Source organism: Mobula birostris, chromosome 9 (assembly GCF_030028105.1).
Source record: "Mobula birostris isolate sMobBir1 chromosome 9, sMobBir1.hap1, whole genome shotgun sequence".
Lineage (NCBI taxonomy): Eukaryota > Metazoa > Chordata > Chondrichthyes > Myliobatiformes > Myliobatidae > Mobula > Mobula birostris.
Genome location: NC_092378.1, coordinates 109,168,726 through 109,312,904, shown reverse-complemented (window position 1 = coordinate 109,312,904; position 144,179 = coordinate 109,168,726). Strand labels below are relative to the sequence as shown.

The following is a 144,179-nucleotide window of genomic DNA, read 5'->3' as shown; positions in this document are numbered from 1 at the left end:
TTGGATGATCAACCATGATCATAATAAATGGCGGTGCAGGCTCGAAGGGCCGAATGGCCTACTCCTGCACCTATTTTCTATGTTTCTATGAATTCTGCACAAAAGATGCTGAGCACATCAGTAATAATACAACATATTTTTGCTGCGGTTGCTTCCACGTTGGACCACAGATAGGTTACATAGAAATGGTGAAAGCCACAAACAAGAAAACATATCCTGACAGAAGAAATCAGGGCCTCTTATGTGTAATCAAAGGCATACATCTTACCAGGTTAGGTGTCTGTTGCAGAAGGCATCAATAGGCTCAGTGTAGGTGTACTGATGGACTGGCTCTCTGATTTCCTTTCCAAAATGAAGCCCTTTCTCTTTTTCATTTGTAGGCAGAGATTAGCCTCATGTGGTTCAAATCATTGCTCGAGAGGCTGGGCTCCTATCTGCTATCAGCCTCAGAACTCTTTCACAACAGTTCACCTCGAGCAGCCTAGTGACATCGAGCAGTGGCTGCAATTGACCACGGTCATCTTAAGAGTTCCGCACATGAGCACAGGTTTCTTTAAGGCCCATGCACTATTTGTAAAGCGTGGTTAACATATGGAACCACCCGAAAAATTGATATTTGCACTGCTTACACGCGTATGCTTTGCAGATGATACTGGTTAAATTATTTTATAACCCAGCTAAAAACAATGGCGTGCTGTCAGTATGTGCTTTGTGCTACAAAACATAATGCACTTTGTGCATCAGAATATTTCAAATGTCCTTGCTTCCTCTCCTTGTTGTGTGATCATTTCACCTTAGAGTGTTGAAGCAAGCAGATGTGCTGCCACTTCAGCATATATATTTAAACAAGCTTGAATTTCTAGGCTAAAGCCTTTTGAAAAGTACAAATCAGGAGTTTAGTAAGGAAATGGTAAGGATAACGAAATAATAGATTTGAAATGGTGCAACTCAGGACAAAAACCTTTCGATGTTCATCATCATGAGAATGAGGGGAAAAAGGCATAACCTCTAGCCCCACACCTACTTCATCAGAGCTTCACTTCCCTTCACTGTCCATGATATTCCAGGTACTGCTGCACATGAATTTGAGTGTTTGGCATTCATTGTCATGAAATAACTGGCAAATTGGTGCCCCAACAATAATTTCAACACCAAGTTTATCTTTACACGCACAAAGCAGGTGAGTTATATATATGACGATGGCCCAGTTTATAAAAAGTTTTGTAAATAAAATTGAATTACCTAAGCAAATTGGAGTGATGTTAGAGATCCTTAAAGTTTTCAGATATTTTAAATTAGTTTATGAAAATTTATGTAATAAATACTTCAGAATCATTGATCCTGACCTATATAGAGAGATGGTGGTGTGTATAGAAGGCAGAAGATTGCTGAAGAAGCTGGCAATGTGATGGACACAGGGACCCTGCCAATCTTAAGGATTTGTCTCATCAGCAGTATTTTGTTTGCTATTGTTCCTGTCCAGGAGAAACCAAATGTAGAGCCAGCCCAATGGCTGTGGGCCTCCTCTATCAGCACCTCCGCTCCATCCGCCACAACAGACAGGATCTCCCAGTAGCCACCCACTTCAACTCTGCTTCCCATTCCCATTCAGATATGTCCATACATGGCCTCCTCTACTGCCATGATGAGGCTAAACTCAGGTTGGAGGAGCAACACCTCATATACCGTTTAGGTAGTCTCCGTTTTGGTATGAACATAGAATTCTCCAACTTCCGGTAATTCCCTCCCCCTCCCTTCCTCTACCCCTATGTCACTCTGCCCCCTCCCCCAGTTGCCTATCACTTCCCTCATGGTTCCGCCTCCTTCTACTACCCATTGTGTTTTCCCCTATTCTTTCTTCACCTTTCCTGCCTATCTCCTCCCTGCCTCCCTTCCCCCACCCCTTTTTCTTTCCCCTTACTGGTTTTTCACCTGGAACCTACCAGCCTTCTCCTTCCCACCCTCCCCCGACCTTCTTTATAGGGCCTCTGCCCCTTCCCTCTTCAGTCCTGACGAAGGGTTCCGGCCCGAAACGTTGACTGATCGTTTCCACGGATGCTGCCCGACCTGCTGAGTTCCTCTAGCGTGTTGTGAGTGTTGCTTTGACCCCAGCATCTGCAGAGAATTTTGTGTTTCCATCAGCAGATCACAGCCAATGATCCTCAGGTCAGGGCAGATAAGTGACTGGGGCTGTGGGTAGAGGATGCAAGTAGTCGGGTCTGGAAAGTCTTATGGATCTCTATAGGTTCCTACTCTTCCGAGCCCACTGAGAGTGTTTAATAGAGCAACTTGGCCCTGACTCCTTTTCACACCCAAATTTCCCAAATAACAGAGACTCATAAAGAAGGTGCTGACTTATTGGACTCACATAAATGAGGGAGTAGTTTGTGCAAAACACGTTTCTCTATCAATAAATATCTAAAACATATATGTAAAGTATGAATGATAGCATGTATGTTTGTCCCAAAGATGTGCCTTTTTCATCCTGCAGTTGCTCGGCCAGAAAATGTTGTTGTCATATGTCTTCTATATTTGCCTTTTCATTGGTCCACTTAACAAAAAGATGGATGCCAGAAGTGATAGGATGATCCACAGCTGATGTCATCTCACAGGCTACTCACAACAACCCTGGAACATCTGGGCAGCAAAGGTACATACACTAGGATGCTCCTTATCGATTATAGCTCAGCATTTAATACCATCATTCCCTCAAAACTAATCAATTATTTCCAAGACCTTGGCCTCAATACCTCCCTGTGCAACTGGTTACAATTGGATTCTTGGACTTCCTCACTTGTAGATCCCAGTCAGTTCAGATTGGCACCTCCTCCACGATCTCCAACAACACAGGAGCATCATAGGGCTGTGTGCTTAGCCCCCGCTCTACTTGTTTTACACCTATGACTGTACGGCTAGGCACAGCTCCAACACCATGTTCCAGTTTGCTGATGACACGACTGTTGTGGACTGTATCAAAGGTGGTGAATCAGCATACAGGAGGGAGATTGAAAATTTAGCTGAGTGGTGTTATAACAGCGACCTCTCACTCATTGTCAGTGAGGCCAAGGAACTGATTGTAGACGTCAAGAGAGGGAAACCAGAGGTCCATGAGCCAGACCTCATTGGAGGATCAGAGGTAGAGATGGTTAGCAATTTTAAATCCCTGTGTGACACAATTTCAGAGGACCTGTCCTGGACCCAGCATATAAATGTAATTACGAAGAAACTACAGCAGTGCCTCTACTTCCTTATGAGGCTGTGGAGATTCAGCATGTCATCGAAAACTCTGACAAACTTCTATAGATGTGTGCTGGAGGGTATGTTGACTGGTTGCATCATGGTCTGGTATGGAAACACCAATGACTTTGAGTAGAAAATCCTACAAAAGGCAGTGGATTTTTCCTAGTACCTCACAGGTAAATCCCTCCCAACCATTGAGCACATCTACATGAAATGCTGTCATAGGAAAGCAGCATCCATTATCAGAGATCCTTGCTACCCAGGCCGTGCCCTTTCCTCACTGCTGCCATCAGGTAGAGGGTACAAGAGCCTCAGGACTCACACCATCAGGTTCAAGAACAGTTACTACCCCTCAACCAACAGGCTCTTGAACAAAAGGGGATAACTATACTCACTTGCCCCGCAGCCAATGATCTCATTTTAAGGACTCTTTATCTTGTTATTTCATTTTCTTGTTATTTATTGCTATTTATTTATATTTGCATTTGCAGTTTGTTGTCTTCTGGTTGATCTTTCATTTATCCTGCTATAGTTATTATTCTATAGATTTACTGAGTATGTCCACAATAAATGAATCTCAGGGTTGTTTGTGGTGACACAAATGTACTCTGCTAATAAAATTTAATAAAACTTAATAATAAAATTTAATAAAACTTTGACAGGACTGCACCAAAAACCCAATGATCAGACATCGTGGATGCCATTGGCACCCTGGAGGTTATTGAAATCATGTTCCTTAATAGAATTCATCCTTCCTTCCCTGCTGTCTCCAAACCCATAGAAGTCAGAGGCTTTCTAAAGGAACATTAGACCTGAACTGAGGCTGCCTGGATTCAGTACTCCGAGGTCCTGGTGTACTTTACTAGTGTTATAGTAGAGGACGTTACCCAAAGAGTTCTGTCTTGTATTTCTAGTTCAAAGACAACTCTAAGAGCTTATCTCACCAGTATAACAACCAATAATCCAAAAGTGTATTTCTTCAAAGAAGCTTCGGGTTGTTCAATTGTGATATGATTTATAATCATCAGAAGAGAGCTGTACAGGATTACATTTGTGCATTAAGACTTGAGAAAGGTGTAATTATAAGGAGTGATAGAGAACTACAGTACAGAAACAGATTCTTAAACCCTCTGAGTTTATACCGACCATCAAGCACCCATTTACGCTAATCCTGCATTAACCCACTTTCCTTTCATTCTCCCACCTACCCCATGATTCTACCATTTATCTACACAGTCAAGGAAATTTGTGCTGGTAAATTTACCTACTGACCTGCAAGACTTTGCAATGTGTCATAGAGTCATAGAAAAGAAACACAGAAACAGGCCTTTTGGCCCATCTGTTTTATTTATTTATCTATCTATTATGTATTTATATATTTATTCATTTATTGATTGACTGAGATACAGTGTGGAATAGGCCCTTCCAGCCCCTTGAGCCATGCTGCCCAGCAACCACTGACTTAACCCTTTCCTAATCATAGGACAATTTACAATGACCAATTAACCTACCTACCAGTAGGTCTTTTAGACTGTGGGAAGAGACCGGAGCAACTGGAGAAAACCTACGCAGTCATGGGGAGAACGTACAACCTCCCTATATGCAGCAGTGGAAAATGAACCCGGGACACCTGTACTGTAAAGTGTCGTGTTAACCACAATGTTACCATGCTGCCCTATTTAAACTGCCTAGTACTATCGACCTGCACCCAGACCATAGCCCTCCAGACACCTGCCATCCACGAACCTATCCAAACTTCTCTTAAATGTTGAAATGGAGCTTGCATGCACCACTTGCTCCGTGGCCATGGTTGGGAACCAGAGCAGCCAAAGGAAATATCTTTGGGATATGGGAAGAAACCCGGGATAAAATTCATGCATGCATGAGGAGAGCACGCAAACTTCATACAGACAGCGCCCAAAGTCAGGATTGAACCCAAGTCTCTGGGTCTGTGAAGCAGCAGCTCTACTAGATGTGTCACTGCGCCACTCACAGAACAATCTGGAACAGTAGAAAGAAATGATAAATAATACAAAATAAATGAAAAGCAAAGCAGAGACTGAAATTTAAATGCTGACACTATTTTCTTGGATTCTTAAATAAAGAGGACTGAGAAGCTTTTATGTTGTAATAATAATAAAATATCAAAAATAAAATATTTTAGTGCAATAAAAATACACTTATCTTATAAACTGGGAAAGGCAATATAACACTCAAAACCTTACAGAACGTTTTTCTGCAGAACCATGCACATTTATCCGCAGAAATTTTAATAACGAGATTATTAAGTTTTAAAATGAGGTTATTGAGTCACAAAAAATCCACAATGTGGGGACTAACACTGTGAGATCAATCCTGTTCCAATGCAAATTAGAAAGCACAAGATAATAACAGGAAACATTGACACAAGAAAGATATCTACAGCTAAAAACATCAACTGAAGTTTTATATCTTCTTCCTGTTCTATTTAAAAGTGAGCTCAAATAGAAACCCAGCAAAACATGCAGAATAACTGGGCAGAGGGGAATTCCACCACTGAGTCTCAAGTTCCTCCCCCCTCCCCCTCCAGCAGATTAACAATAATTAACTGGAATTGCTCATTTTAGTCAAGTTCAAAGTGAAATTAAGAACATATCAATCACACCTTAAAACAAGTGGTAACCCAACCTCAATGACTCAACTTTTTCTGATTAAGCTGCTTATTTTGGCAGCTCAGCTAAGTAAAGTAGTAAGTGGGTTACTCTACTGTGCATATTTTCCACCCCCAAAAAAAGGTCTGTGAATACTCCTCCTCCTCCTCCTCCATCAGCTAGCTATTTACTGTTTAAAACAATATTTTCCCCATTATGCAGAGAGCTCCAGCACTAATGTGAAAAAATGTTTCGTTTCATCTAAAGAGCCTCCCCAGTTCTTACAATGGCTGGTAAATCGGGCCAAAATTTTGCAATAACTTGCTTTGGCTTTCCAGATGCTAAATAAAGGACTTCTCAGTCACACCCAAGGTAATTCGCAGAAATGTGAAGAACAGTACCTTCCAGTAAACTGAAGTTAATTAATTCCTGCAAAGGGACGTTAAACAGTTGTTCTGCAGCAGCCTTTGAACAATTTGCTTCAGACCATAGTGACAGGACATTTGCTTGCACAGGACGTCCAAAGGGCTGTGAGCTACTGAATAAACCAAACACACTCAGAATTTTTTTCCATGTGCTTTATGTTATGATGCAAGATGAAAGGGAGTTAGGCAAGACTGGGATTGGAGCTGAATCCTAGGGTTTCAGTGCAGTGACCTACAGAGCCATTGGGGGATGAGGGGGAAGTGAGAGGAGTCAGTGAACAGGGACATTGGGTTGAAGATTGGCACTGGGGCCAGGAGGAGGGTCAGCTACTTAGGACAGGTGGAAGACATGGGCTGGGGAGCAAGATTGTTAGAGACAAGCAATAAGATCAGTACTTGGGTCAACAAGTATCGGCACCCAATTGCCCACCATTGAGAACATCTACCATAAATGCTGCCTGGGCAGGGGGAAAAGCATTATCAGGGATGCATCTCACCCTAACCATGGACTTTTTACTCTCCTCCCATCCGGTAGGCGCTGCAGGAGCCTCCGCTCTTGCACCAGCAGGCACAGGAAGAGCTTCTTCCCTGAGGCTGTGACACTGCTGAACCTGTCATCACAGCGCTAAGCAGTATTGCATCTGTATTGTACTGTCTCAGTACTTTTATATTTGTGTGCTGTAGCACTTTTTTATTCGCAGTTATTTTGTAAATAACACTATTCTTTGCATTTCTGGTCAGCTGCTAAATGCATTTCATTGGTTTTTGTACTCGGCACAATGACAATAAAGTTGAATCTAATCTAATCTAATCTAATTGATGGGCATGAGAAGGGAGTGTGTGGATAAGATAGAAGAGCAGATTGAGAGCCAGCTATCTACTTTACTTAAAGGGATCCCACCTGAATTCCATTCCCAGTGCCAGCTAGGGATGTACTCAAGCAATGAAATCTATGAAGGTCTGCATGAGTGGCCTATTGGCCCTTGTAGACAAACAATTATGAATGAAGGGCATACTATTGAAGGACATCCCACGTGTCCAGAGTTTATCGGAATACGGGAGGAAAATTGTGATTGTCATGTAATTCCCAGTATTTCCGTAGTTTATCATTGCATTTGATTTTTCATTGAAAATGGAACTGATTAATGTAGCAGACAAAAATGTGGCACAATTCATTTTTAGGCACAAATTTTGTCCTCTCTGAGGAAAATTTTCAGCATGATAATTTGTTCATTATTGAGAATAAAATGTGTTATCATTTGCTTTCTTTTAAGTGAGCTAAATTCATACCATTCCTAAGACTAACAATTAATAGGATAATATATAGGTAACACCTAAAGAAAACAAAATAGAACTTGACTTTTGCTTGAAAAATGAGAAACTGAAATCTGAATCTGATATCATAAACCAAAATAAACACAATCACAAAAGTTTGAAGGCAGAATTGGCTAAAGTTTATGAGGAGAATTGATTAAAAAGTAAAGCAGTCAATAAACAACATCAGATATTTAAAGAGATGTACAGTATAATGATATATATATATTCCACTGAAAAATACATACCTATTCTATGAAAAGTATCATCCAAAACATGGCTAATTAAGTTTGTTATCAAATTGAAGGATTTCCCAGAAAATCTTTAGAGCATATGAAAGGACAGAAAATGTAATAAAGTGGAAAGAATCAGAGGGATCAGAAGTGGAGAGAGTGAGTAGCTTCAAGTTCCTGGGTGTCAAGATCTGTGAGGATCTAACCTGGTCCCAACATATTGATGTAACATAAAGGCAAGACAGCGGCTATACTTTATTAGAAGTTTCAAGCGATTCGGCAGGTCAACAAATACACTCAGAAACTTCTATATTTGGACGGCGAAGAGCATTCTGACAGGCTGCATCACTGTCTGGTATGGAGGGGCTAATGTACAGGACCAAAAGAAGCTGCAGAAGGTTGTAAATCTAGTCAACTCCATCTTGGGCACTAGCCTACAAAGTACCCAGGACATCTTTAGGGAGCGGTGTCTCAGAAAGGCTGCATCCATTTTTAAAAACCTCCAACACCCAGGGCATGCCCTTTTCTCACTGTTACCATCAGGTAGGAGATACAGAAGCCTGAAGGCACACACTCAGTGATTCAGGAACAGCTTCTTCCCCTCTGCCATCTGATTCCTAAATGGACTTTGAAGCTTTGGACACTACCTCACCTTTGTTAATATACAGTATTTTTTGTTTTTGCACATTTTTAATAACCTATTCAATATATGTAATTGATTTACTTGTTTATTTATTATTATGTTTTATTTTATTTATTATTTATCTTTCTCTCTCTGCTAGATTATGTATTGCATTGAACTGCGGCTGCTAAGTTAACATATTTCATGTCACATGCTAGTGATAATAAACCTGATTCTGATTCTGATTATAGGAATTATAAAAGAAGATAGTTAGTGCCTTACAAAAATCGATAAAGGCATTGAGTAATTAAAGAAACTGTAGGTCATTCAGAAGATAAGAATGGGAAATTAATAATGGGACTTTGAACTAATGTTTTGTATCTATCTAAATGATAGAAAGGTCAGAAGCATCCCAGAAATAGATAAAACTGAGGAGCAAAGTGGGAGGTAGGAACTTTAAAAAGTGACTTTCATTGGGGAAGCAGTATTAGAAAAAAACAGTAGGACCACAGGCTGACAGATCCCCTGGGCAACATGATTTTGTGTCTTAATAAGTGGCTACCAAAATTGTGTGGTATTGGCTATAATCTTCCAAGATACCTCATATTCTGGGAGATTCCAATTGGGCGCATGACAAATGTACCATTTCAGTTCTAGAAAGGTGAGAGATTGAAAACCTAAGGTTTGTCATTCGGAAAATGGTGGAATTCAATATTCAGGAAATAGTAACAACATATCTTAAAATTGTAATATAATTGTTTAATGATAGGGATATTGTGCTTGACGGAGAGATAGTATATAATTTCTTTGAGAACATGATGAACAGGTTGGATAATGGGAACTTGTAGAAGTAGTTTATCTGGATTTTCTGAAGGCAAGTGCCATATAAGGTTTTCTGCAGGCACAAGATAAGAGCTCAGGCAATGGGAGTCAATAACTTTTACTTTCTTGTTTCCTGATGTAATTATTTTGTCACATTGTTGCTGTGTTGATGGAGAGAAATCCCCATTATTTATTTGTCTTTATTAAAATATTTTTTCAATCTTCCACAATAAGCATTAATTAAATTGTAGGTTTACTAAGTTGGGTAAGTGGCTGAGTGAACGTCTTCTGCATAATGTCAATTTGATCAAACACCTTCAGCAGTCTCCATTATATCAAAATCGTTGGATCACTCCATTATCTTCCAGCCCTCAGCTTCAAGCTGGAAAGTACCTTTCTTTCTTGATGATAACATCTGAACAACAGTGACAAATAACTGGGTCCAGGTGTCAATTTTAACTGATGTTATGATATTATACAACACCATCTTCATCAGGGATGAATCTTCATTCCTGATCAGCCCTGATGAAGATGGTGGGGTCTGTCATTAAAACGTCAGTTGAAATTGACACCTGGACCAGTCTGGAAGCCCAAGAAGAGTTTATGTATCATATAACCCGGGAATGCACGAGATCCTTTTTCAGTAACAAACAATTTACAACACTACATTGGTGGAAAGGTAAGAGTAGCTAATTCCAGTTGAAACAAATAATTACAAAAGTGACCCAAACATTAACTTATTTTTGTTCCAATTCTGTGCTATCAACAAAGTCGGCCAAATTGTATTTTCTTTAGGATGACCCAGCTAAACTTATGCAGTTTGATCATCAATCTAGCTGCATTGACTGCATTGGAGATAGCTGCAATGCATCTAAACATCGTGATCCAGACTGCGTACATCAGAGTCTGCACACCATACAACACAATCTTGATCCTGCACAGTAACATGGTCCTGTCATATATTATTGTCTGCTCCCCATGGCTATAATAGTAGCATCTGCACACCATGGTCTTACAATGCATGGTCATGTCTAAACACTGTGGTTCTTCTGATGGAATCTATACACAATCTTCCTGACAATGAATAAAATCTGCACAGTGATCCTGAAACTATAGTGTATACCATTACTCTGTATACCATGATTCCATACATCATGTTGATAACAACTATGACTCCAATAATGTATAGTGTCCATGAACCCTGTAGTATACAGTCCTATCAGTACACCATCATTGATATATAACAAAACCCCAAAATGCTGAAAGCACTTTTCATCTGACCTGAAATGTTAATTCTGTTTTTCTCCCCACAGATGCTGTTTGACTTGCTGAGTGTTTCTGTCATATTCCGTCTTTAATTCACATTTCGAGTATTTGCAGTTTTTTGATTTCCAATGATGTGTCTATGCACCACAGTTCACTATGATCCCAGACTTTCTCATGATATCTCTACACCATGGTAAATTGATTTACTATTGTCATATGTACCAAGATACAGAAAAAGGCAAGCTTTTCATGCCATACATAGAGATATTTTAGTACATTGAGGAAAACAATAACCGAATGCAGAATTCAGTGATACAGTTACAGCAAAAGTGCAAAGCAGACTGATAGGTCCTAGGCCAAACCCAGATAGGTTGTGATGTCAAGAGTCCATCTTACCCTACTAGCAGACTGTTCAGTTAACAGGGCCTAATAATTTCTAATTTTAATGTCCAGTAGTGACTAGCGGGGACATGAGGATTAGTTGGGATTAGTTTCCAGCACTTGTGAGCTAGAAGAGTTCCCACTTCTACACCATAACAACATCCCACCTGTCCCAACATGGGCTCAGATTAATCAACTCCACGACGATAGTAGTTAATCTGCTCACCCCCACTTCCAGGGGTGGAATCCCCCATCCCAGCTCCACTAAGCATCAGAAATCCTTTCTTGCTTTTGGCAAACAGCACCAGATTTTTTCCTGCCTGACTCGAAGCCATCTGAGCTGACTGACAAACAATGCACAATATGTTTGTAGTTTGCAGGAAAACCTAAACTTACAGCTCCCATCAAAAACTCATGTGTATACAAAATCGGCCCAGTGCATAAACAGGAAGTGCTTGCTGCCACAGTGGATCTACAGTAGTGCCTAAAAGAAATTCTGTGAGGAATTTCTCCTGGTCAGTGAGATCTTAGGCCATAAGATATAGGAGCAGAATTAGGCCACTTGGCCCTTGGCTGATTTATTATCCCCCTCAGCCTATTCTCCTGCCTTCTCCCTTTGATGCCCTGAGCAAGCAAGAACCTCCACTTTGAATATATCCAATAACTTGGTCTCCACATTTGTCTGCAGCAATGAATTCTACAGATTCATCACCCTCTGGCTAAAGAAATTCCTCCTCATCTCTGTTCTAAATGAATGTCCCTCTGAGGTATGCCGTCCAGTCCTAGACTCCCCCACTGTAGGAAATATCTCCTCCAAATCTGCTCTGTCTAGGCCCTTCAATATTTGATAGGTTTCAATAAGATCCCACCCCCCACCATTCTTCTAAACTCCAGCGTGCAGGCCTAAAAGCATCAAATGCTCTTCATACATTAACCCTTTCATTCCTGGATTCATTCTCGTGAACCTCCCCTGTATCTTCTCCGATGACAGCTCATTTTTCCTTAGATAAGGGGCCCAAAACTCCTCATAGTCCTCCAAGTGCGGTCTGGCCAATGCCTTAAAAAGCCTCAGCATTACATTGTTACTTTTTATATTCTAGTCCTCTCAAAATGAATAACCAAGTTGTGTTTGCCTTTCTTACCACCGACTCGACCTGCAAGTTAACCTTTAGGAGTCTTGCACAAGGACTCCCAAATCCCTCGACACCTCTGATTTTTGAGTTTTCTCCCCATTTAGAAAATAGTGGACACCTGCAAGAAAATGAATTTCAAAGCAGAATATAGCAACGTACTGTATAGATACTTGGATGATAAATTAACTTTGAACTTTGAACAATATTGCTAGCCCAGTTTATGTTGTTTTAATATATGCTGTTGTGCCTGGAGACATAGGAGAGGAAAAGAAAATATGCTAAATTATCTGAATGCAATCTTTAAAGCGTAATGGGGGATTTCTACTTCCCCTATTAAAGCTTGCCTGATAAATAAATCCTGAACCCAGTTACACTACCAGTCACAAATGGTTAGGTTACAAATGAGCAAATTGGGAAATCCTATTTGTCTTGCTTTGCATCTCAACACGAACCTCGCAAATATTTCCCCATTTTCCAATTTATGCATTTGTCTCATTGTACTGCCTCATTAAGACTAAATAATTCTTTTTTAAATGTAAGAAACACTGAGCTTTCTGCCTTCTGGTTTTGATTCCTCCACACCCCACCCCCAGCTTATAGTACAGCTTGATCTCACAAAACAATTGGCCAATGAAGATGGAAGATCCCCTCAGAATCCCCTCCCTTGTCTTACACATCCGCTTATACAGAAATACCTCCATTGTCAAAAGCAAGATCAGATAGGGCCCTAAAACGCAGTGGAATTTTTTTGATTTGAATTTTAGCTAAAGAGCTTACAATAATGTGATTGACATTTAATAGCTATGTGCCCCCTGACTTTTTCTGTATTATGTATTTAGATTTAGAACCTGCAGTTTCAGGGGAATTTGCTGGGATATTGACAAGAAGTGACCTACATCAGGAGTTGTACTGATCATTCACTGAGTTGATAGCACGTGTATTAACATTGCTGTAAAATTGCAAGCTGGTGATGTTGTTGACAACTTTGTGGAAATCCGGCGTTCTAACGACTTGAAAGATACAATCTCAAGTGTCGTATTTCAGTCAGTGACCACATTCTTGTGAATCCTTACAGCATTTACTGTTGACAACAAATATAACAAATGCAGTTTCCCATGACATTTCTTCATTACATTCAGTGAAATGGGCTGTGGCTGTAGTCATATGGATAATAGAAAATCAAAGCGAAGTGGGAGGATACAGAGAAATAGTTGTCTGGGGGCCAAATGCCTTTTGGAAGCAAACTTAATTTGAGGTGGCAAATTCTCAATGTTGCTCCGACAAGAATGAATGAATAGACTGCTTAACTTTGTGAAAGTACACCGAGTTTCATATTTAGTAATGATACAGAAGTTAAACCACTTTACTCAGCACTGAGTGAAACTTTACCCACAGTTAAGTTTCAGTTCTGTTCAAACCGGTGAAGCAACAGATATCTCCTTATGAGGGTCATTTTACTGAAGAACATCCAGTAACACAATTTAGCTTTTGGGAGGAGACTCTATGTTGACATTATTACAATAACAGAGGATAGGTTTTAACTCGTGTTTGCTAATCTGGAGAAAGGTGTAGTCAGGATTGTAAAATAGACCATTAGTCATTCAAGACTCCAATCATTCAAAGTTTTTTTATTTAGAGGAAATGATTAAAAGTGGTCTGAATATCACGTGCTCTCATTTATAGATAAAAAAATCATTAATGTGTGCTCACATGATGAATGCATAAAGAGAAGAAACAGTCACATTAAGTTGTAGTACTGTGGCAAGGAAACTGTACACCAGGATTCCTTTTTTTTTCAATATCTTCACATTTTCAAAGGCTGACCTATTTACGTGCCTGTTCAATGACCCATCAATGAGTCAAATAATCCACCTATCATCTTTTAAGATCAACAGACCCAAGATCTTAAGGGCAATTGGACTGGGAAAATATTTGGTTAACTGATGTTTATAAACAGAACACGTGCATGTCATTGGCTCAGCTGTACACAGGATCAGCTCCAAGGTTCTAACATGCAGAAAGTGTCATGTAACCCCTCACCCTTGTCAAACAACAATAAAGCCCAGTGAAATGTGGTCTCCTTGAAGGAAGGGTAGTCCAAGCTCAACCTGGCCCTTCATTGGTGACAGATCAGCAAGCATTGCCTAGAACTTTGATGTCACAAACACGTATTGCTCCCGCAGTTTTCCCACGCTACATCGATGGCTACATTGGTGCTGCTTCCTACACCCATGCAGAGCTCGTCAATTTCATCAACTTTGCCTCCAACTTCCACCCTGCCCTCAGCTTACCTGGCCCATTTCTGACACCTCCCTCCCCTTTCTCGATCCCTCTGTCTCTATCTCTGGAGACAGCTTATCTACTGGTGTCTATTATAAACCCACGGACTCTCACAGCTACGTGGACTATACCTCTTCCCACCCTGTTGCTTGAAAAAACACGACCCCCTTCTCTCAATTCCTCCGCCTCTGCCACATCTGCTCTCATGATGAGGCATTTCATTCGAGAACTAAGGAGATGTCCTCCTTCTTCAAAGAAAGGGGGTTCCCTTCCTCCACCATGAATGCTGCCCTCAACCGCATCTCTACCATTTCACGCACGTCTGCTCTTACTCTATCCTCCTGCCACCCCAACAGGGATGTTGTTCCTCTTGTCCTCACCTGCCACCCCACCAGCCTCTGCATCCAGTACATAATTCTCTGTAACTTCCATCATCTCCAGCAGGATCCCCTCATCAAGCACGCCTTACCCTCCCCGCCCCACTTTCTGCTTTCCGCAGGGATTGCTCCCTACACGGCTCCCTTGTCCGTTCATCCTTCCCCACTGATCTCCTTCCTGACAATTATCCTTGTAAGCGGAACAAGTGCCTCACCTGCCTCTACACCTTCTCCCTCACTACCATTCAGGGCTGCAAACAATCCTTCTAGGCGAGGCGACACCTTACCTGTGAGTTTGATGGGGTCATCTACTGTATCCAGTGCTCTTGGTGTGGCCTCCTCTGTATCGGTGAGACCCGACACAGATTGGAAGACTGTTCCACTGAGCACCTACGCTCCGTCTGCCAGAACAAGTGGGATCTCCCAGTGGCCGCCCATTTTAAATCCACTTCTCGTTTCCATTCCAATATCGCTATCCATGGCCTCCTCCACTGTCGTAATGAGGCCACACTTAGGTTGAAGGAACAACACCTATATTCCGTTTGGGTAGCCTCCAACCTGATGGCATGAACATCGATTTCTCAACCTTCTGGTAATGCAACCCCTTCTTCACTATTCCCAATTTCCTCTCTCACCTTAACTCCTTACCTGTTTGTCACCTCCCTCTGGTGCTCCTCCCCCATTTCTTTCTTCCATGGCCTCTCTGGTCAGATTGCTCCCTTCTCCAGCCCTGTATCTCTTTTACCAATCAGCTTCCCAGCTCTCTACTTCACCCCTCCCCCTTCCAGTTTCACATATTATTATTTTGTGGTTCATCCTCCCCTCCCCCCACGTTCTGACTCTGACTTCTCATCTTTTTTTCCCTCCAGTCCTGATGAAGGGTCTTGGCCCAAAACTTTGACTGTATTCTTTTCCAAAAATGCTGCCTGGCCTGCTGAGTTCCTCCAGCATTTTGTGTGTGTTGCTTGGATATCACATTGGTTTGGTTTCACTTGTTTACCTGGAGGTCAAGGTCAGTCACATTTTAGTACAATGTGACTTGACCTGCAAGACACAAGCTGGGTTTTATTGAAGTTCAAAGTTCAAAGCACATTTATTATCCAAAGTAAGTATACGTTATACAAACTTGAGATTTGTCTCCTTACAGACAGCCACAAAACAAAGAAACCCCAAAAGAACGCTCTAAAAAAAAGACCACCAAATACCCATCGTGCAGAGAGGAAAGAAATTATGCAAACAAATAAAGTTTAAATAATTCAATTATAATATATAATTGTAATTATATATTATTGGTTTCTTAAGGAAACCAATAATAGCCAGGGGAGGTAGTTGAGATAAGCTCCCACTATCCATTAAATACTTCCTCTGACTGTCCTCTGCTACTTCCTTCGCTATGTGCTGAACCGAGGCTGTGGGCCTGCTCTGGGCTTCATGTCTGAGGACTTAAGGTTCGCAAACATCCCACCCTGCAAAAACTCATTTCAGGGAGAGTCCCAGAACTTTCGGGAGGGGTGGGATGTCTGCAATAGAGTAGCTCCTTAGCAGCTAGCCAGCTAGTTTAAATAACATTAGCTATGCTAATAAATGAATGACCCCTGTTAAACTCACCTCAACAAGTCTTTTACATTTTAACCCACTATGGGCAATAGAAAAGTCACTGTTGCAAACAGTGCAGCGAACAACACTGTCATTATTTTGACCCCTATTAGGCAGGGGTACACTTTAGGGTAGTCTGGGATGACATACGTTTTATATTTTCTTTTTTTGGAACACTCTGCTATGGTGTGCTCTCTCTCTCTCTCATTCTCTCTCTCTCTCTCTCTCGTGGTCGCTCTCGCTCTCTCTTGGTCGCTCGCACGTTTGATCTCACTCGCTCTCTCTTGATCGCTCTCTCTTTCATGCTCACTCGCTCTCAAAAAAATTGATTTCCAGGATATTGCATATAATTTGCGGGCATAACATCAGGGAGCCACTATTAATATGCGAGAGACCCCGGAAATTCTGGGAGAGGTGGGATGTCTGGGTTCGTCCATCGTCATCGATGAAGACCTCGACACCATTGATGGTGTCGAGACTAGCACTTGATTTGGATTTAAGTGAGGGAGAGTTGCACAGCATCAGCCTCACTCTCTCTTCCCAATTCCCATCTGGATCCAGTGGCAAGACAAGAGTCGAGACAGCTGGAGATGGGACTATGCACAGTGGATGACAAGGACATCTTCTGTGTCTTGTCGTGCTCTACACGTTCCATGACATAGAAACATAGAAACATAGAAAATAGGTGCAGGAGTAGGCCATTCGGCCCTTCGAGCCTGCACCGCCATTCAGTACGATCATGGCTGATCATCCAACTCAGAACCCTGTACCTGCCTTCTCTCCATACCCCCTGATCCCTTTAGCCACAAGGGCCTTATCTAACTCCCTCTTAATATAGCCAATGAACTGGCCTCAACTGTTTCCTGTGGCAGAGAATTCCACAGATTCACCACTCTCTGTGTGAAGAAGTTTTTCCTCATCTCGGTCCTAAAAGGCTTCCCCTTTATTCTCAAAATATGACCCCTCGTTCTGGACTTCTCCAACATCGGGAACAATCTGCCTACATCTAGCCTGTCCAAACCCTTTAGAATTTTATACATTTCAATAAGATCCCCCCTCAATCTTCTAAATTCCAGAGAGTATAAGCCTAGCCGATCCAGTCTTTCATCATATGAAAGTCCTGCCATCCCAGGAATCAATCTGGTGAACCTTCTTTGTACTCCCTCTATGGCAAGAATGTCTTTCCTCAGATTAGGGGACCAAAACTGCACACAATAGTCTCGGTGTGGTCTCACCAAGGCCTTGTACAACTGCAGTAGTACTTCCCTGTTCCTGTACTCGAATCCTCTTGCTATGAATGCCAGCATACCATTTGCCTTTTTCACCGCCTCCTGTACCTGTATGCCCACTTTCAATGACTAGTGTATAATGACACCCAGGTCTCGTTGCACCTCCCCTTTTCCTAATCGGCCACCATTCAGATAATAATCTGTTTTCCTGTTCTTGCCACTAAAGTGGATATCCTCACATTTATCCACATGACACTTGCAGAGGCCGCCTTCTGGACCGTTGGACCTTCCATTGGTCTCGTCCGCTCAATCCGCTGGAATCTGTCTTCACATGCTGGGATAGACAACTCCCTATCTCACCGAGGGTTTGAGACCTGTGGGCTATCTTCACGTGGTTTAGCTGGCTTGTTGAAGCCGTTGCCCAGAGTGTGGCCGCTGTCACATGCAAACAGCTACAGGGAGCCACAGGTGAGAGCTGAGTTCCAGGTGGGGACCAAAGGTGGACAAACCGACCTGAGAAGGACGCGACATGTTTCCCCACCAGAGGTGCTAGCCCTCCCTGACACCCCATACACTGAGGACTTACTTCCATTATAAATGCTATTTGCTTCCTTTTATTGCTTGCATGATTTTTTTTCCTCTCTGCACATTGTTTTTTTTAAGAGGTTCTTTTGGATTTCTTGTTCTGTGGCTGCCTGTAAGGAGACAAATCTCAAGGTGTATAATGTATCCATGCTTTGATAATAAATGTACCTTGAACTCTGAACTTTGAACAACCAAGTCCAACTCCTGGCCTTCACATGTGGCAGAGCCTTTAGTTTCGCCATGAGGTATAAATGCATTACTTTGAGAGATGTTGTTTACATTTGAGGTTCTCTGTGTCCACAACATGTAACCTTCCAGAGAATTGGAGAGCCATAAAAAAAAGCATGTAACATGTCTCTGGAAGTCATTTCGCATATGCTTGAGACCTCATGGTCAACAGTGAAACCTGGAGCAACAAACAGTCTGCTGGAAGAACTCAGTGGGTTGAGCAGTATCTCTTGGAGAAAAGGATTTGCCAGCTTTTTGGGTCAAGAACCTGCATTTGGACTCAGTGATGTAGCTCTACATGATGCAATGTTTCAACAACTGCCCACCACATTTACGAACCCCCTCCTCCACCACAAGTCTTCCCCAACCACGTGGCCCTCTGCTAAAGAATTGCTCGCTGTTGTATGTGTGGTAAACCATGTACAGGTTTCCCCTGCCATCCGAAGGTAGAGCGTTCCTATGAAACGGTTCGTAAGCCGAAATGTCGTAAAGCGAAGAAGCAATTACCGTTTATTTAAATGGGAAAATTTTGTGAGCGTTCGCAGACCCAAAAATAACCTACCAAATCATGCCAAATAACACATAAAACCTAAAATAACAGTAACATATAGTAAAAGCAGGAATGATATGATAAATACACAGCCTATATAAAGTAGAAATACTTTTCCACAATCATTACTGAACTGTTCTCCGTAGCGAAAATCTCACGCAAGCGCCGTCGGCAGAAAATCTCACGCAAGCGCTGTTGGCAAAAACACAGCGCAAGCACTATCCAGTAACCTTTAGCTATGAAGCTGCCAAATCATACCAAATAACATGTAAAAATACACAGTCTATATAAAGTAGAAATAATGTATGTACAGTGTAGTATCACTTACCGGAATTGGTTCAGCGCCGAGCACACTGATGATGGTGTGTTGGACTGAGTCGTCGCAGGTTGGGTGGTGCAGTGGCCCCCATCCTCCGGGCCACTGAGCGATACATTGCCGTGAAGAACGCAGGGGTCCAGCGGTAGCCGGGAGGCACACAGCACATCTTTAAGAAAAAAGCCGAAACAAACATGCTAATTAATTAGGTGCCACCCGTAATTGTCGGCCCAGATCAGTGCTGATTTCCGATTGCCAGTCTCTGATCTGGGCCGACAATTACGTGTCGGCGGCACCTAATTAATTAGCATGTTTATTTCGGCTTTTTTCTTAAAGATGTGCTGTGTGCCTCCCGGCTACCTTTGCATTCTCCGCGAATCGGTATCTGTCCATGACCTGGGGGTTGGGGTGGTGGGACACTGGGGTGTCATCTCATCGTCCGTTTCCATTAGAGCAGGCAGCTCATCTTCTCCTATGACTGCCTGCCTCGATGTCGAAGGTTGAGGTTCGTCGTCTGCTGTGGCTGATGTGGAAGGCTTGCTTGACTGCTGAGCCTCGCTCATTTTTCTATCATACAGTTCTTTAATAAGGACTCAAACCATCCTGCAAATATCCCCTAAACCAATGTACCCTTTCAAAATTAAAGTCACACTTTATCATTACTCATTCAGTTTCAATTGTAATCCTTTTTTCTTCCAATTGCATCAGCTCTTCATCTGTCAGTTCTTGGTCATGGGGTGCCAAAATCTCTTCAACATCATGTTCGTCAGCTTCCACTAGCCAAACTCACGTTGTCCTTACTTCGTTCACCACGATCAAAACGCTTAATTATGTCTAGTTTTACTGTAAGTGTAACACCCTTATGAGCTCTTTCAGGCTTTTCCGATACCGTAGAACTCATCTTGCGAACGGCTGCTCACAGGCACGTGTTAAAGCAATGCAGTTCCGAATCCGGGGGAGAGCGGCTGCTCGGGGCGCGCTGCCTTTTATCGCGCGCTGCTTTTTCGTGTACTGATTTTTTATTGCATGCTGAATTTTTTTTGTAACAGTGAAAACACCTTCTGAAAGCGAAAACAGAGTACTAATGTACGTCTTTCGTAACAGTGAGGTTTTGTAAAGTGAACGTTCGAAAAGTGGGGGACACCTGTATATATGTTGTAACCGGGTTACCTGTCTGGACATGCCTGGACACGCCCCTCTGCTGACTGCTCCTGTGGCTCCTCCCACAGAGCCCTGAATAAAGGCGATTGTGTCATTGCTCCTCCCTCAGTCCAGGACAGATATTCAGCATGAACATTGGTCCATTTTACTGTTAATAAAAGCCTTTCAGTATTTACCCTACTTCCAGTCTTTTGGAGTAATTGATAGTGCATCAGTATGTTGCTTATATTTTTTATTCAGTGTTTTCTATTCTACTCCAGACAATGGCAACTTTGTCTGAGGAGGAGTGCTGCAGGTGCTGGTGGGGACATTACAGCTCAGTGCTGCATGGGGCAGCATGGCAGCATAGTGGTTAGCACAACGCTCTACAGTACCAGCGACCTGGGTTCAATTCCCACCGTTGCCCGTAAGGAGTTTGTATGTTCTCCCCGTGACCACGTGGGTTTCCTCACATGCTCCAAAGGCGTACTGCTGTGTCGTTTAATTAGTCATTGTAAATTGTACCATGATTAGGCTAGGGTAGCTGGGTGGCGTAGCTCGAAGGGCTGGAAGGACCATCTCTGCTCTGTATCTCAATAAAATAGAATAAAATAATCAACCAGTGGGGAAATGCTTGCTGAAGGAGGAAGATTCAGCAAATGAACTTGCTGCACACACCTTTAGCGACAGGGGCTTACTTTTAGAAGAAAATTGCACTGTCTTCAGTACCAGCACTCACAAACACATTCCCTCCACTCTGCCATCAGATTTCTGATCACAAGCAAGAGAGAATCTGCAGATGCTGGAAATCCGAGCAACACCCACAAAATGTTGGAGGAACTCAGCAGGCCAGGCAGCATCTATGGAAAAGAGCAGTCGACGTTTCGGGCCGAAACCCTTCAGCAGGTGGTCTTTGAACCTATGAACACTTCCTCATTATTTGCTTTTTGCATTGGTTATTTATTTTTGTAACTTATGGTAATTTTTATGTCCTGCACTGTACTGCTGCTGCAACAGAACAGATTTTGGCATATGTCACTGAATAAAACTGATTCTGAATCTGATTCAAACGTTCAGATCACTGGTACTGTGTTCTCAAGCACCATGTACATGGTAACCCCTTTCCCATCTATACTAATTCCATTTGCCCACACAAGGATGGGGCATTCTCTGCCTTGCCTGGTGCTGAAAATAAGCCTCAAACTATATTTGCAAACAATGGGAAAACAAAGTCTTGTACAAGCCCAGATACAGCAATCACTGATTATAATAATGTAATAGAACAGGTTGGAAACTTTAACTTAAATAGCAGGAAATGAAATTTTATTCATGTAATTCAAGCATCTGAGCTATTTTTGTTTTGGCTTGTGCACACAAAATAAATAATTGGAGTATTAACCTCTACCTATCTAAAGCTTGTCTCCAAGAGGACCACAACCTTGTTGTGTTTAGAGGCTTGCAAAGTGACCCAAAGAGCAATGCTGGCTGGGGTCAGGGTTTTATGCTTTAGCTCACAGTAGGGTCACCCATGCTAAACAGGTCAAAGGGCAGAGGCCAGACTATGAGTGGTCCACCAGTGCTCCGTGTTCGAGGGTTCAGCTCAGGGCTAACAATTCTGACTTGTAAAACAAAATTGTTACGGAAAAAGCAACGAAGAGTCCCTCTGCACCTGAGTGTGATGGTATTCCTGAGTCTCCACCCGGAACTTGCGTGACTGACGGTAGTGAAAACCAAATGGAAGCTACTGATTTAATGAAGGAAGCCCTGAAAAGCACCAGAGATAGAAGACCTTCATTGCTGCCCTAAATGCCAGCAGTAAAATGGAGAGTAAATAGGTACCTAAGGATTGACTGTACCACTAAAAAACATAATTCATCAGAACATAAGGAGTAGATCTAGCCCCTCAGGTCTGAACTGGATTATGCTGACTTTCTACCACAAGCACCATTTTCCTTCGCAGTACCCACTCCTTTTGATTCCCTTAATAAACAGAAACCTATCGGTCTGAAGGAATCTTATGACTGAGGCTTCACAGCCGGGGTAAAGAAGTTGAAAAATTCCACCAGCATCTGAATGAAGCCCTTCTTCAACATGGTCCTAAGTGGCCTTTCCCTTGTTCTGAGACATTCCTCAAAATCCTCTGCATCAATTTTGTCAAGTCCTCTAGATCCTCTAGACAGGGTCTCCAGTCATTCTCTTAAACTCTGAAGAATAAAAACCATGTCTCGATCGTCTTACAACAAACACAGCAACCAAGACCTGTCTGGTGAATCTTTACTGCACTCAGTCTGTAGCTTTCATTTTAGGTAAGGAGACCAAAACTGTCCACAATACTTCAAGTGTGGTCTCACCTCCTGCCCTTCAAAATTCAGGTATGGCACTAGAAGCAGCTGCTCCTAAGCAACTTATTATTTTTCTCTTTGCTGAGACAGAGCTTGTAGATTTGCAGTAATCTTTGTCCAGAGGGGCAAAAACAAGCTGAAACAATCGAATGAAATTTGCTTTGATGTTTGAAGTTCCCATGCCCTGAGCTCCTTTCTGCAGGTTTCTGACCTTAAAGGGATTTAATTGAAGTTTACTGGATGCAACGTTTCGGATGAATATTCAATTCTATGAACAATTAAATGGATATTACTTAAATTCCTCTAGTAGTTTTAAATGTTAATCTGGTTAACCTCAATCTGAGTGTTTAAATTGGTTTCAGCTGAAAGCTTTGTCCTTTCCAGTTACTTTATGCTGCCGATGGGTTTGATAAAGCATATTTAAACATGTGAGCTCCAGTAGTATATTGAATAAGCAAACTGAAGCAATGTTCCATCAGCTGTTTTATTCACTCAAGGTGTTCTAGGAACAGAGCACTGGACAGCTGCCAACAAGCTGTAAACCTGGTAATGACAAGGAGAGGCCAAGTACATCTATTAGATGGGGGGTGGGGGTTGAACTGCATCCCTTTTATTAACATGGAAAACTAATTCTTTATGCTTTGGTAGGGTAGAAAACGTTGGCAACTAACTTTCTACCATAATTGTGTTTGGAGTCATGGACTCAGGGCATAGAAACAGGCCTTTCAGCCCACTGAGTCGGTGCTAACTATCAACTACCCATCTACACTACATCTAACATTCATCTAATTTTTAAAAATCCTCCTCACGTTCTCATCACCTTCCCTGAGGTTCTACCTCTCACCAACACAAAAGCACAGGAAAACAGGAGCAGGCATAGGCTACCACGGCCTCAAACCTGCTCCATCATTCAATATGAGCATGGCTAATTTATACTGACCTCAGCTCCTCCTCTGTGGTAGACATTCCCAGAGTAGAAATGTCTAATACCAGAGAGCATGCATTGAAGGTGGGTTCAAAGGCGATGTAAGGGTTAAGTGTTTTACTCAGAGAGTGGTGGATGCCTGGAATGCGCTGGCTGGTATGGTGGTAGAGGCAAATATATTTGAGGGTTTTAAGAGAGAGAGAGTCAATGACAATGTTGAGTAAAATGGGGTTGGCAAAGGAACTGGGACTTGAGAAGTTTCATGGGATGTAAGATTTGTGAGTAGGAGGCAGGGGTTCTGGAGAAGAACAGTGGCAGCAAGGGGGGAGACCAACAATAAATTAGGGAAGCTGAGGAATTCTGGACTAGGACAGAGAAGACTGAATTAAGTTGGTCGGCATCTGTCTGTCTTGAAGGATAATGGGCTATGGTGATCATCATCACAAGCCTGTGCAGAAGGTGTGGAGATCCTGAGATGCCCAGTCATCAAGATATTACTATTTATTATTTATGGTGCAACTGTAACGAAAACCAATTTCCCCCTGGGATCAATAAAGTATGACTATGACTACAACTATGACTAAGACCTCCCTGTCGGCCTCACCAGTGTAGTCCAAAGGAAAGAGTACAAAGTAAAACATTTGGTACCAGCTTGGCTGCAGGAGCTGCCAGAAGAATGTTCAATGATGTCCAGCTGCCTTAGGGGCTCCACTCCGGATTTGCTATCTGGGTTTACTCCTGTGGCCTTCACCTCTACCGAGGTTGCCCAAAAGGCAGTGGGGCTATTTACCATAGCTGGGGAATTAAGTAGAAACATTAATCTTAGATGTATTAAGCTAAATAGGCAATATTGAACTTTGTAACTCATGAAAACAAATTGAGTTAAATGCATAGGATAGTCATATGAATAGAGTAGGGCAGTTTGGCAACTGGTATTCAATAATTGTATAAGTATATAAATGTTGAACAGATCACGGCTTATTGGCCATTTTCCAACCTGTAGCCTTTGTGGACAGTCAAAGATCTGAGGCACAGTAAACTGTATATGCAAAAAGCAAACTGCTGGAGGAACCCAGCAGGTCAAGCAGCACCTGTTGAGGGAAAGGAATGAACAATGTTTCAGGCTGAAACCTTGCATCAGGATTCATAAGACCTTCCATCACATTATCTGATCATACCTTCAGGAAATGTCTTTGTTGTCACACGGCCAACTTGGGATCCAGATACTCCTCACATAAACAAAGGTGGAGTGTGAGAGGAAAATATCCAGTTTGTTACTCCACAAACCACATTGGGAAATGAGCACCCAGGAACATTCCATGATTCTGTGAAAACTTGGTTATTGTGTATTCTAAATGTATTTAACTGCCTTGACTCTATGCCCTTTAAAGATCCTGGATAACATCGTTCTACAGAATTCAACTTTAAAACCTTTAATGAGTTAATATCAGCCACTTTAGTGGGCGAGTGTTCCACAGCTTTAATCACTCCAGAAGTCTTTACCAACAATTACTGAGCTGCCTGGTTCTATGCCCTCAACTAAGACTCTCTGGCTAGAGGAAAGGAATAGTTTCTACCATATTTCCGTTATAAATCCTACAGAACTCAGCCAAGCCACTTCCTAACTTCCTAGCTGAGTCACTTTGTCCAAATCCAATATATCCTTTCCATGTGCTAATGCCCAGGACTATGCCTCATTGTCCAAATAAGGTATAACTAGGGCTTGATATATTATAGTGAATTTTCTTCACCTGAATAAATTATATCCAGGTTCTCTGAAGATAAAGGCTTCTTGATTTTTCTTATTGGGCCATAACACTTTGAGTGATCCACTATCAACTCTGCTCTTAAACGCATCTCCCCCATTTCACGTACATCTGCTCTCACTCCATCCTCCCGCCACCCCACTAGGAATAGGGTTCCCCTGGTCCTCACCTACCACCCCACCAGCCTCCGGGTCCAACATATTATTCTCCGTAACTTCCGCCACCTCCAACGGGATCCCACCACTAAGCACATCTTTCCCACCCCCCCCCTCTCTCTGCATTCCACAGGGATCGCTCCCTACTCAACTCCCTTGTCCATTCGTCCCCCCCATCCCTCCCCACTGATCTCCCTCCTGGCACTTATCCGTGTAAGTGGAACAAGTGCTACACATGCCCTTACACTTCCTCCCTTACCACCATTCAGGGCCCCAAACAGTCCTTCCAGGTGAGGCAACACTTCACCTGTGAGTCAGCTGGGGTGATATACTGCGTCCGGTGCTCCCGATGTGGCCTTTTATATATTGGCGAGACCCGACGCAGACTGGGAGAGCGCTTTGCTAAAGACCTACGCTCTGTCCGCCAGAGAAAGCAGGATCTCCCAGTGGCCACACATTTTAATTCCACATCCCATTCCCATTCTGACATGTCTATCCACGGCCTCCTCTACTGTAAAGATGAAACCACACTCAGGTTGGAGGGACAACACCTTATACTCCGTCTGGGTAGCCTCCAACCTGATGGCATGAACATCGACTTCTCTAATTTCCACTAATGTCCCACCTCCCCCTCGTACCCCATCTGTTACTTATTTTTATACACACATTCTTTCTCTCACTCTCCTTTTTCTCCCTCTGTCCCTCTGAATATACCCCTTGCCCATCCTCTGGGTCCCCCCCCCCCCACTTGTCTTTCTTCCCGGACCTCCTGTCCCATGATCCTCTCGTATCCCTTTTGCCAATCACCTGTCCAGCTCTTGGCTCCATCCCTCCCCCTCCTGTCTTCTTCTATCATTTTGGATCTCCTCTTCCCCCTCCAACTTTCAAATCCCTTACTCACTCTTCCTTCAGTTAGTCCTGACGAAGGGTCTCGGCCTGAAACGTCAACTGCACCTCTTCCTAGAGATGCTGCCTGGCCTGCTGCGTTCACCAGCAACTTTTATGTGTGTTGAGTGATCCTTAAACCTTAGTTGATCCCCCTCCCCCCACTGACCTTAACTTTCACCATTTAGAAGTTACTCAGGTCTGTCAGATTTTACTCCTTACATTTACTAGTCTTCAATCCATCTGCTGCATTTTTACTCTCTCATTTAATCTGTCAACATCTCTATAATTTTATGGTTCAATCTACACTGCTTGCTATGCTGCCTGTCTATGTGGTAGTCAGAAACCTAGATATAAAACTCTATTGTGTTATTGAAGTCATTAATCATTAATAAGTACTGTGAACAGTGAGGACACAGCCAGGTCCTTGTGGGCCATCACTAGTCACTTCTTTCCCATCTGTGTGCGTATATTTAACCCTACTTTCTACTTCTGGCCACCTCCTAACTAGGTCATTAATTTCCATTCAGTTCCATGAGATTTAGTTTTAACTCATGGGGAGCTGCAGGTGAAGGGAGAGTTGTGTGTTGCTGACAATCAGCTGGTGGGAGAAACCCAGTGGAGACAGAAACTGCTTCTTGTTCAACCAGAGCCAAGGAACTGTGTCCAAGTGTTTAAGGGGAAAATGCTGTAAGTCATACGTACAGTCGAACAATTGGCTCTCCAGAGTGAAAAACAACAAAATGTAACAAAATATAAAAATATAATAGCAACAGAAGCAGTCAGCATGATCTGTGTTAGCAAGCAAGACTCCAGAATTTGTCGGGGAATGTATACATTCACAAGAAACAGTCACAAGGACCGTCACTGTATGGTCTAACGAGGCAATCTCCTTGCTTCAGGACTTTTCTGAACGGACTAACTGGCAGATGTTGAAAGGGGCCACCACACGTGGAGAAGACACAGACCTTGAGGAGTCTGCCTCATCTGTCACTGACTACGGCTGTGTGTAGATGACATCGACACCTCAAGGACAGCCATCTCGTGGCCCAACCGGAAGCCCAGGCTGAACACAGAGGTGAACTCCCTGTTAAAAGCCTGAGCTGTGACCTTCAAATCTGGAGATGGAACAGCTCTCAGAGCAGGCAGAAGGAACCTTATTTTAGACATCAAGAGAGCAAAGACCACCTACACACAAAAAAATTCAGGAGCACCTAATCGCCAGCATATGTGGATGGGCATTACTGACTATGTGAGGAAAAACAGTGTGGACTGTTACAGTGACACCTCCCTTCTCAACGCCCTAAACAACTTCTACGTACACTTTAAAGCATGCAACACAATGCCGGCCACAAAAGCTATCCTCCCCCCAGGTGAGCAGACACTGTCTGTTAGTGCAGCATGCATGAGAGGTCTCTGCAGAGCATCAACCCCCGTAAGGTTGTCGGCCCAAACAACTTCCCAGGCAGGGAACACAGGGAGTGTGCACAACAGTTCACTGAGGTCTTCACAGGCATCTTCACCACTTCACTTATCTGGGCTGCTATTCCCATATGCTTCAAATCAGCCACCGTGTCCCCGTACCAAAACGCTCTGCAGCTTCAGAACTAAACAACTATCGCCCGGTGACATTGACACCAATCGTCATGAAGTGTTTTAAATGGCTGGTGATGGCACATATCAAAAGCTCTCGTCCTGCCAAACTGGACACTCACCAGTATGCTTATCAACAGAACCACTCGACAACAGTTGCCAAAGCATCTGTCATACACCTGGCTCTGCCACACCTAGAAAGCAAGGACATTTATGTCAGAATGCTATTTCTGGATTTCAGTTCGGTATTCAACGCTATTGTCCCACAGAGTCTGCTGAACAAACTCCTACTCCTCAGCTGACATACGCCATTGTACAACCTGGTGTTAGACTTCACATTCAACAGACCTCAAATTGTCAGGATGCACAATTGTTCCTCCTTCCTCATCGTCCTCAACACAGGTGCTCCCCAGGGCTGTGTGCTGAGCCCACTGCTGTACACACGAATGCACAGCCAAACACTAAGCAATTACATTGCCAAGTTCGCCAATGACACCACAGTGGTGGGGCTTATTAACAACACAAACAGAGTGCCTACAGAGAGGAGGTGGAAGAGCTCGAGGCCTGGTGCGAGGCAAAAAAATAACCTCTTACTCAATGTCAATAAGACAAAGGAGTTGGTTACCGACTTCAGGAGAGCTCGCACCACTCACACTCACCTTCACACTGGAGGCACAGCAGTGGAAACTGCGAGCTGTTTCAAGCTCCTGGAAGTGCACATCTCACACGTCTCATGGTCCAAGAGTACACCCTCCACACTTAAGAAAGCTCACCAAGTGAGACAAGCACCAATGGCTGCGATCTGCAGTTGCAGAGTCAGTTAAAAAGACAGCTTATAACATAAACAGTATAATGCTACTGCCACATCATACGTGATAAGACCTGGGTGGTGGCAGGGAATTCAGTAGTCTTACACCCTGGGGGGAAGAGTTGTTTCCCATCCTAACTGTTCTCGTCATAATTCTATGGTGCCTCCAGCCTCATAGTAAGGGGTCAAAGAGATTGTTGGACGGATGGGAGGGATCATTGACAATGCCAATGGCCCTGAGTACACAGCGCTCCACATAAGTATCTCTGATGGATGGAAGAGAGAACCTCTCAACAGTCCTCAAAATCCTTTGTTGGTACTTGCAGTCAGATGCCGTGCAATTTCTATACAGTACTAGACAGTGACACTCTTGAATGTGATCCTGTAAAAATTGGTTAGGATGGTGGTGGGGAGGATCCTTACACACTTTGATCTCCTCAGGAAGTGGAGATGCTGCTGGGCTTTCTTCACCACAGAGGCAGTGTTGAGGGACCAGGTGAGACCTTCATTATGCTGAAAACTTGCTGCTCCTAACTCTTTCCACAGAGGAACTGTTTATGTGCAATGAGGTGTGTACTGAAGAGTGACAGTAAACCATTTTGAATCTTGAACCCTGAATGTAATTACAGTAGCAGGAACACAACTTGGTACAAACAGTGGAAGAATGATTTGTTGTGGTCGGAGTCGGTGACATAAATAAAAAACATTTTTCTATGGGAGTATCAGGCACTAAATTAAGACGTTGGGAATGATAATAGGCAGTGGGGTGCAGAGCTATTTTTTGTCTTTTCCTAATATGGTGGGTGTTGCACTTCCCATCAGGAATGTGCATCTGCTTCCTGCAGGCCATATTGGGAGCGTCATTGGTAGTTTGAAGTTACAGGACTAGGATAGGGGTCAAATTCTGCAATCTCTGTCTAGGAGATGAGGATTCTGCCACAATCATCGGATAATGTTACTGAGCAATCTTAGGATCCGGAAGTAAACCAGTTAGATCCATTTAGGAAATATAAATAAAATAGCCACCCAAGTTGGAAAGATATAACAGATACCCTAAGATCAGCTGTTTCACTACTGACATTTGCAGGTCTGGATATTTGGACAGGAGGTTTGTGAAGTCACAACATAACACAGACTGCCAAGAATGCAAATAGTTTAACCGAGTGTTGACATTCATGCTCCGATAGCACTCTAAAAACTTTATTATCATAGCCCACTGTTCATTGGGAAGAAGTTAATCTAGAACTGAAAGGATGTCACGCAGGGGCATTAATCTGAGCAGCACAAATAAATTTGTAACACAGACAGGCCCCCAAGGGAGGTCAGTGTCTTTTGCGTTGTGATGTCAATACCACAAGTGCTTCAGCTGAGTTCCAGCGAGATAAAAACACACCACAATGCAGGTCACGTTGGCATCACTGCTGTGTGGACTGTGGAGCCCAAGAACATGCATTTCTGCTCACGAAGTGTGAATGTAATTTCACACCTTAAAAGCTATCAGTGTGACCAAGAGTGAAAAATATATTGTAAAGCAGACAGATATTCCGAAGGGCTAGCCTATTATGTCCTCTTCTTCTGGTGCAGAGCAACAATTCAACCCTTTTGTTGATAAATGTCTTCTAATTTTTCAAAATACAAAATACATTTTATTAACGATGACACCCATAACCATTCAAAATCAATGTAGCTCCTTTAAAATACTAATTTTCATTATGGCTGTTTGCTAAAATTTGGGTGTTGTGCACTGTATCTTTGACCTTCCTCTGTCCAGGGGATGAAGCTTCTCTTTTCTTTGCTTATGTGACAGAATTCAAGTTACTTGTGGTCAGGTGTGGTTTTAAGGCTGCTCCCCAGTTTTAGGAGAAATTTTTTTGTGGTTTTTTTTTTCCTCCCTTGACATATCACTTCATATTAAAGGTCAAATGAATTCAATGATCTAGCCTAAGAGTGAGAATGTATATTTCAGCACCTGGATATTGCTCTGAGAATAACTATTTGAAAGTTCAAAATTCAAAGTTCAAAGTAAATTTATTATCAAACTACACATATGTCAGCACACCCAACCCTGGGAGTCATTTTCTTGCAGGCATTCATGGTAAATACAAAAACATAGTAGAATCAATGGAAGACCACCCCCCAACAGGGCGGGCAAATAATCAGTGTGCAAAAGGCAACAAACTGGGTAAATGTAAAATGAAAAAATATTATAACAAATAAGCAATAAATATTGAGAATATGAGATGATGAGTCCTTGAAAGGGAGTCCACTGGTTGTGAGAAAAGTTCAGTGATGGAGCGAGTGAAGATGGTTGAGGTTATCCCCTCTGGTTCAAGAACCTGATGGTTGAGGGTAACAACTGTTCCTAAACCTGGTGGTGTGAATCCTGAGGTTCCTGTACCTTCTTCCTAATGGCCTGAATGGTGGGGTTCCTTGTAATAGATACTGCTTTCCTACGACAGCGCTCCATGGGGATGTGCTCAAGAATGATGAGGGCTTTACCTGTGATAGACTGGGCCATATCCACTACTTTTTGTAGGATTTTCCGTTCAAGGGCATTGGTGTTTCCATACAAGGCCATGATGCATCCAGTCAATATATTCTCCACCACACATCTATAGAAGTTTGTCAAAGTTTTAGATGATATGCCAAGTCTACACAAATTTCTAAGGAAGTAGAGGTACTGCCATGCTTTCTTCATGATGGACAGGTCCTCTGAAATAATAACACTGTGGAATTTAAAGTTGCTGACCCTCTCCACCTCTGATCTCCTGATGGGAACTGGCTCATGGACTTCTAGTTTCCTCCTCATGTAGTCTGCTCCTTGGGCTTGCTGACATTGAGTGAGAGTTTGTTGTTGTGGCACCACTCAGGTAGATTTTCAATCTCCCTCCTACATGTTGATTTGTCTCTACCTTTGTTTCGATCAATGACAGTGGTGTCGTTAGCAAATGTAAGTATGGCATTGGACCTGTGCTTTGTCTCACAGTGATAAGTATAAAGTGAGTAGAGCAAGGAGCTAAGTACATAGCCTTATGATGCTCCTGTGCTGGTGGAGACCTTGGAGGCCAATCCAAACTGACTGGGGTCTGCAAGTGAGGAAATCGAGGATTCAATGCATAAGGAGATACTGAGGCCAAGGTCTGAAGCTTATTGATTAGTTTTGGGGGGATGATAGTATTGAATGCTAAGATATATTCAATGAAGAGTATCCTGATGTATGCACCTTCACTGCCCAGATGTTCCAGGGTTGCGTGAAGAGCCAATGAAATGACATCCGCTGTTGACCTGTTGTGACGGTAGGCAAATTGGAGCGGATCCAAGTCGCATCTCAGCCAGGAGTTGATAGGTTTGATCACCAACCTCTCAAAGCACCTCATCACTGTGGATGTAAGTGCTACTGGATGATAGTCATTGAAACAAGTTACCACATTCTTCTTAGACACCGGTATAATTGAATCCTCCTGAAGCAGGTAGGTACTTCAAACTGCAGAGGCGGAAGGTTAAAGAGACCGGTGAACACTCCAGCCAGTTGAACATCACTGGTCTTTAGTACAATTGCTGGGAACCATGTCTGGGCTGGATGCTTCCTATGGATTCATCCTCATTAAGTATGCTCTCGCATGAGAGCACGTCGGCCTCCGAGACTGAAATCACAGTCTATGTACTATTTAGATTACACTGTCATGCCAGGGTTGCTTCCTTATGTAACTTTTGTATTTCCCTTCTAGTTTATATGACCAATCCTTTCAGTGTTGACTCCTCATTGAAAACATCATAGGTGTCAAGAACTTTTAAACGATACCAGCTGTAGTTCAGCAAGCAATATTGTCCCTGTGCACGAAAATGTGGGTCAAAGTTCCACTCCAGAGACGTGCACAAAAATGTATTCCTTTTCCAGCTGAAGGAGCGCTGCACTGTCAGATATGTAATCTTTCCGATGCAGTAGTATTTCAAGGCCTTGTCCGTTCTTGCAGGTGGACATACATGATTCATCGTATTATTTCAAAGAGCAAGATAGCTGTTTGTCTGACTTGGATGCTGCCCTTATGCTCTATAATCTGGTCAGCAATGAATGTGGGTAGAGAAGATTTTGCTGTGGCCTCTCTTAGTGGCTGACTTTCACACCTTCTTTCCTTCTTGCGACATTGCCTCTGACCATGGCCTGAGAGGCCACAGTTGCAACAAATCATTGTCTTTATCCTCTTATGCCACCCTTCAATTACTCTTCTCTGCTAGCTGCTCTGGTTGCTGGCACGAAAACAAGTTCTCTGTGTCCTTGCAGCAGCCATATCCATTACAGTCATGTTACAGCTTCACTTCCCTCTCTTTTGATCTGTTTCCCCAGTCCATGAAACTATTGCGGAGTGGGTGGATCACACAGTCATCCCCAAGGCTGAAACTTGCTCACTGCTGAGAGCCCTTCCTTGAGCATTTTCAGGAGGACTGGATCACCCCTCCCCAGATTGCCCAGTTCTGAGTATTCCTCATAGGCCTGGTACTTTCACTTTGCATTGTCCATAGGTGGCTCATAGGCCTCTGAACAACTGTTACCATCATTCCCCAGTTGCTCTCACCTCCTCCAAGTTGCTGACTTACTTCTTCCTTATAGTTTCAATATTTCTCTTTATTACTGCCTTTCCCACTAGTTGTTCATGTTCCCTGCAGTTGTTCATGTTCCCTGCTGAGCCCTTGGGGTCATACTGTCCCACAAATTTCCAGGGCATTAGCTTTAACAAATGTCTTTGGGATGCATCTGGAGGATTTCGATCATTTCTGCTAATTTATGCCAAAAATTCTGCATTGCCGCACACAGCTCTAAGCGAGGGCAATTCAGGTAGAGTGCTCCGCATTTTCCCTGTGGTGAAAGGCTTGTGCATGGTGTTGATGTGTGTGAGTTGCTGGTTGGGACCGATGGTGTTTTGAGCCTGCCGTTGTCTGGTCTCTGTAGGTGCCATTGGGACAGGCAGTACTGGGTACAACCTCTCCTGTTGTGGGTGCTTTACCACTTGTCACATTCTTGGTTCAGTGCTTCCCAGTTTACTTCATCGCCTTCCTCAGTCGTTATTCCCATGGCTGCTACCCAGCGAGCACCTCACCTGCTGGGCCTTTCAGATACCTGACTAGTTCATTCTTATATTGTCCTAAGTGTTCTGCCTGCTTTTCAACCATGTCTCTCTCTCTCTCTCTCTCCCTCTCTCTCTCTCTCTCTCTCTCTCTCTCTCTCTCCTCTCTCTCTCTCTCTCTCTCTCTCCTCTCTCTCTCTCTCTCTCTCTCTCTCTCTCTCTCTCTCTCTCTCTCTCTCTCTCTCTCTCTCTCTCTCTCTCTCTCTCTCTCTCTCTCTCTCTCTCTCTCTCTCTCTCTCTCTCTCTCTCTCTCTCTCTCCCCCCCCCCCCCCTCTCCTCTCTCTCTATCTCTCTCTAAGTGTTCTAATGTCTCGACCCGCTGTTACCAGGTTCAGATATGGCCCGAGTGCAGAGTGAGAAGCACTGAAGCAGGTCGATGGTTCACAGACATTAGTACGAACAGTGTTTAAGGGAAAATAAAACAATAAACGTCAGGCCAAATAGGGCCGTTAACTAAAACTCTCAAAAGGAAAATGAAGCCTACACTGCGGCTGAAAAGAACGTGCTCCCGATGTGGCCTTCTATATATTGGCGAGACCCGACGCAGACCGGGAGATCATTTTGCTGAGCACCTATGCTCTGTCCGCCAGGGAAAGCAGGATCTCCCAGTGGCCACACATTTTAATTCCACGTCCCATTCCCATTCTGATATGTCTATCCATGGCCTCCTCTGCTGTAAAGATGAAGCCACACTCAGGTTGGAGGAACAACACCTTATATTCTGTCTGGGTAGCCTCCAACCTGATGGCATGAACATCGACTTCTCTAACTTCCGCTAATGCCCCACCTCCGCCTCGTACCCCATCCGTTTTTTATTTATATACACACATTCTTTCTCTCTCTCTCCTTTTTCTCCCTTTGTCCCTCTGACTATACCCCTTGCCCATCCTCTGGGATTTTCCCCCTCTCCCCTTTTCTTTCTCCCTGGGTCTCCTGTCCCATGATCCTCTCATATCCCTATTGCCAATCACCCGTCCAGCTCTTGGCTCCATCCCTCCCCCTCCTGTCTTCTCCTATCATTTGGATCTCCCCCTCCCACTCCCACTTTCAAATCTCTTACTAACTCTTCCTTCAATTAGTCCTGACGAAGGGTCTCAGCCTGAAACGTCGACTGTACCTCTTCCTAGAGATGCTGCCTGGCCTGCTGCGTTCACCATTAACTGAATACCACTAGTCTTCGGAGTCAGTTGACTTGAAAGTCTAATATCTCAGGAAAGGCTGAATGCAACAGCAGCGAAGTGTTATTATGCTCTGTCCAAGTCTCGACAAACACTACGACGACAAGTATGGAGTTAAAAACTATCATGATTAAATAATAATTAGCTGACACGTGCAAATTCATAAGCGCAATTGCCATATCTACAGTGCGCGCGTGTGCACACACACACACACACACACACACACCCACACCACCACCACCACACTTTCACATCTATCTCTCCAGCAGTGTGCTCTTTGATACCTTGTGACCCATGGTCATTGACTGATGCAGATCTAAGCACAGGGAGTATGATCAAAAATACTCATCCTTCTCAGACTACTGAGGTTGCTGGACATGTCATTGGGTTATGAACATATCCCAGACAAGCCCCCAAATATTGTAATTGTGATGAAACTCACTGGAGAGACCCTGGAGTTGTGCATATGAAAATCTTTATTCATAACAACAAACAGACTTTCTGTTGGAGACACTCTTGGTAGAGGCCCTAAACTCATGTGCATCATCTCTTATACCTCTAAGATCAAGGTACTGTAATAATAGGTGATTCAATACAATGTCAATAGGTACAATATCATTGTTCACTTCAATACTTTGGGTTGACAAATGGTTCATTTGAGCTACATATATACAGTGGGAGACACCTCAGAATGTTTAGATGCCTTTGCTAATTACAAGTTTCCCTGAATTTACGTATTTACAGTGGTATAACTTAATTAAACCAATAGTTGCCTGGATGCAGGGCAGGGCAGATAACACAAACCCATTGTCTTAACATTTGGCTGATGCATATGCAACCTCAGGCTACGTCCACACTACGCTGGATAATTTTGAAAACACCGGTTTCGAGTAGAAACGACAGGCATACACACTAATGTTTTTCAAATATCTCTATCCACACTAACACGGATATTTGAGTGAATCTCCTCTACTGGGCACGCGCAGGACACACAGAAAACAAGCGAAAAGGAACGGTATAATTTCAGTGCATGTTCGTCCTGTCACAGAGTAGAAAAATTTAAAAGGAATTGCTCTTGGCTCTCGCACAGGAGGACTTAAAACTGAAAAAAACAAATACTGGGGCGTATGGAGGCAACCAACAGGGAGTTCACGGACAGTATAACCCAGCTGACGACGAACATTGAAAAACTGACTAACTCTGTTGCATTAATAAAGCAGCTTGTTAAATGTATAAAACATGTCTGCATCAGAGTTATCTTGTATTTCCATACAATGTTACATTAGGCTATTACACATCTATTGTCCGAGAAGTACTTGCAAAAATAGGTAAACAACCTTCATACAAGCAAGGACAGAAAACAGGGCAAAGTGAGTATACTTATTTATTCAGTAAACTATGGGTCAAAGTATTTGGTGGGTACATTTCTAACTCTTCTGCTTCAGTCTCATTGCCGTCTGTTCTGAAATTGTTAGGTTCTGCGAAGTGCAGAATCAAATATTACTGTGATGATTGTACACTCTAGTATCAATTGATTGGCAACAATAAAGTAGTAATAATAATAATAAGAAGAAAACAATGAAATGTTGGGCTGCCGCCATCTGTTCCGGCACGTCATGACAGCGGTTTTAAAAAGCTCCAGTTACCCCATTCACTCTGGAGACCGGGGATGAAAACGCCGTTTTAGTGTGGACAGAGAGTCAAAACGAAGAGAAAAAGTTTTGTTTTCAAAATTATCCAGCGTAGTATGGACGTAACCTCAGTCTGCACACCAGCCGATGTCTTTAACTTCATTTACTGCTTGCAGTTTACAATAAGAACTGGCTCTTGCTTGAATTAATATCTGCTATAATCACAAAGCTCCAGAATACTCCCTAGCATGCGCTCCTCTTGGCCCATGGATGGAAATCTGTCACAGGCAGAGCAACTTTAAGGAGGATCTAATTAATTTGGCAGCAAAAATATGCTTTGCTTTGGATTCCTTCCCCGATTAGTAACCTATCATGTCCCTATGTGATCTACGTCTGCACCATCATTCCTAATTGGTGATCTACAAGACTGAGAAGAGGTGGCAATAAAAGGTTCCAGAAATGTCATCACATCCTCTTGTTAGAAAAATTAGTTTCCTTGGTTTTAATCAGTCTTTAAAATGCAGCTTCATCATTTATGTGCTTGTTGCCTCCTTCCCTGCTGGCCCACTGCAGTCTAATCACATCCTTACCTTCACTCCTCTATTGGTTGATAACCAAAACTTAACAGTGGTCCTCAGTAGTTGCTCAGTGCACGGAGAAACCAGCAAGGTAACTTTTTCAGGTTCACAGGCAACAGCTCACTTTCCATGCCATGACAGTGGATTGTCAAAATAATCTGATAGCAAGTCTCTCGGTCCCTTTGATCAATCTACAGAGTGTTTGGGGTGGTCTCTACTTTGAGTGGCTCCAAGGGCCTCACCATGGTAGCAATTGTCATTTCAATCACTGGCCGACCACTGAGAGAGCCCTGCTTATTTTATCCACTCCCAATCAGGCAGGGCTGGCTCATAGGTGGCTACACTTCATGCAACATTATTCGGTTCATATTTTAGTAATTTTGTCTTGAAGATTGAGCATTTAGCCAAACATGTTAAATTACTTTGGAATAAAGGCTTGTTCTGGGAGGTAGATGATTAGTTCTATAGATCAGAATAGAAAGATAATGGGAAAATAGACAGGAAGGGATCCAAACTGTAGCAGAGACATCAAGTTCCACAACCGTGATGGCAATGCAGATAGAGAGAGAAGACATTACACAGAGCACCTGAAAGCAGCCACCCCAGCCAGCGCTCCTGGCTGAGGTCCTTGCAGCATTCAAAATTGAGATCACCCCCAAACCCTCCAGTGGGGAAGAAGGCAACAAGCACACAAATAACGAAGCTGGTTGAAATTGAAGAGACAAATGTACCCAAGAAGAGGATGTGAACAAAATTTCTGAAATGTTATATTGCCATCTCTGCTTAGTCTTGTAGATCACCAGTTAGGGATGATAGTGCAGATGTACGTTCACATAGGGACATGATATGTTAGTAATTGGGGAAGGGATCCCAAAGTAAAGGGCATTTTCACTGCCCTACTTAACGAGATCTTCCTTAAAGTTTGCCCTTCCTGTGACAGAATTATGTCAAGAAACCAAGAGTATCTTAGGGAGTATTCTGGAGTTATGTGAATATAGCAGATATTAATCAAGCATGAACCAGTCTTCAGTTCTTATTGTAAATTGCAAGCAGTAAATTGAAGTTAAAACACAGACTCTCCCACAGACTAAGGGATTGCATATGCATCAGTCAAAAGTTAAGAAAATGGTTTTTTTTTTGTTTTGTTTTAGTTATAAGGGGTTCTTTTTTCCTTCTTCCTTTTTTCCAAAAAAAATAGTTTTAACATTTTGTTTATTCTTATTATTATTGATATATTGTTTAGCTTTGTTAATCAGTTATTTGATAATTTAATTCTTATTGTACCTACTGACATTGACTTGACTACTTTAATGTTTTTTGTTGATTTTCAATAATAATTAATAAAAAAGATTTTAAAATGAAAATGAAGAAAATGGGGTTGTGTTAATTACCCTGCAAAATCTAGGCAACTAGAGGTTTAAGTAATTTGTACCATTGTAAATAAGTTCAGGGAGACCCTCAGTTAGCAAAGGTATCTAAACATTCAGCGGTGGCTCCCACTGTAAATATGTAGCTCAAAGGAACTATTTCTCAACCCAAAGTATGAAAGGCAACAATTTCATTGTATTTGAATTACAGTGCCTTGAAAAAGTATTCAGCCTCCACACATCATTTTCACATTTTACCGTCTCATTTTAGAAATTTAAAATATATTGAAGTTGGATTTTTGAGCTAATCTACAAAATACTGTGTATCATGCCCAATCAAAAGCAAGATTCCAAACTCTATCAACAATTTAGTAAATATTTAAAACCAAAATTGTGAGGCTCATAAAGTATTCATCCCCTTTGTATTACTGCACTAACTTTTCTCAGGTGCGATACTGTATATTACCTTACCAACTCATCCAATTTGTTTTTGTTGAAGTTATAAGAATAAGTACCCCCTCTCTCTATAAGGTCCAGCAGTATGGTAGCTTTTCAACAGACCAAACCAAAGTGAAGACAAAAGAGAATTCAAGTCAAGTCAGGGAAATGATAATAGAGAAAAGCAAATCTGGGGAAGGGTGCTCAAAGGCACTGAATATACAGTACCTCAGAGCTCAGAGCAGCCCATGTGACAAAGTGGAGAAAAACAGAAACCACAGCCACACTGCCTGGGTCAGACCACCCCTCTAAACTTAATTGCTGGAGAAGAAAGGCACTTGTAATAGAGGCTGAGTGATTCTGAGTGAGCTGCAGAAGTCCATGGCTACAACTGGAGATGAAGTTCATGGAAGAGTGCCAAGGAAGAAGCCCTGGCTGAAAAAAAGAATATTGTTGCCCATAAAGAATTTGCAAAGTATTACACAGAAAATACTGTAAAGATGTGGAAGAAGCTCTTGTGGTCAGATGAGACTAAACTGGAACTTTTTGGCCTCAACACTAAGTGGTGTGTGTAGCGTAAATCTAATGCTGCGCATCAGCCTTGGCAGCACCACCCCTACTGTAAATATCATGCAGTGGGGATGTTTTTCAACAGCAGGGTCAGGAGAACTGGTCAGGAATTATGGGAAGATAAATGCTGTTAAATACAGGGAGATCTGGATAAAAACCTGTGAGCCTCTTCCAGGAAGCTTAAATTGGGGAGGAAGTTCATCTTTCAAAGTTTACTGCCAGAGCAACCACTGTGTGTCTTCAATGAATAAAATTGATGTCCTTGAGTGGCAGTCAGAGTCCTGACCTTAACCTGATCCAACATCTCTGGCAAGACCTCAGGATTGCTATCTACCTCCACTCCCCAGCTAACATGGCACAGTCTGAGCAACTTTGCAAAGAAGAATGGGCAAATCTTTCTCTATCACATTATGCAAAGCTAAGAGACAAGAATACAAGACAACTGGCTGTAATAGCTGTGAGAGATTGTATTGAGCAAAGGTGATGAATACTTTTGAAATGGTGGCACTTCAGATTTAGAATTTTTTGTTTGTCATGCTTTACAATTTTTCCTGGTTTTGTGGTGGGGGGGTCTACTGTGAAAAAGTAGACCCATGTGATTCACAAATAAAATTCCTCAGTTAAATTGATCTAAACCCCTGCTTCTAATCGGGAAGGAGGTACAGAAGCCTTGAGGCATGCATTAGCCATTCAAGAATAGCTTCTTCCCCCCGCCATCTGATTTCTAAATGGACATTGAATTCATGAACACAACATCACTATTTGTTTTATTTCTGTTTTGGCACTACTTATTGTAATTTAACTATTCAATATACATATATATATACATTGTAATTCAGTATTTTTTATATTTATCATGTATTGCATGGTACTGCTGCCACAAAGTTAATAAATTTCAGGACACATGCGGGTGATATTAAACTTGACTATGATTCTGATCTCCAGTCCTAGCCAACATTTATTCCTCTATCAACATGTGAATAATTATTTGATTATGTTGCTGTTTCTGGGAACTTACTGTGTTCAAATTGGCAGCTGCATTCAACATTACAGTACTTGTCCCTCTGTAAAATATGTATAATTGGCTGGAAATTGCTATGGGATCTCCTGAAAGGGTCTGAAAAAGTGTTATATAAGAGCAAGATTTTTTAAACAGATCCAAATAACCAATTATATATATCAGGGTATGCTACATGAGCTACTTGGCTATAGCTAACATTACAGTTGATCCCAACCTTATCCCACCCTTCAAGCAACATACATCAAAGTTGCTGGTGAATGCAGCAGGCCTTACCCCACCCTGTTAAGGTTTATGCGGAATTGACAGGATTGAAAATCACAACTAATATTTCTCTTTTTAGTTTCAGACATGGAAGTAATTGTCACAACTCACTCATATCTGGACACATACCCAGTGGAATGCAGTCCAGGAGTTGACGTAAGGATCTCCTTGCTTTTTTTTTTATCTCTCTTCTGGCAGATTTGTTGATTTATTAAGCATTAACAGACTCCTCTGCTTTTCCTATTGATTGTTTCAGAAAGCAGATATTATCAGTTTTAGTTAGTCTTTAACATCTGACCAGAAAGTTCTGTTTTTACAAGAAGATAAGCCACTTTCAATATTCCCTTGCTCAAAGAGAAAGGAATTGTGTCCCATCTTTCTACTGCAGAGTTATCAGTAATATTTCTCGCAACCTTCCAAAATCATTATTCTATCCTCCCCAAAATATTGTGCCAGGATAAAGTTTCAAGTACTTTGTGTGACCAGGAAAGTGAGTCAATGGAAAAAGAATTGAGTGAGATGTAGACTGTTGGCTCAGGGACCGCCCAGTTTACGCTGTTGCCCATGGTCACTATCCATTGTGATTTGTTCAAATGACACATGTAAAACTTCAGCTGTACACCTTAGTCCTGCCGAACAGTTTAATAGAATTCCATCTTAGAATAAATGAACAGAAATCTGAGGCAGGGGGCAGCCTTTATGATGGAATCAGGATCAGAATTACTACTTATTGCCCCATTAAGTACTTACAAAGAACAATAGACTTCATGGCCTCAATCTGATTAGTAATCAACAAGTCACTCATTGAGATTCATGTCAAGCTTTGTGCTTTCTACAAATAATCTAGTATGCAGAAGGGACACGCTGAAGCAATCGGCTTCAGTTTGGGCAGGTTAAACTAACTTCTGCCTCAAAAAGGCCATTTTGTTTGCATCAGAAAGGATGTGGCAGTATGACTGAGATATTTTGAATAACTGGCACTCAGTAACTGCCAAACACCATCACAGACTGATGTAATGAATGAAAGGCAGTTTAGCTCTCAGTGAGGTAAGCTTCCTGATCATGTGAGCCAATAAATGGGGCCGTTTTACTGTGAAAATCAGTAACCAATTGGGAGCACAGTCCTGTGATAACAGGGTGGAAATATCAAACTGATGGTATCTCATCCAAGATTACTTCAGTAAATGGTATAGACATCTTGGCATCATCTGTATTTAGGCCATCACAAATGACCCTGCTTTGTGAAAATGGCAACATATTTACGCTGTGTGAATACCAACTGATAACTGTTTTAGATTTACTTTGGAAAGACAGAGAAATTTAGTCCTAGTGTGTGCTTATCAATACCATTTCGTCAATTCACATCAATAAAACTTCTCCCTCTCTTTTTGATACCCTTGGAAGACCGTGAACTCCAGTCATTCCTGTTCTGAAGACTACATACCATCCACGTGGGGCAGCACGGTTGTGTAGTGGTTAGGGCAATGTCTTACCGTGGCAACAATCGTCATTCGGGGTTCAAGGAGTTAGTATGCTCTTCCCGTCACTATATGGGTCTCCCCCCATATTCCAGAAATGAACGGGTTAGTAAGCTGCAGGCATGCCATATTGGTACCAGTAACATGGCGACACCTGCGGGCTGATCCCAGCACATCCTCGGTCCGTGTTGGTCGCCGACACAAATGACGTGTCGATGTTTCAATTAACAATGTGACAAATTAAGCTAATCCTCTTGTTAACCTTCTATATAATATAATATACATGGTGTGACACTATCTGAATGCTCTTAATTATCTTGGGATGACATGCGGTCATAAACAGCACTATAGAAATACATTGTTCTATTTCTTAAAAGTTAAACAGTTGAGGGAGGGGGCAGACTAGAGGGAACCTGTGAAGTCAATGGGAATAGTCATTGTCATAGTCATAATTTATTGATCCCGGGGGAAATTGGTTTTTGTTACAGTTGCACCATAAATAATTAAATAGTAATAAAACCATAAATAATTAAATAGTAATATGTAAATTATGCCAGGAAATGTCCAGGACCAGCCTATTGGCTCTGTGCTGTGAAGAGCTATAAGCTACTAGGCAAGTTTGCCAAACGAGGCAGCAAAATATGAAGATTCCTCAGATTAATTTAATCTTTAAGGGGATGGATTATCAGCCTCATGTTAAATAGATGTCCAAGCCAGAACATGAAAAAGTGGGAAACAAATATTAATTTAAATAAAAAATGAAGTAATTTATTTTACATATATTTTGTATAAATGTTTAAGTCTGACAGTCAACTTAACTATTATCGCCATAGAATAAATGTATTGACACTTTCTTTTCCAGATTGGTTACATTTCTCCACACTTTAAGGTCTTCCATAGCATTCTCTGCACTGTTAATCTCACTTAAGAACACACTGCCATTTGTAGAAGTTTCCAGGACCATGCCTATGCCATCAAAGCAGAACCAAGAGGTACAGAAAAGAGGTTCACTAGGAGGCTATTACTTTTGGGTTACTGTGGTGTTGTCATTACAGATATTCAGGGATTTTGTGTATGTTGAGTGATGACACCAACTAAATGTGGTGCCAAAGTTAGAGAAAAGCCACGATCTTATTGAATGCTGGAGCTTGAATAGCTTACACACGCAAAATACTGGAGGAATTCAGCAGGACAGGCAGCATCTATGGAAAAGAATGCAGTTGACGATTCGGGCTGAGACCCTTCAGCAGAACTGGAGAAAAAAAGATGAGGAGTGGAGTTAAAAGGTAGGGGAGGAGAGGGAGAAACACAAGGTGATCGGAGAAACCGGGAGGGGAATGGGGAATGGATGAAGTAAAGAGCTGGGAAGTTGATTGGTGTAAAAGATACAGGGCCGGAGAGGGAGGAATCTAATAGGAGAGGACAGAAGTCCGTGGAAGAAAGAAAAGAGGGAGGAGCACCGGAGGGAGACAATGGGCAGGCAAGGAGATAGGGTGAGAGAGGGAAACAGGAATGGGGAATGGTGAAGGAGAGGAGTGGAGAGGGCATTAGCGGAAGTTTGAGAAATCAATGTTCATGCCATCAGGTTGGAGGCTACCCAGATGGAATATAAGATGTTGTTCCTCCACCTGAGTGTGGTCTCATCACGACAGTAGAGGAGGCCATGTATTGACATATTAGAATGTGAATGGGAAGTAGAATTAAAATGGGTGGTCTCTGGGAGATGCCACTTGTTCTGGCAGACAAAGTGTAGGTGCTCAGCGAAGTGGTCTCCCAATCTACGACAGGTCTCACCGATATATACCAGGACCACACCAGGAGCACCGGACACAGAATGTGACCCCAACAGACACACGGGGCTCAATATTGAACCGAATGATTTTAGATGCTTTACTCTTCCTGCTTGTTTCTACACTGGCCAGTTGCACTGTGAGGTTTTCCACCTGTAATATGTACTTACTCTCCACAGATACTGCCTGATCTGCGTTCTCTATTTAGTTTCAGGTCTCAGAAACACCTGCATCTTCTGTTTCACAGTTCTAGTCTGTTCCTTTATCTGTTTTCTCACTCTCCAGCCCTCCTCAATGAACAATCAAAGTTCAAAGTAAATTTATTATCAAAGTATATGTTGTATATGTCACCATATATAACCCTGAGAATCAACCAAACATTTCCATAAACATTAGGATCACCTTAGCAATTCTGGCCTCACTCTATCAAGATATTCCATTCGTACTTCCTACCATTTAACACCCTCCCTGAAACTTAAAACTTTGTTTTCTAACTTCCCCAGTTCTGATGGAGAATATTCAACTTAGGTTGATCTCTCTGTTTCTCTTTGCGCAAATGCTGCCTGACCTACCAAGTTGGTATCCTTGGTGGACCATATGGACTTAAGGATGGTGTGGAAGGGAGGGGGCAATGATATAGATATGTATGCCATAAACACAAGAGATTCTGCAGTTGCTGGAAATCCAGAGCAACACCCACAAAATGCTGGAAGAACTCAGCAAGTCAGACAGCATCTATGGAAATGAATAAACACTTGACGTTTCAGGCTGAGACCCTTCATCAGGATAGATACATACTCTATTTTCTTGGATAAAAACTACAGGACCCCTAGTGATGATGATTTTCCCAACTCCCTGCCCTCATGCTTTAATTCAATCCCCTGCAGACTTTAATGCAAGAATATATCAGGTTATTTAGAATTGGGACCACAGATGAACTTCTCAATAAGAGAAGATGTAGGTAGCACTCAACTCTTTAATGGATCTGCTTTTGCTTGTATTCCTCAGACAATGCACAGTCATGACAGCCTGATCTCCAAGCAACCATCCTGACACAGTGCTTAGGCTGAACAATGCAGGCATCTTTAATGCTGGAAATCATGGGATTAACTTCGCTCCTCTGGCAGTATGCAGAAAAGCAAAGAATGTGGTGGCAAGCTGCATTGTCACAGAAAGAAATTCATTTCAATTGATGAAATTTAGAGAGGCATTTTGACACTAAATAAAATCAAAGCATTTATTGTTAAACTACACCATAGATTTGTGGATAAAATTATGAAATCTGTGGCAGGCACAGGGGAGAGACTCTGACTTGACTCAAACGTTACAGAGTCATACAACCCCTTGGCCCACTGCATCTATTCTACCCTTGTTTTATCCATATTACAGTAATCCCATATCCCTTATTGCTTTGATCATCCAAGTACCTGTCAGTCAAAGTCAAAGTAAATTTATTATCTAAGTACGTCACCATATATTACCTCGAAATTCATTTTCTTGCAGGCATTCAAGAGACCTTTTAAAGGTTGTTACTGTTTACTGCCTCCATCATCTCCTTTGGCAGCTCATTCCACATACAATCCAGAATCAAATCTTTCAGTAAAAAATTATACCTCGGTTCGCCAGAAGCCCTAGAACTCCTCCATCTCTCTTTAAACCTATGTGCTCTAGTTTTAGACAGATCGACCATTGTAGACACACATTAGCTACTGTATCTACCCGAAGACTCACAATTTTATATATTTCTATCAGCCTCCTTCATTCCAAGGAAAAAAGGTCTAACTTATCCAATCTCTCCTGATACATCATCCCTCCATTCCAGGCAATACCCTTATGAATCTCTCCTACACACTCTCTAGCATAATCATGCCCTTTCTACAGTGTAGTTACCAGAAATACACACAATACTCCAAGTACAGTATCTTGTACTACTGTAACATGATGTCAGTGCATTGGCCAGTAAAGGCAACAATACCATGTGCCTTCCTTATCACGCTGTCTACCTATATCCCCGTAGTTAGCCTTGTTCTTGGTAATATCCTCCTCACCACCTCTTCAAGCAACTTAAATCAAGTTTGTGCGAGATGTGATTTTGCATGCATAAACCCATGCTGACTCTCTCGAATCAGTCCTTACCTTTCCAAATGCAAATCAGTCCTGTCTCTCAGAATCCCATGCAATATCTTTCCCAACGATGATGTAAGGCTCAGTGGCCTGTAGTACCCTGGCTAATTCCTGCTGTCCTTTAAATAAAAGCATAACATTAGCTGTCCTCCAGTTTTCTCGTACCTCACCTATGGCTAATGAAGATTTAAAAATCACTGTCAAGGCCCCAGCAATTTCTTCTCTTGAAGTCTTGTGGCATCCTAGGATACAGCTGCACAAGCACTCCACATTTATGTTTCACGACCTCAAACACCTCCTTTGTAAAACTGATTTGCTTCAGGATGTCACTGGATTTATCCCCTGAACTTATTAGCTTCCATCTTCTTCTCAAAGTACTGAAGCATACTACTCGTTGGGGCATATTCTGGAGTTATGCAATATAGCTAATATTACTTTCAACATTTACCAGTCTTCAGACCTGAATGTGGACTGTAGATTGAATTTTAAATGCAACTCAGAACAATGGTCTTGTATACACTGGAATTTAGAAGGATGAGAGGGGATCTGATTGAAACATATAAGATTATTAAGGGGTTGGACACGCTACAGGCAGAAAACAAGTTCCCGATGTTGGGGGAGTCCAGAACCAGAGGCCACAGTTTAAGAATAAGGGGTAGGCCATTTAGAACAGAGTTGAGGAAAAACTTTTTCACCCAGAGAGTTGTGGATCTGTGGAATGCTCTGCCTCAGTAGGCAGTGGAGGCCAATTCTCTAGATGCTTCAAGGAAGAGTTAGATAGAGCTCTTAAAGATAGTGGAGTCATGGGATATGGGGAGAAGGCAGGAACGGGGTACTGATTGTGGATGATCAGCCATGATCACAGTGAATGGCAGTGCTGGCTCGAAGGACCGAATGGCCTACTCCTGCACCTATTGGCTATTGTCTATAATAGCAGGTCACTTCTTCCAAAGAGCGTCTCTAGCATAATGCCTAGTTGTTGTGTGGAATAAAGACACTCGTATCACCAGTAAATCCTTATAGCTCGATATTGTTGTCCAAGGAAGACAGTCTAGTTTCCAGAATGCTTCAGAGTGACCCCTGTCCTTTATGATACTACAATACTTTCCCAACTAGGCAGAAAGAGAAATAAATATATTGGACTATCGAATCAATCCCACACATATGTAGATCTGCTCAGAGAAGGGTGATGCAGGTTACAACAGGAAAACTATGGCAGCAATATTTTTGAAACAATGGGCCAATAGATCTTTGTTTATCAATGCAACAAGAGTAGCTGCCAACAATTGACTTTATTCATAATTCTAAAAAACATATACATACACAAAGGATAAATGAAAAAATGTAAATTCATGGTTGCTACATTCAGTAGTGTAAACTCTTAACAATACACAAACAAAAGTAGCATCATTGACACTTACGCGGCAATACTACTTTCATTGCTTGAAGAGCTTCTCCACTCAGCTCTACTCCTCCACAGGTTGTAGCAGAAGGAGCCTAGATAGTGGTCCTTACAGAAAGAGCCTTAGCAATGGCTGCACCAAGCTTCATGCATCCCTCAGCAAATACTCCTGCAGCCCTTACAGGCATCTTGCTGTGGTGGAAGACCAACACGCTTTGTGCAGACCAAAGGGTGCCTTGGGTCTTGTTAACAGATCTGCTAATGAGGCGTTCTGTTGTATGGTTGGGACCATTTGCACAGGGAACAAAACCACAGAATCTATAGTGTCCCTGTCCTGCAGAGTCTGCAGTACATTCCGCACTGATTACTGACTGTTGGACTGTGGCCAAAGGTATTTACTTGGAAGAACTCTTCCACATGGGACAGGTAGTACAACAATGCCCAGCTGACTAGGGCGTTACACAGTAACCAGTCCAGGCCTGACTTCCACAACACCAGGGACAGGTAGAAACTCAGCACGTAGTGACAGTTGATACCCATATACTTCCTAATACAGCCACACCCAGTTATTGACAGAGAACACCATTTTCCTAGTTGTATTCTGGAGTTATATGAATATAGCAGATATTAATTCAAGCAAGAACTAGTCTTCAGCTCTTATTGTAAATTGCAAACAATAAATTGAATTTAAAAGCACAGGCTGATCCACAAACTAAGGCTACGTCCACACTATGCCGGATCATTTTGAAAGCGCCGGTTTCGAGTAAAAACGACAGGCGTCCACACTAAGTATTTTTCAAAATAACTCTGTCCATATTAGACGGTTATTTGGGCGAATCTCCTCCACTGGGCGTACGCAGGACACACAGAAAACAAGCGAAGAGGAAACGGTATACTTGGTGCGCGTTTGTCCAGTTACAGAGTAGAAAAACTTAAAAGGACTGGCTCTTGGCTCTCGTGCAGGAGGACTTAAAACTAAAAAAAACAAATATTGGAGCGTATGGAGGCAACCGACAGGGAGTTCACGGACAGTATGACCCAGCTGACGACGAGCATTGAAAAACTGACTAACTCTGTTGCATTAATAAAGCACCTTGTTAAATGTATAAAACATGTCTGCATCAGTGTTATCTTGTATTTCCATACAATGTTACATTAGGCTATTACACATCTATTGTCAGAGAAGTACTTGCATCAATAGGTAAACCACCTTCATACAAGCAAGGACAGAAAACAGGGCAAAGTGAGTATACTTATTTATTCAGTAAGCTATGGGTCAAAGTACTTGTTGAGTACATTTCTAACCCTCTGGCTTCAGTCTCGTTGCCGTCTGTTCTGAAATTGTTAGGTGATTGCGTTCAAGAACACAACGAAATGCCGCGCTGCGGCCATCTGTTCCGGCACGTCATGACAGCATTTTTAAATAGTCAAAAAAGCTCACTTCACAATTTAACTCTCACGCCGTTCACACCGACTGTGCGTTATAACAGCCGTCCGGCAGTGCTTGCGCAGTACCAAGCCGACGCTGAAAAAGCATTGTTGTTGTGGTGTTGTCATGACAGCGATTTAAAATCTCTCCAGTTACCCCGTACACACTACAACGGATATTAGGCGTTTTCAGATTTATTCACTCTGGAGATCATTTCTGAAAATCTCCATTTTCGGGGGATGAAAACAGAAGGTCAGAACGAAGAGAAAAAGCTTTGTTTTCAAAATTATCCAGCGTACTGTTGACATACCCTCGGAGGTTGCATATGCATCACCCAAACGTTAAAACAATGGGAATGTGGTAATTGCCCTGCATCAACTATGGGTTTAAGAAATTTGCACCTTTGTAACATTGTGGACTTTGTGTAAACTCAGGGAAGTTTCCAATTAATTTGCCTCAGCAAAGATATTTGACATTCAGAGGTGTCTCGCACTGTAGATGTACAACTCAAAGGAAGTATTGTCAAACCAAAGTATTGAAGTGAGCGATGTCATTGTAAATAGGGAAACTGTACTGAATCACCTGCTGTTACCTTTGATCTTAGGGTATAAAAATGTGATGTACTTTTGGTCTTGTGAGACTTTACCATGTGTGTCTCCAGGAGAATGCCTGCTTGTTATAATGAAGACTTCTACATCAGCAGCTTCAGTGTCTCTCTGGTGACTTTATTCAGTCACAACATTTGGGGGCTCATCTGGGATTCGATTGTGGTCCACCGTGTGGCCAGCGACTTAAGCTGTCTAAGGGGGTGAGAATTTTTAGGAGTAACACCCATGCTTAGCTCTGTTCAGGTCAACAATGACGGGATCACAAAGCATCAAAGAACATGGCGAAGAGCTGAATTGGTAGATATAAAAGTGTGGTGTGTGTTTGTATAACCGACAAGCTATCAGATAGTTTGGTGAGACAGGGCCACCAATTGTGAACATAGAACATAGAATAGTACAGTACAGTACAGGCCCTTCGGCCCATGTTGTTGTGCCGACCCTCAAACCCTGCCTCATATATAACCTCCCACCTTAAATTCCTCCATATACCTATCTCGTAGTATCTTAAATTTCACTAGTGTATCTGCCTCCACCATTGACTCAGGCAGGGTATTCCATGCACGAACCACTCTCTGAGTAAAAAACCTTCCTCTAATATCACCCTTGAACTTCCCACCCCTTACCTTAAAGCCATGTCCCCTTGTGTTGAGTAGTGGTGCCCTGGGGAAGAGGCTCTGGCTATCCACTCTACCTATTCCTCTTAATATCTTGTATACCTCTATCATGTCTCCTTTCATCCTCCTTCTCTCCAAAGAGTAAAGCCCTAGCTCCCTTAATCTCTGATCATAATGCATACTCTCTAAACCAGGCAGCACCCTGGTAAATCTCCTCTGTACCCTTTCCAATGCTTCCACATCCTTCCTATAGTGAGACAACTAGAACTGGACACAGTACTCCAAGTGTGGCCTAACCAGAGTTTTATAGAGCTGCATCATTACATCGCGACTCTTAAACTCTATCCCTCAACTTATGAAAGCTAACACCCCATAAGCTTTCTTAACTACCCTACCCACCTGTCTGGCAACTTTCAGGGATCTGCGGACATGTACCTCGAGATCCCTCTGCTCCTCCTCACTACCAAGTATCCTGCCATTCACTTTGTACTCTGACTTGGAGTTTGTCCTTCCAAAGTGTACCACCTCACACTTCTCCAGGTTGAACTCCATCTGCCACTTTTCAGTCCACTTCTGCAACCTATCAATGTCTCTCTGCAATCTTTGACAATCCTCTACACTATCTACAACATCACCAACCTTTGTGTCATCTGCAAACTTGCCAACCCATCCTTCTACCCCCAGATCCAGGTCGTTAATACAAATCACGGAGTAGGGCCATAGAGTCACTTTAGAGCCATTGACTGGAGTAGGGCCATAGTGTCACTTTAATTTCAATGTCCCAAGGTTAGGGATTAAGCACAGACAAGAACTGTTAAAGGTAATGCAGCTGCCTGTAGATGTAGCAGCAACTGAAGTAAAGGCTCAGCAGAAAGGGGAGAGTAAGGAGCAGAAAGAGAATGAGTGTGAAGATCACAGGGCAAAGAGAGCAACAGGAGAACAAAATGACAGAAATTAAAAGTGTAGAGAAAAAAATTGAGGGATTTACCAATGTAGTAAGACCTTATGGAGATGTGAAGGGCCATTGCAGTCGGTTTAATGCTTTGAGGGACCGAGCAAAACAGCAACAACATATTGCTGATCGGAGATAGTCAGAGGGAGAAAAGATCATCTTCCCACAGATGGTTGACCAATTCATGGTGAGGGAGCTGCCTAAAAAAATGCAAGGTTCACTCCCAGGTGGATAGGTACTTCTGACAAATGACACCTGTGTTTGTGTGCAAACCCGGCAAGGCAGACAATGGAAACACTGGATTCGGGTTCAACTGTATGACTGACCTTCTAGTCACCCTCACAGGTAAAACAAGGGATCATGTCTACCTAGTAACAATGTTATTACGGAGAATCTAAGTGATGGACATCAGCCTGCTGCTTCACATCTGACCACTCCTGGTGAAAACTGCATGTTAAAGTGTAACGGTTAACTGCACTTTGTAATGAAGGCCGGTTCTGGGAGATAAATGATTCGTTGTAGAATAGAAAGATATAGGGGAAAATAGATGGGAAAGGATCTGAGTTACGGCAGAGACATCAAGTTCCACAACCTCGATGGCAAAGTGGACCAAGAAAGAGAGAAAAAATGCACATAGCATCTGAAGGGAACCACCCCAGCCTGAAATGGGAGTGAATACAAAAGAGCTGGGCCCTTTCAGTGTTCGGACCACTGATCAAAAGGACGGACCAGGAGTGGGTGCCACTGGGATAAGGAACTTGGAGGCACACAAATAGAGACCACCCCAAACCCTCTTGCAGATTGATCAAAGGAACTGAGAGACTTATTGCCAGATTTTTCTGACAATCTTTTGTCACAGCATTGAATGTGAACTGTTACCATGCTAGTGCCCGCGGAATAACTGACAGCTACTGCTGAGTTTTAGCTATCAAATACTGATGGGGGGAAGATAAAGATGTGATTAAACTGTACTGGGCCAGCAGGGAAGGAAACAACAAGCACGCAAATGACAAAGCTGAATTTTAAAGTCTGTTGAAATCGAGAAGACAAAACTATCGAAGAAGAGGATGTGATCAAATTTCTGGAATGGTTTATTGCCATCTCTGTTTGTAGATAGGGATGATACGAGATGCACATAGGGTTTGACCTTCCTGAGACAGATTTCTGTCCAGGGGCCAAGAGGAGCATATATTCGGGAGTACTCTGGAGTTATATGCAGATATTAATTGAAGCAAGAACATCTTCAGTTCTTTTTGTAAATTACAAGCAGTAAATTGAAGTTAAAAGCACAGATTCTCCCGTAGACTCAGGCTACGTCCACACTGGACTGGATAAATCTGTAACTAAAGCTTTTTCTCTTCGTTTTGACCCTCCGTCCACACTGAAATAGCGTTTTCCTCCCCCGAAAATGGAGCTTTTCAGAAACGCTCTCCAGAGTGAATAAATCTGAAAAGGCCTAACAGCCGGTGTAGTGTGTACGGGGTAACCGGCTAATTTTAAAAACGCTGTTATGACGTGCCAGAACAGATGGTGGCGGAAGCGCAGCATTTCATTGCTTTCTTGAACGCAACCTCCAACACCACAACAACAGTAGCGGACTGCTTCATGCATGTGTTGTTTACCTTATTGTCTACATTAATAGCTTGTTTGGAGTTAAACATAGCTATCTACCACGTACAGGCAGCATATTTATGTACAAAAGGGCGTTGTTTGTGCTCACAGTTGCTGTGCAATGGATCTGCACTACGTCAACGTCATTATCAACCGCACAAAGACCGGCAGTTTTGGAGACGACCCGGCCAAACCAAAGCGTGGTGGGAATGGAAATAGAATACCGCCTCCTCTTTGCTTGTTTTCTGTAGATATGTCCTGCGCATGCCCAGTAGGAGGAGATTCGCCCAAATACCCATTTTAATGTGGACGGAGGGATTTTCAAAAACGCCTGGTGTAGACGCCTATTGTTTTTACATGAAACCAGCGTTTTCAAAATTATCCAATCTAGTGTGGATGTAGCCTAAGAGATTGCATATGCATCAGCCAAATGTTAAAACATTGGGGCCGTGTTAATTGCCATGCATCGACTATGGGTTTAAGGAAATTGCACCTTTGTAACATTGTAAACATAGTGTAAATTTAGGGAAGTTTGCAAATAGTTTGCCTCAGCAAAGATATTTGACATTCAGAGGTGTCTCCCACTGTAGATATACAATTCAAAGGAAGCATAGTCAAACCAAAGTTTTGAAGTAAGTGAAGTCATTGTAACTAGTGAAATTGTACTGAATCACCTGCTGTTACCTTTGATCTAAGGGTATAAAAATGTGATGTACTTTGTGAGACTCTACCATGAGCATCACCAGGAGAATGACTGCTTAATATGATGAAGACTTGTACAGTTGAAGTCAGAAGTTTATATACATCTTAGCCAAATACATTTAAACTCAGTTTTTCACAATTCCTGACATTTAATCCTAGAAAACATTCCCTGTGTTAGGTCAGTTAGGAACACTACTTTATTTTAAGAATGTGAAATGTCAGAATATTAGTAGAGAGAATGATTTATTTCAGCTTTTATTTCTTTCATCACTTTCCCAGTGGGTCAGAAGTTTACATACTTTTTGTTAGTATTTGGTAGCATTGCCTTTAAATTGTTTAACTTGGGTCAAACGTTTTGGGTAGCCTTCCACAGGCTTCTCACAGTAAGTTGCTGGAATTTTGTTCCATTCCTCCAGACAGAACTGGTGTAACTGAGTCAGGTTTGTAGGCCTGCTTGCTCGCACACGCTTTTTCAGTTCTGCCCACAAATCTCTTATCGGATTGAGGTCAGGGCTTTGTGACGGCCACTCCAATACCTTGACTTTGTTGTCCTTAAGCAATTTTGCCACAACTTTGGAGATATGCTTGGGGTCATTGTCCATTTGGAAGACCCATTTGCAACTGAGCTTTAACTTCCTGGCTGATGCCTTGAGATGCTGCTTCAATATATCCACATAATTTTCCTTCCTCATGATGCCATCTATTTTGTGAAGTGCACCAGTCCCTCCTGCAGCAAAGCACTCCCACAACATGATGCTGCTACCCCCATGCTTCACGGATGGGTTGGTGTTCTTCGGCTTGCAAGTCTCACTCTTTTTCCTCCAAACATAATGATGGTTATTATGGCCAAACAGTTCAATTTTTGTTTCATCAGACCAGAGGACATTTCTCCAAAATGTAAGATCTTTGTCCCCATGTGCGCTTGCAAACTGTCGTCTGGGTTTTTTATGGCGGTTTTGGAGCAGTGGCTTCTTCCTTGCTGAGCAGCCTTTCAGGTTACGTCGATACAGGACTGGTTTTACTGTGAATATAGATACTTGTCTTCCTGCTTCCTCCAGCATCTTCACAAGGTCCTTTGCTGTTGTTCTGGGATTGATTTGCACTTTTCGTGCCAAAGTACGCTCATCTCTAGGAGACAGAATGCGTCTCCTTCCTGAGCGGTATGACAGCTGCGTGGTCCCATGGTGTTTATACTTGCGTACTATTGTTTGTACAGATGAACGTGGTACCTTCAGGCGTTTGGAAATTGCTCCCCAGGATGAAACAGACCTGACATAATTTTCTGACCTCAATCCAATAGAAAATTTGTGGGCAGGAACTGAAAAAGCGTGTGCAAGCAAGGCGGCCTACAAACCTGACTCAGTTACACCAGTTCTGTCTGGAGGAATGGAACAAAATTCAGAAACTTACTATGAGAGGTTTGTGGAAGGCTATCCAAAATATTTGACCAAAGTTAAACAATTTAAAGGCAATGCTACCGAATACTAACAAAGTGTGTGCAAACTTCTGACCCACTGGGAAAGTGATGAAATAAAAAGCTGAAATAAATCATTCTCTCTACTATTATTCTGACATTTCACATTCTTAAAATAAAGTAGTGATCCTAACTGACCTAACACAGGGAATGTTTTCTAGGATTAAATGTCAGGAATTGTGAAAAACTGAGTTAAATGTATTTGGCTAAGGTGTATGTAAACTTCTGACTTTACTGTATATCACCAGCTTCAGTGGTCTCGGGTGACTTCATTCAATCACAACACAATCTGCTCCAGCCAATTCTTGTTACATGCCCTGGCATCTCTGTACCAGATCTCCAGCCCCTTCAGGTAGACAGACTTAACAGTGCATGTCATTTTACACAGTAAGATTCAGAGGGGCATAGATCAAAAACCAGTATCTTTCTCTGGGGTTGAAATATCTAATACTGGAGGCATACATTCAAAGTGAGGGTGGGTAAGTTTAATGAAGGTATGCAGGGCAAGTTCGTTACACAGAGGGTGGCTGGAATGGGTTGCCGGGGGTGGGAGTGGAGGCAAATACAGTAAAGATGTATGTAAACAAACATGAAAAGAATGGAGGGATGTAGACACTGGGTAGGTAAAAGAGCCTAGATTGGTTAGGTGTTTAATTACAATTGTGTGGGCATGTGGCCAAGTGGTTAAGGCATTGGACTAGCGACCTGAAGGTCGTGAGTTCAAGCCCCAGCCGAGGGAACGTGTTGTGTCTTTGAGCAAGCCACTTAATCACATATTGCTCTGTGACGATGGTGGTGCCAAGCTGTATGGGTCCTAATGCCCTTCCCTTGGACAACATCGGTCCTCGTGGAGAGGGGAGACTTGCAGCATGGGCAACTGCTGGTCTTCCATACAACCTTGCCCAGATCTGCGCCCTGGAGAGTGAAGACTTCCCAGGCGCAGATCCATGGTCTCACAAGACTAATGGATGCCTTTACTTAATTACAATTTAATTAGTTCAGTACAACATCATTACCTGAAGGGCCATGTACTGTGCTGTACAGTACTATTCAAAGTTCAAGGTTCAAAGTAAGTTAATTATCAAATTACATCCATGTCACCACATACAAACCTGAGATTCATTTTCTTGTGGGCAATCACAGTAAATACAGAAAACCTAATAGAATCAAATAAATGCCACACCCAACAGAGCGGACAGCAAGCAATGTGCAAAAAAACCCCTACAAACTGTAAAAGTTGTAATAAACAATTGAACAAGTGAATAATAAATAAATAAATAAACAATAAATGAACAGACAGGTAGATAGGTAAATAAATAAGCCAACAAACAATTAATGTCAAGAATGTGAGATGAAGGGACTTTGAAAGTGTTCAATGGGAACAGTTCTATGATGGGACAGGTGATGTTATCCCCCTCTGGCTCACAATCCTGATGGTTGAGGGGTAATAACTGTTCTTGAATCTTGTGGTGTGGGCCCTGAGGTTCCTGTACCTTCTTTGTGATGGCAACAGCAAATAAAGAGTGCGTCCTGGGTGGTGGGGGTCCGTGATGATAGAGACTGGCTTCCTGTGACAGCAGTCCATGTAGCTATGTTCAATGGTGGGGAGGGCTTTACCCATATTGGACTGGTCCATATCCACTGTTTTATAGGCTTTCCCATACAAGGACATTGGCATTCAATAGTTTATGCTCTATGTTTAATACATTCTTGGATTAGCCATCAGATGATTCAACATCTGTTAACATTCTATGTCCTGACCCAGCCTCTGAACTGACAATGAAGCAGCAAACAAAAGATGATTCTGACATGTCTCTGTATAGTTGCTGAAGTGCTGCCAATGCTTCAGGATGGCCTGGACATTCTAAGAACAGGACTATCCCACAAAATCTTACCAAAGCAGTCCAGGAGGAAAATCATAGGAACATAAAAAGATATCTTTATTTCATTCCCTTTGAATACTTTTGGCTATTTTCCTCTGAAATTATGAACTGCAGAAAATTGGTCAACGTCCAGCTGAGAAGTGCAGCATGTTTCCTGCTGCCGTGGGAAAACAATGTACCGCGAGGATGGCTGTGTTGAATGACCAAAGTCAGGACAGTGTAGGCGGTGAACTGCAAAGTGGGATGTCATGTGATGGAGCATGTCCAGTCAGACTTGGCAACCTTAAGCCATTGGCAGATATGCAGTATGTTCTCACTGTCTTTTGTTTCTGTTAGTCCAAGACAGAACGTAGGAGGTTAGAGTTTCTGTGAGGGCTCTCCCAATTTGCTGTTTAAATTATTTCTTTCATTGTCATCTTCTCAAAATCGGCTGGGGATGGATAATAAATGAAACATAAATCCTATAAAATTAATATAAAAAATAAGGTGGGAAATCAGAACAGTCTCAAAAAATTCCAGTGAGAGTGCTTATGTTTCCTTGAATTATTGCTCAATAACACAGCATATATTAATCAACACAGAGGTTACACATGGAACCAAGTAAGTGTTATTATGTAGAATATTTGCTAACTTGAAAGATGTCAGAATAATTCCTGCCCTCTTTGGTGCTATACAATTGCAGCAAACACTTAAACTGTAATGACAAAGAGTGGCACATATTGTGCTTCACAAACTATTTGCGGACATCACATTACAGGTAACAAATATCAAAAGTATCTAACAAAGCCTTTGTCTGGATCCTGATTGCCTGACTCCCCCAAGCACAGAACACAAACTGTTCAAATACACAAACCTTTAGTGAATAGTGTCCAATATGCTCACGCTGTGTGACAGAAGACTGATATTTGTTTTCTACGACAGACCAACAAAGTGCTTATTTTGTATAAATACTACTCTGAATAGAGTTTCCAAAATCCTATTGCCTGCATTCCCTGATGCATTATACTCAGAATAACACATTTAATTGGGTAAATAATTTATGTAGTGAGTGGATTGTAAATCGATCCAGCAACTAAAGATCCATCTATCTGTTACAAAATAACATTAAGGTCTTCCTCTTCCTGAAACAGTAGATGTGTTGCATTGAGCTATAAAAAGAAAATTCCATTTCTCATGGAAAACCTTGTGTTTATAGTGAGGGTGGACATATCACATTCTTGTGTTTTTTGGCATAAGTAGGTTATTGTGGGTGGTTGGTCATTTTTCTTTCTATAACTTGGGGAGCTGGGTTAGAGCTGAGATTAGGAAGCACGATTTTGATTTTGTTTTATAAGAGTGATGATGATTTATTTAAAACCACTGTTCACACAATTTGTTTTCTGAAGGTTATTTCATTCTGATTTTCCTCACCTAGCCTACTCTCTAGGAAGTCGCAGGATTTCGCATATCAGCTGCCCTCTAAATCCTGTTGTCCTTGAGCAATGAAAGTCAACTTGGATTCCCACAGCCCACTGTGGTGCAATGACATTCACTTGAAATATGCTCATCTGGGTTTTATAGGAGCTTAAGATAAGGCAGGAACGCTGGCTCAATAGCTCCTGAGCACTATTTACTGGGACCATTTCACAGTAAGATATGCTAACTGCCTCGTTGGATGGAAATAAAAAATATATCTTGGTACTACTTGAAAACAGAAAATTCACTGGTTACTTTTCATCTAATACTCCAAACAAATGCTGCTTTGTGAAACTCATTCTGTACAATCACCTATTGCATGTGCGCCTTCAAAAAATTCATGATTTTGAGAAGGCGCATATGTAACAAATGACTATACAGAATCACCCAACCACACCTTTTTATTCGGTCATCTTCCTCCTTCCTCCTCAGTCCTGAAGAAGGGTTTCAGCCCGCAACGTCGACTTTTTATACATTTCCATGAATTGCTGCCTGAGCTAATGAGTTCCTCCAGCATCTTGTCTTCATTGCTTAGGACTTGCAGCATCTGCAGGAAACATCTTTGTTGTTCATTGTTTAATTGTCAGGCCAGTGAAATTGAACAGCAATGAATAGATTGAATAAGTTTAAGGTTGGAATTCAGGAGAACAAACACAAAAGTTCTATACGACAGTCTTCGGTTTTCCCTGTGTTTTATCCTTACAGAAGAAATAAGGTCTTAAAAATAACACAACTGAAGAACAGCTGAAATAAGATTTTAAAAATAGAGCATTCCTGATTATTTTTCACCTCTCAGAGTTGAAGCCTACATCCCTGTCATGAGAGGTGGAACTGGGTAAGGCTGGTCAACAGGGCCCTAGCGAACCTGTGTAGGCCAGGTACAATGGATTACAGAAACATTGATGTACTCCAACCATACCATTGATGGAGAACGGAGGTCATCAATGGCCTGTGCTCCATTGGGAGCTAAGGGCCCAAGAAGAAGAAGGGAAATAATCTATCTTTTCAACAATCTATCTAAATCTTTTGGGCATTTTTACTGTTCATCTGATGTAGCAATTTTAATGTTGTCCTCCCATCCCTGTTCTTCACTGTTTCCTATAGCCTTGACTCCGACTGGGCTCCTTCATCTAAGTGAGTTTTTTGTCATGCGAGGACCTAAATGATGACTATCGAGAAGCTAACTCAGCCACATATGGAAAGTACCACACTATCCTCAAACACACAGCCAGTGTATCTCAATAGATACTATTCATCAGCAGATATTTTCTGGTCCCACCCTTTTCAACTTAATGCATGGTCACTGAAAAATGATGGCAATCTCTAGGTCAATTAATCCCCCCAGAATCAGGGCTTGGAAGCAGGTTTAACGGGGATCCTTACATCAGCTGCTGTTACCAGGGGGCAGAGCGTGGTGAAGCTCCATACTAAAGATAAAAATGCTGAAGGGGATAAGATTTGCAAAGTTACTATGGTTACGGTTAGATAGGATGTAATTAATGGTTTTAATAGGAGTTATTTTTGTGTTATGGCAGTGCTGGAAACCAAAGAGCTCAATGGTGCTCTTTTGTTATCAATGGGGTCAAGGATATTTGAAGGTTGGAATAGAGGTCCATTAACAATATTAGCTTAATCATGGGGGCAGCAGTTTGATGGGAATTAAATTGAAGGTACAGCATATGGCTCTCATGGACAAGGACAGCGTAAAAGTGAGGAGTGACATCAATTAACTTTGGAAAGTATATCTAAAGAATGCCGAATATCCTCTTCCTTTCAGTCCAAACTGGCCAAATTTCAGGTGCAGCCAAGTTATTAATTTAACAATTTGCTTATATCCTCACCAAATAACACAATGACTTTGTGACTGACACTTGGAACTGATAAGGAGGCACTATCTACTTTGTGAAAGATGCTGATTAAAGCTTCTGGGCATTATCTGCAGGAACCAGGACATCTAAAAATAGGCACATTTCAAGCTGATAAAATTCCCCTTTTAATAAAAGGAGAGAGGACACCTATTTTTCTGCACAATTAATGGCCTGTTCATGAAATGGCATGAATGTGAGATTTCAGTGATAAGATCTGGGACCTGAATTCCACAGAGGCTCCGCTGATCTCCTGCTGTTACTCTGACAGAAGATCAGTGCACCCTGGGGGAACTTCATCTGTTCGTTAGCTGATTGCTAACTGGAGGAAACAGGGCAAATCACTTGTTTTTCATTAAAAATCTTCCAGAAGCTTTCAATAAATTGTATCTGCTTAAAAAGGATTTAATGGACGTACTCAGCGTATATAGACCAGAACATGCTCACTACCTCAGCCTTACAGGAGAAAAATTCATTTTACAATACATAAAGAAACAAAAAACAAATTATGTTTCTTTTCACTCTAGTAAAAGGTCTGTAATAAAATAAAGATTTGTTTGTTGGATTCTCTGCTGTTGATCAGAATACACTTAACATTAAATTAATGTTCTTTGTTATTTGAGCTACTCTTGTTAAGGCTGATGGAAATGAAATATTGTATAGGAAGGTCTGAATATAAGTCAGCTCAGTGACAAGAAAAACCTACCCCATCAATCATGCCAAGTATGGTGTGGGAGATCCATCTGTCTTCCAGAGATCCAGCTATTCTATTGATACAAATCTCTTTTATGTCATCTAAAATAAATATTACTTTAACAATTGTGTTTGAGAATTTCAAATTCTATGAATGGATGATCACCTGATGAAATTGCGTCTTTGTCCTTTTTGTTTTGTGATACATTGAAAGGATTGTACAATTGTAGCTGGAATTCAATTGCTCCATACCTGAAAGCAAAGCAAATCAGGGATTCTGGAAAGTAAACAGAAATATAAATTATAAAGAGTCAAAGCAAGGCCAGATTTTTGGTGGATGTTGTCTGTTGAGAAGTATCTTGTTGTTTTAGCATTAAAATGTTTTTACATAGACTGCTGTGATACAATACTAGACTAGTGACTTCAAGGTAATGAGTTCCAAAGTTCAAGGTAATAAATCTTGCCATTTATTGGTACCAAGAAATGGACCATGAAAATTTGCTAGCAAATTCCGAATGTTTTGCTGATGTCCTTTTGAAATCCAGCTTGCTAGTGAGCTCAGTTCAACAATGACACCATCTTCGGCTTCTCAATGTGCAGGCATTGGAGAGGGTTCAGAGAAGGTTCACAAGGATGATTCCGGGAATAAAAGGGTTATCATATGAGGAATGTTTGATGGCTTTGGTCTGTACTTGCTGGAATTTAGAAGGATGAAGGGGGGATTTCATTGAAACCTTTCGAATATTGAAAGACCTAAACAGAGTAGACGTGGAAAGGATGTTTCCTATGGTAGGGGAGTCTAGGACAAGAGGGCCCAGCCTCAGGATAGAGGGACCTCCATTCAAAACAGAGAGGTGCAGAAATTTCTTTAGCCAGAGGGTGACAAATTTGTGGAATTTATTACCACAGGCAGCTGTGGAGGCCAGGTCATTGGGTGTATTTAAGGCAGAGCTTGATAGGTTCTTGATAGGACATGGCATCAAAGGTTACTGGGAGAAGGCCAAGCAGTGGGGCTGAAGAGGGAAAAAAAGGATCAGCCATGATTGAGTGGTGGTGCTGACTCAATGGGCCAAATGGCCTAATTCTGCTTCTATGTCTTATGGTCGAATGATCTTATGGTCTTATGATGAGAAATGAATGCTATGCTGCAAGTGCCTCTTGTGCCATGTTCAAGAGGCAAAGAAGTGTACGGAGAAGGAATCTGGGGGTACTGAGAAGGGATTTATTCGGCCACTGATAAATTTCATTTACCCATATATTTTAATTCATAAAGAACACGAGGTAACTTCGTGGAACAATGTTCAAATCATAAAGATATCTAATGTAATTTCCCAAAGACAAAGCAGGGAATAAACCAACAATGTAAGTTAAAGTAAATGGTATACATCTTTCTTATATACATTACAATAACCAGAGTTGTAATTGTCTTTGATTACAAGTGGTCTACATGCTGGATCTTTATGTTTCTCCTTTTTGAAACATGAACTGCTTCATTTCCTTTCGAAGGGATTACATTGTGTATCATCTGATTGTTTCCTCAGATGGAGTGGTTGGCCACTCAGCCAGCTGGCTAGCTGCCTGCCAACCGATGATGTCAGCATCCTCCTGATCGTTCATGTTATACAATCCTAGCTCCTGGATCTTGAACCACAACTAATGATATCCCAGTGACATCAACCTGTCATCAAACTGAACTTCCAGCAAGACAAAGAAATCAAGCAAATTAAGAAGCGGTCCTGGCTTAAAGCAAAACGAGTTTGTTGGGTTTCATTAAACATACATTCAAGACAAGACTTGTTTAAGGTGCACATCTCTAGAAACACACACTCAGTGGCTGTTTTACTAGGTACCTCCTTTACCTAATAAAGTGGCTACTGCATGTGTATTCATGGTCTTCTCCTGATGCAGCCTATCAACTTCAAGGTTTGATGTGTTGTACATTCAGAGATGCGTTTTTGCCCACCGCTGTTGTAACGTGTGTTAATTTGAGTTACTGTCACCTTCCTTTCTGTTTGAACCAGGCTGGCGATTCTCCTCTGACCTCTATTATTAACAAAGCATTTTCACCATAGAGCTGCCACTCGTTGGATTTTTTTTTTTTTGCTTTTCGCGCCATTTTCTGTAAACCCTAAAGACTTGTGTGTAAAATCCCAGGAGATCAGCATGCTCAAACCATCCCGTCTGGCTCCAACAATCACTCCACGGTCAAAGTCACTGAGTCATTTCTTCCCCTTGGTCTGAACAAGAACTGAACTTCTGGACCTCTTATCTGCATGGCTTTATGAGTTGCCGGCGCCTGATTGGCTGATTAGATAGTTGCATTATCGAGCAGGTATACAGATGGACCTAATAAAGAGGCCACTGAGTGATATATTCAAGATATAGCGATCAATGCGTTGGTTCTTGAAGAGCTCTCCGACCATTTTAAATCAAAAGAATGCATTATATTGACCATCTCAATAACCATTTCAATTATGGTTTTGTGAGCTCTGCTAAATATCATGGGAACCACACTGAGCCCTTGATTCACACACAGCAGCCAGGTAAGAATGGCAGATTTCCTTTCCTGAAGGGCATTATTGAATCAAACAGAGCTTTACGTCAAGCCGATGGCTTCATGACCACCATTAGCAAGACTAAGAGGACATGTTTCATTTCTAGATTGACTACATTTAAACTCCACAGCTGTAATGATGTGATTTAAACGAGGGCCTCTGAATTGCTAATCTGGTGGTTACCAGGGCAGTAAGATAACTGCTGTAGGAAAATTCTGTAACAACATCATGGATGCGGTTATCAAAATGCTGCAAAATGTCAATCTGTCCTGTGGATTAATGCAAATAAGAGTGATGATAGTTCCTGTTCTGTAGTTTGTTCCTGTAATACATAGCACTTATTTCTCTATGTGCTCTGAGAACAGCACAGAGAATGTTTTCATCAGATTTGAACAAACTATTTAGGCATTGTGTCATTTTGCATCTTATTGAACCAACCATGTAAACAATTTAATTTAAGCAGACTTTAGCAAATCACATCTCAGCCTGAATGTAGTGCCTAGGACGGGCTACATATCTTTCTGTGGATTTCACTGACTCACTTCAGACCACAATTTCAAAGGTTTCTCTCTGACTTAATCATTTTCTCATTTGCCGTTAATGTTTTCCTAAGAGACTACTCCCCTTCTAGTCATTCATGATCTAGTCTATTTTGTCCTCTACCACTGTGGCAGACTCTTCAGTTGAGTCTGCCCTTTGTGATCCAATGCATGCAATTTTATTTTTTATATCTGAACCATTATACTACTTTACAGTCACAATTTGCATAAGATTCTCAGACTTGCTTTGAAATTGAATGCAGAAATATCATTTGTTTAAAAAGCTGTTAGTTTCCAAAGTCTTCATTTACTGTCAATTTACTTTAGTAAAGCTTGGGAGATGCTTAGTGGGATTCTGTTCTTTGAGGAAGATGGGATTCCCTCTTTCTGCCCAGCTCATGGACATCAGTCTGCATGCTGCTTGCTGACGTCCTTAAGCCATGTGAAATGTTTCCCTGGTGACACTGGATGCAGCCAGGAGACCCTTCTTTTTCAGAGAAGCTGATTGCCATTACCTGGCAATATAGAAGCCCAATTTTCTTCATTGCTGTCTATACTCTCAAACTAATTCAGTCAATGAATAGGTCAGGGACTGACAGCAACATCTGGGGTCATTTCAATGAGGTCTTAATAGGAGTTTAACTAAATTCTTGGGCCCTTATGCATGACGTGCTCAGTGACACCACAGAAGGATTGCTAACTGTTTTATATAGGATGGGGAATTGACTACTGTGTATGGTTGCCCCAGATTATTTTCCAAAAATATAAAGGTCAAGTCTTTCACTGATCCGGGCTACTCAACTCCAGGACAATAATCTAACAAAAGGGATGAACGGATTTTGCAGAAATATCTCAGCATGGTCTTCCCAATGAGTGTTTCTAGGATCTTTCTAAGACAAAATGAGCCCTCCTGTAACAAACCTTTTCCCCTTCCAAGTCTTGTCCACAACCACCCCAGTATTATGTGTGTGTTGCCAGTATTTCTGAAATATTTTCTGAGCAATAAAAGCACTTGGCTTAATTAATCTTTCAGTCCTCTTAAGTAAAAGGAGACACCAACTCATTGGTTTCATCTTTTGCAAATTAGCCTCAAGGGAAATGGGCTGCAGTATTGTTTGACTTCAGTTAATAAATGGTTGCTTGCTTAAATACAAATGCTATCTGGGCAGTATGTTTGAGTGTAAATATAGTTCTAGGCCATCTTGTTTATATCAGGAAGGGCAGTGCCTCTTTATATGGTTATCATTGTTATTTGGTACCAGTTGAATCCAACCAGGAATTCCATTCTGTAAATTCACTCGCCTGTAAAATTTGCATATCAGTTCACCTCCAGGTACATCTCACCATGTTTGCTTAATCTTTTGTTAGAGAAACTGTTGTAGTACAGTTTTACTGGGCTCAAATAGCAGGTGTTTGGTTGGGTTTACAGAGAGTTCTTATCTCCGCACCCACAGGTTATCTCTCGAGCAAGCTGACATAAGACAGAGTGAACCATAAATGAGGATTTTTTTAATGTCAAAACTAAGTATTATTTATGATAAAACTATATAGAAGGGAAGAAACAGTGTGAAAGAAACTTCCATATGCATGGTCATTACATTCATTTTATAATGAAAAAGAAAAAAAACATAGCACCATGCCACTCATGCAACTCCCCGCAGAGGGTGAATGGTTCTTTTCATAGTTTTTTGCCCCTTTGTGAGCAGTAGCAGAAGGATCCGGATTTGATCCTTACCCAACAAGCTTCAATGTATCCCTCTGTAACTATTCCTGCAGTCTGCAGCATTCCCTTACCGACATCCCTCTGTGCTGGAAGACCAAGAAGTTTTGGGAGGAGAAAAGGGCTTCTTTCACCAAGTTGATGACCTTTCAGCAGCACTTGATGTCTGTCTCTATGCGCCCACGCCCAGGAACAGCCTATAGATCAGTGAGTTCTCTGCTATGCAGCTGCTGGGGTGAACTGGAACGTGGAGCCTTGCATCCATCTCCACAACCTCTTTGTCAATCGACAGTCTGCAAAGAGCTGGGTGACTGTCTCTTCCCAGCTGTATCAGTCCTCGGGACAGTGTGTGTTGGGGTTGATTTGTCAGCTACACAGGAGGTCCACTTCCACTGCTGGGAATGAGGGCAATGCTGGACGTACTTTTGGCCCTGTTCTCTGGGGATTCATGCATCAAGCCCTTGCAGACTCACTCCATCTTTGATCCTAGACAAACCGGAAGATGTCCAAGGTGATTACCAAGGCAGAGAAGTGGGGACAGGCCACATCAAGTACAGCAGCCCTGAGATCATATCACACCTGATAACAAAATTCTTTCCAGTTAATGACAGATAACATCATTTCAACAGACTCAGGTTTTGTTTTAACTTCTCCAGCCAATTCTTGCTACGCGTCTCACTCAGCCTCTCCGTAGCAGGCCCCCAGCACCTTCAGGTAATTGGATCTGACTGTGAAAGGCACCAGCTATCGGAGAACACGGTCTCACTCATCCTGCAGCTGACTTGGCCCCCAGTGCCAACTCAAAATGGTTGCAGATGCTGGTAGATCTATGATGGACCATGGACTGAGCAGAAGACAAGAAGTGTGCAGGTGACTTGTGGAAGTGGATCACACCACCACAACATAAACGCTATCATGAGCAGGCCCATTTTGGCTTAACCAACCATTCAGTTCTGTTGAGCGAAATGACACAACACATCATAAAATTATCATTATTATCTTGTGAAAACTGCCCCTGGGTTAGTTGAGCTTCCTTTCTGATCAACTGCTATAAAGCAGAGGTTGTCTGAACAATCCCCTAGACGGCTGGCGCTCATAGTATCGAGGGAAGAAGAGGGAATGCACGGTAAACACTGGTTTTGTTTGCTGCAATCTATCATTTCCCATGTAAAAATAATCAAGCAAGTAACATCACAAGATTGGAGGAAGGATAAATAAGAGGACGGAGACGGGGCTGAAGAGGAGCACTTTGTGAACTTGGATCTGTAACTGTAGTTGAATTGTTGGAATTTCTACATGCTGAATTTGCAATGGATCCATGAGAGCACTGTCTCTACTTGTACCACAGATATTTGGAAAGAACTGATATGCACGTTGCAATTGTGTAAATGTAAAGCGTTGCCGGTATACATTGAACACTGCGCTGATGAATACTGATAGCTTTAACTTTGATCACATTATTCCAGTTACAACTGTCACTATTAATTCTTCATCATTTTAAACTGTTATTATCAGTGCAAAACAATCACAGCTGTGATCTGAACAAGTTAAGTTTAGTTTCCAAATCAAGTCAGGACATATTTCGCCTGTGTAATGTTATTTAATTCAATCACAGGATGTGAGAATCACTGGCATTGCCCATCCCTACTTGCCCTAAGGGAGGCTCAAAGACTGAACTGCTGCATTCTTTGTGGTCAACTGTTTTACACAGTATTGTTAGGGAGATTGTTCCTAGATCTTCTCTGCGACCGACTGTGATATCTCTCCATCTCAGGGGAATATCAGACTTGGAGGCGGTGATATCTCCATGAGACTACTGCCTTGAAATAGAAATAGAAAAAGTCAGAAACACACAGGTAATACCCTGGTAATGATGTTACTGCAAATTTGTAGGGTATTCCATATAATGGAATTTCTGTAGGAGCATTGTGTTCTGAAGGCAGTGTTTGGGTTACCGTTAAAGATAGGGAAAGCTTAGGAATGTTGTATCATCCAGTCAGGAGGGTGGAACTGGGAGGAGGTTCTAGAAAATGCTGGGGGAGAGCATTTTGTGATGGATACTGAGGTGAAGTCTTTTTTGGCAGAAGGTGGAGAGAAACGGAGCTCAAGAGGACAGGCTGTAGGATTCAATCTGGTGGGGACATACGATCCGATGCAGCCCAAAGGGCATTTCTACTGGGAATCAGTGAATATGAGTTGGTGCAAAGAGTACAGCAGACACAAGGGCTTTTGGAAGATTTGAGCTCCACCTGTGCACATTTGTCTGTTAATTATAATGGAGCCTTTTGTTTTTTCCTCTCTTTCTTTCAATAACTCTTTGGTTAAGTTAACAATCATAAATATACTTTCTTTATAATTGTATGCAGTGTACAATCTGTTATTTCCTGTTGACAGGAATTTGCATAACACAATAAAGCACATAGTATTCACACAAATCGAGGTTTGGGTGGGTGAGACCTCACAAGTTTGGCAGGAACCAAGTCATATCTACCATAGACATATGGAGCCTGAGAAAGTTGGTTTCATTAACGCTGAGTCTGGTGGCTGTTAGCGAGGGGCTAACAAGTCACCCAGTAAAAAGGGGTTTCACGCAGAATTTTCCAGAATATTTTGCTTTTGTTTAACATTTTCAGCATCTGCTCTTTTTATTTTCATTGACTGCTAGCCTCGCTCTTCTCGAAAGTAGAGATATACTTGTCGTGTGTTTGAGCCATGGAGATGCATTAAAGCCACAGTACAACAGTGCGGGAGAGAGTGAATGACTAAGGAGGTCAGCAGGGTGTTAGTCAAGAGCACGAGGCAGTCATGGCTGTGCTCCCTTGACATTGCCTGATTTGCAATCATCCTGGCAAAAGGAGAAACTTTCACCACACTTGACTCGTGCTTTCTGGTACAAAGCTTTGAGAAGTCAGGAAATGAGTCGCACATTAGCCTCGGATGTGTTTCAGGCAAATAATTCACAGGCAGTTGTGTAATCTGGGTTGTGGAGATGAGGAGATCTTTCCTCACATTCCTTTTTCTGTTATCCTTTGTAGATCCTTTCCCATTTCCTTTCTCCCACAGCTCTGCACCCTGCTGCTTTTTAGTGCACAGAGGCCACAACTCAGTCTCTTATTCAGCCACAATGTTGCTCCCAACAACACTAATACGGCTTACTTTCTAATTTTTTGGCTTCAGCTCTACGCCAACCCAGAACTTGGCTTCTGCAACCCTGTTCTATTACATTCTTCAAGCAATAACGCAAATTTGGTTTCCAGATTCTTGGAATTTTATGGACACCAAACTGTTTCCAAACCAGACTGAACTTTAAGACTCAGCTGCTGTGTCTTTGTTCTGCTGCTCAGCTGCTTAAAGTTTAACATAACATAAATCAACTGACAGACTTTACCCCTCACTCTGTGCCCACATCCGCACAACTGGCTCTTCAGCTGGAGCCTCAGTCTGATCCCAAGAGAGATTTCTTCATTTCTGGTCTCTCCTGTATTTTTCAATTGCTCAGCATCTTATGCAGTCTTTACTACTGTTTTGTTCCATGAGGACAGCTCATAGAGTGCTCCTGGATTTCACAGTACTATGAATTATATCTACACAAGTTTATGCTGCGATACTGTACCACACACTTCCTTCAACTCTCCCACAACACTCATCTCCGGAACAGGTTTATGTAAGGTCCATGCTACCTCCACCCTACCTGCATTGACCTTGTCATACCCTGGGACAGAAGCCATCAATTATTTTTTCACCATTAAAGCAACATAAAGAGAATGGATGGATGGGATGGGGTTGATCCCAGGATCCTGATGAAGCTGAGGGAAGAAATCACAGCAGGTCTACCTGCATACAGGCAGAGACTAAAGAGCAAGGCTCCACTGATTAGGACAACAGAGTTGGTAGCGGGAGGTAAAGGAGTGGCTACGGGATAGCTTCAAGTAGGTGGACTGGGTTGTGTTCAAGGACTCATTTGTGGATCTGAAAGAATACGCCATGATTGTCATGGGATTTTTGTATTTGCATTGTTTGTTCTACTTTGCAGGTTGGTTGAATGCCCACTTGGTGTGATCTTTCACTGATTTGGTTATGGTTATTATTCTGTTATGGATTTATTGAGTATGTCTGGAAGAAAATGAATCTCAGGGATGTATATGGTGACAAATATGTACTTTGAAGATAAAGTGATTTTGAACTTTGAACATATATTTATAATAAGTATTTGGTTTGTGTCAGAGAGCTGGAGAGCAGTCAGTGTTATCTTGATTATTAAAATAGGAGAAAGATCATATTCAAGTACTTAGGATTGGCTTTTGTAGAGACTTTAATGCTTATTAATCACTTCAAGAACACAATTAATTTCCTTATTAAGAACATAGTGCATGACTTAAGAATATGCAATAATTTCAGGGTAATAAAAAATGAAAATGTGTATGTTTGACTATTAATATAAGAACTAAATTTACAAATGATTACAAAAGTCAGCATTTGTGAATGGGAGACTGAATGGGTCATGGTAGGAGAAGTAATCAGAGTTTTCAAATGGGACAATTGTGTTTGATAAACTTCATGTAACTATTTAAGAAAGTAACAGATATGGCAGTGAAAGCAGTGTATATGGACTTTTAGAAGTCCTTTTGTAGTTACTAGTGAAGAGTAAAGTTGGGACTCGAAGGACAGAATCATACTAGACAATAAACTTTTTGGAAGAGAGGAAACGGAGAACAGCAATTAAGGGTACTTTCTCAACATGATTGAAAGGACTGAACGAAATATTTTGCTTTAGCTCTGGAGAATGTGAAATTAAAATCTGTAGCTAATTCCAAAATAGGAGGCAAAGTTATTTATTCAGATCAATACAAACCAGGGTCAATGACAAAGTGGGCTGAAAATAAAGACTAACAATGGTGTGAAACTTAGTAAATGACAAACGGATGGAGTTTGGGTGCAGTGGAAATACAAAGGCACCCCCTCTGGTTGTTAAGCTTCTTTAAAAATAGCTAACAAAAGTTAAGATTCAAGATTCAAGAATGTTTAATGCAATTTCCAGTACGCAAGTGTAAAGGAGAATGAAATGATTGTTACTCCGGATTTGATGCAGCAGAAAAAAACACAATAAGATAAAGAAGTCAATAATAAAAAAAACAAAATAAATGTGAATATATAAGACAGCTTATATACATAGGTTGATTGAATGCCCATGAAGTGACACTAGACACAGGAGTGTCTGTACATAAGGTGACTGACAAGAACTGATAAAGTAGTGGTGGGGGGGAGAGTGGGGTTGTGAAGAATTGCGTTAGAAGGTGGACATGCTGATCTGCCTCACTGCTTGGGGATGGTAACTGTTTTTGAGTCTGGTGGTCCTGGCGTGGGTGCTAAGTAGCCTCTTCCATGATGGGAGTGAGACTAACAGTCCATGAGCAGGGTGGGTTGGATCCTTCATGATGTTACTGTCTGTTTTCTGGTGCCTTTCTGTATATCGTCATTGTCGTGGCTATCCCTCGAGGTTGAGGATGATGATCTTCATTCTGAAGAAGTGCCCCACAGAGCGAAGATGCCTGTGCATGTATTTTTTTAACTTGTACTTGATGCTGCACTCCAAGAAGCACACGATACTTCACAAATCAACCAACTGATTCCAATGGCATGGAAACCACAACGATTGGAGCTGATGGATTTGTTGCAGCTTTCATCCACCTTCACAGTCATTGAGTTGGAAGTAACTTCATCCGCCTGTTCCACCGTTGAGGTCTTGGTTGGATTGTTCTTTGTCAGGGACCTCACCCTCGACCTTACCGCCATGGGTGACCCTACCAGGAGCATAGCTCCAGAAGGCATTGCTCTCGGGATCACAGGATCACACAAGCTTCTCCACCACGACAAGGTGACAAGGTTTCTGTATATACATCCTTGATGACAGGTAGGTTGGTGGCAGTGATGTATTGGGCAGCTTTGACTACCCAGTGTAGAGCCTTCCTGCGCATCTGGAGAAGGATAAGAGTATATTGCATATGTACATAGTCCAGCTCCCTTCAGCCTCCCCAGAAAGTAGAGGCATTGCTGAGCTTTCCTGATTGCGTGGAATGTGTTCTGGGACCATGAGTGGCTCTGGGACATGTGCACTCCCAGGTGTTTGAAATTGCTCGCCGTTTTCACTGCTGTGCCACTGATGTAAAAAGAGGTGTGAGTGGTACGAGTTCTCCTGAGGTCGATAACCATCTCCCTTGTCTTGCTGATATTGAGGAGCAGGTCTGCTTGACACCAAGTCTCAAGCTATTCCGCCTTAACTCTGAGGCCATCTCATCATTGTTGGTGATGAGCCCCACCAGAGTTGTGTCATCGGCGAACTTGACAATGTGATTACTCTGGTGTCTGGTCATACAGGCATGTGTGAGCAGAGTGTACAGCAGTGGGCTCAGCACACTGACTATCTGAGGTCTGTTCATCAGTAAGTCCAACACCCAGTTTCACAGTGAGGTATTTAGACTGAGGATTAGAAGTTTGTTCACCGAAGTCTGTGGGACAAAAGTGTTGAATGCCCAAATGAACTCCAGAAACAGCATTCTGACGTAAGTTTCCTTGTTTTCTAGTTGTGCCTGGGCCAGGTGGACGACATCTGTTGTGGGTGCATGGCATCTGTTGTAGAGTGGTTCTGTTGCTAAGCATATTGGTGGAAGGCATAAAGCAAGTGGAGACACAACCTGGATGAGTGAAGTGTTGAAGATGTCCCTGAAGATATCAGTGAGCTGGTGTGCACACTCCTTGAGTGTTGTCTGGCTCGATTGATTATGGGGGTCGATCCTCTGCAGAGTCCTTCTCACGTCTGCTGCTGTTACACACAGTGGTTGCTCACCCAGGAATGGGTTAGTTTTTGCGGCCTGCAATGTGTTGCACACCTTGAAGTGTACATAAAAGCATAGTTAATAATGCCTTTGATCCCTGGCCACATATGCCAGGGTTTGTTTTATCAGACAGGTGTTCCTGAATTTTTTGTGCACAGGCAGTCTTTGCTTTCTTGATGCCTTGAACGTCTGCCAGTTAGTCCATTCAAAACAGTCCTGAAGCATAGGAGGTTGCTTCATTAGGCCATACAATGATGGTCCTCCTGTCTGGTTTCTCCATTTTTAGCAGCAGTTGGTATGCTGGGTTTAACATTATGGCGATGTGGTCAGAGAGGCCAAGATGACAGTGCATCTGTATAAATGTGGTCCAGTCTGTTTGTTCTCCTAGTAGCCATGGTGATGTGTTGGTGGAATTTGGGTAAAATGTCCTGCAAGTTAGCACGATACATGTTTTATAGAGGGCTAATGTTACTGTAAAGCTCTCTCAGTGCATCCTCGGCATTCATGCTCAGGGGGTATAGACTGCAGTGATGAACATAGCAGTAAACTCCAGAAATATAAATAACAAAAGAAATGCTGATACTTCATAAAACTTTATAGGATGTAACAAGTCAAAGAATCATGAGAATTATGGATTATCACATAGATAAGGAGGAGAAGATTATCTTTAATCACTACCAGTAGGCACAAGCAAGGGACAATTTACAGAAACCTATTAACCTATCCACCTGCAAGTAGAATCACAGAAGCAAGCAGCAGAGATACAGACCTTTTTGACCTCACCTCATCCATGCCAACCATGATGCCTATCTACATTAATCCCATTTTCCCATAAGAAGCCTGCATCCCCTTACACTGTTCCTATCCAAATACCGTTTAAATGCTGTAATTGTATCTTCCTCCAGCATCTCTTCTGGCAGCTTATTTCAGATATTTACCTGGAAAAAACACCTACCGCTCAGGTCTCCATCTTTAACATTTGCCCTGGTAACCTGCTTCATTTTTCTGTGCACTGTCTATTGATTAGATTTATTTCAGTCCTGTGATATGATCGGATCATAATACAGCTTATTATCAAGAAATATGTTGTTTTGCAGCACCAGCACAGTGCAATATATATAATATACTATAAATTATAATAAGGAATGTGTGTATATATATATATATATATATATATATATATATATATATATATATGTAGTGTGTGTGTGTAATGCAAAAAATAAGCAAAAAAGTGAGGTAGTGTTCATGAGCTCATTGTCCATTCAGAAATCTGATGGCAGGGAGGAAAAAGGAAAAAGCTGTTCCTATAACATTAAGTGTGTGTCTTCAGGCTCCTGTACCTCCTCTCTAATGGTAGTAATGAAAAGACGCATTCAGTACTCCAATCGGCTTTATAGTCTTGGAATACTGTGAGTACCATTGATGTTTTCTGCAAGTCAGATTCCAGTGGACAGCACAGCTCTATCATTGTTTCCCTGACAAAGAGAAGTCTGAAATACTATTGTTCTTGGATGCTCAGTCTTCAATTTCCCTGGCCTTTCCATGTGATTTTGTGGACTATGTTGGGTTTAAGCAGTTTACTTCTGATTACCCTGCCTTATACAAATAAACAGACAGCAGTCATTCAGTATCTGTGGTGAGAACAACTATGTTTAGGATATTCTGCAGTCAAGAATACAAGGGATTCGCATGGTTGGAGGATGAAAAAGTTAAAAATTTGAAACAAGATCTCAGTTGAGCTCAACCTACTTTACTCTCAATTTTGAAGGAGCTGGGACAAACAACAAAACATTTTGTGCTCCATTTTTACAGGATTTCTCCTTTTCATTAACATCACTCAGTTTTGTGGGAACGGGACTCAGCTGGCAGAAGAAACCAGAAAGGCTAAATACATTTCCATCACTGCTGGTGAAACGGGAGACGTGTCTTTCCCCAATAGAACAAGGCACATCCTTTAAAACCCACACCCCATGACCTCTACATTATCCTATCTAATCAGCATCGACCAGTCCTTACACATTTCATTGAACTACCTTCTTCAGCAGGGCTAGTTCCATTCCTGCAGCTCAGAGCAGAGTATCTCCACCTGGACATAAAAGAGAAGGTTATCATCTTTAGGAGAAATTGCACCACTCACTCACACCCCTCTTTACATTGGTGACACAGCTGTGGAAATGTAAGCAGTTCCAAATTTCTGAGAGTGCACATCTGGCATAACCTCCCAGAACACACTACACACAATCAAGAAAGCTCACCAATGCCTCCACTTTCTAAGGGGGCTGACTAGAGTTGGACTAAGCACATCAATACTCACGTCATTCTACGGTTCTGCACTAGAGAGGATCATAACAAGTTGCATCACTCCACTTCATCATTGAAATCTTCCCACAACTTTATGGACTCACTGTCAAGGGCCTTTCATTTCATGTTCTCGATATTGATTGCTTATTTATTTTTTTTAATTATTATTATGATTTCTTTCTTTGGCATAGTTTGCGTCTTTTACACGCTGGTTGAACACCCAAATTGGTGTGGTCTTTCATTGATTATATCATGGTTATTATTCTATTATGGATTAATTGAGTATGCCTGCAAGAAAATGAATACCAGGGTTGTATATGGTGACACATATGAACTTTGATAATAAATTAACTTTGAACTTTGCTGTGTAAACTGCACTACAGCGGACGGGAAGGCTCTACAACGGGTGGTTAAAACTGCCCAGTGCATCACTGGCACCAGCCTACCCTCCACCAAGGACATATCTACAGAAAGGTGCCGGAAAAAGGCCGGTAACATCAGAACGATCTCCACGACCTTGCTCATGGGCTATTTGTCCCACTTCTTTGCCTAGCATCACTTTATGGGCATACAGTCAATCTATGTATATAAGCTATCTTATATTTATATATATTGTGTTTTTTAAAATTATTATTGCTTTACGTTTTTTTAATTTTTGTGCTGCATCGGATCCAGAGGAACAATTATTTCATTCCCCTTTATACTTGTGTATTGGAAATGATATTAAACAATCCTGAATCTTGAAGAAGTCGCACAAATTATTAAGATGTCAAGACAACAGCCATATACACTAGCATCCAACTGATCCTACGTGTCCATCTCCAGCACTATTTCCTGGTCTGCTATCAGCTGTGGCACCGTCACCTCTACAAACATTAACAAATAGTCAAAAGGGAAGACCTGATGGGAGCGATCACAAAGCAGATGCTCATTGAATGAAAAAAAAATCTCAAGAACCAAAGTAATGGGGAACAAATTGCAGAGACAGAAGGAAATGAAAACTGCAAAGTACAACGACTGGTAAAATAGAAATAAACTTTATGCAAGTGGCATAAGCTTTCAGCAGCACGTTTTCTGGAGGGAGAAAACAGGACGATACGAAAACTGACCAAAACATGTGCACTCTGTGGAGCTAGGTGATGGTAAAGCACAAGGACATGTGGTCAGAGCCATGGGGGTCCTGGAGTTGGAGACCTGTCTATGTGTGTGGGTGGGTGGACATACTATGTTGGCGCCAGAATAGGTGGCAATAGTTGCAAGCTGCCTACTCCCCTCCCCCCACCCCCGTACACCCTTAGTTGGTTGTTAATGCAAATGACACATTTCACTTTGTTTTGATGTACAGTACACAGGATAAATAAATGAATCTGAATCCCTGTATATCAATCTTTGCCTCTGCTATCTCCTCCCAGGTATCCTGTGACCATAAAGGACCCTACTCCCTCCCTATGTACTCCCTATGATAGCCCTATTCTAGTTCTGCCAAATCTTTCTCACACTTCCCATCATTGCTATCTCTAACTATCACAAAACATACCTGATGTTTGTCTGAATGCTCCTCTGGAACCAGTCCAATCCGACAGGTTCTGAGTCTGGTTACTGGAAAGGGGAATCGCTCTAACAATCATTGAATGACACGAAGAGATCCAATTATCAATCCATGGTTGGATTCAGTCACTTGGAGGCAATTTTCAAAAGTAATTGGAAATTCAATGTTACTGTTATATTCACAGGAACTCTGTTTAGATCTAGAGTATTGGATATAAAAATATGTTGAAAAACAGAACGGGAAACAATATTCTGTGAGAACAAAGAGAATGTTCACTGAAAGTCTATGCTTGACATACTTTCAGTACCTTAGACATGACATCATTACTCTGCATGTAAGTGAATTAAAATAGCACAATCACCTTAAGCATGTACACTGTACAATTTCAAATCTCATGGTGTAATGTAGAAGTGTAATGTGTGTTAAAATACAGTACCACAGAATTTCTCTGTGGTAAAATAACTCCAGTATTTACTTCAATTTATTTGAATTCCAATACTGGATAAATTTAAATTAGACATATTTCAGGAGCAAAAAAAATTGTGGCATATTGTGGAATTTTTGAGACAAAATTTTAATTTAGTAATCTGACATTTTATCTGGCTCTATGTTTGAGGTAGCCTGTTGCTTTATACCATTCCTTCCGTTGTAATTGAAAAAATAATCTACGTTTCACATCACACCTTGGCATGATTCAGAATTATTGGACTGGGGGTATATGGAAACCTTTTGCAACACCAGCATATCAGTCAAAAACAGAGAAAGAAGTTAACACAGAAGCAATTTACAGGGCAGATATTGTACTGAGATTGACAGCATCTACAATATTATGCAATTATTTAAGATCTGTAATGAGCACTCATACAAAATAAAGTGAAAATATAAGAGTATTTACTTGATTGGAAAATCAAATTTAATAATTTGAAAGCGAATTTATTTTCATCGCTTTTTACAAAGACTATCAAAGTATCTCAGGACAAGTCTTTCTTTTACAATGAGTTATTATCAATGGGACTGCTCTTTCTGAACAATTGGTGGATCTATATTAAATTGTCCATTTCAAAGTAGAATTGGGTACACATATGTAAAGGAAAAACCTGCACACTCTTGGGTAAACAGCAAGACTGTATCACCATTGGAGTGGCTTTGTAAAGCATTACGATGGACAGACCGGAACGTCGTCTCCGCACCCCACTGCCCACGGGAGGACTGCAGTGAGGAGGAGTCTGTGACCCACCTCTTTGCACAGTCAGTTCGCAAAGAGGGTGTGGAGGAGGATGGATGGTCTAGTGTCACATTTCAACCCCAGCAGCTGCGTAACAGAGGACTCTCTGATCTACGGGCTGTTCCAGAGGACGCACACGGAGACCAACATCCGGTGCTGCTGGCAGATCATCAACTCGGTGAAAGATGCTCTTTGGTCGGCCCGAAACTTGATGATCTACCAGCACATGGAGATGTCCGTGGCAGAATGCTGCCGACTGGCACAGTCTCGGCTGCAGGAGTACGTGCTGAGGAACGCGCTGAAACTCGGTGCAGCCACTGCAAGGGCCCCGTGGGGAAGGACCACGGTATAGGTTTCTCCACCCGCGGGAGTGGGAGGGGTCGGGTGGCGGGGAGTATATCCCTCAACAATGATGTGGTAAGGTGAACAACTGGAGTGCCACGTGAGTGGCCATAAGTATGGATATGTACTGACTATAATGGAAACGTATGTAAAGGATGGGAAATTATTGAATGGTTTATTGTACATAATTTTATTTTTGAATAAAGTATATTTTGAAATTTAAAAAAATTACGATGGACAGAATGGTCTTCTATTCCATACGAGGCAATGATCTCTCTCTCTCTCTCAAGGCTGTCAGAAGGTAGCACCAGAGTCCTGGATCTTCAGCAAGGTTTAAGCGATGTGCTTTGTGGACTGGACTCTGTAGTTCACGTTATGATGTATTTCTGGTTTCTGATCACTCCTTTTTTTGTTACTATTTTGAGCAGTTTTGATTGGGGCAGATATGAACGACACAGCATTAAGCTGAACTGAATACTCCTGGACTCTAATGAATTTCTGCGTTGCTGTTTTATATTGTGTTTTTTGCTCTTTCTTTGCGGTTCACACGATTTTTTTTTGCACGTAGTGGAGGCGGTTAATGCTTTTCTTTGAACCAGTTATATGGTTTTCTTTGTTTCAGGGCTGTCTGTGGGAAGTCGAATCTCAGGGTTGTATACTGCGTACATACCTTAATAATATTTTTACTTTGTATCTTTGATCATGCAAAGGCTGAAAATTCAGCCAGAACTACTTGACATCATTGATGGACCATATTCACCCTAAAATGCTTTATTGAACTCTTGCGATATATACCACAATCATTTCTGGTGGACTTCATACTCCATGTCTGCTCGTATTTCAATAACTGAGGACAAAGGGAAGATACAGAAGGCTCCTTGGTTTATTTCAAAATAGTGCTAAGAGATACCAGGAGTGTGATTCGGCATTCCAACCCGTTACTGGCCTAAAAAAACAGTATAAACTCCAGCCCAAAGATGTAATCTGAGATTGCCAAAATTTTCTCTGTATCCTAATGTTTTTTTGTTGCATGTAAGAACTTTGGCAGAGAGTTAAGAGTAACAAAAGCCATCCAGAGAATCTGTTTTCCTCATCAGATGCGGAGATTTTATCCAGAAATGCCTGAGAAAGAAAATATTGGTTTTTATTGATATATAAGAAAATAATAAACTGTCTACCATACTTAAAGTTTTAAAGCTTTATTTTTATTCTGTGCAGGTTATATTATATTATAGATTCATGAATATATCTGTACTTCTCTCATGGTTTCTTTCTAACAAGTTAAATTCTCAGAGTCAGAATTAGGTTTATTATCCTGGCATGTGTCATGCAATTTGTTAACTTAGCAGCAGCTGTTCAATGCAATACATAATATAGAAGAATAAATAAATAAATTACAGTATATGTATATTGAGTAATTAAAAAATCATGCAAAAGCAGAAATAATCTATGTTAAAAAAGTGAGGTCGTGTTCATGTCCATTTAGGAATTGGATGGCAGAGGGAAAGGAGCTGTTCCTGACTCATTGAGTGTGTGCCTTCAGGCTTCTGTACTTCCTACCTGATGGTAACAATGAGAAAAGAGCGTGCCCTGGGTGCTGGTGGTCCTTAATAATGGACGCTGCCTTCCTGAGATACCGCTCATTGAAGATTTCCTGGCTACTTTGTAGGCTGGTACCCAAGATGGAGCCAACTAAATTTACAACCCTCTGCAGCTTCCTTTGGACCTGTGCAGTAGCCCCTCCATACCAGGCAGCGATGCAGCCTGTCAGAATGCTCTCAACTGTACACCTATAGACGTTTCTGTTTGACATACCAAAGCTCTTCAAACTCCTAATGAAGTATAGTTGCTGTCTTGTCTTCTTTATAGCTGCATTGATATGTTTGGACCAGGTTAGGTCCTCAGAGATCTTAACACCCAGGAATTCGAAACTGCTCACTCTCGCCACTTCTGATCCCTCTATAAAGATTAGTACATGTTCCTTTGCCTTACCCTTCCTGAAGTTCACAATCAGCTCTCTTGTCTTACTGACGTTGAGTGCAAGGTTGTTGCTGCAACACCACTCCATTAGTTGGAATATCTCGCTCCTGTACACCCTCTCATCTCCGCCTGAGGTTTTACCAACAATGGTTGTATCACCAGCAAATTTATAGATGGCACTTGAGCTATGCCTAGCAACACAGTCATGGGTATAGCAGTGGCCTAAGCACAATTGTCTGAACTCATGTCAGATAGCCAAAAAATGAAAACATTTACTCTGGTGGATGGGTTGAATTTGATCCCACCTTTATATTTTATACTTTATTGTCGCCAAACAATTGATACTAGAGTATACAATCATCACAGCGATATTTGATTCTGTGCTTCACGCTACCTGGAGTACAAATCGATAGTAAATATTATACATTTAAATTATAAATCATAAATAGAAAATAGAAAAGGGAAAGTAAGGTAGTGCAAAAAAAACCGAGAGGCAGGTCCGGATATTTGGAGGGTACGGCCCAGATCCGGGTCAGGATCCGTTCAGCAGTCTTATCATAGTTGGAAAAAAGCTGTTTCCAAATCTGGCCGTACCTCTCAAGAAGTGAGACAATATTGTGTAACCAGCTCTATTCGATTTTCTTTTAACAATGAAAGTTAGAAAGTTAACAACCCTCTTCTCCATTCCTTGCTGTTATATAGCTCTTTAGAGCTCTTAAGAATTCCACTAGCTTTTTGATGAATATTTCTTTCATTCAGAATGTTTCTTTCCATCAAGACAGATATCAGTAGATGTTCAAATATTAGGATTCAAGCATCCAGGATTTGTGGAATAAGTTGAGGTAAACTATGAGCCATAACCTTATAGAAGAACTAAATGACCAACTCCTGCTTCACTCTCTTATGTCGTTAAATGTTTCTTGTAGCTTCTTTTCCTGTCAGTTTTGTATTTGTTGCAATTGCGTGGAATTTTACAATGATCTGTTTACCTCACAACTTAATCTCCCCTGGTGCATTGCTTGATCCCTGTACTGAACTACTCTTACTGGTATGTCTTGTTTTAATGGGCCTTGCAAACCAACAGCCTGATCAGTTGTGCTTATGGTTCATTACTTCAAGTGAAGAGAAAGTGTTTTAAGTAATGAAAACTTGGACTTAAAATTACTGGTATTATCAAACAGGCTGTCCTTTCCCTTTACTTCAAGCTGTTTCTCTGGTTAAAAAGAGCTCCTGAAAAGCCCCTAACAAAGACTTGGAGCACTAGCACTGTGAATTTAAAAATACACTTTGTACAAAGGATTCAGTTACTTGACTAAGGAATGTCTGCAATGCTTTTGGAGCTGTTGTGCTTGAGTACACCAGGTTGTTTTGGTTGTGCGTCTTACAGCAACATACCAAGTTAGGGAGTAACTCCTACATCTTCACGTTCTAGCTGCTGGCTATGAAACTGAAGTGTTGATTGAAAAGCAAAGTGTCTGCTAGTCATGTGTACATTCATTCACCTTTACAGCAGCATTTATTGTGGCTTGTCCTTCAGTTTCTCTTCTCTCTAGAAAATGCTGACTGTTTAGTTAGTCCGCAGAAACCTCAGCATTGTGCTGTGGGGCTGTTCCACAACGAGCAATATCAAACTGAATTGAATACTCTGATGTATACTTACTCCTGTAACAAGCACTTCATAGCAATATGAAACAGGACCAACTCCTCACAATAAGGGAAATGGAGAACAACCTGGCCTGAGTGCTCACATACTCATCATGTGTATGTGAATGATATCATCGTGAAAGATAACTTTGGTAGTAATTTTAATCCAAAATGAACAAGTCACTACTTACCTACTCAGTTCAAAAACCTCCAAACTCCCTCTCTATAACATTGCAGACTGCCACGCCTTCTCAGTTCAGCTGGTGCTGAAATCTTTGTCCATCTTTTGGTTACTCTTTCTCAAAACCATTTCCGACTCCATCAATCCTTTTAGCTGCACACCCTGGAATACTCTAAAGGAAATTGGAGATTGCTACCTCCCTCCTCTCTTTTAATAATCTATCTCTATCTTTAACACAACTGTAACCTTTGCCAGCATCCAGCTCATACATTTGGATATACATATACATTTCCTCTAATTTGCCTTGTGGAACTAATCCTGCATGCCTTCATTAAGGAAGTGCCATCACATAAATGCAAAAGCATAGAAGAGGCGTGAGGGGAAATCTTTGAATGTAGAGAGACCATTTACGTCCTGGAACTTACCACTTATAAGGGTGATGGAAATAGTGTTGGTTAGTGCTCAATCAAAGGGAATTGGACAGCCCTTCAATGGAAATATCTTTGCAGGATAAAGTGAAAGAGCAGGAGCCCAGGATGAAATGGAAAGCTCTGCAAGGAGCCACACTAGACTGGTAAACTGATTTGCAATCTTTATTCGCAAAAGAAGGCCAGAGTCCATGAAATTCCTTGCTTTTCTAGGCAATTCTCTCACGATTCTGTTAAGTGCCTTCAGTTATTTTTCCATTTTAATTGTGCTGCTTTTGAGATTTTGTGTTTATTTTCTTGTTCTGCTTTTTCCTTGTGCTTTGAGCAGTTCCACAATTCATTAGAATGCTTTGTCTTATATTCACTCAGTGACCACTTTATCAGATACACCTGTACACCTGATTAATGTAAATATCTAATCAACCAATCACACAGCAGCAACTCAATGCTTAAAAGCAGGGTGAAGAGATTCGGTTGTTGTTCAGAAGAAACATCGGAATGGGGAAGAAATGTGATCAAAGTGATTTTGACTGTGGAATGATTGTTAGTGCTAGACAGAGTGGTTTGAGTATCTCAGAAACTGATCTCCTTCCTGCAATTTTCACACACAACAGTCTCTATGGTACAAAAAACAAACAATAAAAAAACATCTAGTTCCCATCTAGTTCTATGGGAAAAAATACCTTGTTAATGAGAGAGGTCAGAGGAGAATGGCCAGACTGGTTCAAGCTGAATTGAGAGTGAGTTGCCTGGGACCCAAGGAAAATCTTAACAGCTACAGTAGCCATACTTTACACTCAGTGACCACTTTGTTAGGTACAGGGGTGGAACTTGGTGTGGTTCAGTAACTCAGATAACCACATGTTACAACAGCAGTGTGCAGAAGAGCAACTCTGAATGCTCAACACACAGAACCTTGCAGTGGTTGCTCGACAGCAGCAGAGACCACACCACATTCCACTCTTGTACCTAATAAAGAGTCCACTGAGTGTAATGTATGACTACCATAACTTACGATTTTTTTACTCTTAACATGCTTTGTTCATTGACAAAATAGCTGACAAAGTTAGCCCCACCAGATATAATACATGACTCTCTTCAGTAAGTTTGGGAGAGTCATATGCTTTGTGACATGTAAACAACATGTTTGGGAGAATAAACACTAAAGTAATTCATTCAAATGGTAAATTTGGCATCTGATAGTCAAGAACATGTGAAATGCGTTTAATGAAGTATCTGTCAATGAAGGATAAGGGTTGCCATTTTGCAAAGAGTAGTACAAAATAACCTGCAGTGATCTATTTAAATTTTCATTATGAAGAGTACATACTCCAGCAAATATTGAAAGCACATTCAGAGGTAGTGTGCTTGCACTGCTTAATGCAGTAATACTATTTTGTTTAATTTTAAAAAAATATTTATGTCATCTCCATCCTTCTCCAGATCACATGCTACTCTGACTTAAGTGAGGTAGATTGTTGGATTTGATAGATATAATAATCTGCATGACAGAAAAGAAAAGTATCAATAATACCTGATAATTGTGAAGAATTGTGTTTCATTACAGATGGCACAGTGTGCAGCAATTTGTAGATGTTCTTTCTTCTCCCTTCTGTTGGGAAGAAGATATGAAAGTCTGAAAAGGGCTTCTATCCCAATGTTATAAGACTCTTGAATGGACCTTGTGTACATTAAAGATAGAATCTTGACCTCAGGATTAACCTCATTGTGACCCTTGCACCTTACTCTCTACCTGCACACTCTCTGTAATTATAACATTATATTTTACATTCTGTTATTACTTTTCCCTTGTGCTACATTAAGTGCGTTCTGAAACGACTTCTATGGATGGCATGCAAAACTAGGTTTTTCACTGTACCCTGGCTCCAAAGGTAGTCATAGCCAAAGGGTGGTAGTGGGGACAAGCTCCCACTGCTAAACAATTGCTCTTCATGGCGTGTGTCTCAGATAGCCTCTGACAACCAAGTCCAACTCCTGGCCTTCACGTGTGGCATAGTTCTTATGCCCGGCAGAGCTGTTCTCACTGACAGGAGAAGGGGCAAAGGCGGGCCACTGGCGCCTTAAATCCAGTTGCTCCGATTGGGCTCGTTAACCACGGATGGTAGCTCATCCAGGAGAGGGAAAACTCCGATCCATCAACTCATGGATACATCCTCTTATTTACCCCTCGATCATGACCCCACTAAGGAGCACCAGGCCATTGTCTCCCACACCATCACCAACTTTATCAGCTCAGGGGATCTCCCATCCACTGCTACAAACCTTATAGTTCCCACACCACGCACTTCCCATTTCTACCTCCTACCCAAGATCCACGAACCTGCCTGCCCAGGTAGACCCATTGTCTCAGCTTGCTCCTGCCCCACCAAACTTATTTCTGCATACCTTGACACTGTTTTATCCCCCCTTGTTCAATCCCTTCCCACCTATATTCGTGACACTTCTCACGCTCTGAATCTTTGCAATGATTTTAAGTTCCCTGGCCCCCACCGCTTTACTTTCACCATGGATGTTCAGTCCCTATATACCTCCACCCCCCACCAGGAAGGTCTCAAAGCTCTGCACTTCTTTTTGGATTCCAGACCTAACCAGTCCCCTTCTACTACCACTCTCCTCCATCTAGCGGAATTTGTCCTTACTCTTAACAATTTCACCTTTGGCTCCTAGCTATGCCTGCCTTTTCATCGGCTTTGTAGAATAATCCATGTTCCAAGCCTATACTGATATCTGTCCCCCTCTTTTCCTTTGCTACATCGACGACTGCATTGACGCTGCTTCCTGCACGCATGCTGAGCTCGTTGACTTTATTAACTTTCCCTCCTACTTTCACCCTGCCCTCAAGTTTTCCTGGTCCATTTCTGACACTTCCCTCCCCTTTCTTGATCTTTCTGTATCTCTGGAGACAGCTTATCTACAGATGTCTACTATAAGCCTATGGACTCTCACGGCTATCTGGACTATTCCTCCTCCCACCCTGTCTCTTGCAAAAATGCCATCCCCTTCTTGCAATTCCTCCGTCTCCGCCACATCTGCTCTCAGGATGAGGCTTTTAATTCCAAGATGTCTTCCTTTTTTAAAGAAAGAGGCTTCCCTTCCTCCACCATCAATACTGTTCTCAAACGCATCTCTCCCATTTCACGCACATCTGCTCTCACCCCATCCTCCCGCCACCCCACTAGGAATAGGGTTCCCCTTGTCCTAACCTACCTCCAGGTCCAACATATAATTCTCTGTAACTTCCGCCACCTCCAACGGGATCGCACCACTAAGCACATCTTCCCCTGCCCCCCTCTGCTTTCTCCCTTGTCCATTTGTCCCCCCCAATCCCTCCCCACTGATCTCCCTCCTGGCACTTATCCTTGTAAGTGGAACAAGTGCTACACATGCCCTTACATTTCCTCCCTTACCACCATTCAGGGCCCCAGACAGTCCTTCCAGGTGAGGCGACACTTCACCTGTGAGTCAGCTGGGGTGATATACTGCGTCCGGTGCTCCTGATGCGGCCTTCTATATATTGGCGAGATCCGACGCAGACTGGGAGACCATTTCGCTGAACACCTATGCTCTGTCCGCCAGAGAAAGCAGGACCTCCCAGTGGCTATACATTTTAATTCCACATCCCATTCCCATTCTGACATTTCTATCCATGGCCTCCTCTACTGTAAAGATGAAGCCACACTCAGGTTGGAGGAACAGCACCTTATATTCCGTCTGGGTAGCCTCCAACCTGTTGGCATGAGTATTGACTTCTCTAACTTCTGTTAATGCCCAACCTCCCCTTCAAATAAATTTTTTTTTATTTTTTCCCCCTTTTCTTTCTCTCTCTCTCTTTTTTCTCCCTCTGTCCCTCTCACTATAACTCTTTGCCTGCTCTCCACCTTCCGGGCTCCCCTCCCCCCCTTCTCTTTCTCTCCAGGCTTCCTGTCCCATGATCCTCTCCCTTCTCCAGCTCTTGGCTCCACCCCTCCCCCTCCTGTCTTCTCCTATCATTTCGGATCTCCCCCTCCCCCTCTCACTTTCAAACCTCTCACTATCTCTTCCTTCAGTTAGTCCTGACGAAGGGTCCTGGCCTGAAACGTCGACTGTACCTCTTCCTATAGGTACTGCCTGGCCTGCTGCCTTCACCAGCAATTTTTTTGTGTGTGTTGATTTCAAACCTCCGCTGCCTTGCGGCTATACCCTCTCATGGGAGAGGCTTTGGGAGTAAATCCGGAGTCGGAGTCGGGAAGGCGGCTGACTGCTGTACCCAGCACCGGCACGGCAACTCCTGCCACGCTGCTGGCACCGAACCGTACCAACTTTCCTTGCTCCTTTGGACCTGTCATCAGCATGGGGGCGGGGGGGGGGGGGGTCCCACTGCATGGGAACAGACGGATCTCTATATCAGCTCTGCCCTGGCTTGTGCCCTGGAGAGGCCACTCCAGTGACTACCAGAAGTGCAGTACCCATGGTCAACCACGACCAACGGAGGCCATATCCAGTACGTTGCAATCATAAATCAATAACAATGTAAAATATTGAAAAAGGGGTCAAAGGACAGAGGGTACAGGGATATAAGGAAATAGAAAAGGAGAATGGGACTGATGATATTACTCATCAAGGAGACAGCATAAATCCAATGGGCTGAATAGCCACTTCCTGTATCATACTTAAAATGAATCAGAATACAGAACACTACAGCACAGTACAGGCCCTTCAGCCCACAATGTTGTGCTGACCCTTAAACCCCGCCTCCCATATAACACCCCACCTTAAATTCCTCCGTTGCAATTTTTAAAAATCAGATTGCAATTTTTAAAAAATGCTGCATGTGTACGTCAAATCTCAAAAGTTCATCCATTAAAAGTTGCATAAATAATTCGACTGTTGTAAATTAGACAGTCATTTTATTGTAGGGTGGAGATATGTCTCTACCAAAGGAGGTGTAAGATGTTCCTTCCCTCTGCTAGCCTGCGGGTCACCCTTGCGCAAGGTGTAGACCACCCCCCCCAAACAGAGGTGATGACAAGCCATGGGAGCAGCTGGTGCAGCTGGTGGGTGGTCATATGAGCAGCTGGTACATCTCACAAGTCCTAGTTATGCGACCACTGATTCCGGGCAGACAGTCACCGAAGAGTATTGATAATGGCTGCCATCACCTGTCCTTAAGGACACTGCCCAGAAGAAGGCAGTGGCAGGCTGCTTCTGTATGAAAATTTGCCAAGAACATTCATGGTCATAGAATGACCACAATCACATGTCATATAACACAGCACATAACAAAAGAATGAGCATTTTCTGGGAACACCTTAAATTGTGTTCAGACATTTACCAGTTTTCAGAGATAGTATGGAAGAGGTCAAATGAAGTGTAGGCTTTCAGTTTTACTTGGCACTCATCCTCAGCACAATGTTCTCAATGAACCAAAGGCCATTAATCAAAACAACTAACTTATGAAATATGCTATACACAATATGATTAATTCAGATTCATGCATATTTCTGTACTGTAGTGACCGAATACTCCGGGGCATCTGATTTAAAGCATGCATTACAGAGCCACCATTTACACGACATGCAAAAATCATAGAGAAGTTGAACTGCAAATTGCTTGTGTTGCAATACTCTGCTCTAATCAAAAGCAAAATAGTGGTGTCACTTCCCCTCACATGAACATTTCCCCAGCCAAGAAAAAAACTGCTTGGGAAGAGCAGAACATAATGGGAGGATTGTGTTTCACAGGGTTTTGAGCTGGAGATGAATGAGGTCATGAACGACGACAATAGCACATTTTCTCAGTAACAGAGATCCAGCCTACTGGAAATCCAATGACATGCAGGTGTATGTTGTAATAATACTGGTCAACTTTAAAACAAGAATGAAGTTCGGTTGAGTTATATATCACAGCACGAAAGATTCAAAATGTGCCAATCTGTTTCAAGTGCCAAAAGTAGCTTAAAGCAGTAAGGAAAGTTCAGGGTAAGGAAACATTCATTTAACAATCTCTGCTTAAGAGAAGCAACATTAAAAACTTTTCCACGCCTTAAGAGTACATTAGAACAACACTTGTGAATAAAAAGCAGCTTAAGTAATAATCTTGTTATATCTTAATAATGTTTCTGCTTATGCGTTAAAGAGCTCCACAGGAACACTCCTAACATTTAAGCACATCTCAGCAGAGTGGCATAGTTTGTAGTGCTGCCGCATCAAAGCTCCAACAACTCATGTTCAGACCTGACCTTCAGTACTGAATGTGCATGGAGTCTATCGATTCTCCCCGTGTCTGCGTGGGTTTTCACCCAGATCTCACAGATGTAGGGGGATAGTAGGTTAATTGGTCCTTAGTGTGTTCATAAATAATGGAATAGAGTTATAGGATCTTACAGTATAGAAAGGGGCCCTTTGATCCATCTAGTCCATGCCACAACCATTTAATCTGCCAACTCCCATCTCCTGCACTGGGACTATAACACTCCATCCATGTACCTATCCAAACTTGGCTTAAACATTGAAATCGAGCTCATATGAACTACTTCTGCTGGCAGCTCACTCCACACTCTCACGACCCTCTGAGTGAAGAAGTTTCCCCTCATGTTCCCCTTGGACTTTCACCCCTTAACCCATGACCTCTGGTTGTAGTCCCACCCATCCTCCATGGAAAAAGCCTGCTTGCATCTACCTAAGCTATTCCCCTCATAATTCTGTAATCTGGAGAAAGGAGAGGAGGGCAATAGGGGTGATGGGAATACGCAGCAAAGAAAACCTAGATCAGAGTGGATGGCTGCTTGGGTGGTTGGTGTGGACTTGAAAGGCCCATTGTGTCTGTGTGGTTCTGAGTAATAAATACAAGGATTTGGAAATATGGGTCTTAAATTACATTGACCCACAACCTGAGTTGTTCCAACAAATTAAGTGCTTATCATTCATCCAAGATAGACGAAAGTAAAAGATATACCTTTGCACAGTGCTCTTCCCAGCCTCAGGGTATCTCTAATTGTTCTAGCATAAGCAGAGCATCTATAATTGTTTAAGAAGGAGAAATTACAGATATCTATCAGAGATTTATAATAAAGGACAAGACTTCATGGGAGTGATTGTCAGGATATGGAACCAGTAAGAAAATGGTATTAAAGGACAATAGAACCATATGTTATATTAAGCGGAGGATAAAGTTGACCATGAGAGGTGATCTTCGCCCAGTGTCTTCCAGCCTACTGTTTTACGTTGTTTGTTTCTTGAAATGAAATGAAATACCTTAATAAATAAATAAATAAAATCAAGTAACCAGCCAGTATAAGCAATGTCCAGCAGTACAAAAGCGTAACTCAGATACATGACAGCCATAAAACCAGTATTAAAGTAGCAGTATAACAAATTTATGGATGATGCTTGATCGATTGGTTCAGGGCAATTATAGCTCTGGGCAAAAAGCTATTTTTCAGTCTGGAAGTGAGGGCATAGAAAATCTTATAACGTCCGCCAGATGGAAGAAGTTCAAACAGATGATTGCATGGGGGCGTATTGTCCTTACAGATGCTGGTAGCTTTCCTTAGGCAGCGAGAACTGTAGGTGTCCTCCAGGGCTGGGAGCTGTGTCCCGATGATCTTCTGTGCGCTAGAGACGACCCGCTGAAGTGCTTTCCTATCAGATGCTGTACAACTGAGATACCACACAGAGATGCAGTTTGTCAGAGATGAATAAAATTAAAGCTGGAACAGGTTCAGCTCAAGACTCGAAGTGGGGAAAAACTAGGTGAGGACAGAAGAGAAGGTCAGTGAGAGGGAAGAGTTAATGTCAAAAGGCATGACAAGCCAGGGCAAAAGGAGATGGCAAAGAGAACAAGCTGTCAGTTCAGTAGAGCTATGAGCTAGCAGCAGATTATCAATGACTGCTGCTCGGAACAAATGACAGCAGAGGCAATGACATGAAACCATTGACCTCAATATTGAGTCAGAAGGCTGTAAAATCCCTAATCGCATAGGTCCTTAAACTTCTACCCTTCTAAAGGCTTACTGTACTAATAAAAGGGCATAAACCAAGCCCAGATTAGAGACCATAAAGGAGGTCAGAGTCCGGGGTCAAGTATCAGCACCAGCCAGAGGCAAAGGCAAGTCCAGTTTATGGGGAAGATCAGAATGTTCGTAGCTTAGGTGGAGGGAGGGGTTGAGTTGATAGATATTAGGTGGGAGAGAGTTGCTGAGGTAGGTAAACTCTATACCGTACTTAAATTGAAAGGCAGTTGCCTCCTGAATTTTCTCTCTCTTCGCCTTTATGTTTATATGTTTCTACCAGTGTAGGAAGGTAAATCCTTAGGGTTAAATTTGAAATAGCTTTTTAATGTGAGGTGCACAGCTTCATTATAATAGTTAAATTATGTAAAAAAAAAAAGAGGTAAGGTTTAATAGAGGGCATAAATGAAAAGAGGCACGGACAACAAAGGGATACATAGTTGCGGAAGGCAGATGAGTGGTTATGGAATTGCTTCAAGTCAATGAATTGGACACATTCAAGGACTCAGAGGACCTGAATGAATACACCATGGCTTTCAGGGACTTTATAAAGATAATTATGGACGTGTGTCCCCCCAAAATCATTGTGCCTTTCCCAATCAGAGGCCCTGGAAGAACCAAGAGATCTGCAGTCTGCCGAGGGCTAGACCAGTGGCATTCAGCTCTGGTGACCAAGGAAAGTACAAGTAGACAAGTTATGACCTCCAGAAGGACTTCTCACATGCGAAGTAGCAATTCCAAACTGAACCTGAATCACAGAAGGATGCTCGACAGTTGTGACAGGGCTTCAGTGTTATCAACTCTTTATAAAGTAAATCCAAATGATGCATTTGACAACAACATTTCACTCCCAGTCGAGCTGAATGTCATTTATGTTCGCTTTGCTAAACAGCACACAGAGGCATCTTTATGAACTCCCACAGCACCTGATTTCATTCCCTGAGGCCAACGTGAGAGCATCCTTCAAGAGGGTGAACCCAGTATAGTATATGGCCGAGTATTAAAGATCTGTGCTAATTGGATCAAGTCAAGAACGTTCATATCATGACCCGGTTAATCCAAAAGGAGACCAATCCAGACACCATGCGCCAGACAAGAATGGCTGACTGTCTGGTGTGACAAGCTAAAAAAAAATTAAGCGGCTGGAATGTTTATTGACATCTTTAACCTCTTGCTTCAGCAGTCTGAGGTACCCACCTGCTTCAAGCAAGCTTCATTTATACCAGTGTCTGAGAAGAACGTAGTAACCTGCCTCAATGACCATCATCCAGTAGCACTTACATCCACTGTGATAAAATGTTTTGAGTGATTGGTTATGAAACGTATCAACTCCTGCCTGAGGACTGACTTGGATCTGCTCCAATTTGCCTCCCAGCTCAACAGGTCAACAGCAGATGCCGTTTCATTGGCTCTTCACAAGGCCCCGGAATATCTGGACAGTGAAAATACATTAATCGAGATGCTCTTCATTGACTAAAACTCAGTATTCAACACTATCACCCCTTCAAAACTGATCAATAGACTCCAAGACCTAGGTCTCTATACCTCCTTGTGCAACTGGATCCTCGATTGCCTCTCTTGCACACCCCAGGCAGTTTAGATTGGCAAGAACATCTCTGCCACAATGACCATCAGCACAGGAGCACCACAAGACAGTGTGCTTAGTCCCCTGCTCGACCTCACTGTGAAGCTAAGTACAGTTCCAATACCATGTCTAAGTTTGCTAATGACACCACTGATAATTGGCCATACCAAAGGTGGTGATAAATCGGCACATAGGAGGAAGATTGAAAATCTGGTTGAATGGTGCCACAACAACAATCTCTCAACCAATAACAATAAAGTCAAAGAGCTGATTATTAAATACAGGAGGAAAAACACAGAGATCCATGAGCCATATCCAATAGAAGATCAGAGGTGGAGAAATTCAGAAAGATGAATAAACTCTTCTCTGCCTTCCAGCTGAGTACAGGAAGCCTGAGAAGAGTTTATTCCTATACAACGGGAAAGCACTAGATCCTTTTCCAAATTTAGTAAGATTAACTTCCTTGGCATTATCATTTCAGAGGATGTGTCCTGGTCCCAACTCGCAAGTACCATTACAAAGAAGGCACAACAGCACCTCTACTTTCTTTGAAGTTTGCACTGATTTGACATGTCATCTAAAACTTCGACGAACTTCTATAGATGCACAGTGGAGAGTATCCTGACTAGTTGCATCATTGTCGAGTATAGAAACATCAATGCCCATGAATGGAAAAGCCTTCAAGAAGTAGTAGATACAGCCCAGTCCATCACAAAAACAGCCCTCTACTCATCTACAAGGAGCGTTGCCACAAGCAAGCCACACTCTGACCATCAAGGGGCTCCCACCATCCAAGGCCATTCTCTCTTCTCGCTGCTGCCATTGGGAAGGAGGCACAGCAGCCTATGGTCCCATACCACCAGGCTCAGCAACAGTTATTACCTTCAACCATCAGGCTCCTGAACTGGAGTGCATAACTTCACTTACCTTAGCACCGCACTGATTCCACAACCTATGAAGTCACTTTCAAGGACTCTACAACTCATGTTCTCAGTATTATTCATTTCCTATTGATTATTATTGCTTCCTTAGGGTTTGTCATAGCCAGGGGAGGTAGTGGGGATAAGCTCCCACTACTATTTAAATACTCAAATAGCCTCTGACAGCTAAGTCTGGCGCCTGGCCTCCACATGTGGCTTAGCTACTAAGCCCAGCAGAACCATTTCTACTGACAGGAGTAGGGGCACAGGTGGGTTACTGGCACCTTAAGACCAGTCACTTTGGGTAGATGGGGCTTGTGAGTCATGGTTGGTAGCTCATCTACGAGAAGGAAAACTCTGATCTCAAACCTCTGCTGCCTTGTGGCTACATCCACTCATGGGGAAGGCTTAGGAAGTAAACACCAAGGAAAAATCTTGAGCTGGAGTCCCTAATACAGTCCTACGTTGAGTTCAATGCTGACTGGCAACTGTATTGGCCTCTGCCAATCCTTTGAATTCACCAACTGTGTGATGAGAGGGGGAGCCTGCAATGTGGGCAACGGCTTGCTCTTCATATCATACTGCCCTGGCTTGCACACTGTCGTGCGTATCACATAGACAACTAGGATTCAATGTCCATGGTCAATCCCAACAGAGGCCCCCAACTGTTTCTTTTTTGTGTTTGCACAGCTTTGTCTTCTTTTGCACGTTGGTTGTTTGTCATCATGTGTAGTTTTTCACTGGTTCTATTGCATTTCTTTGTTCTACTGTGCATGCCTGTAAGAAAGTGAATCTCGGGATCATACGTGGTGACATATACATACCTTGAAAAAAATTTACTTTGAAATTTAAATAGATAAGTTGTCACCAAAGATTGTTTCAGTTCCCTCCACTAACTTGATCTCGCTTCTCAGATATATTGTCTGACATGGTGAGCACTGCCAACATTATTGGCTTTTATTTATTTATTTTGCAACAATCAATACTCCATCTTCAAGTTCCATAAACATTCATGTTTCCTAAATTCTGGACAGTTTTAGCTTCTGAACTCATTTTCTTAGGAAATGGTTATGGAGATAGAGAACAGGAAAAATTGACAATAAGTGACCAATGGTCTTTATTCACAATCCAGCTGCTGGGATAGAAAACCATGTATCCAAGTTTGCCAGTGACATAAAAACAAGTAGAACTGTAATCAGTGTAAGCGAAAGAATTATTATAAACAGACACTGATACAGTAAATGAATAGGCAAAACTTTAGTAAATAGACTTCAAGTGAGAGATTAGTTATTGAGGAAAAACTGACCAGACCTGTGTATTTTCTAAACGATGAAAAGCTGGAAGCACTGAAATATAGTAAGACAGAAGCAGTAGTAGTCCAGGTCTGCCATTCAGTACGATGTTGTTGGCCAGAAAATACTACAGTCTACAAATCAGTGAATTCGAATGAATCAGGGACAGTGGAAGCAGATAGGCCAATAGTTTTTGTTCTTGCCATGAGGGCTGCCATTTTATAAAAAGACTTTTTCTTTTTATGAGTTAGTTGCTTGGCTTGATCAGTGTTTTAAAGTCGATATCATGATGCCGCAAGTAATCTGCTGAACTAGGGATCATTTCTAAATAAGAAGTTATTTGTGAGGTGTTCTTTGGTTGGATACAACATGCTGCTTTTTGCCTGTTAGCGTCTGAATCCGTTCTGTGTGATTCAAGCTGTTTGCTGATTGAGAACAAAGAGCCATAAATTACCAACAAGAAAAAAAATCTACTGAAGCTGGGAATCCAAGCAAAGCACACAAAATGCTGGAGAAACTCAGCAGGCCAGGCAACATTTACAGAAAAAAGTGCAATCAATGTTGAAGGCTCTCGGCCCGAAATTCGACTGTACTCTTTTCCCATAGATGCTGCCTGGCCTCCTGAGTTTTTCCAGCATTTTGTGTGTATGGTCATAAATTACCAATTGTCACTTTCTGTGAAGAGGGCAATAAATGGATTCTGGCCTGGAGCAGAGCTAATAAAAAGGTGTTAAAAGGTCAGACACATGACCTACAGCAAATGACACTGGAATGAAGCATTTGAACTGGTAAGGAATGAATATAAAAGCAGGGGCTTCAAGTTTACTGACGGCAGTAACTCTGTAGGAGAACCACTATCATGGATGGGAGATGTCCCATAGACACATGGAGATTCGAAATGGGACTACAAGGAACATGTGGCCAGCAGCAGTAACTCCTGGTATTTAACTGATATTATATTTTTTGTTCTTTGACTGTTCATAGAAGGTCAGGAAAACTTGGTTGGTGTGCACACAGGTATTTGGCTGTGTAAGTTTACGTGCTCTTCCACTGAGACAGTAAAGGGTCTTGTCGGTACATTACAGATTCCCTCTACGTCTCACTGATCATTATTACAAGGGATGATTCTTGTAACAATGTCACTACTACATCTCTTTCTCCCCATACAACTTGAAGCCCATATGTAGAGGTCCATAGAGAGCTAAGAGATCATGTGTGTAGATCTTCAAATAAGCTTTGAAAGAGAACAAAAGGTTAATGGAATGCTGGTCTTTAGAATCTAAAGGGTGAGAATTGAATGGGGTCAAAGTAAAGCTACATATGCTGATAGACACTCATGGCATGGACGAATGGCTTCACTGGGTATTTTACCTCCCCGTTTCCACACTCGGCGCAGGTGCTGCTTTAGAGTCCCCAGGAGATTCACAACACCCAATAAGTGGGCACTAACAATCCCAGTTTCTTGTCTCTTTTTTGAGGGGAAGGATGAGCATTAATTTTAAAGATGTAACCAAAACTTGCAAAATATAAACTGAGAAAGGAATTTCCTCAGTTGCTTTCAAACAATACAATTTTATGTCTTTAGAAATGGATGTTTGGAATGTTCTGTTCTATTAAATTCACTAAAGCAGCAAAGCACCAACATCTTTTATTTTACTTATTCATTTTAGGCACCTAGGCACTGCTGGCAAGCTAGCAATTATTGACAATTACTCCTGTCGGGTAGTAGAGAGCTGCTTTTTCTAACTGCTGTAGGATAGTGAGTTTCAGAATTTAGACTCAGCAAAGGGTATCAGATGTGTGTGAGTTGGAAGGGAACCTGAAGGTAATGGTACTGCTGTACATCTATTGCTTTTGCCCTTCTTGTTGGCAAGAGCTGCAGCTTTTGGTGTTGTTGGGGTAGCTTTAGAGAGTAACCACAGTGCATTTTGTAGATGGTGCACACTGGTGACTTGCTGGTGGAGTGAGTTTTATGGTGGTGAATAGGGTATCAATCAAGCAGTTAACTTGTCCTGTATAAAGCTGCGTTAATTTGAGTTTTGGAACTACGTTCCCCTCAGCAAATGAAGAGTGTTCCAACAAATTCATGACTTATGCATTGGAAATGGTCGAATGGCTTTGGAGGTAATTCACTCACTGCAGGATACAGAGCTTCTGACCTGACCTTTTAGCCATAATATCCAGCATGGCTGGCTTCTGTTCAATGGTAATCACCAGCATTTTCATGGTGGAATCTTGGCAATGGTAATACTATTGAATATCTTGATGAAAATCATCATTTTTGGTACCTTAATCTGCTTATGCATGAATATTATCTTCATTTTGTTGCATGTTGACACATGCTACATCGTTTGCTGAGGGGTTGTGACTACAACTGAGCAAGGTGCGATCATCAGAAACATCTCTACTTCTGACCCCAAGATGGAATGAAGGTCCATCAAATTTCAACCATTAAAATATAATAAATTCAAGGTACACAACACCATATACAGTCCTGAGATTCACTTTCTTGCAGGCATGCACAGTAAATCCAAGAAATACAATACAATCAATGGAAGACTGTGCCACAGCAGGACGGACAAACGAGTATGCAAAAAGGCAACAAATTATGCAAATACAAAATATTTTTATAAAAGCAATAAATATCGACAGCATGAGATAAAGGCACCTTGAGAATGAGTCCATAGGTTGTGGAAACAGTTCAGTGATGGGGCAAGCGAAGTCAACAGCTCTGGTTCAAGAGCCTGATGGTTGGGTGAAGGGGTAATAACTATTCCTGGACCTGGTGGTGTAGGTCCTGAGGGCCCCGTACCTTCTTCCTCATGGTAGCAGCGAGAAGAGAGCATGGTCTGGGGGTGGGGTGGGGAGGCATGGGGGTCATCGATGATGGATGCTGCTTTCTTGTAACAGCACTCCATGTAGATGTGCTTAATGGTGAGGAAGACTTTACCTGTGAGGGATCAGACATATATAAATGGATATTTTAAAATATCAGCAATATTTTCTATATTGTGCTATCAGAAGCTTAATTCTGCACTGACATATTTTATGAAGAAAATGCGTAAAATTTGGTTGTCATGTTCTGAATTTTTAATCTATGTTCGACAAAGGCAATACTATGAAAAAGAACAATTATTCTTTTGAGGAAGATAAATCCAACACCACTGTTTCCAGGCCACCGTCTTGCAAAACCAGAACCGACATATTCTCACTTGATAACCAAAACAAACCAGGGATGAATCAATACTTCACATTTCTCAGATCACGGACGTATGATGATCAGTCATCAATGATCAGTTAATCAGTTATCAAACCTCGCATTTTTACTTCTCAATTGAAAGGCACTTAAATGAAAACTTTTAATATCCATGTATTCAACATTACCTTCATCAGCATTAACTATTATCTCATTAAAAAATTCTATCAAACTAGTTAAGCACAACTTAATCTTAACAAACCCATGGTGGCCTGTCTTAATTAATCTATTTTTTTTCCATATGGCAATTAATCCTGTCCCAGATCAATGTTTCTAAAAGCTAACTTGCTGGCAGACATCCAAAATGATTTTAAAAACCACTAATTTTGAAAGATGTTCTTAATATTCTCTTTATGCCCTCAAAGCTTTATTTTTCATTGAAACTACCAGCTGACATGGTAACTACATATCTTGGGATTGTCATCTTTTCATTTGTTATCATGTTATTTCACCACAGGCATTAGCTGTTTCATTTGATCTTTTGTCAAATGCTTTTAAATGCAGCCTTTACACTGCGTCGGCCCAAAGTCTAGTCCGGGAAAGCATGCATTTGTCTGGTTCTCCTACCTTGTATTTCAAGCTTCACGTTTTTCTGATAATGATCATATCTAGATTTGCTTGTGTTGCTGCAATACCACCCCTATCCTGATTATCCAACTTATACTCCAGTTCTATGGCATACTATCTCTTAACTTCTAAGGTTGTGAACAGAGGTCATTGATTTGTAGTGCTCCATGAGTACTGGTTAGAGCAGTAGTCACTAACCCAATGGTCAGCTTGCGCTGCACTTCTTGCCAATTTGACCTGTGGTTTGTTGGGTGGGGTCAGTACAATCCAAAGCTTGAGTTGCTCCAGGATCCATTCACTGCTCAAGAACTGTGATTCTCTCAAAGGCATAGTCAACACAACTGACAGCCATGATCACTAATGCACATCTCTGGCTGATAACACAATGGATAGCTGGACCCATCCATTTTCAGCGGTAACCCAATAACGTAGCTCTCTTATATAACCCCCCACCTGCATAGGTGCCAGCACCATAAAGTCATAGAGCACTACAGCATAGATGCAGGATATTTGGCCCATCAAGTCCATGCCAAACAGTTATTTTGCCTAGTCCCATCAATCCACACATGGACTATAGCCTTTCACATCCCTCCTGTATACGTACCTATCCAAAGTTTTCTTAATTGTTGAAATCAAACCCATATCTACCACTTCCTCAGTAACCTGTTCCAGACTTGCAGACCTCAGAGAAATTGTTCCCTCTCAGGTTGCCCTTAAATATTTCACCTTTAACCTTAACCTATGACCTCCAATTCTAGTTTCACCTGTTTACTTTAATGTTACTAAACTATTCAATCTTTCCCTATAACTCAGGTCCTCAAATCCTGGCAACATCCTTATAAATTTTCTCCATAAAATTAACTCTATCTTAAGAATAAAATATTCAAGGCATTTCTGATACACAGCCAAACTTGTAACAGATTCCTTGCTGTAGTTATCAATATGAATGCTGCCTTGACAGTCTCAACTGAGAAGTGGCTTATGCTAAGCTGTTTTTAATCTGCTATGCAAATATACAATATATTTCATTCAACACATCCTATTCAACATGAGAGGCCACCTCAGTGAGACTGCAGATACCTCTGCCCCTTTGCATTATATGAATAACGTCCACTGTCTTTGCTACCTCAGCCATTTCTTCAAGGGCTTGCATGTTCCTGCAATACACCCTATTATGTGGCTTTCGAAGTTTAGAGGCTTCCAGAACATCACTTGGAAGGCTTCCCAACTTTCTGATGCACATGGCTCACAGCCTTCACTTGTCCAGCATGCCTGTGACCACTTATTTCTTATCAAACCCACTTGTAACTTCAGTGTAACACAGTCACGAAGATGACAAAAACTTACACTACTTATTCCGTGGACTTGTTTCCAGCCTGCCCCACAGAAGTGTCCCCCGAGTGAGGCAGCTCCACAATCCTCACACCTTCTCCAATCTGCTGGCTATTCTGCACAGTCTATTAACATTAGGTCTAGTGTGTCCATTGGTGCCTGGATTTTCTCATTTCCTAGTCTGTAGACCGACTGGATTCATAAAGGTCTGGGAATTGTACCTGGATGCCGGAGTATTTATCCAGATGTTCACCAGCTGTTTCCTGGTGGCATGTGACAAACCTGAAAATCCCTGAAGCTGGATCTGTCCCTTTAAGGCTTTTGCTGTGTCCACATTAGACACATTATCTATAACATGCGGCACAAAACTCACCATTGTCACATGTGTATCCAGCCCTAGCATCAGCAACAATAATCACCTTCTTCATTTCACACATGGCTGTGCTTCTCTGTTCTGAGCCCTCCCCTGGGGCCTTGGTGATGTTATTTGTTCAGAGGAACATCTCTGTTTATTCCATCTGCGGGGTAAGTGACTGAGACCTCTCAAGCACACCAACACGTGCACCATGTCTATTGGCTGCCTATATGCATAACAACAGCGGAAGTTACTCAACCATCAGGTCCATGCTGGCTCCCAGAGATACCAGTAGTGCCAAACCCCCTCCCTTTACTTCCTTGTACCTTATTCTCTCTTGCAAATACCCATCAATGTCCCTTTGATTGTTTTCACCATCGACCTCTATTAAGAGGTAACTTAGAGTAGCCAATGACTCTACCAGCAACATAATCACTGGCATGGTACTGTTCAGCATGCAGCAATACCACAAGCTTGTCAGTGATTTAGTGTCCAATGGCTTCTTCCTGTTGCTACTCAGTTAGCAGGTAAAATGTATACAGCTACTAAACAAACATCCTTAATTTAAGGCAGTCAACAAACAGCAGTGCCGATACAACTGAAACACCCTGGTTTCCTTGGCTGCGTAAGTCTATGGAAGACAACTTCCGGCCTGCCAAACTCGTGGGATTAAAGCGCACCTGATCCCACCCCAAACCTTGGTCTGTGTGGATGGGGTGTCATTTGCTACCCTGTTACAAATTAATGCCATGACATAACAGACAGTACACTGCATATGATTAACGGAATTATATTTATGGATTTTAACTGAAGGGTTAGATCTTAGATTATGAGGACACTCAGTCCTCATTTATTGTCTTTTAGAAATGCATGCATGCATTAAGAAACGATACAATGTTCCCCCAGAGTGATATCACAAAAAAAACAGGACAAACCAAAGACTAACACTGACAAGACCACATAATTATAACATATAGTTACAGCAGTGCAAAGCAATACCATAATTTGATAAAGAGCAGACCATGGGCACGGTAAAAAAAAATCTCAAAGCTGCATCGCGCCACCATCTTCTCCTCCTATAATAACAAAAAAGAGCCCATTCTAATTAAACAGCCAAATGTGCACAAGTTGGAGCTCATCTTGAACTTCTCTGTAACTCATGCACTGGGCCCTCAATCCACGTGAAAGCCCACACCACCTTCTGAACGTCATTCGCAATCCACCTCAATAAAGCGGGTCTCCCACCGATCATATACTACGACCTGTTCTCCCCAGCGTCTTATCTCTTCATCTACTCTCGAACAAAAGAAAAAACCTCAAGCCAAATCTTAGTGTCCCTCACCAAGAAAACCTTCCGCTAATTGGATGGCACACATTCCACATCATCCTTCATCTAGGGTGCATCACAACCTGGTATGGAAGTTGTCCTGTCCAAGACCGAAAGAAGCTGCAGAAGATCGTGAACATGGCGCAGCACATCACATAAACCAACCTTCTGTCCTTGGACTCACTTTACACAGCACACTGTCACAGCAGTGCTGTCAGGATAATCAAGGACACGACCCACCCAGCCAACACACTTTTCATCCCTCTTCCCTCCGGGAGAAGGCTCAGGAGTTTGAAGACTTGTATGGCCAGATTTGGGAACAGCTTCTTTCCTTCTGTGATAAGACTGCCGAACGGATCCTGAACCGGATCTGGGCCATACCCTCCAAATATCTGGACCTGCTTCTTGGTCTTTTTAGCACTACCTTACCTTCCATTTTTCTATTTTCTATTTATGATTTATAATTTAAATTTTTAATATTTACTATTGATTTGTAATCCAGGGAGCAGGAAGTGCAAAATCAAATATTGCTGTGATGATTGTACGTTCTAGTATCAATTGTTTGGCGACAATAAAGTATAAAGTATAAACAATAAACCCAAACACACTGAAAGCAGAACAGCGGCTCTTACAGAGCTGCTAAATGAAATACCTACAGCGTTACCATAAAAATGTGAACCAGGGCATTACACACCAATGTACCAAAAATAATACACAGTATAAATAGCTCTTAAAATCTATTTAACTCACATTTACCTCAATAACACTCCTAGATACCACTGTTCTTCTATTGCTGGTCTTACTCTCATTCCCAAATTGCCATCTTTAGCTGCTCAAAATCCTAGGATTCGAGTTTCCCTCCTCTAACCACTCCACCCCTTCATCCCTCTATCTTCCTTTAAGGTGCACCTTAAAACCCCACACTCTTGATTATTTCACCCAACATTTTGTGTTGGCACAGGAGAATGCTGATCCTGGAATCTGAAGCCAAAAAAAAAACCCAAGTTGCTGGAGGAACTAGTGGATCAGTGGAGGAAAAAGTCAATGTTGCAAGTCAGGACACTTCATCTGGACTAAAAGTTAAAGACAAGATATCCGGTACAAGGTGGTAAGAGGGGACAGCTGGCAAGAGATAGATGGATCCAGCAGAGGAGAGGTGACAGGCAAATAGCGCCAAAAGCTGGGAGGTAGCAAAGTTCTGCAGATGGTGAAAGCTGATAGGAAAGGAAGGTGGAGTGTGGAACCAAATCGGGGAGGCGAGGAGGGCAGATAGCAACAAAAATGCTGTGGGGTTTGTCATCAACAATTTTTATGATGTCCCTGTTAGGAACTTATTTTTACCATATTAAGGATATCATGTAAATGGACATTGTTGTAGCTGCTAGCTATTGCTGCTGTTGTTGTTAGGTAATAAAGGCTTAAAGACTTTGGAAAGTTGGAAGCTCTTCTCCCCATGTGGCCACTTATCGTTAAATGACCACATCCTGTGTAATTCTGGCTGCAGTATTCCTAGATTCCTAATTACACTGCTTCAAACCACCCATATGCTTTGATAAACTCCTAATGCTGGGTACAATATAGGCTGGCAGGTTGCTGTAAATAATTAATTAGGTTAAACCTTGGAAAACTAGGTTAAACCTACAGACAAAGGTTCCTCAGCTGTTTTTGCTGCTTTAATGTCCATATTACAAAATTCATCCTACTGTAAGGAATAACTTTAAATCTATACTACAAGAATAAGCATTCAGTCAAACTTACCTGTAGTAATGCCAATGCTCCAGTTAAACCTTTTCTCACCCTTCCTGATCAAATCCCACTGTATCTTACTTCTTCCTTGCATTTACCTAACTTTCTCTTAAATACACCCTTGTTAGTGGCCTCAATAGTACAAGTTCAATATTTAACCACTCTCTCAGTTTCCCCTTAATTCCCTTTTAGAATGTATTTATATTTCTTTATGGCTCCAAATATTGGGAAGCATAAGACTATAAGACATAAGAGCAGAATTTCTGCATCTATGCAACCAATAATTTTAAAGACCTCTATTCCATCGCACTTCAGCCCACTCTTCTTTAGTGGGAAGAGCACCAACCTATTTAGTCTCTCCTGAAAATTATAACGTTACAGTTGTGATATCGTTCATGTATTTTTACTGCATATTCATCAGTGCCTCTACGTCCACTTTGTAACATAGAAGTCAGGCTATATGCACACTGCATAGTAAATAGCTTGGATTCCAGCAACTTACTGCTTAACTTTGACCTCAGAGTTCTATCCATGAGTGGAAAACTTTGGTATTTTTATGACCTACACTCTTTGTGGCTTCTCAAACAAGGCTGCTGTATTCAAAACCCAAAAGCAATCTTCTGCTCTGGGAAAAGGATTCTTTTAGTCCAGAGTAATTCCTTCAAAGATCTTTAGCAGCTGTTAAAGTGGAGGACTTACATCACTGTGACTGAATTTGAAGCCAATCACCATGAAAGGAAGTGTACCATAATATCCCAATCCTAAAACCAGACTTCTAAATGAAGGTTTCATGTCTGTGGCCAAAAGCTTACATTTGTCTTATATGTGGTAAGTCCTGTTTGTCTACAGTCTCAGCAGAAGTATTTTTATCTAAAATTGTTGTATGCTAGAAGTCATCCATATAAAAATCCACTTGGGACAGCATAAAGATGATCTTAAAATAATTTTGTGATTGAAGTACCATATTTGGTCAAACTAATTTAACATCTCTGATAAAAATGACCTCACTATTGAATTTTTCTGACTAAGAAATCCTGAACTAAAACTGCAAATGTACAGTTCAAATATTGGAACCTAACAGATTGCCTCTCTCATCATTGTTGAGCCCATGATGATAGTCATTAAAATACATTGCCATATCAGTTTCTGTGATTTAAAACTTTCTTGTCTTTCTCACGCGTCAAAGTTGCTTGCCAATTACTCAGTCCAGTTCACAGACAGATATTTGGTAGAATTGTAAACACAAGGAATTCTGCAGATGCTGGAAATTCAAGCAACACACATCAAAGTTGCTGGTGAACGCAGCAGGCCAGGCAGCATCTCTAGGAAGAGGTAAAGTCGACGTTTCGGGCCGAGACCCTTCATCAGGACTAACTGAAAGAAGAGCTAGTAAGAGATATGAAAGTGGAAGGGTGAGGGATGGAGCCAAGAGCTGGACAGGTGATTGGCAAAAGGGATATGAAAGGATCATGGGACAGGAGGCCCAGGGAGAAAGAAAAGGGGGAGGGGGGAAAACCCAGACCCCTGTCCCTCTCAATATACCCCTTGCACATCCTCTGGGTTTTCCCCCCTTCCCCCTTTTCTTTCTCCCTGGGCCTCCTCTCCCATGATCCTCTCATATCCCTTTTGCCAATCACCCGTCCAGCCCTTGGCTCCATCCCTCCCCCTCCTGTCTTCTCCTATCATTTCGGATCTCCCCCTCCCACTTTCATATCTCTTATTAGCTCTTCTTTCAGTTAGTCCTGACGAGGGGTCTCGGCCCGAAACGTCGACTGTACCTCTTCTTAGAGATGCTGCCTGGCCTGCTGCGTTCACCAGCAACCGTGATGTGTGTTGTTTGATAGAATCGTGTTTTTCTGTGTACAGGCTGCTTTACTCATTTTTAAGGCTTCAGCACACTTGAGTCATTAAGGTATAAACCTCAGTACTACTAGTTTTTCCAACGATGCTGACAAGGGCAGTCAGATGCTCCGGCTTAACTTCCTCCTAACCTTCTAGCTTTTTAATAAAGTTGTTTATTTCCTGGAGTTTATGGCACATATGTTGTTTGCTTGCGAGGGGCAGGGGTATCATTTCATATGTTTGATAGGCATGCCCAATTTTACGGGAGAAGGTGGGGTTCAATGCTTAGTGATGTAGAAGAGAATAGTCATCACTTCTTGAAATATAACAATGGGATGTGGCTTTATTCCTAGATGACAGCTGGTAATGTAATCACTACTTTGGCTGGGTGAATAGCAAAACATATGGATTCCAAAGCTGAATCCTGAGAGGAACTGCACACCTAACCTTCGACATTGTCCTTGAAAGCATGCAGAGGCACGTTGGCAGGTTTACATCGACTCTTTGTTACTCAAAACCCACTATGAAAGAATGTGTTAAAGGCATATCTGAGAGCAACAAGCAAAATGTACAAACACCATTTATAATAGTCCAATCAACAGTTGTTAATAAAATTATTTTATGGGTTCACAGTTACTGTAAGTCCTACAGACAATAACTTAAAGACATGACTGCGATAATTCAACTTCTTTATGGGCTTGGTGCCACAGTAACTTCAGTCTGCCAGAAATCTGTGGTGATCTTCAAACATCAGAAACAGTTTATATTTTATCTTAAGTCACAAATCACTCTAGACCAATCAGTACTTCATTAATGCCACCAGTTTGGTTCAGCTGCTTTGGCTTCACACTCTTGACAAACCGCTTAAAGTACATTGTAGGAAAAGGGATCTGCTCAACTTACAGCATGAAACATCACGACAACATAATGCCACAACTTCAACTGCTTTTTGTAAACAAATGTAAAACTGTTGCCCAACCAGTTTTTTTTTTAAACAAAGTCTGCTCTGTTTTAATAAATCATGTCTGTGCCAATATCTGATAAAATACTTATGAAAAAGAAAAAGAATCTTACTGTCTTTCCATTTACTGGTAATAACTCTAGTCCTTCTTTGCTGTGGTTGTTTTAAACAAGATTATACACTGATTATTGTCTGCAGTCATGTTCTGCATCACTGTTGCTGTGTCATTTTGAACTTTTCAGAAGCACATAGTGAATATAAACTAAAGTGAAACAAAAAAAATTATAAAGTTTCTCCAGGTAAGAAACAACTGAGGTACTGCATATTGCTTTAACCTACTGAAAACTGAAATTATATCTTAATTATATCTCCTAACTAAGGGAAGCTATTCACAAAGATGCTTTAACAGAGAAAACCCAAATAAAATGTTGCATAATAACTGGTCAGGAAGAACCCATCTGGAAGTTTGCATGTTGTCTGGTCTTTCACTTAAAGGAAGAAAGTTATTGCCCATGAGAATACACAGGGTTGAGTAAGCAGGATGAGTTATGTGGAAAAATTTAATTCGTGCTGGTTTTCTTTGCTTAAATAAAGACTTAAGGGGAACTTTCAAGATGGCTGGACTGATTTTAATTTGAAGCAGGAGTAAGTACAGGGTGGGGATTAGGGATCATTCCACACCCCTAATTTAGAGCATAGGTTTCAGGTGATATCAATTACTAGCCCTTGTTACTTCAAATCCAGAATGTCAATGCTAAAAAGTGGATGCAAAACTGACATGAGGGAGGGTAAGTGCGGGGAGGGGCAAAGGGAGCATGCCACTGGCAAAGAAAACTGGAACAGTCTTATATAAAAGTTCAAAGTACATTTATCATCAAAGTTTGTATACTTTATACAACCTTGACATTTGACTCCTTACAGGCAGCCGCAGAACAAAGAAACCCAGTAGAACCCATTGAGAAAAGACCGTCAAACACCTAATGTGCAGGAAAAAAAATGAATCGTACAAACAATAATAAGAAAATCACATTCCGAACTGAATTTTTCGGAAGTGAGTCGCAGACACAAAGACAGGCCTCACTGCAGCTGATTCAGGAGCAGGACACAGCCTCTGTTCAGCGCAGAGCCGAGTAAATGCCAGGGAGCAGCGAGCTGAACCAGCCCGTCCCTCGTCTCTGGCCCCGACACCCATACCTTTTCAATCCGGCCTGGTGCATAAACCATCCAAACCTTGAGTCGTTCCTTGCTCTCGGACCTGGGCTGAATATGAATAAACTGTTAGCATTGGAAGTGGATTCTTGCACCAGGAGCCATAGTACAAAAGGCACACATAGCTTGATCATTCCATGAGAGCCATCACCAGCATTTAAGTTAGGTCTCCAGTTCTTTGTGATGGCAGACTTTTATGTGTCTTACTTTAGGAAGTGGAAATGATTGGTGTACAGTCATTCCTTGAGTAGAAGGTAGGTCAGTTAAAAATCACTCCCAAAATAGACCATTCTTCAATATCAAATCACACAACACTGATTTTCAATACTAGGGATACATGGTAAGAGTGATGAAGTAAGCAGATACCTTTGGGTGTCAATGAGGTGCTAATTTTACAAGAAATTGTATGGGAGATTAGATTTGAAAATCATCTCCGATTGCTTGTAGAATGAGCCTCACAAGGCGGGGTGTAATAACCAGATGAAAACAAGGCCCGCTTTTAAAGTACATGATATTTTAAAAGCTTAATAAACCAAAGTGATTTTATTTATGGTTTTCAAAGCAACCATCCTTATACCTGTTGCATTGTGTTAGTTCCAGAGTGTTGCAACTAATGAGCAACTTTCTACTGACAAACAACACCCAAACTTCACAGTCAGTACAAGGAACAGTTAGACTCTACCATTCAAAGCCAAATTCCAGAGATAAAGGAACAGATATTGATTTGCTTGTCACACATCGGCTTGTTGTTACTTTTTAAAGATCTATTTCATTGCATATTTTCCAGGCTATGGTAATTTTACATATAGTAAATGGACTATATTTATATCATAAGTGGTGAGATAAAAAAAGATGAGCTGTGATGAATTCATGAGTTAAAATATATTAAAGTTTCAAATATTACAGGCAGCACTAAAAATTACTTTTGGCTCCTCAGACTCTTCATTCACAACCACAGAGGCTTAAGAGGTCTACATCATGGCACAAGTCCTGGGACACTTGGCAGGCATCCCTGCCACTAAAACTGGCCAACTTCCCAGCCTACAAAGGCAGTTCCCTCATTTCAACTTTATTGTCCCTGAAGTAGTTCTGTACTTCAGCCATAGTGGTTGAAACTGTAACACAGCTGGGATCTCCAACTCCCACAATGTCTCAGAGAGGACATAACTTCAGCCAGGTCAGTACGCTCAGACCCAGATTAGCGACTTATGGACCCAGATCGGCAATCACTCTTTACGGAAGGACTGAGTTCATGCGACCACTCTCCTCGTATTGTACGTGGCCTATCAGCAGCATCAGCAGAGCTGTACCAAGAAAGATTTCTCACAGGTCAGCGGTGGTTATTTAAAAAGAAAGCTTTGACAGCGTTTGTCCATTGTACGTGGCCTATCAGCGGCTATAACCGGAGCACCAATCGTGAATTAGATAGCAGGGAGGGTTCGGGTATAAAAGGAGCGGTCATCAAATGAGCAGTCATCAACTGAGTGATCTGAGGCAGGGTGGTAGGGCTTTGGCTCATTCGGGCTTTGGCGAGGTAAGTGGGTAAGTGGACTTCGTTTTTTTTCCTCTTTCCATTTTTGTTTAGCTGAATAAAGGGCATGTCTGTAGGGTTAGTACTTTGCTCTGGGTGTCAGATGTGGGAATTCTGGGAATCTTCCAGTCTCCCAGCTGGCCACATCTGCACCAGGTGCGCCGACATGCAGCTCCTGAGAGACCATGTTAGGGATCTGGAGGTGCAGCTCGATGACCTACAGCTTATAAGGGAAAGTGAGCAGGAGATAGCTAGGAGCTACAAGGAGTTAGTCACCCCTAGGCTGCAGGAGCTAGATAAGTGGGTGACTGTCAGGGAAGGGATGGTAAGAGCTCAGATAGTAGAGAGCACCCCTGTGGCCATCTCCCTCAGTAATCGTTATCTCATTTTGGATGCTGTTGAGGGAGGTGACCAGACAGAGGATCACCACAGCGATCGAGTCTCCAGCACGGAGCCTGGTTCTGTGGTGCAGAAGGGAGAGAAGATGATGAGGAATGTGGTGGTCATAGGGGATTCCATAGTCATGGGAACAGACAGGAGGTTCTGTCAGCCTGATAGAGATACTTGCATGGTGTGTTGCCTCCCAGGTGCCAGGATACAGGATGGCTCGGATCAGGTGCAGAGTATTCTGAAGGGAGAGGGTGAACAGCCAGAAGTCTTAGTACACGTTGGTACCAATGACATTGGTAGAAAAAAGGAGGCGGTCCTGAAGAGAGAATTCAGGGAGTTGGGTAGGAAGCTGAAAAGCAGGACCTCCAGGGTAGTAATCTCAGGATTGCTATGTGTCACGTGCTAACAAGCACAAGAATAGCATGATCAAGCATATTAATGCATGGCTACGAGACTGGTGTAGGGGACAGGGCTTCAGCTTCCTGGATCACTGGGGGAAAGTACAACCTGTACAAAAAGGACGGGTTACACCTGAACCCAAGAGGGTCCAATATCCTAGCAGGCAGGTTAAATAGAGCTGTTAGGGAGGGTTTAAACTAATTTGGCAAGGGGATGGGAACTGGAATGATAGGGCTGAGGAAGGGGAAAACACAAATAAATCAAAGATAGTGTGTAACAGAGATGAAAGAAAGGATAGGCAGGAGATAAGGCATTATTACAGCCAGTGGGATGAGTTACAGGGCAATAGAGGCATGGTGCAATTAAAACAGAAGGCAATACTAGACTGAAAGTGTTGTATTTGAATGCACACAGCATAAAACATAAAATGGACAATCTTGAAATTCAGCTACAGATTTGCAAGTATGGCATTGTGGCCATCTCTGAAACTTGGCTAATGGATGACTACCATTGGCAGTTGAATATCCAAGGATATACGGTGTATCGGAAAGACAAGTTAGTAAGCAGAGGGGGTGGTGTGGCCCTGAGTATAAGAAATAATATTAAATCATTAGAAAAGGATGACATAGGATTGGAAGGTGTAGAGCCTCTATGGGTAAAAGGATCCTAATGGCAGTTGTATACAGGCCTCCAAACAGCAGCTGGGATGTGGATTACAAATTACAGCAAGAGATAGAAAAGGCGTGTCAGAAGGGCAATGTCATGATAATCATTGGGGATTTTAACAAAAGTGGATTGGGAAAACCAGGCCAGTACTGGACCTCAAGAGAGAGAATTTGTAGAATGTCTAAAGGACGGCTTTTTAGAACAGCTTGTTGTTGAGCCCATTAGGGGATCGGCTGTGCTGGATTGGGTGTTGTGCAATGATCCAGAGGTGATAAGAGAGCTTATGGTTAAGGAACCCTTGGGGAATAGTGAACAGGAGAAAGTAAATTCCAATGTGTCGGTATTTCAGTGGAATAAAGGAAATTACAATGGCATGAGAAGGGAACTGGCCAAGGTTGGCTGGAAAGGGACACTAGTAGGAAGGACAGCAGAGCAGCAATGGCTGGAGTTTCTGTGAAAAATGAAGGAACTGCAAGACAGATATATTCTAAATAAAGAGAAATTTTTGAATGGGAGGAGGACACTACCATGGCTGACAAGTGAAGTCAGAGCCCAAGTAAAAGCAAAAGAGAGGGCATACAAGGAAGCCAAAGCTAGTGGGAAGATGGAGGATTGAGAAGCTTTTAAAAACTTGCAGCAGGGAACTAAGGAAGGAAGGAAAAGGTGAATTATGAAAAGAAGGTGGCAACTAATATCAAAGAAGATACTAAAAGCTTTTTTTTAAGTATATGAAGGGTAAAAGAGTTGAGGGTAGATATAGGATCAATAGAAAATGATGCTGGAATGTAATGAGAGACACAGAGATGGCAGAGGAACTGAATGCGTATTGTGCATCGGTCTTCACAGTGGAAGACATCTGCAGTATACCAAACATTCAAGAGTGTCAGGGAAGTAAAGTATGTGCAGTGAAAATTATGACTGAGAAGGTGCTCAGGAAGCCTAATGGTCTGAGGGTGGATAAATCTCCTGGATCTGATGGAACCCACCCTCGGATTCTGAAGGAATTAGCTGGAGAGATTACAGAGGCATTAACAATGATCTTTCAAGAATCGATAGATTCTGGCATTGTACCGGGTAACTGGAAAATTGCAAATGTTACTCCGCTATTTAAGAAGGGTGGGAAGCAGCAGAAAGGAAACGATAGACCTGTTTGCCTGACATCAGTGGTTGGGAAGTTGTTGGAATCGATTATTAGGGATGAGATTATGGAATACCTGGAGGCACATGACAAGTTAAACCAAAGCCAGCATGGTTTCCTGAAAGTAAAATCCTGCCTGACTAACCTGCAATTTTTCGAGGAAATTACAATCAGGGTAGACAAAGGAGATGCAGTAGATGTGGTGTACTTAGATTTTCAGAAGGCCTTTGACAAGGTGCCATACATGAGGCTGCTTAGCATGATAACAGCCCACGGAATTACAGGAGAGTTACTAGCATGGGTGGAGCATTGGCTAATCGGCAGAAAACAGCAAGTGGGAAACTATATTGTTTGTCATATATATTAATGATCTGGATGACGGGGTGGTAAATTGGATTAGTAAGTATGCAGATGATACTAAGATAAGTGACATTGTGGATGAGGAGGTAGGTTTTCAAAGCTTGCACAGAGATTTAGGAAAGTTAGAAGAGTGGGCTGAAAGATGGCAGATGGCGTTTAATGCTGAAAAATGTGAGGTGCTACATTTTGGTAGGACTAATCAAAATAGGACATACATGGTAAATGGTAGGGCATTGAAGAATGCTGTAGAACAGAGGGATCTAGGAATAGCAACACACATCAAAGTTGCTGGTGAACGCAGCAGGCCAGGCAGCATCTGTAGGAAGAGGTGCAGTCGACGTTTCAGGCCGAGACCCTTCGTCAGGACTAACTGAAGGAAGAGTGAGTAAGGGATTTGAAAGTTGGAGGGGGAGGGGGAGATCCAAAATGATAGGAGAGACAGGAGGGGGAGGGATAGAGCTAAGAGCTGGACAGGTGATAGGCAAAAGGGGATACGAGAGGATCATGGGACAGGAGGTCCGGGAAGAAAGACAAGTGGGGGCGGGGGGACCCAGAGGATGGGCAAGAGGTATATCCAGAGGGACAGAGGGAGAAAAAGGAGAGTGAGAGAAAGAATGTGTGCATAAAAATAAATAACAGATGGGGTACGAGGGGGAGGTGGGGCCTTAGCGGAAGTTAGAGAAGTCGATGTTCATGCCATCAGGTTGGAGGCTACCCAGACGGAATATAAGGTGTTGTTCCTCCAACCTGAGTGTGGCTTCATCTTTACAGTAGAGGAGGCCGTGGATAGACATGTCAGAATGGGAATGGGATGTGGAATTAAAATGTGTGGCCACTGGGAGATCCTGCTTTCTCTGGCGGACAGAGCGTAGATGTTCAGCAAAGCAGTCTCCCAGTCTGCGTCGGGTCTCACCGATATATAAAAGGCCACATCGGGAGCACCGGACGCAGAATATCACCCCAGTCGACTCACAGGTGAAGTGTTGCCTCACCTGGAAGGACTGTTTGGGGCCCTGAATGGTGGTAAGGGAGGAAGTGTAAGGGCATGTGTAGCACTTGTTCCGCTTACACGGATAAGTGCCAGGAGGGAGATCAGTGGGGAGGGATGGGGGGGAACGAATGGACAAGGGAGTTGCGTAGGGAGCGATCCCTGCGGAATGCAGAGAGATGGGGGGAGGGAAAGATGTGCTTAGTGGTGGGATCCCGTTGGAGGTGGCGGAAGTTACGGAGAATAATATGTTGGACCCGGAGGCTGGTGGGGTGGTAGGTGAGGACCAGGGGAACCCTATTCCTAGTGGGGTGGCGGGAGGATGGAGTGAGAGCAGATGTACGTGAAATGGGGGAGATGTGTTTAAGAGCAGAGTTGATAGTGGAGGAAGGGAAGCCCCTTTCTTTAAAAAAGGAAGACATCTCCCTCGTCCTAGAATGAAAAGCCTCATCCTGAGAGCAGATGCGGCGGAGACGGAGGAATTGCGAGAAGAGGATGGCGTTTTTGCAAGAGACAGGGTGAGAAGAGGAATAGTCCAGATAGCTGTGAGAGTCAGTAGGCTTATAGTAGACATCAGTGGATAAGCTGTCTCCAGAGACAGAGACAGAAAGATCTAGAAAGGGGAGGGAGGTGTCGGAAATGGACCAGGTAAACTTGAGGGCAGGGTGAAAGTTGGAGGCAAAGTTAATAAAGTCAATGAGCTCAACATGCGTGCAGGAAGCAGCGCCAATGCAGTTGTCGATGTAGCGAAGGAAAAGTGGGGCACAGATACCAGAATAGGTACGGAACATAGATTGTTCCACAAACCCAACAAAAAGGCAGGCATAGCTAGGACCCATACGGGTGCCCATAGCTACACCTGTAGTTTGGAGGAAGTGGGAGGAGCCAAAGGAGAAATTATTAAGAGTAAGGACTAATTCCGCTAGACGGAGCAGAGTGGTGTTAGAGGGGAACTGGTTAGGTCTGGAATCCAAAAAGAAGCGTAGAGCTTTGAGACCATCCTGATGGGGGATGGAAGTATATAAGGACTGGACATCCATAGTGAAAATAAAGCGGTGGGGGCCAGGGAACTTAAAATCATCGAAAAGTTTAAGAGCGTGAGAAGTGTCACGAACATAGGTCGGAAGGGATTGAACAAGGGGTGATAAAATCGTGTCGAGGTATGCAGAAATGAGTTCGGTGGGGCAGAAGCAAGCTGAGATAATAGGTCGGCCAGGACAGGCAGGTTTGTGGATCTTGGGTAGGAGGTAGAAACGGGAAGTGCGAGGTGTGGGAACTATAAGGTTGGTAGCAGTGGATGGGAGATCCCCTGAGTGGATAAAGTTGGTGATGGTGTGGGAGACAATGGCCTGGTGCTCCTTAGTGGGGTCACGATTGAGGGGTAAATAAGAGGAGATATCCGCGAGTTGTCGCTGTGCCTTGGCAAGGTAGAGGTCAGTACGCCAGACTACAACAGCACTCCCCTTATCAGCGGGTTTAATAATAAGGTTAGGATTAGTGTGGAGGGAGTGGAGAGCAGAGCGTTCCGAAGGAGTGAGGTTGGAATGGGGACAAAGTGTGGTGAAGTCGAGACAGTTGATGTCCCGTCGGCAATTAGCGATAAAGAGATCCAGAGCAGGCAGAAGACCAGAGCGGGGTGTCCATGAAGAAGAGGAGGGTTGAAGACGGGAGAAGGGGTCATCGGTGGGGGTGGAAGAGTCCTTGCCGAAGAAGTAGGCTCGGAGACGGAGACGGCGGAAGAAAAGTTCCGCATCATGGCGAACACGGAACTCGCTGAGGTGTGGGTGAAGGGGGACAAACGTGATCTAGGAATAATTGTGCATAGTTCCCTGAAGGCGGAATCTCACGTGGTAGGGTGGTGAAGAAAGCTTTTGGTATGCTGGCCTTTATTAATCAGAGCATTGAGTATAGGAGTTGGGATGTAATGTTGAAAATGTATAGGGCATTGGTAAGGCCAAATTTAGAGTACAAAGGAGGTTTACTAAAATGTTGCCTGGGTTTCATCTCCTAAGTTACAGAGAAAGGTTGAACAAGTTAGGTCTTTATTCTTTGGAGTGTAGAAGGTTGAGGGGGGACTTGATAGAGGTGTTTAAAATTATGAAGGGGATTGATAGAGTTGATGTGGATAGGCTTTTTCCATTGAGAGTGGGGAAGATTCAAACAAGAGGACATGAGTTGAGAGTTAAAGGGCAAAAGTTTAGGGGTAACATGAGGGGGAACCTCTTTACTCAGAGAGTGGTAGCTGTGTGGAACGAGCTTCCAGCAGAAGTGGCTGAGGCAGGTTTGATGTTGTCGTTTAAAGTTAAATTGGATAGATATATGGACAGGAAAGGAATAGAGGGTTATGGGCTGAGTGCAGGTCGGTGGGACTAGGTGAGAGTAAGAGTTCAGCACAGACTAGAAGGGCCGAGGTGGCCTGTTTCCGTGCTGCAATTGTTATATGGTTATATGGTTACATGGAATAAAGGGATCATATTCTGGCTGGTTGACGGTTACCAGTGGAGTTCCACAGGGGTCAGTGTTGGGACCTCTGCTTTTTACGATGTATGTCAATGATTTGGGCTATGGGATTAATGGATTTGTGGCTTAATTTGTCGATGATACAAAGCCAGGTGGAAGAGCTGGTAGTGTTGAGGAAACAGAGAGCCTGCAGCGAGACTTAGATAGCTTCGGGGAATGGGCAAAGAAGTGGCAAATGAGATACAATGTCGGAAAGTGTATGGTCATGTACTTTGGTGAAAGAAATAAATGGGCAGACTATTATTTAGATGGGGAGAGAATCCAAAATGCAGAGATGCAAAGGAACGTCGAGTCCTTATGCAGGATACCCTAAAGGTTAACCTCCAGGTTGAGTTGGTGGTGAAGAAGGTGACTACAACATTGACATTCATTTCTAGAGGCACATTATACAAGAGCAGGGATATGATGTTGAGGCTCTATAAGGCTCTTGTGAAACCATACTTGGAGTATTGTGTGCAGTTTTGGGCTCCTTATTTTAGAAAGGATATACCGACATTGGAGAGGGTTCAGAGAAGATTCACAAGAATGATTCCAGGAAAGAAAGGGTTACCATATGAGGAATGTCTGGCAGCACTTGGGCTGTATTCCCTGGAGTTCAGGAGAATGAGGGGGGATCTCATAGAAATATTCCGAATGTTAAAAGGCCTGAACAGATTAGATATGGCAAAATTATTTCCCATGGTAGGGGAGTCTAGGACAAGAGGGCTAGATTTCAGGATTGAAGAACGTCCATTTGGTCCAGAGATACGGAGAAATTACTTTAGTCAGTGAGTGGTAAATCTGTGGAACTAGTTGCCATGAGCAGCTGTGGAGGCCAAGTCATTGGGTGCATTTAAGGCAGAGATAGATAGGTTCTTGATTAGCCAGGGCATCAAAGAGTATGGGGAGAAGGTAGGGGAGTGGGAATGACTGCAAGAGTTGGATCAGTCCATGATTGAATGGTGGAGCAGACTCAATGGGCCGAATGGCCTACTTCTGCTCCTACATCTTATGGTCTTATGGTACGCTGACAGGAGGATGTTTCTGATATTCTGAGATTCATGCAATTATTGGATTGTACTTTATATTGATCTCCTTCAGTTTTTCAGTGTTTTCTTTCTTGTGGCTGATTGGCAGGTGGGTGATCTGTTAATTTTTTGTGTGTAAGTGGGGTGGCTGGGGGTTTTGATGCAACTGTCGCTGTTCTTTTCGGCGAGTGAGGGGGTCAGGAATTGTTATTGTCACATTTTTCCTGCGGGTGAGGGGTCAGGGATTGTTATTATCACTTTTATTTCTGCAGGTGAGAGGGTCGGGGATTGTTATTGTTACAGTTTTTCTGCGGGGGAGGGATAAGGAATTGATGCCATAATTGCTGGTTTTATTCTGCAGGGAGAGGATGGGGGATTCTGGGGTCTCCGAGCTTTGTTTATTTTGTGTTTCATGCTGTGGAGGGAATTTAAGTCTTTTTCTTTCATCAAGTCCCATGGTTTTTCTGTATTTCATGGTTATATGGAGAAGACAAATATCAGAGTTGTATTGTACTTGCATACTTTGACAATAAAATGAACCTTTGAATCTTTTAATTAGAATTACTGAGACCTTTTAAATCAAAGGGCCCCTGTTTCCATGATAGTGAAAATAATTATGCCTTCTTCCACCCGCCACACTGACACCAATGAAGGCAGAGGTGATGAGAATCTTTGACAGAGTGTAAATTGGCTTTTATTTTGGAATCCTTTGCATTAGATTCACCCTGCATGGAAACAAACGCCTTGAGCCTCCGAATTTGCACCATGCACCGGATATCCAATTACACCAACCACTCACCTCCACACTAACAGAAATTTACAGTGGCTGACACCTGCATGCCTTTAGAATGTTGGAGGATATCCACAAAGTTACAGTAAGCTTGTACAAATTCTACACGATGGAACGAGAGGTGAGGATTTGTCACTGGAGTTGAGGCAGTAGCTCTACTAACTGCATCAACAGACTGCTAACCGTGCACTTTGATTCTTCTTCCTACGACCTCTGACATAATTTGAGGGAGCTGGACTTTATGCCTCTACAAAGCCATCTATTGCAAGATCAAGAATATTCTACATTCACTTTTTTTCCTGTTCAAGCTGCAGCCACAAGTTAGCAAAAGAACAAGGATGTTCAGCTTTAATGCCTCCTTCCCCATCTGATGCAAGCTTGTCTCTGCATTACTAGATGCTAAAGATGCCAGTGGTGGGGCTCATGGTCCTACTGCCGCACAGCTGTCGCCACCTGGATTCAGTCCTGACCTCTGGTACAAGCTCTCCCTGTAACTGTGTGGCCTTCCTCCAGATGCTAAGGTTTTCTCCAACATTATGTGTAGGTGGTAGAACCTGGGGGAGCTGCGAGGAATGTGGGGAAATAAAACAGTGTTAGTGTAGGATTGTTTAAGTATGGGCTTAAATGCTAACTTGGACTCAGTGGCCAAACGATCTGTTTCAATGCTGTATGACAGTGATTCTAATACTATGACCTAGGATTTCATTTAACTTCAAACTCCAATTTATCTTGGTGGACAGGTTGGGCTCAGAGTCAGCCAGAGAAAGACTGAGATCATAACCCTTAACGTCGAGCCTCCACCTCCCATTAAATCATGCGCCATCGACTTACCCCAGCACCGACAGATTCACTATCTGGCCCACATCATTTGGCAGGATGGTGGGACCAAGGATGGCATCCAGTGCAGACTCAAAGCTAGAAATGCCTTCAGATCAATGAGCAACACGTGGGGATCAACCAGATACAGGGTCCACACCAAGGTGAAGCTGTACCAGAGTCGTGCTCTGTCCACAATTCTGTATGGGTCAGAATGCTGGCACGTGACAGAGAGCGACCTTGCCAAGCTGTTGTCTCCAGAAGATTCTCCATTTCCTGGCAAAGAAAATCTCCAACCACGCTCTACTCTTTCCGTGTCATCAAGAGAACATGGCCACAATCATCATGAGGATATGTTGGAGGTGGATTGGGCACGGGACAAGAAGAGAGGCCAACTCCATCATTAAGACAACACTTCATTGGACCACTGAAGGGCAGGGGAAATACAGGAGACCAAAGACAACTTGCGAAACCAAACACCAACAACATAATGGGCAGTATGAAAGTAAAACAATTTGTCTACACATAAGAAATGTGCAATATTCTGTAAAAGCTAAAATCTGCAGGTTCTAGAGATTTGAAATCATGACAGAAAATGCTCAATAGCAGATAAAACAGAGGGTGAACTGGTTGGGCCTGTACTCATTGAAGTATAGGCAAATGGACTCAGACGGCACGGAAACGGGCTCATGTTGTGTGGTATCTCTGACTGGGGGTCAGGGAAGAGAGTGGTGGGGGTGCCATAGTAGTATAGTAGTTAGCTTTGAAATTATTACAACTCAGGGTGTTCTGGAGTTCAGAGTTCAATTTAGGCACTGTTTTGTAAAGAGTCTCTGCATGTCTTCCCTGTGGAATGCGTAGTGTACCAGGTAGATTCAATGGTCATTGTAAATTGTCCTGTGAATAGGTTAGGGTTAATCAGGGTTGATGGGGGTTGCTGGGGCAGCAAGGCACGAAGGGTCAGAAGAGCCTACTCTGTGCTGTATCGCTAAACAAATAAATAAATAAATGAGACACCCACACCCCTCTCTCTGAGGACTGAGAATCTTTGTAGTTTTCTAAGCCAGAGAGCCAATGGAGACATGGGAATTGAACATATTCAACGTGGTTTGACTGATAATTGAACTCCAAGGGACATAACGGGCATGGTGAGAGAGTGGCAGAATGATGTTGAGACCAAGAGTGGATTGGCCAAGATCTTAATTAATAGAGCAGGCTCAAGTGGTCAATTGGCCTAAAACTTCCACTGTCTCTTATATCTTTATGTTCTACTCGGGTAGCATCTGCAGGGAGAGAACCACAAATGTCATCAACTCAAAAGTTAACTCTGCTTCAAATCTGCCTGGCCTGCTCATTGTTATCAGCATTTTTCTGTTTTTGGTGCATTATATAACATAAGTTAATCTCCACAGCAGACAAATACAATATAGCATTAACAAATTAGAAATTATTTTAAAAAGAAGTTTACGCACTAAGTGTTTCAATCAGGATCAGTGTATGTGTGACTCACATCAGCAAGATATCAAAAAAAAAAAGAACCAATCAGAAGAACCCAGGCATGCACACCCTCTGGTAATATCAATAGCAACAATGGCAGAAATGCTGAAAATGGCCACAGCATTCTCAATTTAGAGATAGACTGGTCAGGTCCTTATTCTTATGAGCTATCCAGCAATAAGACGGCCACCTATGGCCAGATTTACTGACTATTGTGCTTATAAGAGAATGTGTGAATAATTGTCACATTGCAGAATGTCTAACACCTGTAAGAAAACATTGTACCCCAAAGAAATCAATATCTTCAAAAACATTTTTGAAGCCATTGATTCCTTTTTGAGGTGCAATGGTGGAAGATGGGCCAGAAGGGAGTGATTTTAATTTCAGAGTTGCTCAGTAATATTTGCCAATAAAATACTTAGCATACACAAAATAAATTTATTTTTCTTCCTTTATTCCAGATCAACGGGCAGCAAATTATTGAAACATTTCTCCTCAGGGAATTTTGCAGAACGTTCTGGATGTGACTCACTTTTATTACACTTAAACCCTTGTAGTGGTTTGCCACCAATCTATATTTAAATCGGAACAAAATGTCTTCTATGCAGAATGTGGTCACAACAAATTTCATTGTAAGCATATTTGATGTGGCTATATGACATCAAACCATTCAGATAACAAGTGAAACAGAAATTAAAATATATCTTGGTAAACATCAAAGTATTTTAACAGTCACCCAAAAGTGCCAATGAGAAAATACATAAATTATATTTCAACACCTTGCCTGTAACAGGATATTTATATACCACCAGTGTGCAAGTCAGGCATTGCACAGGAACTGAGGGTTTGATTTCCTCTGAATATTCAAAATGTGCTTCAGAACATTATAACATACGTTCAATTAGTAAGAGGATTCTCTATTTTATAGTTAATATAATGCACAATTATTTTCAATTAATTCCTTCTATTTGCTCTTGGAATGTGCGATACAAGATTAGTGGAGTTGTGGATAGCGTAGAAGACTGGCAAAGAATTCAGCAGGTTATAAATCAGTTACAGATATGGGCAGAGAAATGGCAGATGGAGTTTAACCCCAATAAATGTTAAGTGTTGCACCTTGGTAGGTCAAATGTAAAGAGACAGTGCACTGTTAAGAGCAGAGCAAGAGCAAGTGTTCATGAGCAGAGGGATCTAGGGGTCCAAGTTCATCGTTTCCCTGAAAATGCTAGACGGGTTCATAGGGTGGTTAAGAAAGCATATGGCATGTGTGCCTTTACTAGTCGAGGCACTGAATTAAAAAGTCAGGAAGTTATGTTGCAGCTTTATAAAATTCTAGTTAGGCCACATCTGGAGTATTGCCTGCAGTCTGGTTGCTCCACTATAAGAGGATGTTGAGGCTTTGGAAAAGGTGCAGGAGAGTTTTACCAGGATCCTGCCTGGATTAGAGGGCATGTGCTATAATGAGAGGTTGGACAAACTTGGGTTGTTTTCTCTGGTGTGGCAGAGGCTGAAGGGAGATCTGATAGAGATTTATAAGATTGTGAGAGGCATAGATGGAGTAGACAGACACTATCGTTTTTCCCAGGGTTGAAATGTCTAATACCAAAGGGCATGCAATTAATGGGAAAGGGGGTAATTTCAAAGAAGATGTGAAGGGCAATTTTCCTTCTAAAAACACAGTGTGGTGGGTGCCTGGAATGTGCTGTCTGGAGTGGTGGTAGAGGCAGAAACATTAGAGACTGTAAAGAAAGTTGTTTAGATAGGCACATGAATACAAGGAAAATGGGGGGGATATGGATATTGAGTAGGCAGATGGGATTAGTTGGGGTGGGTTGGCCATTTGTTAACTAATTTAATTGGACCGGCACCACATTGTGGGCCAAAAGACCTGTTCCTGTGTTGTATCATTCCATGTTCTATGTGCTGGCATTGTTTTCCCTCTTTGTATACCCCATGGAATATGGAACTCTTGAGATGTGGGGATTTTGCTCTATTTGACCAATCGTTTCAATTTAGTTTTGATTGTAAAATAAAAATCCAATGGTTGAAATTACATAAGCCACCCTCCAATTCTCTTACCGACTCCAAACCAAATGGCAGCTAAAAGAATGAAAGCTTCCACCATGTAAGTACATGTAAAGGTAAGCTCAGAGGGAACAATTTTAATTTTTGATGAAAGAGTAATCAAAGCCTGTTATACACATTGCCCAAGTGTGCTGTTTACTGGCCTGGTTACGAGATTGCAAGATCAGACAAATGTTTAATACACAATTTGATGGTGCCCTTTTAATTGTTCTCAACCATAAAATTATCTCCAATTTCACCAAGGAGGACAGGCAGGAATAAGCAGGAACTGCAATTAAATTAGTAAAATCTTGTTCAGTAGCACTGTCTACACAGACCATGAGCGTGAAATATGTGAAACATTTGATATCTCTGATACCTAAGTTTTCAAAGTCTCAATAAAAATAGCATTAGCAGGAACACAATCCTGTGTTAAGCCACTAATTAATACCACAGTAGGAAACTAAATAGGTTAAACTTGGAGTATGCAAAAGTGTATATTTAAACCAGCTGGTTGATGAATAATAATTGATCTTGTCCTTTGTACTAGAAATACAAAGTAACTTTCGATTCAAGTACCATTCAAAATGCCAGAAGTTTTTTGCAAGTCGACAATTTGCAGCATCAATAATTGACAAAGAGGCTGACAAATAATTAGTAGATAGTTTTTCAGGCACTATATGCAAAGTTCATGAAATTCTGATGATGAAGTTGTCAAGTGATCCACTAAAGCAACAAAGTGAAACAAGATAGTGAAAAAAGGGGTTATTGTGGAGTTCAGGAAGTGGGCTGAAGAGTGGAAAATGGATTTCAACACAGATAAGTGTGAGATGATGTGTTTTGGAAAGTCAAACCAGCATAGGTCTATACTTTCAATAGTAGGGCATTAAGGAGTGGAATGGAGCAGAGGGACTTCGGAGTATAAGGTGCACAGCTCCTTGAAAGTGGTGTCACAAGTAGTCAGGGTGGTGAAAAAGAGATTTGCATGCAAGTCTTCATCTGTCAAGATGTTAAGTATTGGTGCTGTGAATACAAGAGAAATTATGTTGCAATTGTACAGGTCGTTGATGAGTCTACCCCTGGAGTACTGTGTACAGTTCTGGTTGCCCTGTTATAGAAAGGGTTTGGTTAAACTGGAAAGTGTGCACAAAAGATTGAGGATGTTGCCAGGACAGGAAGCCACTGTCTTCTTTATCACTGCCTTCTATTTATAGCTACTGACACCATCCTTCCAACAGTTTAATGTACAACCTTGATGGTACATCTGATCCCAATGATCTTTGGACTATTTCAACACCAGTACTAGTTCAAACAACTGTATCTCAATTCAGCTCATTCGTGGCTGGTTTCTCTCATTCCACACACTTTTCATTTGTGTCTTCTGATGAATGTTGGCTCCCCAGTTAACAATAGAGATAAAAAAAATCCTGCATCAAATATCCTCTCTGTATCTCTGTAACTTCTTCAATCCTCTAACTCTCCAAAAATACTTCACTCCTTAAATTCTAGCCTTTGATTTCTGAAGATACACTGGTGACTGTCTTCAGAAGCCGAAATGCTAAACTCTGTAACTCTCTCCATAATTTTAATTTCGCTCCTATATCTTAAGCACCCTCCTTTACTCTCTGTATACCCATGACTGTGTCGCCACCCACAGCTCCAATCTGCTAATTAAATTTGCTGACGATACTATATTAATTGGCCTAATCTCAAATAATAATGAGCCAGCCTACAGAGAAGTCATCACCCTGACACAGTGGTGTCAAGAAAACAACCTCTCTCTCAATGTCGCAAAAACAAAGGAGCTGGTTGTGGACGACAGGAGGAATGGATATAGGCTATACCCTATTGACATCAATAGATCTGGGGCTGAGAGGGTGAACAGCTTTAAGTTCCTTGGCATACACACCACCGAGGATCTCGTGGTCTATACATACTGGCTGTGTGGTGAAAAAGGCACAACAGCATCTCTTTCACCTCAGATGGCTGAAGAAGTTTGGTATTGGCCTCAAATCCTACGAAATTTCTACAGGGGCACAATTGAGAGCATCCTGACTGGCTGCATCACTGCCTGGTATGGGAACTGTACTTCCCTCAATCGCAGGACTCTGCAGACAGTGGTGCAGACAGCCCAGTGCATCTGTAGATGTGAACTTCACACTATTCAGGACATTTACAAAGACAGGTGTGTAAAATGGACCCAAAGGATCATTGGGGTCCCGTGTCACCCCAACCACAAACAGTTCCAGCTGCTATCATCCAGGAAACGGTACCGCAGCATAAAAGCCAGGACCAACAGGCTCTGGGACATCTTATTCCACCAGGTCATCAGACTGATTAACTCATGCTGATAATTGTATTTCTATGTTATATTGACTGTCCTGTTGTACATACTGTTCATTATAAATCACGATAAATTGCACATTTAGACAGTGCTGTAACGTAAAGATTTTTACTCCTCATGTAAAGATGTAAGTAATAAAGTCAATTCAATTCAATTTGGTCCCATGTATCATAACTTCTATTGACAATGATAACGATGATATTTTTAAAAATCACCTTTAATGTCATAAAACATTGGTGCCCATTTTTGTGTGAAGTGTTCTTGGAACAAATGTCTAGGAAGCTTTGTGAGAGATTTCAGGAGTCACTGGAGAAAGATTAAAAACCAGAGAGATGTATGGGAGAGAATTCCATGCTTAAGACCAAGGAGACTAAAGACAGAGCTGCTAAGCATGATTTAAGGATAAGTGGGAATGGGCTACAGGAAGGAACTGGAGGAAGATCAAGTCCTAAGTTTGGAGGAGATTTCAATGATGGGTGAGGAAAGAACATGGAATGATCTATAAACAATTGGGGGTGGATGAGCAGAAATTTTTGCATTTTAGAATACAAGCAGCAGAGTGTTAACAACTTATTTATTGAAGAGCATGGGATGGAGGCAGTGACAGCACTGGGTTATACAGGTTAGGAGAAAACATCAGCCTAAGTGAGAGATTCAGAGAGATGGACTAAGACAGGAGAACATTGGTGATCTTCTGCCCTGCTTCTATATGAGAGAGAAACGCTGTTTGTTTTTTTCACTTCAAAGTTTATATTGTCATTAACAAATTTAATATTTAGATAATACATTAAAATGTGAAACACATGAAGGTGTTTCACAAGTACATTATAAGATTTGGCAACAATCTTTGATTATTATTAAAACAAATGATCAACAAGGTTAAAGATCAGACTGTTGGAGGGATAGAATCAGGACTAAGAAATGGAGCTGATGAAGGCAATGGTTTAGCTGAAAGCAATTTCCATTCATCCTTTTCTGCATGTTAGACACGTGGCCTGACTGTGTGGAGGCAGTGAAGGCAGTCGAGAGAAATGGTGGAGGGCAAGAGCTTTATGTCACCTAGTGCTGGTTAGTGTTGAACAGGCATTAAAGTTAGTGAGCAACACCTCTTGTGAGCGTTGGAAGCAGGTAAGGTGATGCTTGCTGCTGGGTCACAATATTGGGGTCAAAGTTTTATTCTAGGTCTTGAACATAAAATGAGCTGACATTCCATTGTAGTAACAAAGGAACACAGCAGGGTCATAGATCCTTTCAGTTATTAAACTAAGTGCCCTCTTAGTTAGGCATAAAGTGATCCTGTAGCAGTGTCAGGAGTAATAAAGAGGACTACTCCTATTCTCCTGGCTTCATTCTTCAATTCAAATATAGGAACAGTTTACTTCATGCCTATTTGCAACTTAACCACTACTTTTCCCTACATTTAAATACTTTTAAAGCAACTCACTGCTTCTGTAGCACTTTGGAGCATAAAAAATATAATATAGTAAGAACTACCTTTAAACTTCATGTTTGTGTTTTTCGAACAAAGCATCTGGGGTTTGGAAAATGGAAGCCTCTGGCTTAAGGTTTCAAAATTTGAAGATGTCTGAAGTTTGAAAACTAAAAATATATGATGCAAGGAAGGGAGTGGGAGGAAAAGAAACTAACCATGGTGCAGCCAAGGAGGAACTGAAGTAGAATCAGCTTATTATTTTGTAAAAAGTTGTGTAACAAGTCAGAATCTGACAAGCCACAGAAACTGCAATAGCCTGTTTCTAAAGGAACATGTAAAATATGTTTTAAAAAAATAAAGCTGGCACTGAACCCAGAGCACAGCCAAATGCTAAAGGTTAGCCAACAGCCTGCTGCTGCAATGTTTGTCCTTCAGTTCATGGAACACTGTCAATATCTTCTTTCAGTAATGTCGTGCTTGTTTGTGTTATGAAAAGTTTGTAACAAATTGTTCAATGTTAGTCTGGTTTTTCGGCTGCTAGACATATTACATTTTGAGACAATTTGCTGATGGGTTTCTGGAATGTTTATTCAAAATTTGGGACATTTACAGTTATGTTCTATTTTATACCTTATTTACATTTTATGATAGCAGAATGTTTTTTTTATGCCAGGTGACAGATTTGTTTAGCAGAAAATTTTATACTTTTGCTATCATGACTTGTTATAAAGCTTAACAATCTATTCAACACCTTTAGATGAGGCCATATAAATGAATGTGATGCCATGAGAAATGGATCTCTCTGTGCGTGAATGAAGGGACTGCCCTTGTCATAACTTAGGTTGTTCCTCATGAACCGATAGCAGGAGGCCACTGTTTCACTGGCCTGTTCTCTAGCAGGCAAGGATTCTCTCAACTTTCCTTGCAAGGATAAACCTGGGATTTGGCAGTCTGCAAATATTTGCAGTCGGCTAAGAAATGGGCCATAGAGAGGTGAGCGAAACATCTGATTTTAGGGTTTGCCATGCATCTGGATAGGATCTGCTGGATTTTAGACAGTGGGAAATTGGTGGTTATAAGATTATCAGAATAGGTTAGGCTTTTAGACGGGATCCTTGAAACTATCCAGTCATACTTGTTAAAACTTATATAGCTTTGGTTTCTGAAGTCTGTGCATGATTTTACAATAAATATAAAAACTTATTTAATCAGTACTAGAACTTAGTGAGTAAATTGTGTGGCAATTATTTATTCATTCAAAAAAGACATTCAGGAGGACCAACATACTGAAGATTGTCCATCCTTAAATGCCTCCTACTTCAGAGCACTGCTAATGGTTGGTGGATTTGAAATTACACAAAGGATAGATATATTAATGAATCAGTTCTGAACTCATGTTTGCAGGAATCTTTCATCAAGAAAGCATTTGATGAATGGTAAGCTTAGTCAGCTGTTAACTTTTCAAAATATTAGGGATGCTTCTGAATGCTTGACATTCATAAAAATAATAAAGAACATACAAAAACCATTAAAAATTAATGAAGCCATGAAAATTCCTCAATGTTTAATAAAAATATGTAAAGCACTTATTCAAAGTAATTAAGAATATTATTTGAATGAAATTCATGAAATGTGTCATTATTTAGTGTCATTAAAACCCATTTTAAAAAATAAATTGCCCAATCAATCACAAGCTACCTTTTGTTTAAGGTATTTGACAAGCCTTTCTGAACATTCTGCGTCATTTTTGGGGAACCACTAAAATACATTCTTGCACTCCTTAATCCCTCCCACTCCCCAACACAACCACTTATTTTTCATTTACATTCTGTCTCTTGGCAACGGTATTCATAGATTTGAAGTTCACTTGTACATTAACTATCTGCCAAGTCTAAACAATCACTATCTCAGCTCCTCTTACTTTTGAACATATTCAGCGTTGAATAGCTACATCAGTCTCTTTTTAAATATTGGACCCAGCTAGAAATTTTGCTCCTTTTTCCTTTGTAGCAAGTCCTCTCTACCTCATATCTGAGGTCAAACCCAGCTGTCTGTAACCTTGGCCTCCCACAGGCAGCAGAGCTTTCAATCTGGTCTCAACTCCTTCATCAGGGAATTCTAATTTCAACTTTGCTGAGTTAGTCAGCTACCAGTTGTGTCATATTCAGATTCAACTCTTTCAAATTCTTTAATGGTTAGCCTCTCATCTGTCACTGTCAAATTAAGTTCACTCAACATGCTATCGCTGAGAAAATTTTACTTACCTATTGTTATACAGACGATCAACACATCAGATTTGAAATATTCAAAATATAGGTCCTCACATTCAGATCTTCCATGTATATGCCTGTCTCTAAGTCTATGACTTCTCCCCTCTGTAATCCTTCTGCATTAGTCAAACCCTGGCACCGTGTACATCCTTTAGTCCTTTAACCTCACCCCTATTGACTGTGCTTTCAGCTGAAGGGTCCTAAGCTCTAGAAATTCCAACTCCAAACTAATCTCACCACACTCTTCTCCTTTAAATTTACCTCTTACACCAAACTTTTGGTCCCCTTTGGCAATTTATCCATTTTGACTCCGGCAAAGAGACATTGACCATTCTTGTGATAAGGTATTTTCAAAGAAACATTGCAATAATGTCCTAAATACATCAAAAGAACAAAAGCCTTCTCAGAAATGCTGGTTGGGAGGGTATGCTCCATTTCATGTACTGGATTGAAACACTCTCAAAGTTAACTAGTTTGCACAGTACCAAGAGGAGCTTACAACAAGTAATCTCTGTAGATTGCCAACAGAACTGCAATAGTTCATCACTGGATTAATGTAGACTTAGCAGGGAAATTTAAGTCTTCCACTGTGGTGAGCTGAGCCAAACTTCCTGCACCATTTATACCTTCGTACCACCTTCCTAAGTCACCCTCATCACTGCTTGGACTTGACTGAAAAATATTTGAGCTAATCTTTCATTCAAATTAATGCAAATTTCTTAATTTCCTGTTTGCCCTAGAATATGAAAGTAGATGCCATACTTAATTACACAATCAATTGGTAAACACAGTTCATGAATGAACACACAGTTATGTATTGTTCCACTATAGCACAATAAAAGAGGTGAAAGTGGAGATCTCTTGGACCCATCAAACTTGATTCACCTTTCAAAATGATCACACTAATTTGTCGCAGGCCTCAACTCCTCTTCTGTGCCACTTCCCCATAGCCCTGAATTCCCCTTTCTTTCAAACACCCTTTCTAAACACCTCCAATGAGCTAATCGCTACAAAATTCCCTTGCAGAGAATTCAGATTTTCACCAATCACTACTTAAAAAAAATCCCATTGTAAATCATCTCTCCAACAACCCTCCCCGGCATCTTAAATGTTCTTGCAATTATGTCTCCTACAGGAATGATACATGAAAGATTCGTAACTCAAGAAAATTGATATATGCACAGAAACACAGAAAAAGAGTAAGAGGCTTATTAGACCATTAGACATAGAAACAAATTAGGCCATTCAGCCCATCGCGTCTGCTGTTATTTCATGATGGCTGATATTTCCCTCTTAAGCCATTTTCATGCCTTCTCTCCATAACCTTTCACATCCTGACTAATCAAGAACACATATTGTGTCATATTCAGATTCAACTCTTTCAAATTCTTTAATGGTTAGCCTCTCATCTGTCACTGTCAAATTAAGTTCACTCAACATGCTATCGCTGAGAAAATCTTACTTACCTATTGTTATACAGACGATCAACACATCAGATTTGAAATATTCAAAATATAGGTCCTCACATTCAGATCTTCCATGTATATGCCTGTCTCTAAGTCTATGACTTCTCCCCTCTGTAATCCTTCTGCATTAGTCAAACCCTGGCACCGTGTACATCCTTTAGTCCTTTAACCTCACCCCTATTGACTGTGCTTTCAGCTGAAGGGTCCTAAGCTCTAGAAATTCCAAACTCCACCTTAAATGCACCCAGTGACCCCGCCTCCACAGCTACCAGAGGGTTGTAAATCTGTGGCAGTGAATTCCACAGATTTACCACCCTCTGCCTGAAGAATTTCCTCCTCATCTCTGTTCTAAATGGACGACCTTCTATTTTGAGGCTGTACCCTCTGGTCCTGGACTCCTCCACCAAAGGACACATTCTCTTCACTTCCACTCTATCCAAGCCGTTCAACACTTGACAGGTTTCAATGACATCCCCTCTCAGTCTTCTATATTCTAGCGAGTACAGACAGTGTCTTCAATTGCTGCTCATGTGATAACCCTTTCATTTCCCAGAATCATTCTTGTGAGCCTCCTCCAACCCTCTCCAATGTCAGCATATGGTTTCTTAAATAACAGGCTCAAAACTGCTCACAATACTCCAGTTGATGCCTCACCAGTGCCTTTAACCATCTCAGCATTCCATCTTTGCTTTTACATTCTCATCCTCTTGAAATGAACGCTAACATTGCATTGGCCTTCTTTACCGCCGATTCAACCTGCAAATGAACCATTAGGGAATCCTGCACAGGGACTCCCAAACCCCTTTGTATCTTGGATTTTTGAATTTTCTGCACCTTTAGGAAATAGTCTATAGTCTATGCTTTTATTCCTTCTGCGAAAGTGCATGACCTTACACTTCCCGACACTGTATTCCATCTGCCACCTCTCTGCCCATTCTCCTAATCTGTCTAATTATTATGTATTATCACAATTAGTTGCTGCAAGGAACAAATTGTTTTGATGCAATGTTAAAACTCGGGTAAGTTTCTTGTTAAGACATGCTTAAGTAACAATGCCATAGGCAACCTTAGCAGTGAATAGGCAGTGCCTGTGATGAAATATAACTGCTGGTTCATTTCTGCTCTGACTTTATCTGAAATGCACATAAATCTTTTTTCCTGGTTTACATGTACAACTGATAAGATCAGCATCATTAAAATGTGCTGAAGCAAACTGTAAAATAATTTAGTCAAAATTTACACCTTGTACAGATTATACAAATCTTATAAAAATAACTGCAGCTAATTCAGAAATTGAAAATGAAATTCTACTTTTAATTATTTTGCAGAACCCAAGTGCCAAAAGGTATTGGAAAAAAAATTCCCAACCCCATCAGCATTCACCCACAACCTAACCTGTCACTTACTTTTGAAAAGCACTGACAACAGCACATCAGCCAGTGAGCTAAATGGAAGTGATGCAGGGTGCCTACCTGAACTCATGGCAGTCATCTGTACACCAAGCAACTCACTCGAAAACGAAGTCTGTTTTAAGACCAGAACCTGGCAAAAACTACTGTTAATTCTCCTTCTGTCCTCACGAGCGGGGATACCACTTCATGATGGTTACCTTACACCGAATTGCAAATAGTTCAAGCAATTGGACTCGTCCCATATAAGCATAGTTTGAAAGCAGCAGCATAATTGATTTACATACTTCTTGCTGTAAGGTCATCAATTTTGAAGATTCTTTGAAGAATGCATCCAATTATTTCAGACTGCAAATTAAATAATCCAAAGAACATTTCACATTCAAATCAATTGCAAAGATTCAACAACACTATTGGAGTCAACTGAGTAGACAAGTCAACATCAACATTTTCCACTAAGCTAATTCACTTTTCATTTGAGGGCTATTTTTACATATAAAAGGCAAACTACCAGTACAGGAATGGTTCACTTACTTCATATGTTAATACAGTGTCTTTCTGTGTTCACATACTTATATTTCCCAGATTCATCTTGGAAAGAATAGCTTCCCTTTCCCTACTGTGTGCACACCAATAATGCCAATCCTTCAATGTTCTGTGATGTTAAAAAAGATTGATAGACATCATAAGGAGTCCTCTTAACTCCATTACAAGTTCAACACACACTTTTTCCAAATTTCCCACATTTGCTCACTCTTCAGAGTCATGAGATGTGCAATTGCCTCTCAATATCATTTCCATTACTCTCACCCTGAGAATTAAAACTTCTCTTTGGTTGCAATGATGAAATCCAGAATGCATCTTGGAATTGAGCAGGCAGTTAACTGTACTATGAGTCCTAAGAGAACAGAAACCTTTGCAAACTAGCTGCAGTAAAGTGTCAAGCAGAAGGTCGTCAATGGAAGGAAAAGTAATAATTTCAGGCAGCCTGTTAAACCATATAAAGATCGCTGTTGCTAATACATGATGACAGAAGTTGTGCCAGGAATAATTCCACTAGACTGCAAAAACAAAGGTAAAACATCTTTGGGCAGCTTCTAAACTCAGGGCTCTGTTCTTTAACTTTATATGAAAGCCTTGACTACTTCCCTATTCAAGCCCTTGATACAAAGAGCAAACAGACACCAGTTATGTTATTGAAGCCCCCACTGCATGTTTAATAAAGGCCTTTCTATTTTCTAGCACATCCTTCTCAAAAGCTCAGAAGAGCTGTCTTTTTGGGATCAGGTGTTCTTCCTCCCCATGAACTTATGATTTAATCTCATTCTCTTGCTGCTCATTCCCTCACTTTAGATCTTTAAACTACTATTTATTTATTTTAATAAATTACACTACACTTCTGTTACATCCTGTGACTAAAAATTTCACATTCTAATGACTATCTTTCCCCCATCGCACCCTCTAGTTCTTTGTGACAGTTCAAATTGTTTCCAGGCTTTTAATGTTGACCACAGGAGGAAACAATCCAACATTATTTGAGCTGTTGCAATCTTCTGTACATCTCCATCAAATTAACCCAAAACTATCTGTTTCCTGGGAGAAAAGTCCTATTTTTAAAGTCTGTTTTTATAACTGCAACTCCTCATTGAAAGTAATAACGTAGTGAGCACTTCACCACACGTTGTCCTTTTTTATCAGCAATTTGTATCATCAAATGCAGAATCTATTCATTGCCCAAGATGGCATACATATATTACAATAGTTCTTTATTCTGTATTTATTGCCTCCTGAAAGACAGGCACCAATTTTAACTATCACATTGTAATCACATCTGCATGTGCTACATCTTCATCTTTTCCAGTTAATTTAAAATTGACAATTTGATGTGTAGTTCCTTTCCCAAGTTTAAAGTGTGAAATCCACCATTTTATGCCTTTTTATACTGAATTACACTTGCTACCTCTCTTTCCACAGTGGCCCATATATACTTTACTGCAATCTTCTGCTGTTCTCTCCAAAATTTACCATATTTTTAGCATAATTTGCTTTCAGTTCTACAATAATTGGGTCCAGATCATCCATAGGCAGTTTTGTTAGTTTGTCAAAGGTAATAGTGCTGTTACTCTATCCACTCTTACCTCTTGTTGATTCTTTTAAAATCTTAAATAACTTTAGAGCTATTTCCCCAAACTATCACTAGCATTCTCAACTTAGATGATTTTATAATTCCATAAACAACTCTTGTAGAAACATCAGCAAAATAATTTAATTAGCATCTCCAAGTTCCTTCCTTTCCACTAAGAATCATGGCTCCATTATGCAAGTACTCTGGCTCAATCTTTGCCATCCATGCTTACAAATGCATCTATAAAAAGCTTTTACGATTGCTGTTATTTTAATTTATATTGACTTTTATTTGTAATCTTTATTTTGGTATGTTTTCCTGTATGATTGTATTAATTTAATTTTCATCATCTAAATCATCAAATATTCCTCTTTTTAATTTCTGTCTTTTAGGAAGTTTAGATTTCAATAGACATCCACTTTTGAAATGCATTCAATTTATGTTCTTTTCATTTTCTTTTTAAATGATTTTCAATTTGCTAATCTTCTTTCTGCTTAATCTAGGACAGTGCTCTCAATCCAGTTAAAAAGTATTTAATTTTGCAATCACATACTCATATGCTTGACTCCCTTTGAATAATCAGTTCTAGCATCCCATCTTAATAGATAACATTATCTGTTATTAACTTACTCCTCTCAATTTGCTTTAAAACCACATTATTTTGCATCAGTGTCATTGCATTATAGATATAATATTCTTGAAATTTGGGTACAAATTATCGTCTGGGTGGAGATAAGGTGGAGTGGATAACATGCAAATCGAATCTGATTTTATAATCTATAATCCCAAGTATAATTCCGTCTTTTATAAACTATTCATTTCTAGTTAATCACCTTGAGGTTCTTTTCTGGAGATCACTTGTATTTATTTCATTATTTTTGTCTCGATTTTGAAATTGGCTAATTGAAACATTGTTTATGGATTATTAATTATAAACATGAAATTATTAAAACCAATGAATCGGACCATACAGAGAGAACCCAGTTTTGGAGCTGGAACTTGGGTAGAATATTTAAACTAGTACCTGTCTGTTGTCTTCTTTCTACAATATCCATGTAACTACATCTGTTTTTCAAATCACTTTCCACTAAAAATTACTCAATGGACCAACAGCCCTCCACTAATAATGAAGTAAAAATGACAATCCTTCACTGATTTACAAAATCCACTCAACAAAATGCTAGATAGCTTTTGAAAGCTTTATGCTACCCTCTATCCCACTGTGCAATGGTAACAGCTTTCCCAGCACCTCAAATTGTTTCTCATAATGCTAGTCATTCAACCCTGTTATCATCCTGACATGTTGGTTATACATATTGACATATCGAAAATGAGGCACCTGAAATCACAAACAGTGACTGGGTTATAGCCCAAATTATATTTCCTTTCAAAATTTTACTCCTGTACTTGACACCCTTTTGTACAAACACAGAATTTATTATGTCATGCTTTCTATCTTTTGCAAGAAAATAAGAACCCAGATACACATGCCTGTAAATTTCCACAAAGAATAGATGGTTCATACTAACTGCTTTGTTGATTGTTAACTTCTAATAATTACAGGACAAAGGTCTAATGTTCACTTCAAAGACACAAATAAATTAACTGTTACTGAGTTCTAGAGAAGTGATACTATTATTTTCATCCTGCTTTGGGTAGTTACACAACATTCTACAAATATTTAATGACCTTTGAATCATCTAGAAATTTTTCAGCAATGAACAGCATTGGGTCGCAAAAATCAAATGAGCTCTGGAAAAAGAGGTTGAGAATGTATTACCAAACAGGACAATGATAACACACCCCAGTTTGCAATAAAACTAGCAGGCTAAGATTATGCACCTGGCCAAGAATGCACTGAAAAAATGTTGTGGAGACTACCAGGCAGGATGCCAGGTGAACAGCTCACAGAACAGATTAGCACAAGCATAGAAAAACTTTCCCTATCTGTCTCATGCTACAAGGTCAGATGCAGAAGAACAGATACAGATCATGAGATATACTCATTGCTCACCCAGTTCTAACTCAATGAATCAAAGCACTACGACAGGGTGAACTCATGAAACAAGAAAGTATGCCAAATTACTAATTATACCACAACTTAAGGAAATTGTGTCATTCATGTCTTGGCATTGACTTAGATAAACTCCATTTCTGGTCTCACCACCTTTCATAACCTCCCACAGATTTCTGTCAATAAAGAAACTGTCATCAGTAAAGGTTTCCATTTAATAACCAGAGCATCACATGAAAAAAAAACTGCTGCTTAAGGGAATAAGGCTGGTTTCTTTACCAGAATAGCCTATATGTGAGGGGCACACAGAGAATCAGGGAATGGAAGAAATCCATTAGATCATTGACTGCAAACTGACCTTTTTTTTTAAAAGAAGAAATCCAGCTACTCCCAGTATTCCAGCCTCCCAGCAGAACCTTGTAAATAATTTCCTTTCTGTTTGTTATCCATTTCCCTCTTGAATGTTTCAACTGAGGATACATCCACGACCACTATTGCAGGTACATTCCAGATTGAACCACTTCCTTATGTTACTTTGGCTCTCTTGCCTATTAGTTTCATCCAACATCTCTACTTCCTGACCCTTGTGCTGATGGGAACCAATTCTCTCTATCATTACGCCCTTCATAACTTCAAATACCTCTGTCAGACATCTGGAGAACAACCGCTGTCTCTACAGTTTGTCTACGTAATTATTATCCCTTATCCCTGAAATCATTGCTAAATCACAATTCCATGGATAGTTGAATGAGTGGATGATATCATGTAAAGGTTACATTTAATTTTAATTTATTTATTGAGATGCAGTGCAGAATAGACCCTTCTGCAGCACTGCCCAATTTAACCTTAGCTTAATCTCTCTGGCCCTACATTCCTCCTTAGAACACCTGGAGAATAAAATATAAAGTTTAATCACGGGACAATTTACAGTGACCAATTAACCTATCAACTGATATGTCTTTGGACTATGGGGAGGAAAGCACAGCACCCAGAGGAAACCCATGCAGTCACGGGAGGAGGGTACCAACTCCTTACAGACAGCAATGGGAATTGAACCCGGGTTGCAGGTACTGTAAAGCATTGCACTACCATGCTGCCTCAAGGCAGGAAGGCTGAGAAGGGATTTTGAGGCACAGTCACCAAAGCCTTTACTTCCTCTTTGCAGTGAAGCAATATTGCAGTTATGGTTGAACCAGTATTTTATAAAGGTTCATCATGATTTCCTTAATCTTATACTCAATTTATCAAACCCAGGATGCCACGTGGTAATTTATAACTTCCCAGATTAGGGAAGCACGGTAGTGTAGCAGTGCCAGTGATCGGGGTTCAGTTTCTGCCGCTGTTTGTAAGGGAGTTTGTACTTTCTCCTCGGACCACATGGGTTTCCTCCCACATTCCAAAGATGTACAGTTAGGGTTCATGGGTTGTGGGCGTGCTATGTTGGCACTGGAAGTATGGCAACACTTGTGGGTTATCCCCAGCACATCATTGAAATGTGTTGGTTATTGATGGAAATAACGCATTTTACTGCACATTTTGATGTACATGCAGACATCCCACCTCTCCCAGAAGTTCTGGGAGTCTCCCGCATATTAATAGTGGCTCCCTGATGCTTGCAAATTTTATACAATGTCACGGAAATCAATTTTCTTTTGAGAACAAGCGAGAGAAAGCAAGAGAGAGCGCGACAGCGACACGAGAGAGAGAGAGAGAGAGATATAGGGGGAGAGAGAGAAAGCAAGCAAGCGAGAGCGCGAGCGCGCCATGGGAGAGTGTTCCAAAAAAAGAAAATATAAAACGTACGTCACCGCAGACTACCCTTAAGTGTACCCCTGCCTAATAGGGGCCAAAAGTAATGACAGTGTTGCTGGCTGCACTGTTTGCAACAGTGACTTTTCTATTGCCCATGGTGGGTTAAGACTGTAAAAGACATGTTGAGGTGAGTTTAACAGGTGTTAGTCATTCATTAGCGTAGCCAACATTATTTAAACTAGCTGGCTAGCTGCTAAGGAGCTACTCTATTGTAGACATCCCACCTCTCCCGGAAGTTCCGGGAGTCTTCTGCAAATTGATGGTGCTACCTCCCTGAAATGAGTTTTTGCAGGGTGGGATGGCTGTACATGTGACAAATAAAGCTTATCCTTTCTCTTTAGATCTCTTAGTTACTGCACCCTTTTTTGAATTGTGTCTTCTTGTTTACCATTCCTCTTCTCATTCTTCTTACTAAGATGCATTGCTTCATATTTCTCAGCATTAAATCTTCATCTGTTTGCTGGCAACACATTTTACCAGTCTCCTTACACCACTATTGCTTCTACTATTTATCCTCCTCCTAGTTTTGTGTCTTGTAAAAATTTGGAGGTTATCCCTTATACACCCAAGTCATCTACACACATTATGATGACTTGAGACACACTTATCTTCACTTCAAAACAAAATTTCCATTGTTATTCTATGTTACTAATTGTCTGTCTAGGATGCTACATCTTTTAATTCCACTGACTTCAATCTTCAATGACAAATATGTACCTTCTTAGAAAGCTATTTGGAACTCTATTTTTCTCATCATCTCTACCTTAATGTTCCTGCCATGCATAGTCACAAGCAGTAGCTAGTGACACAAGTCTAGTAATCAGTAAGGTCAGTGACACAATAAGAGCACCACAGTACTGTAGCAGTTAGTGCGATGCTATTACAGATTGAGGTGTTGGAATTCAGAGTTCAATTCGGACGTGTGTGTCTCTCTGTTTTCCTCCGGGTGCTCCAGTTTCCTCCCACAGTCCAAAGACATACCAGTTAGCAGGTTAATTAGTCATTGCAAAAAATTGTCCCATGATTAAGCTTGGGTTAAATCAGTGGGTTGCTAGCTGGTGTGGCTCGAAAGGCTGGAAGGCCTGATCAGCACTGTATCGTTAAAGGAAAAGGAAACAAAGAAAAGGCAGGGAAAGGAATACTCAGTTAAGCTGTAGTTACTTCAATGCTTGAGGTTTAACAGGTAAGGCAGACAAACCCAGAGCATGGATTGGCTGTTATAGACATAATAGAAACATGGCTGAAAGAAAGTCAAGACAGGCAGCTCAGTATTCCAGGACACAGCTGTGAGAGAAATGAACAAAATGTGTAGACTTTATGATAAAGAATGATGGAATAGCAACATTTTGAGATGACATTCTTGGGGGAATGACCCAGTGAGGCCACATAGGTAGAACTTAGAAACAAGAAGGGGAGGCTCTCTCTAGGGGCTGTATTTATAGACCTCTCTCCCCACAGATCCTGCCTCCCACCCCTGCCAGTAAGTGAGAACTTGAGGAACAGGTGTGAAGAGAAATTGTATATAATTGTAAGAATAATTGGGTTGTATTAGTGAGGTTTTAATTTCCACAGTATTGACTGGCCACCCAGAGTGTAAACGGCCTGGATGGGGTGCAATTTGTGAAATGTATTCAGGAAAGTTTCCAGAGTCAATATAAAGAAGGTCCTACATGAGAAGGTGCAACACTGGTCCTCTTCTTAGGGAACAAGGTAGGGCAAGTAACTGAAGTGGCAGACAGGGAGCTCTTTGGCTCTAGTGACTTTAATTCTAATAGTTTTAAGATAGTGATGCAAAAGGACAGGTCCATAGGTTAGGGTTCTAAACTGGAGCATGACTAATTCTGGGGAAATTAGACAAGATTAACCAGGTGGGCCTGTTTAAAAGGAAAGGAATGACTGGCAAGTGGGAGGCTTTTAAGAGTGCCACAGCAAGAGTCGAGGAAACACATGTTCCTGTTAGGGTGAAGGGTAAGCCTGGCAAGTTTGGAGAACCTTGGCTGACAAGACATATTGAAGCTCTGCTTAAGAAAAGGGAAGCATACAATGGGTTTAGGAGGTTGGGATTGAGCTATAAAAAAGATTAAGGAGGAAATCAAGAGAGCGAAGAGAGCATATGAGATGGATCTGGCAGTTAAGCTGAAGGAAAATCCTTAGTGGTTCTGTAGCTATATTAAGCAGCTACACTTTGAGGGTACTGTGTGCAGTTTTGGTCACCCTATTATAGGAATCACATGGTTAAACAGGAAAGCGTGCAGACAAGATTTGTGAGGGTGTTGCCAGGACTGAGTTCCAGGTTAGGTCTTTCTTCCTTTGACCAAAGGGGAACGAAGGGTGACTTGAGAGAAATGTTTAAAATTATGACAGGCATAGATTGGTGAACAGTAACAGTCTTTAACACACAGTAGAGGAGTCCAGAAATAGGGGGAATAGGTTTAGGGTGGGAGGGAAAAGATTTAAAAAGAACCTGAGGGGCCAATTTTCACTCAGAGCATGGTGAGTACATGGAACGAGCTGGCTGATGAGCTTGAGCCAGGCACAATAGTATCATTTAGTATCACTTGGACATCAGTGGTGCGCAAGTGGAACAGGTGAAAAAGCTTTAAGTTCCTCGGGGTCAATATCGCAAATGACCTGACTTGGTCCAAACAAGCAGAGTCCACTGCCAAGAAGGCCCACCAGCACCTTTACTTCCTGAGGAAGCTAAGGAAATTTGGCCTGTCCCCTAAAACCCTCACTAATTTTTATAGATGCACCGTAGAAAGCATTCTTCTGGGGTGCATCACAACCTGGTATGGAAGTTGTCCTGTCCAAGACCGGAAGAAGCTGCAGAAGATCGTGAACACAGCCCAGCACGTCATACAAACCAATGTTCCATCCATGGACTCACTTTACACTGCATGCTGTCGGAGCAGTGCTGCCAGGATAATCAAGGACACGACCCACCCAGCCAACAGACTTTTCGTCCCTCTTCCCTCCGGGAGAAGGTTCAGGAGCTCGTACGGCCAGATTTGGGAACAGCTTCTTTCCAACTGTGATAAGACTGCTGAACGGATCCTGACCCGGATCTGGGCCGTACCCTCCAAATATCCGGACTTGTCTCTCGTTATTTTTGCATTACCTTACTTTCCCTTTTCTATTTATGATTTATAATTTAAATTTTTAATATTTACTATCCATTTGTACTCCAGGGAGCACGAGGAGCAGAATCAAATATCGCTCTGATGATTGTACACTCTAGTATCAATTGTTTGGCGACAATGAAGTATAAAGGTAAATAGAGAGGTGGGGCTTAGAGGGATATAGACCAAATGCAGAAAATTGTAACTAACTGGGTGGGCATGTGATCAGCATGGACTGATTACACAGAAGAGCCTTTTTCCATCTGTATTTCTCCAAGAATAATTTATAGTGTCCAATTAACCTACCAGAACATCTTTGGGATGTAGACAGAAACTAGAATACACAAGGAAATGGTCATGGCCACAGCGAGAATGTGTACCAGAAGTCTGAATTGAATCATTTGGAGCTGAGGTAGCAATAACTCTTCCTGCATCACTGTGGATGCAGTCACTGTTCACCACACCAGAAGCCGATGGTACATACACCGAAATGAACAGTGAGGTTCAAATTTTGATCCTTCATATAAGCTTATAGCTGTTCAGAACAGGAATAAAACTGTTGCCTTAAAACTGGAAAATGATCAAGTGAACTGAATATGCTCAACATCTGTGTTACAAAATGTCTCATTTATCGGTGATGGAAAAAATACAGCACTGTGGTAATCCCTGACTGTTTAGGATCCAAATAATTTCATGGAAAAGTAAATTTGTGAATGCATTGATTTAAATTAAAGTAAATATCCAAGTCAGATAGACATTTCTTTGCTGAATTGTATTTATGTTTATCTTAAATGCACTCATGACAGATGTTTTTTTGGATCATTTCAGTTAGTGCACTGTTAAGTATTAAGTGTGGAAAGAACATCATTTTCAGGTTATCAACACCAAATAGCCATCACTTAAGACGTAATCCTGAATACTTCGTGGCAAACGCCAAAATATTCCCATATAACCACAGGAACAAAATCCTGACAAAGCCCTTGACTGAGCTCATTCAATGTTTCTGCTCCTTAGGAAAGCAAAACAGTTTTGAAATTCATGGTTTATATTGTAGTTCACAGGCAGGGAATTAAGAGTGGTACCACTCTTGGTTTAAGCTGGCCAACAGTTAGGGGCAGGAAAACTGAGTGAAGCACATCATCTTAATTACTGATCAAATTTTTTTTCTCTCTGTGGGTCTGTGCATGTGAACCTCAAGTGGGGAAAAAAGTAGGCTGGAATGTGACGCTCCTCAACTTTCAGTGAACCATTTCTGACCAGGGTCAAGGCTAACGATGTACATTTATGAAGTATACTTACATAGTAAGACGTCTGAAGACTTCTCAGGAGTGTATTCAGAATTTGGGATTAGTGGGTCATTTTCAAATTGGTAATCAGTAACAAGTTGGATGTCATAGGGATGAGTGCAGAGGCATGTGATGTTATCCACTTTGGAAGGAAGAATGAATAGCAAATCTTTATCTAAACAAAGTAAAACTACAATATGTTGCAGTTTGAAAGGACCTGGGGAGGTCTTGTCTTTTAAACACAATAAACTGGCATACAATTTATAAGTAATTAGGCAGGTTAATGAAATGTTAGCCTTTATTGAAAAAGGTATGTTATTTTGATGCAATTTTGACAGAGAATGCACTGGTTGATTGAGTTGTTGGCTGAAGAGGTTGCTCTATGAAGAAAGGTTGAACAGGTTGGGCATATACTTATTGAAGTATTGAAAACTCAGATAATCATAATGAAACATAAAATTCTAATGGGATTAGAGAGAAGAATAAGATGGGGATACACAGAACCAGGAGAAACTTGGTTTCAGAATGCCCTCGGTTAACATTCATGTGAGGTGCTCGGATACACTTTGCTTACTTTAATTGTAGTTGGCAGTGGGCTTTGTCAATGACTATTGGCTGAATTTGATGATTATCCCTTCCCAGTGGGACTATATTCTCACTTGAGATCTATATGCACAGACTTACAGTAAAAGAAAATTATTAGATAACAATTAGGAGGAAGTGTCCCCACCACTTCTCCTGAATCACCCAGTTAAGGTGTTTCTTCCATAAGATGGTTACGAATCATCACCTCTCTCTTCCAGAGGCTGTGGTGATGCACTGGTGACTAATATACAGTTATACTATGAGGGAAGCAGGAGAATACCACTAAGTGACAGAAACATGCATTTGGAACTACAAAGTTAAAATTAATGGAAAGAAAATGTTCACAGCTGGTTTTGGAGAGTAGCCTGAAATTTATGATTCTGTCCTCCAATTTTTCACCCATCAAAGTGCATGCACAGTAAATGGTGAAATGGGAAACCTCAACCTGTAAATCTCCAGGTTCTGGAATGATTCCAAAGGATTGGATAATTGCAAATGTCACTCCACTCTTTAAGAAGGGAGGGAGGCATAAGTCTGGAAATTATAGGGGAGTTAGCCTGGCCCCAGTGGTTGGGAAGATGCTGGAGTCCAATTTAAGATTGAGGTTCCAGGGTACTTGACGGCACTTAATAAAAAAAAGGCCGAAGTCAGTATGGTTTCTTTAAGGGGAAATCTGTTGGAATTTTTTTTGAGGAAATAACAACCAAGATAGTAGACAAAGGAGAGACAGCGGACATTGTTAACTTGGGATTTTCAGAAGGCCTTTGACAAGCTGTTGCATATGAGGCTGTTAAACAAAATAAGAGTCCGTGGTATTACAGGAAAGATACCAGCAGAGACAGAAGATTGAGTGAGAGCAAAAAGCAGAATGGGAATAAAGGAAGCCTTTTCTGATTGGCTGATGGACAGCAGTGGTGTTCTCCGGGGGTTAATGTTGGATCTTCAAATTTTCATATTATATGTTAAAGACCTAGATGACAGAATCGATGGCCTCTTGGACGTTTGTGGACAATATAAAGATAGGTGGAGGGGCATGTGGTGTTGATAAAGTCTGAAGGAGGATTTGAACTGAATAGGAGAATGGGCAAAGAAGTGGCACATGGAATACAGTGTAAGGAAGTGTATGGTCATGCACTTTGGTAGAAGGAATAAGGGCATAGGCTATTTTGTAAATAGGGAGCGAATTCAAAAATTGGAGGTGCAAACAGTCTTAGGAAACCTTGTGCAGGATTCCCTGAAGGTTAACTTGTAGATAGAGTCAGTAGTAAGGAAGGCAAATGCAATCACAAACCAGAGAAAATCTGCAGATGCTGGAATCCAAGCAACACACACAAAATGCTGGAGGAACTCAGCAGGCCAGGTAGCATCTATGGAAAAGAGTACAGTCGACATTTCGTGCCGAGGCATTTCAGCAGGACCACTGTCTCTTATCCGGGTTAGCAGCCTCATGTGCAACACCTTGTCAAAGGCCTTCTGAAAATCCAGGTTAACAACATCCACCATAGGTCAGAGTGCATTTGGAGTATTGTGAGCAGTTTTGGGCCCCATATCTAAGCAAAGATGTGCTGAAATTAGAGAGGGTCTGGAGGTGACTCACAAGAATGATCTGGAGAAAGGGTTAATGTAGAAGGAGCACTTAATAGATGTGGGCCTATACTGGAGTTTAGAAGAGTGATGTTATCACCAAGAAACCTACTGAATATATTAAGAGGCATTGATAGGGTGGATGTGCAGAGAATGTTTCCAATAGTGGGAGAGTTTAGGACCAAAGGGCATAGCCTCAGAATACAAGGCTGTACTTTTCAAACAGAGATGAGCAGAAATTTCATTAGCCAGAGACTGGAGAATCTGTGGGTATATTTAAAGTGGAGGTTGACTGGCTCTTGATTATTAAGGATGGCAAAGGTTACAGGGAAAAGGCAGGAGGACAGGGTAAAGGGATAATAAATTAGCCATGATCAAAAGGCAGAGCAGACTTGATGGGCCAAATTCTGCTACTATACCTTGTAGTGTAAGTCTATACTATTCATAAATCATACAATATTTCTTCCCAAGCAGGAAAAACATACATTAAAATAAAACTTTGTAACTAATATCAATAATGACTGGTAGTTCTTATTTACATTTATACATTACCATTTCTCTGAACTGTCACAACATCTTTTGGATATGGAGCATAAAATTTAAAAAAATACTTTTTAAGCTACTGACAACGTTGTATTAGGATACATTATTTCTCACCTCTTTCTCCTTTCCAATTTCCTCTTTTTTTGTTTCCTCCCACAAATGTCAACATTTTGGCAGTCAGTGTGTCCATTGTCTTTCTCATCTGTTACGACATACATGGAAGCCTTTCCAGTCCAGTGGGTTCATGACTTTTTTTTTTCCCCTTACACACCCACCAACTCCTCTTTTATTCTTTTCCCACAAAGAGCAATTGTCAGTAGCTAATAACCATTCAGCTTATCCTTTGGGATATGGGAAGAGACGAGAGGACTCGTGGGTAAACCTACAGTCAAGAGATGTGTGAAGTCCACACCATCAGCACCCAAGATCAACATCGAGCTCTGGGTCCCTGAAGCTATGAAGCAACACCGTTAACAGCTGAGCCTCTGTGCCATCTTTACATCACTAAGTAAACTCCTGACTTCCAGATGATCAGTTGGAGGCTGGTTGGACCACACAAAATTTACTCAGCAAAACAGGTCTACTTTCAACAAAGACTCAGAATAAACGTGCAATGAATTTGCCAACCAAATGCAAAGAATGAAAGATTGTTACATTCATATTATAAAATTGATTGAAGTCACTTACATAAGTTTAACCTCCAGGTGTGAAGGGTGATAGGTTCATCCAATGTGCCATCTACATGAACAGGTAGAAGTTGCCATGATGTACACCACATCATTCTGTAAATCAGATACTTTGGATATTTTTCTAACTCCTCTTAGAACTCAAAGCAGAAGGGCCTAGAGAGAAAACAAATACTACAATTTCAGTGATTGCAGAGACTGGACAGCTATTTTACAAGGAACATATATGAATGACCAGTTAATACTTTTGAATTGGAAAGAGAAACAATTCCATTCTGTCACTAAAACTATAATAGATTTGAGAATAGAATGTTGGAAGATAATTGGCAAACTATTTATATTTAGGTGATGACAATATTATAAATGAATCTCAAAAACTGATGGAGATGTTGATTAAGTATTTTGCATCTTTGTTTATAAGGTAATATGCATAATAAGCAGCTACGACTGAAATGAGAGCCAGGACAACAAAATCAAACTAAGTAGTGCAGAACCAACAAAAAACAGCCTGACAAATCATTCAGATGAGACGGCTTAAAAACCAGATTTT

General features: G+C 41.6%; 2 long non-coding RNA genes across 2 annotated transcripts; both read right to left on the bottom strand.

The window, feature by feature from the left end:
• Window positions 1–65,704: 65,704 nt before the first annotated feature.
• LOC140203438 (uncharacterized) lies at window positions 65,705–76,700 on the bottom strand. Its single transcript, XR_011887367.1, has 3 exons — window positions 76,577–76,700; window positions 74,772–74,824; window positions 65,705–66,388 (listed from the first exon to the last, which is right to left on the bottom strand). It is a non-coding gene; the product is annotated as an uncharacterized lncRNA (long non-coding RNA).
• An 863-nt stretch (window positions 76,701–77,563) lies between these two features.
• Window positions 77,564–143,861, bottom strand: LOC140203437 (uncharacterized). The gene is made up of 3 exons (XR_011887366.1): window positions 143,631–143,861; window positions 143,058–143,145; window positions 77,564–79,277 (listed from the first exon to the last, which is right to left on the bottom strand). It is a non-coding gene; the product is annotated as an uncharacterized lncRNA (long non-coding RNA).
• Window positions 143,862–144,179: the final 318 nt, after the last annotated feature.